Source organism: Ctenopharyngodon idella, chromosome 21 (assembly GCF_019924925.1).
Source record: "Ctenopharyngodon idella isolate HZGC_01 chromosome 21, HZGC01, whole genome shotgun sequence".
NCBI lineage: Eukaryota > Metazoa > Chordata > Actinopteri > Cypriniformes > Xenocyprididae > Ctenopharyngodon > Ctenopharyngodon idella.
In genome coordinates this window covers 5,568,482-5,712,660 of record NC_067240.1, presented here as the reverse complement: position 1 = coordinate 5,712,660, position 144,179 = coordinate 5,568,482, and the positions used below count along the sequence as shown (strand labels likewise).

The following is a 144,179-nucleotide window of genomic DNA, read 5'->3' as shown; positions in this document are numbered from 1 at the left end:
TATTCAGTTATAGTAATAGCACCACCCACTTAGCTGAGTGCTAAAACATGCTATTATCTTCATGAAACAAGAAGTTATAGTAACTCAAGCATACAATGTCCAATCTGCCTCAAACTTCACGTTTGATAAGTGCCCTGACCTGAAGACATCTACACGCCAATATTTATAGACATAGCGCCACCAGCTGGTGGCAGGAAGTGTGGCAAATACAAATGACTGATGTAGTCCTCCTATATTTATATACTTGAATGCATATTGCCCGCCGTACTCTGTTTTCCTAAAGCCACCGGGTGCAAGGGCCCTTTAGTCGCTGCTTGCAGCTTTAATTCTTCTACACAAGGAATCAATGCATTAACAAACTGCCTCAATTTTGAGCGTTTCTTTGTCTTGTTTTGATTCTCTGCTCGTGTCTGTTGGTTCGTTCCACAACACAAACATCTCATAATCCAATTTAATCAAAGCCATTTGTCCCCGCACATAAAAAGGGCAGGCGCGGGTCAGCGCGTCCGTGTGTAAATGCATTAGAACATCTCATTCGGGTCACACCTGGTTGACAGCGCGGAGAAAGATAAGGTCTGACCGCCCTCGGAGATACTGTTGCCAGGTGAACTGTGGTTACTGTAGCCGTGGCTCCATGTATCTGATAGTTCAGCTCCTTCTTTAAACTCCTGGCCAGACATAATTCGTTCGATCTCCTCCAGTGAGATCTACAGAGAGAGAAACAGAGAAAATCAGAGATGAATGCTTGCCATCAGCTCCACAATATCTCTGAGCAGTTTGTCGCTGTGAAATAAAAGATGGAGATCGGTCAATACGAAGCGATCTATTGTGAACAAAGCTGAAATTGTTGATAAGAAATTATGTGCTTGTTCTTTATATATTCTCTTTTCTACAAATTTTTCAGTCTCTTTTAATCTGCCAATAAGAGAAGAAATCAATAGCGAATGGGGGGCCCCAAACAAGCTCTTGCTTAGCTTGTGTCCACCTTGATTGTCATCCTCTGTGCCAGGCTGAAAGCAATGGATCTGTCAATTGTGTTTTTAAACAGAGCGAGATGTAAACTAATAAGTGAACTCAAGTTATAGAATAAGGGAGAGTCAGCAGCAACGCTAACAAACACTTCAGTGCAGATAACAAGGACACCAAGAAACAAACACACTGTGCACATCTCATTCACATTCTCTATAGATTTATGTGTTGTATACATACTTATAAGAAAGAGAGAGAGAGAAAGAGAGGAGGAGAGGGTTTCTGTTTATAACAATTGATCTCCATGTGTGGCCTTCAGAATCTCACTTAGCCCTCAGAGGAAACACAAAGCACTTCAGGCTCAATTCTGCAAGAGTGCGCTGAGATTGTGTGGAGACTGGAGACAGTGGCGTAGCAGACAGGCACGCAGGGCACCACTGCGAGGGGCCCGTGATAACCCCCCTGTGCTGACTTGCATCAACAGACGATGATCATATATCGACGATAGCCAGAGATATTGTCAAAAGCATCAAATATTGGCAATTTTAAGAGGATTTGGCATTTCCGATTAATGTAATCCCGTTAAATTCTTCTAATCTATTATTATTACCAAAGTCCCTTTAAGACAAGTCATTTCACTCGGCGGCCATCTTTGAAAGCCCCTCGGGCATCCAAGTGCAGCTCCTATCTCTTTGAATGGGGAAACATCAAATTCTCTAAAGCTGTTTGCCAAGCTTTTGATTAAATTTCATATTTGAAATCACCAATTAAATCTGACAACAACTGTCTCATTTGTTTCTAAACATTTGAATCATGACAAAAAAAAACTGTATTTTTTAGGCTGGATCAACCTAATGCGCATGTGCAGTCATAAATGCGCGTCTCTTGTGCCTCATTTCTGAGGCGCGCGTCTGACCGTTTCTATAGAAACCGGAGCTTCTAACGGCCGCTGCAGTGACGCGATGACTTTACCAATCGGCGATTGGCTCTTATTTAGAAGGCGGGACTTATTCCGCCATATTGCGCGTTGCACTTTCTCCCATTCATAATAATACGAGTGACGCGTCTTGTGTTATTCTATAGTCTTTGTTATTACTATTAAGTTCAGCTACTTTTATTATTAAATGACTGTGAGGACAATAAAAGATTAGGCTATTAGATCCTCTTTGAAAATGTTTTAAACATTTTTTTAGGTCTATTGTAGGCTACAATGAATTGAATTATAGGCCTATAAATCGAATTATTAACAGTCTATAATATTTCCTATCACTGCAGTCATCAATGAAATTTAACAGCAGCTTTACTTCAAGCAGTGACTTTAAAAAACAACCTTTTAACATGAAATACTATCTTCTCATTTGTTACACTATATGTATGGGCCACAGGAGAAATAATGGAATAAATGAAGACAGTTACGTTATGCTGTTCTCAGTATATTATCTTGAAATTCGTCTCTCGTATGCTCCATATGTTCCAATAAAAGGTGCAGTGTGTAAATTTTAGTGGCAACTAGTGGTGAGGTTGTGAACTGCAACTAACAGCGCACACCCCTCGCACCCCTCCGTTTCGGAGAAGCTACGGTGGCCGTCTGGCCGACATGTCGTCGTCTGAGAGTAGCTTGTGTGAAGCAATGAGATTTATTCTTAGTTCTAACAAAGAACGTTCTCTGCTTCTAATAAACCAGACGACTACTACTACTACTACTACTACTACTACTACTACTACGTTGTGCGTATTCAACATAGTGACGATGCAAGCTGCCTATAAAAACACAAATGATTTAGAAGAACAACATAGTGACGAAACACGCTCTGTAGAGTGTTTGTCTGTTTAGGGCTGCTGTAGAAAAATGCCGGCGCAAACTGACAACTTGACATGGACAGAAATGACTCATTCTAAGGTAATAAAACATAAGGGTTCATTATGTACGACTGAAAGCATAGTTATGTATATTATATTGCATTTCTGTCAATAGATCCTCCCAAATTTTACACATTGCACCTTTAATGCAGCATCAGACAGCTCTGTCACTTTTTACTTTTACTTTCTGTAGTGAATACTGACCGAGGTTAAGACTTTTTCACCGGCATAACTCTTGCACAAAGTTTGCACGTTGCTTCTTGTGTGATATTCATTGGTTTGCCTTCTTGGTTCAGATTTAGCTCATTTCTGGGGACAAATTTGTACCCTAACGATATATGTAAACACACACACAGTTGTCTTACCTGAACAGGTCCAATCATTTTATTCCTCCCTCCTGGCATCCCATCCTCTCTGATTGCTTAAAGTGAGATAATGAAGATATGTTAGGAATAGCATACCACCATTTTACAAATACTATTTCTGTAATTTTCAGTATGTATCAGTGGCGTTCAGTGGTGTTCTGAAATGAGGAGGCAGTTTATTTATTTTTAATATTTTATTTTTTATAAATCAAATGTAAATTCAAAAAGAAACCAAATACAATTCTATTTTGTATTTTTACATTAACAATGTAATTAATGTTCTATTTATTAATACCAAGTCAATCTCATCAAGTTAGTGTTTTAAGCATTTTTACATTGTTATGAGCCGAAGTTATTTATTCATTCATTTCATTCTGTTGTCCTGTGTGTATCTTGTGTATCTCCTCTCTCTGTGTATGTGCCTGTGCATTTTTGTGTTACAGATGGGCGGTGAATTGTGATAATCTGTTGGAGGCTGCAATTGGTTCTCCTCTTCACCTGATCCAGATATAAGGACCGCCCCAAACACATCACTTCCGCCATCATTGTGCCATCGTGTACCTCTTTGCCATTACTTTGTATTGTTTTGTTTAGTCTAGAGTGTCGTGCCCATAGGCGGAGCGTGTGTAAGGCCTTCCCCTGGCAATGGGTCAAAAATTAACAGGGGTTCGGCCAAAAATGCAGCTGCACATTTAAACTAAATCTAGTAATAAAGTGAGAATGAAAATTAAATGAAAAGTGTTGATTGTGGCATTTAATATAGATCTTCTCATGTTGCGTTATACTTTTACGTGTTTTACAGCGTTGCGCACTATAACCAATCACACGCGATTCTGTTGAGCTTACAATTGCAATGGCCAATCAGAGGCGTTCAGATTAGTCATCGCTGAAACGGCAGAGTTTTGTTCAGTGCGCAAGCTGAACTCGGAATTCTGACTGAATTCTGCACTCTCGCTAATGCTCTCAGTCTCATCATAAACTGATAAACAGATTTGGTGATTGTACTCTTGAGCGCGTCGAAACTAATATAAACAGGTTTTCTATTTACATAGAAAAGTCAACAGCATTATAGCGTTATAGTATGGAAGCCCGTTTCCGCCACTAAATAAAAAAATAAAAACAGTAATTGAGACTTTTTTTCCTCGCAATTGCGAGTTTATATCTCAGAATTGTGACTTTATTTACTCGCAATTGTGAGAAAAAAAGTCAGAATTGCGAGATAAAAAGTCACAATCCTGAGATAAAGTCGCAATTACCGTTTTTATTTTTTTATTTAGTGACGGAAACGGGCTTCCATAATATAGGCCTAATTCATTCAGAATTTAAAGATCACATATTTTTTTTGCATTTATGTTGGGATGTGTATAGGTTGCTGATAGGCGACACGTAACTATTTCATGACATAGACTCTATGTGTTTTCATGGAGGAATCGCATCTAGCCTTACCCTAGAGTTGGTTCACCCTCCGCCTATGGTCGTGCCAGAGATTGACTGTGAGTGATTATTTGTGTTTGTATTTTTTTTGGACCTTTGATAATTCCTGTTTACTTGACCCACGCCTGTTTGACTACGATTCTGGATTCTGATTTTGCTTTGTTTGCTACAGACTTTTGTAATTATTACCTGTCAATATTCTTGTACATTTTTGCCAAATTAAGGGATGTAGGGGGTTTGACGCCATTTTATTTTGTATATCTGTTTTTGGTTAGGGAGGTAGCTAAGTTTAAATTGTATTTTGTTTTCTTTATTTTGGTGTTAGGAATTATAGAGGTTAAAAAAAGAGAATTCTTCTGTTTGTTATTTTGGCCTTGTCTGCCCCTGACGCTAAACCCTTACTAAGAAATAAAACATTAAAAAAAAAAACAATAGACTATGTTGCCTGGAGGCAACACCATACCATAAAGGGTTAAACAATATATTTTATTTGTGTATTGATTTTTAGCTGTTCTTTTTAATAGTCAACTTATTTTGGATCATCAGTCATGCTCTGTAAACACTCTGTCACAGACACAAAGATGTATCTTTAATTTCACCAAGCTGATTGCTCACTAAAACCCCCCGCAGTCATCATGTTTTCAGGTCTTTTCAAGTTTGATTTTGACATGACATAAAGCGGTGATATCTAAGTGGCTGAGCTGTACTTAGTCTTCCCATTATGGCATCATTTTGTTCATTCAGACTGACGCACGGAACGCGTGTGTAAACAAGAGGCGGGATTTATCGCACAAACAAATCATATCCAATCATAACCGATCATATCCAATCATAGCGTGATAGAGGCATTGCCTCCTCTAACGTGACTTTCCCCCATTCATTGTCAATTAGCCCCACTAAACCCACCACATAGTTTAGGGGCTCTATTGATTTTCTATGAGGGGAGAGGAGGCACGAGAGATGCAGACTCCCGCTGAAACTTTACCTGCGGGTGTCGCTGTTGGACAGTGTTCCATTAGAAAACGAGTGACTTGTACACTTTTTATTGTCACATTTTGTAATATTTGCGTTGTTTTATTTTTGTAATATGGACTATTTTCTCATCCTAATTTTTTGCCTCCCTTGCCTCCTTGGAGGAAATGCCCTTGATATATATATATATATATATATATATATATATATATATATATATACTGTGCATAGTATTTTTGCTCTAAACACCTGGAAGATTTAATATTATTTACCAAAATGTGCACGATGACAGAGCGCATGGCTCAAAAAAATATTATATCCCACAATTTAATGCTCTCAATGTGTCATTATATTTTCAGTTTCACAAATGAACTGGCAATATCAACCACGATTTTTAACATCTCTCACACATTACTTGATGGGACTTCAAAAATGCAGTAAGCAAGTTGTTAGTATTGCGAATCAAACATTGCCAGGAGGAAGTTGGTGGATGGTAGAGCAATGAAGACCAACAGCCCCCTCTGTTGCACACCGCAGGCAAGTACAATCAACAGTGTGTGCCCTAGGCTAAAGTGTAGAAATTGTAAATTATGTATATGTGTAATAAGAGAGTTTTGCCCTAAGTATCAGACAGAGAGGGACAGCATGCTCTGGATCAAGAAATTTGTTATCAGCACCATCTGAGCACCTCTCATGATTATACATGCTGCGGTGCAACCCAGATCTTCAATCTGAATTTTGTGAGTTTTTTTTTTTTTTCTTCAGGCATGGCTAATCAAACCCTGATCTATATCACCTAATTTACATAGTGGAAAGATCAGATATTTGCCTCTAATGAAGCAGCATCAAAGAACAGACGAGAGGGACAGAGTTAAGAGGTAAATGCATAAACCTTGAACATTTTGTTTTTGTGTTTATACAAAAGATATTGCATAATTAGGGTGAAATTGTAATTCTGAATGGATACGCGTAAAAAGGAGAGAGGAAAAGAAAAAAGCACAGGGAAAAAACAAGGGCAAAGAAAAAGATTAAAGGATGTTTATGTAGTTCAATAATAGTTAAGTTTTAAAGATATAAAATCTTATAATATTCATAGTATCAAAGCATTAAACTAAAAATAATTAATAGTTATTTACTCAGTTTTTCCAATTATTTCATATGTTTTTATATGTTTTTATTTGGTAACACTTTACAGTAAGGTGCCATTAGTTAACATTAGCTAAAATTAGCATTGAGCAATACATTAGTTACAGCATTTATTAATCATTGTTAACATTAGTTAATAAAAATACAATTGTTCATTGTTACTAGCTCAGGTCCATTAAACAATATTAACTGATACAACTGTTTTATTTTAATAAAGTATTATTAAATGTTGATATTAACTAAGATTAATAAATGCTTTTTTATTGCTAGTTCATGTGAACTAATGTGGTTAACTAATGCTGGCAAATGGAACCTTATTGTAAAGTTTTACTTTTTATTACTGTTTTAGATAATGAATGTTTTATTTTTAAATTTAGTTTTCATTTCAATAGTAATAACCTTGATGTAAACAGGTTTCTCACTGCATTTGTTTGTATGCTAACATGCCCGTGTATGTAAGCATATTGGATTTAATCAGGATGAAATCTGCTGTTTTAAATCATCATCATCACCTGCATGTGTTTGTGTGTGTGACCGTGTTTCGCTCACCCTTGCGGTTCATTCCCATCTGAAGGCATTTCTGCAGTCTGCAGTACTGACAGCGGTTGCGTTGCTTGCGGGACATCTGGCAGTTCTTGTCCCTGTTGCAACGGTAGATGCGCTTGTTGCAAATACTGCGTTTGAAGAAGCCCTTACACCCCTCACAGGAAATGATGCCATAGTGCAGTCCGGATGCCCGGTCACCACAGATCAGACACCAGCGCTCACCCCCGTCCTCTACAGGGAAAGACATTGTCATAAAATAAAATAAAATGTCATTTAATTACATGCAAATTAAAGTGAAAGGCCTCATTTTCTCATTTGTGCTGTCCCCTGTTCTTCATTTTTCCCTATACACTGTTCCCTATTCTTTATTTTTCAATATTCAGGGAAGTCCATAGTAATTAGTATCAGCTATGTATGAAAACAATAAAAGTCTATGGTATGTCCACATTTGGATGGCTAGGTGTAGGTAACTGTGTATGTATGAGGTTTTTGCTATCTTTGTGGGGACCAGATGTATAGGAAATCATGAACAATCTACCAAATAATATCTTAATTAAAATCTAAACATTTCAAAATATAATTATAAATACATTAATAATAAAATAAAATCTAAAAATGTAAAACAAATTAAAATAATAAAATAAAATACACAAAAGTAATACATTATATAATTGCATTTTATTTAAATATATTATTAAAATAAAATCTAAAAATGTAAAAAAAAATACAAATATATTAAATAAAATAAATTATTCAATGTTATTTTAATACATTATTAAAATATAATAAAACAAAGTGTAATAAATTTGTTATTTTTAAAATTAAAATTATATTAATAAAATAAATTATTTAATGTTATTTTAATACAATATTAAAATATAATAAAATTAAATGTAATAAAATAAAATATTTTTGTTGTTTTAATACATTATTGAAATAAAATAATAATTATAATTATATTATATTATAATTATAATTATTTTTACTTTATTCTAATATTTTATTAAAATAATACATTTATTAATAATAAAACAAGAAAAATGTCATGATGAAATATAAAATATATAAAAATTATAAAATGCTTAAATTTTACTTTAATACATTTTTAAAATGAAACTAATAAAATTAATTAAATAAAATAAAACAAAATAGATATAAATTCATATAAAATTTATATTTTTGTCTTATATACATCAGCCATTAAAACACATATTGCCTGAGCACTAAGTATCCGTAAAAGGGATATAAATATATGTGCAAATATAATCTGGCAAAATAAACAACTATTTCAGTTGACATTAAGAACAGGAAGAATGATAAGAATGCAGATATCTCTGTGATGTCTGATAGTAGGTTAATCGGAGTTTATTGAGCTGTTGAAATCTTAAACTTATACATTAAAAAAAAAAAAGTTCTAAAAGTTCTTATCTAAATCTCAGAGCAAAAGAGAGCAGGATTACGCAAATACATCTCACGGCACATACACGTATGCCAGGAATCTTCTGCAGTCTCACTGTGTGTTTGAAATGACTTACAGCATCATGCGGCGTGACCCAGATTTTACTACAAACCAAAGAGACAGCGAGCCGGGAGGAAGGGGGATGGGAAACATAGAAAGAAAGACAACTGAACGCAATATTTGATGCAATCTATATTTAAACAATATCACACAGTATAACAGCTGGACTGATATTCAAACAAAAGAATATTTAAAATTCCATGCGGGAACACATTGAGATGATTATTTAAATGAATCTGTGAAGAACTGATTCACAGAAAAGAATCAGATAACTTGACAGGCATCTTCATTTCTCAGAAGTGCTGGTGAACTGTAGAGGGAGCAGGTGAGCGCAGGGGTCACAGAGAGGTCTTCTAAAAGCCTGAAAGTCGTAAACGGTACGGAAAGCACTCAACCTAACCCTGAACTCTAGAGCCATTTTACAACCCTCAGGAAGGTTGTGTGTTGTAAGGGCACAGTATTGTTGAGGATTGGGTCAAACACAGGTCAAACTTTATAGCAAACCGGAACTATGGAACACACATTTTTTTTTAAAAAATTGAACGGGGTGACATACACACACACACACACACACACACACACACACACACACACACACACACACATCCATTCACTCTCACTCACTCACCCAATGTCTAAATAAAAGCAATAAAAGGATTTTAAAAATATACACACCGACATAATCATCATGCATCCAATCTGATCCCATCACATTCTAACAGAGACAGAATAAGGAGGTAACAGGCCACTTGTAAAAAAAGTGGTTCTCGCAACCCAGAAACTGATCTTAGGTCTGTTCAGACTCTGACAGACAGCAGGGCGAAAAAAAAAAAAAAAAAAGAGTGTTGTCAGAAGTACTGAATTCGGTACCAAGTCGGTACTGAAATTTTAAAAATGTGACGCTTTGAGCACTGTTGAGTGGATTCGTAAACGCCTCTGATTGGCCATTGTGTTCACATGCTCATCAGAGATGTCTGTGGTTGGCAAAATTATTTGTTATTTAAGCAGTTTTGCATGCAGCTGGATCTGATTTTACTTGCAGATGGGAATTTTAGTACATTTTATGGAATTTTTTGTATCGTTAGTTTTTTCATTTTACTGTGTTGGGTGGTCACTTGATGTCAAATGTACAACATTGGCCCTGAAATAATAATAATAATAAAAAAACAGCTGAGAACACTTAACATGACAGCTTTACGACAGGAAATGTTGCTTTTTAATTAATGGAGTCAATCTGCATATTGGTAAAAGCATTGACGATCTTTTTACGACAATCCTTACTCTGAAACACACATGTATACAATAGGCTGACCTGAAAAATAGAGCTTTCAGCCTGATTTGAACTCAAGAAGCATCTAAAAGTTATTTTAGATGCCAGCATTTTTTTTTTTTTTAAATGTTGCAGCCAGCTCCAGCATTTTTGATCATTTTCACAAAACTTTCATGGCCCCCTGAATATTTAGTTTTATGAATATCTGAACATACAATATATCACAAGAAAGAACAGAGACTCTGTCATGAATTTGACATTTCATTTGGTAACATTAGGCAGTTTTGATTTATATGCTGTTTAATGTTTGATGATTGTGTTATTTTACATATGCATAAGCAATACTTCTATCGCTTGTCTCTGCTTCTTCGCCCACAGTATGTTTTGATCTGGAGATTCTGTACTCTTCCAAAAGATGCGTGATAGCGCAGGAAAATTCTGTTAATGGCAGGGAAAGAGTTAATACCTTCAGCAAGGATGCATTAAATTGATCAAAATCGACATTTGTAATGTTTTAAAAGATCTATTTCAAATAAATGCTGTTCTTTTGGACTTTCTATTCACTTTTTTAAACTTTCTATCTAGTATCAGTATCAGCATAAAAAGGGCACTTTAAAATGTTTATCATTGCATAATGCATACCGTTTTACAAGCCATTTAAAAACACAGTAGTTCGTACACAGTGCATCCTTCATACAGTATTCAGTAAGCTAGAACTCTGAACAAGCCTTTGATTCTGCTGATCAGAAGGAACAGCCATTTCACAGTCAGCGTGCGATGAAGATGTTGGCTCATATAGTTCACTTCACAGCACCAGAGGAAACAGCAGGAGGAACAAATCCCTTGATTTCCCAACATCCCTGTGTCATTCTCACTCCATCTCTCTCCATATCCCCGTTCATGTTGTTCTAGATCTGTCAGTGTGTATTACTGCCTCCTACATTCAGAAGCAATGGAAATCAGAAGCCTTCTGTGTCTTGTTATCTCTTTCTAGCACTTTAGCTCATTTATATCACTCACACACACACACCAAACCACTGAAAATATGGAAGTAATGGCTTTAGAGTAAATTGTTAAAATAAAATGGGATAATGTCTAATTAAATAAAAATAATAAATGAATAAATAAATATTTAAACTGGTAAAAGATGAATGTAAAAGCTAAAAAATGAGCAGGAGATCAGCTGTTATTTTATGTTATCATGATTTTAAACTTAGTCTTTAGGTTTGTAGATTGAAGGTTCTGAAGTGTACTTTGTTCGTGATAATATAATATTAATGAAATAAAAGGCCACTTAAGTGTACTTAGTGAGAGTAGACATGTTCATGACTGTTTCCTAACATACTTAAGTACACTTTTAAAAAGTGCACTCTGTTATAATGTCAAATAAAAGTTTTACTTTAAAGTGCATTATGTTTTAACAGTCTTGCTTTAAAAATACACTTCTTTTAAAGGGTTAGTTCACCCAAAAATGAAAATTAATATTAATATTAATATTATAAAGCAACGAGAATATTTTGGTGCGCCAAAAAAAACAAAATAACTACTTATATAGTGATGGCCGATTACAAAACACTGCTTCAGGAAGCTTCGAAGCGTTATGAATCAGCGTGTCAAATCAGCGGTTCAGAGCGCCAAAGTCACATGATTTCAGCAGTTTGGCGGTTTGACACGCGATCCGAATCATGATTTGACACGCTGATTCATAACGCTCCGAACTTCCTGAAGCAGTGTTTTGAAATCGGTCATCACTATATAAGTTGTTATTTTGTTTTTTTGGTGCACAAAAAATATTCTCGTCGCTTTATAATATTAATATTGAACCACTGTACTCACATGAACTGATTTAAATATGTTTTTAGTACATTAATGGATCTTGAGAGAGGAAATGTCATTGCTGGCTATGCAGGCCTCACTGAGCCATCGGATTTCAACAAAAATATCTTAATTTGTGTTCCGAAGATGAATGAAGGTCTTACGGGTGTAGAACGGCATGAGGGTGAGTAATTAATGACATTATTTTCATTTTTGGGTGAACTAACCCTTTAATGTGTTGACTTACATACTAAAGCACATGCAAAGTACTTGAATTTTAACTGTAAAAAGCTGAAGCTGTGAAAATTACGTCGGTTAGAGGTTCTGAATTTCGGTTTCGATTACTTTTCAATTAATCGTCCAGTCCTACTATAGTACATTTTCATGTAAGCTAATGAATTGTAAATAATATGCAATTAAGTGTGCAAAAACATTATATTCAGTTCTCACTCAAGTATAATCTTTTAACTAAGTACTCTTTTATAAAAGTATGCTAAAGTGTACTTCTTTTTCACAAGAGTATGAATGCATTTTTCCTTTCCAATGCGCTACTTTTCCATTGTTTTTCTATGTAAACGCGGTAGACGGACGCGCAAAACCGTTGCGCTCACGTCTTGCGTCTGTTGGAGCGTCTCGCGCGTGACATGGTGTTCTTAAAATGTGGCGCTCGATCCGTTCGACTTTTACAAATGCGTCTCGAGACCTTGCAGTTTTTTTTACCCATTCCACTGCAAAAGCAAAAACGCGTTCTGTGTGAACGAGCCCTTACACTACAGAATACGTTTGATGTAAATTTCATTGTCACAAAGACTTGGACTTTACTTATCAGTCCTCTCTCTGATTGTGAGGTAGGAAGGATTTAAACCTGCAGAAGAACCTGGTGTGACCTGATCCAACATCTAGATCATTGGACTGTGAGCCCCATTCCTATTATACGGGGTTTTAGATATGCCTAGTTAATACATATGTTCCTACATAGTGTGTTGACCTAGTTGTGCAAGAGAGTCACCATAGGCAAAGAGGATTGTGGGAAATGCACCCCGAGAGTGTTCAGAATGATTTGGGCAAAAATGTCAATGCAACACAGAAAACAAAACCTGACAAACAAACACACACACTCAAAATGTCAAAGAATGTTTTGTAGGTATTAGACAGGTGTGTGTTTTTGCTCTCAGCTAAAGGCAGAGCGTAACAAACCGCATGCTTTAACCGTACGATAACTGCCCGATGGCGAAATGTATCCATCTACCACATCTCCTCTATCCTCTTTGATCATTATATCTTTCATCAATTATTCCCAAGAGTCTCCCGCCCCCAACATCTCTCTCTTTCTGTTGTCTTTAGTATGTCTTTCTGTCTACGCAAATTAACTCAGCCTCAGCCAACCAGAGAGCTCCAATTTAGAGCATCAGGAATCTCAGCCAATCAGAATCCATCACTCAATGCACATGGCCAAATTCGTAGCAGCACATCATTTGGGTCATATATAGTTCATCTGAAATACGACGAACTCACAATGAGCTCTGTAGTGACTCATCCAGCAGCGAATGTGCATGTTTGTTTACCATGGTAGCTTCTTTATGAGAGCATGAGAAATGAAAGCAGGCATTCCTCCAGTTATCATTCAACTCTTCAACATGACAGTTATCATTCAATCTCAACATGACAGGAGAGTCAAGGTAACTATATCAAGGTAAGATTGTCTTATTCTTTCTCTTTTCATATATGTGTAGCTTTCTCCATCACTCTCTATATGGTGAGTTACTCTTTTGTCTGATTCAGCTGCTTCAGCTTTATGCATTGTGACACTGACCCAGTTCTACTCAGATCCATTTTGCATATGTAAATGACTGCATTGGCAAATGACTGCAATGCTATTTATAATCTAATTATTATATTAAAAGAAAACAGTATATGACACTTTTCTATATAGGTACTGAATGATTATCATATCCATGTACCATGATATTCAAACTTTGACCATTTTGAATTTAACTGTATTCATGTTACCACAGTATTTCAATGAATACTATGGTACATAATCAAAAAAAGGTGGTACTTTTATACATACCATGGTACTGAATTGTTATCATATCCTTATACCATGGTAAAAGGTTACTTGAAAGAATATCATGGAACATATAAAAACACTGCAATATCACAGTATTTTCTTATATACCATGGTACTGATTTAACACTACTTTCATGTATCAAGTTGTTTCAAAGAATACCATGGTACATAATGAAATAACATACTAATACCACATTATACTTTTATACATACCATGCTACTGAATGATTATCATTTCGATGTACCGTGACAGATTTTTTTTATTTTTTGCAAATTAAATAAAACCATATTATTTTCAATCTCAGCAAAGCTAACACAAATCAGAATGCTTACCCTCTGTATGCTTTTGCATTTTTAATATGAATGAATACCACTAAAGACCATCATACAATAGCAGATGATTGCAACCACATACTTTCTCTCTAAATAATAACGTGCGTTCTCTCAGCATACAATATAATAATAATTATATGGTAAAAAAAAAATCAGCATATATTACACAATCTCTCATTGTGTTCTAATACTGCCTGTTTGATGCTTTTCTTCAAATTAAATTAAAACATTTGAACCTATTTTTTAGCAACTATTACATATAATATTACTTCACTGTTAAAGACCCCACTTGTGGTGAAAATCAAGTATGTTGTTTATATGTCTGTGTGGTGTTTTTAATGTGCTTTAAGAGAAACCATGTGCAAATTCATCAGTCAACACAATTGCTGAGTATTTTCTCCTTAAAACTGCATTGAACCAAAGAGTCTTTAAAACCGCATGCTTTCTGCCGTCACAAACATGTAACCAGTCCCATCAACGTGGGGGTGGGGCTTTTCCACAATGAGCACAAAAACATTTTTAAGAGGGGACAAGAAAAATTGGGTACATTACAGCAATATAGCGGGTGAATTATGTCTATGATGTATATTATGATGAACTATGCCTTTCTCCACTGACTTTCTAAGTGTTTCTAAGGATGGTTAGAAGGCAGCTGTCTGACTCTGAGATGGCGAACTAAATATGTAATTTTGATTATCAAAGATGAGTTTTAAGGGACAAAATTATTGACTGCAGGGGTGTACGTTTTTTGGACCTTTACTGACAATTTCTTGTTTAATCAAAATGGCAAATCTAGATAAGATTCAGCATATTTAACATTGAGTTATGGGCATGCAAATACACATCTGGTGCATTCTGGGAACATTCAACGCTGTCGGTGAGTTTGGATGCATAAGAAACCATCGACCGTTGGCTGTGCCCTGAGATTACCACATACTACACACGTCAACACTCTCTCCTAACAAACCAACCAACATTTTCCTCATTATTACGGCTGCGATATACATTCATTGATGTCGTTGGGTTTAACATGCGAACGACTCACTGACCAATGAGTGCAAACTGCAGAAGGAACACTGGAACAACATTTCAGACACTACATTCGTGACTTCAGACCGAAATATGTACTGACAGACAAAAAACAGTGACATACAGATGTCAAATTATCTGAGAAAACAGCAAAAACCTCTCAAACCTTCACTGAATAAGCACAGGATGGTATAAAACGTAAGGTAAGCAGTGCTGCACTTTTGGTTTTTATTAAACAGCTCTGAATGGAAACAACGCTGAGCTGAATAATGACACTATTATCTTCTGTTTTATATTCTTTACAGCTGAATTTGTTTCATAATTGAAGAATTTTACAACATTAACACTGTTATGTTTGTTTTTTTATTAATGTGAAGCTGCTTTGAAACAATCTTGTATTAAGTTCTATATAAATAAATGTGTTTTGACTAGGGATGCACCGATCCGATACTCAGATCGGGTATCGGCTCTGATATTGCCATTTTTGCCGAATCGGGTATCGGCCGGATGGGACCGATCCAAATCCGATATTGTGCGTATACTAATCTGTGTTATTGTTAAGCCCCACAAAAGGCACAAAAACATTAAAAAGCACCATAAAGTTTCTGTGCACTATATTCGAAGTGTTGAGAAGCCATTCCATAGTTTAATTTGAGGTTCAGAAAAATATTTAAGTCGTTAAATTAAAGTTCACGTAAATGCCTCCCTCCGCTGCGGCTGTCAGTCATTCTCAATTCAGCATTTAAATTGCGTGTCGCGTTCGGTTACGACAGTCAACACAATGAAACTCTTTCCAAGATGATTCAATGTTTCTATTATTATTCTTCATCTGTAGACAAAGATACCGGTAATACAATACGCATCAGTATATCTTCACTTTGTGCTTTTAACTTTTCAGTGCGGAGCGCTGCCGCTGCGCGCTGCGACTCCATGATGCTTCAAGCGCGTCATTCTGCACATGGGATGCGCATAAGCGCTTTGTGCCGCTCTGTATGGGAGCCGTTCATATTATAATACTTTTGCGCAATGAAAGAGTACCTTTTTATAAGTACTTGGGCATTTGGATTGATGATAAGCTTTTGTTTAATGTACATATTGCTAATCTAATCAGGAAACTCAAACTGAAGCTTGGCTTTTATTTTAGAAATAAATCTAATTTTACTTTTAAGACCAAAAAGAAACTTGTAGAAGCTACCTTTCTAACTGTGCTTGATTATGGTGATATATTATACATGCATGCAGCCTCTTCTATTTTAACATGCCTTGACTCGGTATACCATGCTTCACTGCGTTTTATTACAAATGCAAAATCCCGTACTCATCATTGCATTTTATATGAGATGGTGGGTTGGACATCATTATCTATACGTAGAAAACAGCACTGGTGCATTTTTATTTATAAAGCAATGTTAGGTAAACTTCCAGCTTATCTCTGCACTCTTCTTTGTCTTTGTTCTGGCAATTACCAGCTACGATCTTCCAAGTGTTTGCTTTTTAACATACCACGAGTTTGTACAGAACTGGGGAAAACTGCTTTTTCATACTATGCACCCTGGGCATGGAATAATTTGCAAAAAGATCTAAAACTAGATAAATTTGTGTCTATTGGTGAATTTAAATGCATTACAAAGAGAGTGGTATTGGAAGCTTGTGATTGTTTTTGTTGAGAGGATGTGTTTGAATATTGTTGTAATGTGTACTTGTTGTATTTTAAAATTGTTTTACTGTTTGGCTGTTACCTTGGCCAGGTCTCTCTTGTAAAAGAGATTGTAAATCTCAATGAGACTTCCTGGTTAAATAAAGGTAAAATAAAAAAAATAAATAAAAAAGATTGTTAATAGCATTTTTTGTTCTGTCCTATATATCATATGTTGGCTGCCTCATTAAAAAAAAAAAAAAAAAAACTCTGCTATAAATTTAAAAGAAATCTTTTAATTTTATAGTATATATTTATATATAAATATATTTAGTTTATGTCATGTATGACTCAAACATTCATGAAAAACAAGCCATGAGTCATGGATGAAGGAGTCAGCTGGACTTCTGTTTATTTTGAATGTCTACCAAGCTAGTGAAGCTTGCACTGATGCACATTTATTTAATAAATAATTCACTACATTTGTGTCTGTTTGTTATTTTGTTTTACAAAGTTAGGAAAGTAATGTTTAAGTCAAGCCTGATGCCTTGCACAAAAGAATGATCCCAGTTTCTTCCACACAGTGAGGCATACAGTTTATTAGGTAATTTAGCACTTTTTTTATTATTATTACTTGAATATCGGATCGGTATCGGCCGATACTGAATCCCAGGTATCGGAATCGGTATCGGAAGCGAAAAAGGTGGATCGGAGCATCCCTAGTTTTGACTTGACTAGAATACTTGATTCTGATTGGTTAACCGCAGCATTCAGCAGTCAAAAATGTTAATACGACACTAAATTGTATAATTTACTGTTGTGTAAAATTACAACATTAAAAATATTACATTCAATATAATATTAAATATTATAATACTGTAAAATAAAAAAAAAACCCAATCACAAAAATGCTTTTAGCCAATCAGAGCCTTACAATTCCTGCTTGTTTACATATTGTGTCTGATTGCTGACCTAACTTTGACTCCACAGCCACAGGGAGTGAAGGTGATGTCACGTGTGTGTGTGTGTGTGTGTGTGTGTGTGTGTGTGTGTGTGTGTGTGTGTGTGTGTGTGTGTGTTCTTCTGACGCTTTACAACTTAATTGGTTTCTCACATAAATCAACTACTTTCTCTAACAGTGTTCGACCCTGACTTGTGCAGCTTTACAACAGCATGTATCACAGAAAGACTTGTTGGCAACATAAGATCAGAAGCTCCTGAACTAATTTTGACCCCTACAACATGCACTTTCACCACAGCTTTGGAGAACTATTCTGTCTGAAAGTACGGAGCCCCGGACATGACATGAAGGGGAAAAAAAAAAAAAATAGTAGGCTAAATCGTGCGCACGATTTACTAATTCGTTCCCTCCATTTACTAAATTGTGCGTACGATTTACTATTTCATTCCCTCGATTTCCTAAAACGTGTGCACAATTTACTATTTCATTCCCTTGATTTACTAAAATGTGCGCAAAATTTACTATGTTATTCCCTCGATTTACTAAAACGTGTGCAAAATTTACTATTTCGTTCCCTCGATTTATAAATCATGCACATGATTTCTAAATCGATGGAGTGAAATACGGAGCCCCGCACATGACATGCAAGAAAAAAAAAGTACTAATTCGTTCCCTCGATTTACTAAATTGTGCACACGATTTACTATTTAATTCCCTCGATTTACTACAACGTGCGCAAAATTTACTATTTCATTCCCTTGATTTACTAAAACGTGTGCACAATTTACTATTTCATTCCCTTGATTTACTAAAATATGCGCAAAATTTACTATTTTATTCCCTCGATTTACTAAAAAGTGTGCACAATTTACTATTTTGTTCCCTGGATTTATAAATCATGCACATGATTTATAAATCGATGGAACGAAATACGAGCCCCGCACATGACATGCAAGAATTTTTTTTTACAAATTCGTTCCTTCGATTTACTAAAACGTGCGCAAAATTTACTATTTTATTCCCTCGATTTACTAAAACGTGCGCAAAATTTACTATTTTATTCCCTCGATTTACTAAAACGTGTGCACAATTTACTATTTTATTCCCTCGATTTACTAAAACGTGTTCACAATTTACTATTGTGTTCCCTCGATTTATAAATCATGCACATGATTTATAAATCGATGGAACGAAATAGTAAATCATGCGCACGATTTAGTAAATCGAGAGAACAAATTAGTAATTTTTTTTTTTGTGCGGGTCTCCGTATGAAAGTGTTTGAGACACAAAGCACAGAAATGAGTGTGCAATATAGCCAGTAGGTGGCAGCATGGAGATCATTCGGCGTTTCCTTACCTGTGTCATCCTGGAGGGAGTTCTCTTCATAAAAACCTGCAGATGAGGGAAAGAGTGAGAGAATATGAGGGGAAGAGAAAAGAGGACATTAGGAAGATGATATTTATACAGCAGAATTACAAAATTTCTTTAAAAAGAGATTCTATTTATAGAATATGTTAGTGAGCTAAATGCCAGTCATTACTAAATTTGACTGTTAAGCCCTGGGTATACTTCATTCTCGCAAAGTATACTTCACTTGACTCGTACGCGTACACGGGCGTTCGACGCATGCGCAGTTTTGAGCAATCTCTCATCACGAGTTACAACCCATGTAAATATATTTGTATTCTTTCATGCTAGAGTTGTACAAATGAGGGTACTTTCTAACCTCTTTTTTTTTTAGATTTTTAATTTAAGAAAGACTATGTTTAATTTTTTTCGGTCCTCCACAATGGGTTCCGCCACATCTGTAGCATTGACCAATAGGAGCACAAAAGCTCTTCCACATACAGCTTTCAAACATGGCGAAATGAAAGAGAGACAATGTTATTGGTGCTGCTAGGAGGAATTATGCAATGGAGGAAAGGTTTATGGAGATATGTCAACAATACTTCTGCCTTTATGATGTTTCCTCAAAGGACTACCATGACAGAGTGAAAAAAGATAAATGCTGGCGAACCTTAGCGAAGGCGCTTCAGCAATCCGTTGAGAAATGGAATTAGCATTAAGCTAACACGCCGCTTTGTTAGCTATTGTTTGTTTACATTCTTGTTTCTGGAAGTCAGTTGCTAATTCCGCCTACTCAATGACGTCATGCATGTCTTTAAACACGACAAGTGATGATTGGTCGGGACCAGTGTTGGGGGTAACGCACTGAGTTACGTAATCAGATTACTTTTTTCAAGTAACTAGTAAAGTAACACATTACTTTTTCAATTTACAACAAAATATCTAAGTTACTTTTTCAAATAAGTAACACAAGTTACTTTGTTTTCACATTTATTGACCGACAGCTCTCCTGTCCCCATGTTGAGAGAAATAAAGTGTAGAGGTGTGCGCTGTGTAAACATTATTGTAGTTCTAGACTAAATGTGAACATGCATTTACTCATCTCACTTGCATGAAAACATTTCAGTATTCCTCAAAAGGAATAAAAACAGAGAAATGCAATCTCAGAATTTTATGCAATCCTGTAATAATTAAATATATTAAATTACACAAATATAATATATGTATTTAATCTCACTTTGTTAACCAATGTCTTTGCTGCTGACCTTCAATGATCTAATACAACATACTAATCAGCAAAAATTACTTTAGATTAGATTTAGAAATAAGAGTGTTTAACTTCCTTCTCCTGTATTCTATTCTTCTTTAATCCAGAATGGCAGCACAACTGAATGGTTTGTTTGAGCTGCGCCCTCTACTGTACAGGTGTAACTATGCATTTCCTTCAGCCTGAAGCTTATTCATTTCACCTTTGTTGTAAAGGGTTTGTTAAAAAACAAACAAGCAAGCCTGTCCCAGATGAGAAAAAGTAACGCAAAAGTAATGTAACACAATTAGTTACTTTTTTAGGGAGTAACGCACTATTGTGATGCATCACTTTTAATAGTAATTTTCCCCAACACTGGTCAGGACATTTCTTGTCCATGGCAAGAATTTAGAAGTCAAAACCGCTTATTCTGAAAAAAGTAACTATCGTAACAGAAAAAAATTATTGTATAGTCTGAACCCGGTATAAAGGGTAAATTTACTTTAAATTCAGTATCTTGTAGCTTCAAAAAAAAAAAAAAAATAATAATTTAATGTGATACGAGTAAATAATGACAGAATTTTCATTAAACTATTCCTTTAAATTCCTTCAATAAATATGTTTGCAGGAATTTCAGCCATTATCATCATCTTTTTCATGCTGTAATGAATGTTAAAATGTTCTTATGATGGACTCACTTAAACATTGCACAGTAGTTCATCTTACCACATAGAACATCAAGACAGCTTTAAAACAAAGCCTCTTCTCATTCCTAAAACAACACTTTCTCTATCTATCTTTCTCTCATACACACACACACACACACACCCATCTGCCCAGTCCTCTCACTTCTGTCCCTCAGGACACGACCTTCGTGACCTCTACAGAAACCGCCACGTGTGTGTGTGTATGAGTGTGATATCTTCGGCTCGCTGGCAGCTGCAGATTTTTGATCTGCCACACGCAGGGCATCTCACACACACTCCAAGAAATCCACGGCATATGGTGGACCAGAACACACACGCACTCCACCAACCACAGGCTCCTTGAAGATAATCTAATATCTATGATGGCTGTAGGCCGTTGGTATTGAGCTACAGTAGCAAATAAGGCACCGTCTGCCTTCTGTGCCACACACATTTTCTCACTCCATCGGGTCAATAAGCTACAGTATTTAGATACTAGGCCATGTTAAGCAGGTTAAGGTATTCAGGGTTGGTTCTGTTTATAGTGCCACTAATACTGGTTCACCAAAATGTTTTGTCAGTTATTTATACACATGCAGTGGCTACAAAAAGCACTTGGATGCTTCAGCCATAATTAAAAATGTCTGAATGTCATTGCATCTGAGAGCAAAAAAATCTAAACAAGTCGCATTTGCATGTTCCACTAAAGTTTGACAACCAGAAATTATACATTATAATATTAATATCAGTATATCTATTGTTTTATTATTAAAAGCCTTTTGTGAAATGTTTTTATTCAAAATAATAAATCAAATATCATATAAGAAATAAAAATATTTGGTACGTGGCTCAATCATTTAAATTTAAAGGTGCAATATGTAAGAATTTTGCAGTAAAATATCCAAAAACCACTAGGCCAGTGTTATATATTTTGTTCACTTGAGTACTTACAATATCCCAAATGTTTCCAACTATTTGTAAATCATGAGAAAATTGCAATTTTAACCAAGGCTCCGGGACTTCATACTACAGTAACGTTAATAATCGCATCCATGAACATGATTTCTTCCCGAGTCCTATCGCGATTATTTCCACCGCAGTGAGGTGAAGACCACATGTCCCAAGATTCCGCGCTCAAACTTGGCATCATCAAGCTACGCCTTTGTTTTGAATCAAGCCTCTAGCGACCTCTAGCGGACAGAACATTTTACATATTGCACCTTTAATGCAATTAAATTCATATATTTTTGTGTAACTTTAAAATGTGCAAATACTTTTTGTGTCACTAAATACATATTGAGAAAATGACATTTTATTGACATGATTTTAATGATGGAAAATAAAGATTTTTTTTATAAATAATAAATATACTGATATTAATATCAATAAATATACATTTATAACTAATGATAGCAACTGAAAATATTTTAATAAATAATAGATACTGAAATTAATATCAATAAATGTGTATTTTATATAAAATATAAAAGACAATTTCATGATAGCAAATGAAAATGTTTTTATAAATAATAATAAATATAGCAATATTAATATGAATTAATGTTTATTTTATTCACAATTTAAATGACAATTTAATTATAGTAAATGTTTTATAACAAATAAAAATATCTATATTATCAATAGACATGTATTGTACATACAATTTAAATGACAATTCTATGATAGCAAATGGAAATATTTTTTATAATTGCTAATAAATATATGAATATTAATATCAATAAATGTCTTTTATTTACAATTTGTCAATTTAATGATAGCAAAGGACACGTTTTATTAGTAATAAGTAGATATATAAAATACTGATATTAAAATCAATAAAGGTTTTTATATACATATAATTTATATGGCTTTAACTGAGCAGATGCAGATTGTCTCAAAAAACAAATACTGGCTCAACTGACCAGGCTGATAAATCACTCTACCAATTTACATCATAAATTGAAGTTCAGGAGAAGCAATTGAAAAGACTGTAAGTTAAGAACTGCATTGCACCATCTGTATGCATGTAGTACAAATGCACACACACACACATACACACACACACACACACACACACAATGGGTTTCCATGTTTTATGGGGACTTTCCATAGACATGATTTTTATACTATACAAAGTGTATATTCTGTCCCCTAACCCTCCCCATTACAGAAAACTTTCTGCACTTTTACATTCCCAAAAAAAAAAAAAAAAAAAAACATGACTTAGTATGATGTATAAGCTGTTTTCCTCATGGGTACTAAATAATTGCCCACAAGGGCAAGGATTACAGATATTGCCATCTTTGTGGGGACATTTAGGGTTTACCAGGACCACACACACACAGTCACAGACAGGCAGCAATATACAGGTATAGAGACATATGCACACAAACACACACACACACACACACACACACACACACACACACACACACACACACATACCAACACCCCACCCCCAGCCTTCAGGAGAAAAGGATGAGGCTGCCCAGATGTCTTCTGTTCCACTTGGCTGATGGAAAGAAAGAGGGATCAGGAGGGGAGGTGTACAGATGTAGTAGTGAAATGTAACCTGAATATCCATTTATTTTCTATTTTCCAGGGCTTCATCATTCAGATCCAAGGACATGAGATCCCAGCCAACCCCCTGCGCCTCTGCTCATCACAATGTGTGTGTGCGCATGGCTATTTAGGCCTGAATTTAAGATTTGTATTTGAATTGCATATGAAAACTCTGGATTACACCATTTTAACATAAACAAAATAATAAACATAATATGATGCATATTTGACAATCATACATATGAAACGGGTAAGATTTCTGCACTCAAAAAATCTTGGTTTATTAGTAGCTCTTTACAACTATTTGATTTTATTTAAACAATCATATTTTCAAAATGCATGTATTTAAAATGTTTATAAGCAGCATAAATCTGTTCATTGCGAAAACAATTACATTTATTCAGGAAACAGGCAGTATTTAGTTCAAATGTATGAGATTGAAACAAATTGGATTTATTGATGATAAATATATAAACCTGGTTACTGTGTATTCAAAACACATTCAGTTTACTTGTGCTATAACAGAAATCGTATCTGTTTTGTACCGGTTTCATTTATGTATGACTTAAAAATATGCATTATACATTACGTTTATAAGTTTATGTTAAAACAGTGTAATTCAAATGGATGGAAAATGTATATGCAATTCAAAAACATAAATCTTAAATTTTGTAATGAGGAAAATAGTATAATAATAGCTTTCGCTCTTACTTTTACTATTCCGTTGTTAAATTCCTGTAATTAAAGAAATTCAGCTGTTCACTATTAATGCTTAAGGGTTGGCCTAGAGTTTTCAACAAAACCTTAACATTGAAAGCCTGACCCGAGACATATCTAGATACCATAAGTTGCGTTGGATTTTCTACTGTACTTTAAAATGAAAATAACCCCAAGCTTTACTCACCCTCAAGCCATCCTAGGTGTATATGCCTTTCTTCTTTCTGATGAACACAATCGGAGTTATATTAATAAATATCCTGATGCATCCAAGCTTTATAATAAACAGGACCGGGACCAACGAGTATGAAGCTCAAGAAAGTGCATCCATCCATTATGAACATACTCCACACTGGGGGTTAAAAAAGGCCTTCTGAAGCGAAGCGATGCGTTTGTGTAAAAAAAAATACCCATATTTATAAAGTAAAATATCTAGCTTCCACCAGACCGCCTTCCGTATTCAATTTACAAAGAAAGTGTGAAACTCTCACAGTTCAAAACGCTTATGCTACATCCTTCGCCTTCCGTATTCAAATTACGAAAAAAGTGTAACTGACGCGACGTCATCCTTTAAGAAGTGCCTGAACTTTGGCGTTGGTCCATCTATCACTTTTTTTCCATGTCCGTGGAGTAAATATATAGGCTATAAACTGTGTATTTACACAGCTTTTTAAAAAAGCGGGGGGGGCGGTGATTCGCATGTGTTCGGCCAATCAACGTACACTGGTAGTTCCTATTAATCTGGGTTAGACCCTACTCTGAAGGTGCTAATTTAGTTCCCTCAAAAGGCATTCCTAGAACTAAATTCATTCCCAGTTCCTGTGGTGCGAACGTGCCAAAAAGCGCGCACTTCCGCCAATATTTATATTCAAGCACCAAATGCGAGTAAAAAATGATGTTGGCGAGTATATGAAACACTGTCAATCGCCGGTTGGCCAATAATATTTTTATAAATTCTAACAATGCAAAATTGTGAGAACATGAACAAACAAATGTGAATGATGCTCAGGACAATTGACAGGCCAGTGCTGCATCGTCACGAAAGTTTAATTCTATCTGGGAAGTTTTCTGTGTGCAAACATCCGACGCCTGCGCCCAGATACAGCGTGTGAATACTGAATTGAGCTCTCTTTCACTTCTTCTTGCGCTTAAACAGACATATTCAAACAAAATTATGTCAAAATGCCAGTCTTGGCAAGTATCTATAGTCAGTTATGTCTTAACTGAACATAAAGAGTTGAGAAAGAAAACGCACGTGAAACAGTATATTGTATATTTAGCTCTTAAAGTGACAGCAGCCTAATATGCTGCTGTCTGTATTTTCAATGTTAATCAAACAACAAAAGATAAATTTCTCTTGACTGAATAGCTTTTGTAACTTTAATAAGGATTAATCTATGTTTCATGGCTGGTAAAAAATATTAATGGCTGGTAAAAGTCACCAGCCATTGGCAGGTGTGGCAAAAAGTTAGTTTTAGGGCCTAGTTATATACCTATAGGAACTATAAAAAGGTTCCTCTGGTGCGAAAACCCCTAAAGAATAAGTTCTGGGCACTTTTAACTTGGCCCAAAAACTACTCACACATCGATGGTTCCATGAAGAACCTTTAACATCCATGGAACCTTTCCATTGAACAAAAGGTTCTTTATAGTGGAAAAGGTTCATTAGATTTTAAAATGTTCTTTAAATAAAAAAAAAAAACATGGTTCTTTTAAGAAAAGGTTCTTTAAGAACCCAACACGGTTCTTCTATGGCATCTCTGCGAAAATCCCCTTTTGGAATCTTTATTTTTAAGAGTGAAGAACATCATGATAGTGACATTTGTACAGGCGCAACTACTCACATTTTCTTCACAACATGTAAAAATCTAGTTAAAAGATAAACAGAATCTAGTTAATAGATAAAATAATCATTTTAATTTCTGCATTTAATTGCGTATTATCAAAATAAGATACAATTCCAACTAGATGAAAAAGAAAATGTTACGCTGAACATCTTTTTAAGATGTTACGTTATCTATAAAAAAAACCTAAAACCTAAAATGTATAGAAAACAGATACAACACCATTAAAATGCAATAAAGGTTTTCTGTTTTAAAAACGCACATAATATTGTAAAATGAACTTTTGAAAAGCTCTGGGGCTGAATGAATCTACCTGTTCGACTTGTCCGTCAAAGTTTCTATGGCAACAAGGGGGTCAAAACAAGAGGTCATGGAATGACTAGTGTTAGGGGGGTTTTATGATCCCTGTGTGGGTGGGTGGACAGGAAGTTTATCTTCTATGTGTTTATGATGTGTGTTTGTTTATTTGTGGGGGAAGGGCTACCAACCTTAAAGACTAAATCTCAAATCAAACACACACACACACACACACACACACAAATATCTTAGTGAGGACATTGCATAGACTTCCATTGATTTTATATCAGGTCAATTATATTTTCTATCACCTAACCCAACCCCTACTCCTAAACCTACCATTACAGAAACGTGCAAAACACTAGATTTAAATATAAACATCTTTTGGCTGATTTATAAGCTTTTTAAACTAGTGAGGACCAGTCAAATATCCTCACTAGTGGGTTGTGAAAGTATTTCACAATTTAAGTGAGGACATTTACTCCTCACAAGTATAGTCAAAACAAGTACACACACACACACACACACACACACACACACACACACACACACGTTTCAATGTTTTATGGGGACTTTCCACAGACATAATGATTTTTAAACTGTATATTTTGTCCCCTAAACCTTCAAAAAACTTAATTTACTATGATTTATAAGCAGTCTTCCTCATGGGGACCAAAAATATTACTGGTATTACTATCCTTGTGCGGGACATTTTGTCCCCAAACGTAGTGAATAAATACCTGAACCACACACACACAAACTCTCCTTCACCTAATTGTGCAATGTTTTGCTTTATAAAAGCTTGATTTATAGAAATCACTAAAAATGTATTATTCCTAACTCTATAGTGAAAAATGTTGCATATAATACACATACATGTTGGCTTCTCCTTCCTCTCTTTTTCCGCTCTGTAAGGTCAGTGAGAGGAGAAAGGTCACTCAGAAGTGAAAGGTCAAGGCTGTTGACTATACAGTTGTACTCTGGTATGTGCAGTGACCAATCCAGTGTTGCTATAGCAATGCTGATCATCTAGACTTGATCATCTTGAAGTGTTGAATTGAGGAGTTTCAGTTTGCTAAAAATTGAAACAGCATCGTGTTCAGTTTGTACGCGTTTGTGTTGTTCACAGTTGCGGTGTGTGCGCAACTACGCATATCTGTGCCAAACAGATGCTGGAAATGCAGCTGTAAAAGCTGGGAAGTCCTTTGTGTTTGCTAAAAACAAGCTGGTCATCTCAGAGTGTATGTGTGTTTCCTTCTTGGGAAATTAACAAAATTGGACTGAAGGGTTTTCTCTCTTAAAAAAAAAACACATTTGCGGACACTTGCACATGTACAAGTACAAATATTATAAAAAAGATTTACACTATGCATGGATGATAATATGCAAATGACACCAATTTGCATACTTATGCAATATTCTATGACATTTTGTAGTATTAATAGTGTGAGTAGTGTGTTCACACTGAAAATTACACAGAAAAAAAAAGAAGTGTGGAATGTTGGACACTTAAGTGTCATAGCTTTAATGACGTGGTTGGGGGGACTATCAGACTTCAATGTTGAATGACAAAATAACCATATACAATTCATATACTTTATGGATGAATACATAGTGCATAAATACATACTGTATAGTGCATCATTTGGGACGCAATTACAGAAAATTAACCTTACTATTTAACCTTATTATCCCATTCATTACTTGAAAGGTTTGGGATTTATAAAAAGAAGCATAATATTACACTTCATTACAATATTAATGATAAAGAATGGCTTAAAAGTCCGTTTTTGATTCCAAATTCTCTTGCTTAGGGGAACAAATGCTCACATAAAGAAACAAAGTATCAAAGACAAAACATTGTAGTGTTTGAGTTTGACAAAATAGTAAAAAAAAAACCTCTAATATAAAGCCATTCTTCATCAGTTGAACGAATTTACATTTTATACTGTACAAAGTCACCCATAAATGTGGAAACATCTAAATTAACTGTTTTTTAAAAAGTCAGAAAAAATTATTTAATATGACTGAATCAAAGTATAAACGTATAAAGTATAAAACTTTCTTAACACTTACCCCACAAATGTAGTGACACATTATTCATAATTTTAACTGAATATATGCCAACATCAATCATTCATTCCGTTCAGACAGTAAATGTTAAATCATTCTCTTATTACCAGTAAATCTGATACAGCTCTATCCAGAGGGTCAGGACATGAGCCTGATCTAACAGAGCAGACACTCGTGATTAATTACATAGCAGGAAAAAGAAAAAAAAAAATCCACTTTCTGCACTAACTTCACTTTTTTTTTTTTTTAACTTATAACCAGGGCCTTAATTACAAGGGAACACAAACCCTTGAATAAAATTATATCAGTAATAGACTGACTGTTTATTATTATTATTATTAAATGGTTACATTTGGTGCCCTCAATCCTGAGAATGCAGTGGCATCCTTGGACTGTAAACTGCAATATCTTTCCAATGATATTAGGACCACCAATTACCAAAATGACCATATGGGCTTTAGCAGTAAATACAGCATATTCTACTTTAAGTAGAATATGTATTCTATATACTATACTATATATATATATATTATATATATATTTATATAGAGAGAGAGAGAGAGAATCTGTTATTCTGCCTACACTGTTTTCAGAAACACCACTGATTAAAAATGTTACAGCTGGTTGTTTGTTGTCATTGACGTGTTTTTGTGGCGCTCGAGGGTGATTCGCTCAAGTTCAAAAGTTCATCTTTTACGATTCCTCGCGGACGTGCATATAAAAAACATTCCTCAGCAGCGCTTTAAAAGACCTCACTGTCCCCAAACTCCAGCTCTATACGTCCATTCATCACATTACACACACATTTTACTCCATAGGCTACAAGGGGTAAAACTACAGATTGCATTAACATTGCTGAGCATTAAAATACACTAGTTATTTATATTAAACCTGGGAAAGTTAATTAGAGAGACAAAAGCCTACATACTTTGCCTGAATTTTGACCTCATACATTAAATAAGATTCAGAACTGTATTTGAAACACCTTAATTGTCTTCTGAGACTGAATAACTGTGCACGGGCACCAGAAACTCACCGCTGCTGCTCAGTAATTTGTCCCGTTTGGAGAAGTCAAATCCGTTGGGTCGGTTCTCCACCTCCATCCTCCTGTAGATGAACTGAGCGAGCGTGTCTCTCTGCGGTCCGCCTGCACTCTGAGCTCTGACCTCTGAGAGCCCTCTGCTCTCCGCGCGCTCATGTCAAGCGCTCATGTCAGCGTGAAAACACCTTGCTCGGGTCACATGACGACACGCCCCCGTGTCGCCATCTGGGATTTGCAGTTCAAGTGGAGATAGATAGATAGATAGATAGATAGATAGATAGATAGATAGATAGATAGATAGATAGATAGATAGATATAATAAACAAGGACAGCCTTTACGAACTCTAGAGTAAGGTTTTTAGACATTCTGTAAACTAATAGTAATAAAGTTTATAAGGGAATGACAGAAAACAGTCAATCCAACGGCGCTTCTCGCTGTCACTCAAAAGTTTTACTGTCCTCTGCTGCCGCCCAGTGGTCATTTACATCAATACATCTGTCATTGAGGTTTTGAAGAATGTCTGACATCAAACCAAGAGGACCAGAAAAAATAAAAGCATAACAATTGGAAAGTTTCACATTCATAAATTGAAATGGTCTGACTCCAAACCAAATTTTTCTCACTTTAAAATGATTTCAAACTTTATTGTAAGGTTTTAATTGTGAAGTTAAAAAGGCAACGAGAACCAATTAACATTGTGAGCAAGTATGATGTTGCAAAAAGTGCCCTTGATTATGTTATGTGCCCTTGATTATGAATCTTGATTATGTTATGTTATGTTATGTTATGTTATATAGGCTATATTTCGTTTTTATTGTATTGCTCAAGTATTGGTTTATTATTACTACTGTTTTTTTCACCTTACCGTTTAATGAATATTTCTCGTATTTTTCAGTGTAGCTATTGTTCTTGTAAATTGCATTTATAAAAATATATAAAACATAAAAAAATCAAAACTATAAACCTTTATCATAATCTAAATATTCAGTATAAAGATTCAATGTCGTTAAATCGTAGGCTGAACTATGAAAAACTTTTTACAATTATTACAATTTTTTAAACTATATTTATCTATATAAAGAATGAAATTTTAATACTTATTGCGTGAAAATTATTTATATTAATCCTAAAACAAATGTCGACATTCCCACAATTGTGTCGTCATTTCCGCCACGGCAACTACTTTTTTATTTGTTTTTATTATTTTTTTTTTTTTTTCACCCTTTAAATTTGAACTTGGTTATCAAGAAGACGGCAGTGAAGAAACGTAATGTGTCGAGGTAAATATTAATTGTAAACAGTAAACTGTAAAAAGTAAAAAATAAAAAATAAAAAAAATGTTATTAACTTTTAATGCTAGCTATGAAATTAGCCTCGGCGAAACTAGTCAGTAAAAATGTTTTAAATGTAATTACCTCTACTGTCGTTTCCACCACAGTTTATCAAAAACACGACATGATTTGAGATGTGGTGGAAATCTTCATGACTGAAAATGACAAAAATGACAAAATTCTCCCGTGATGCATGTGTGCTAATTGTTGGATATTAGGTAGACCTATTATTAAAGTAGACAAATAAAATTAAATGAGTATGAAAATTGTGCTTTGAGAGAGTTTGTCTAAAAGTTCACAATTTAGACCTTTGAAAATGCATCCACATATATCAGATAATAAAAATAATGCGTATGATATTTGCATAACACGAGTTATGACATATATTTTGAAGTATGTTTTATTTTTATTTATTTATTTTAATCATAATTTATCAGATATATTGTCATATTATTAACATGCAAATAATTTGAGTAAAAAAAAAAAACATGTGCTATTTTGCGCGTCCAGTAGGTGGAGGCGTTGAGAGAGAAGGAGAGAGAGGGAAAGAGAGAGGGAGAGGGAGGGAGAGAGCGAGAGAGGGGGGGATGATGATGATGATGGATCTGTAGTCCTGTAGTCGCATCAGCGCACATCTCACACAGAAGAGCTTCATAGACCGGCGACATGTGGAAGATTGTGGAGCTCGTGGCTTGTTTACTTATGATGTCCAGTCATGTATCATCTCAGAACAAGGTAAGAAAGAGTACAAGTTTGAGAATGAGTTTTGATGCATTTATTGAAAAGCTTGTTAAGATATTATTGCAGAACTGTTATTCCAGAATACTATACTAAATATTACTATAATCATGCTTTACTTATTCTAAAAAATTTAATCCTTTTATGCATGAACTGTCAAAATTTAGAATTTTTATTTACTCAGTTGCATTCAAAAACTTAGCTATTCATTATATAATGTAATTTTATAAATATCAGTTTTATTAAGTGTTAAAAATAACTTTTTATCAGTTGGGAGTGTAATGGCTTGTTTTGCACTGAAGATAAAAGCAGATACATTTGATCATGTTTAGTTCAGTGGGATTTGGTTTTATAGTTAAAATGATTATTCGCACGGGTGGGCACTTTGAAAGTGCTGGGATTAAACTCTTCAGCAGGGCACACACACCGCGCCCAACTCAAGCACCGCTGGCACGAGTTCAAAGGTCTTGGGTTCATGATTGGAAAAATATCATAACACAGTCAAATCACAGGTGCTCAGTTCTGCTCCTGAACCTTTCTGCTGTGTTGTTCTAACTATAATCTAATACACATGCACAGAAGAATATCCGATTGTTCAGAGGTTTTTCAATTCATTACACATTAGATTTATTGTTAAAATTAAAAGAGGCGTCATTTGGAGTTCTTCAGTTCACCACAGTTCTATCAAGAACTTACAGAATGGAATTCTGAGTTTTTGCAAGAAGACAGTGTCAGTGGTTCCTCAGTATCAGTACTGTTTTGTCTGTTGTATTAAAATGTTATAAAAAAGCCTCTCCAAAATCAGGCATCAAACTGTTCTAATAATACTTTTGTGAGTTGCCTGGTATAGAAAATGTTTGAATGGGAAAAAAAAGCCCTGATTTAATTCCTAAAAAAAAGCTAATATTGACTCTAATCTTTTATTGTTTGCAATTCATTTAGTATCAACTTTGTGTCTGATGTTTCTACTGAAATTTATATGACTTTATGGGGCAATTAAAGTGTATATAGCCTGATAATTTGCTCTTGGAAGAATTTGATGAGAAATGTGAGAGTCCATATTGAGATCTCTGATATGGTGTCTTGGCAAATCTGAGTGCACTTTGAGACATTGAGATCTTCTAGAGGAGGATTATGAGCATTTCTTTTGTCCTCAGGAGAAATATCTTAGAAGGAAAAGACCATGTGCTCTTTATTTAATTGCATTGCTGTCTACAATCCTCAACACCCTTTCGGAACCTCTCTTTTTTCACATAAATGCCATTGAAGATCTATTTTCAGTTCCCCAAAGAACCTTTTTGTAAACAGTACTTAAAAGAACCTACATTTTAATAATCTATGAACCTTTTTCCAGTATTAAGCCCAAAGTATACTTCACTTTTACGCGTATGCGAGGGTCAGCGTACAATGCGCGTGACGCGAATTTCGTCATCAGAAGAGTACGCGCACTACTGATTTTTTGTAACCGCGCAAACTTGTAAGCGCAGGTCGTATTTGCGCATTTAATTTTTTTTGGAGTAATTAGTTCCACAAGGTGGCAACCATGCCCTGTGGGCGTCAATTCACAAGGTAGTCGAAGAAAACCTGCATAAACAGAACAGACTGGAACACATGCAAGCTACAGCGACGATGGAGGCCTACGTAGATGAGAGATTGTGCAAAGAGGTTAGAAAGTACCCTCATTTGTACAACTCTAGCATGAAAGAATACAAATATATTTACATGGATTGTAACTCGTGGCAAAAAATTGCTCAAAACTGCGCATGTGTCGAACGCCTGTGTACACGCACAAGCCAAGTGAAGTATACTTTGCAAGGCCGTGCGTTCGACTGTACGTACGTGTTAAAAAACAAAGTATACCCAGGGATTAAAGAACCTTTTGTCCATTGGGAAGGTTCTGTGGATGTTAAAGGTTCTTTATGGAATCATTGATGCCAATACAGAACCTTTATTTTTAAGAGTGAGAAAAATGTTCAATATACATTTTTCCTTATTTTCAGATAAACCTATGATAAAGACTGAGTCCCAGGTGTGTTTGATTATAGTTGATCTGAACTCACGAAGGTAGATCTCCAGGAGCAAACCTGAGAATTCTAAATCATGCATTTGAGTAACATATAGTATGGAAAGAGTGCAGAGACATCTGAAAAAAAAGAAGAAAAAAAAATATTCAAGCAAGCTGCAAGACAGCTGCTTTCTAATCCATCATATAGTTTCCAGTATCCTTCCATTATAATCTCCACTCCAAACTCCAAAATGTATTTTATGGTCACATCTTCAACATTTTGCACTCCAAACATTCACATGGCACCTAATGAGAAGTGTTTACCACTTCATTTGAAGCTTTCTTTGAGCCTCCAGCTGTGGCGGACAGATGAAAGGCTGATGTGTGCACGGCGAAAGTCACTTCGGCTAATTCGGTTGATTTACCACGAATAAAACCGCACATGAGAAAACGACACTGAGACGTCACGACGCATCAAGAGCCGCGTTTATCACAGCTCACGGCACACTGGAGAAGAGGACAGGGCCCCAATCCTCACTTTTGTAAGATTGTTTTATTGTTTTAATCATTGCATTAAATTGTCGCTGAGCATTAAAAAAAAATCAGACAGAGAGGAAAAAAAATGTTTTTTTCCCATGCAAAGCTCAGTGCCATGATGCTAATTTGATGAGAAATGATTTATCCTTGCACATCTTTAAAATCACATAATGCACATAATCTGTAATCAAAATAACTTCCCCTCCCTCCTGCAGCATCTCTCCTCTGATGAAGTGTTTACTGGCGTGAGGGCGGGGAAACCTGTCACTCACATGAGATCCACCAATAGCAAACCACAACCATCCAAACAATTCCCCACTGACAAAAGTCCTGCTTTACATTTATTCTTGTTCAAGAAGCTGTTTCACTCAGATATACGTCACAATAGGGAAGAAAAGTCTATCACAACTTTTATTTCATGCTGACTTTAACAAATGGCACTTAAAAGTGGGTCAGTCCAATTTAAAAACTCTCAAGGGGTGATAGAGGAGGGGTAGGAACAAGAAGAGAAAGACTGTGTGAGGCTTCTGTTTTTTTTTTTTTTTTGTTTGTTTGTTTGTTTTTTCCTTGCAGTAGTTCTGGCAAAGATTGATATGTAGCTAAATTACTAATTATCTCAGTTGAATTTGGAAGGACAAAAAGTCAGTCCGGTCCCTCACATGGGATTACAGAGGATTTGACCTATAAGGAGGATTACTTCCACATTTATCTGTCCTCTCCTCATGAAGTTTACATTTCAGAGTTCTCACAGTTGTTATGTCAGCTGCTGTGTGAATCAGAGTTTGCGCATTTATCTTTGTAAGTAGTGTATTTGTGCCACACGGGGTTTGAAGCACAGTCCGTTTGGCTCCGCTGATCATTCTGCACCTGTGCGTTTTGGTTACAGTCAGAGCTGATACTGGGCAACAAAAAGAGATGGAACTATAAGATTCAGCATGGACAGACTAGACAAAGTTTTAGGGTCTGTAAGAACAAAATTAATATTTTTATTCAGCATGGGCACATTAAATCAATCAAAAGTAAAGACATTTTTTCAATGTTACAAACCATTCTATTTCCAAAAAATGCTTGTTCTTTTGAACTTTCTATTACAGAATCCTGAAAAATGTATCATGGTTTCCATTAAGCAGCCATTATTAAGCAGCTTTGATAAAAATAAGAAATGTTTCTTAAACAACAAGTTAGCATATTACAATGATTTCTGAAGGATCATGTGACACTGAAGACTGGAGTAATGATGCTGAGAATTCAGCTTTGATCACAGAAATAATTACATTTTAAAATACATTCAAATAAAAATGGTTATTTTAAATTGGGGAAAAAAAATGTATACATTACAAAATCTTCCTAAGATGATTGTCTTAAATAAAAGACAATATCTAGTTATCTAGTTTTACAGGAATAGTTTACTCAAAAATCTTAATATTTAAACACCATAATTTCTCCCCAAACATGCTGTGCATATGTGACATATGTTTTAAAAATTGCAGAGGAGATGAAAAAGTTTGACTTAAATTGGGTCTGTTCCTCACTCAAAGCTATCATGTGAATTTGGAAGACTTTGAAAATAAAGCATGAGTCATTTAGCCTACTTTTATCATACTTTTATTTTGCTGTCAGCATGGTTATGTGGTGTAAATAACAATATTGCTGTTTAACTCTGTTTAACTCAATATATCTATTAATTCCTTGGGATTTGTCCTGCTGCCAGCATCTCAGTGGAAGAAATGCATCCCTGCTGTGGAAATCAGAGTGGATTCGCTTATTTTAGCACAACACAGCTGACACTTGCCCTCTGTTTGTTTGGAGACTTCAGTTGCTGTCCTAAACATGCCAAATAATAGCTGGGAAAGGGTGACCGTACATCCACAGTGACATGACACTGGCAAACTGATTATACTGTAAATAAATCATCATGTATGTCAATGAACTGATCCCTCAGAAAGATACAAACGCATATAGAAGTGTGGGGCAATAGAATACAAACATGTTTGAACAGCTAGTTAGCTCATAAATCACACACCAGTCTCCCACATACCCTTCACATAAACATTATCAGACATGCGGATCAAGCAATATGATCTTTTCTCACGCTTTAAATTACCAAAGTTGGCATGGTTTGATGATTTGTGTTTCCATTTGTTTTTTGAGAAGGTCTCAGAATTTCTGAAGAGGATATAAGTAATCCAAGATGTTAAACCTCCTCACACACACACACACACACACACACCTACAAGTATTTGACTAAATGCATTTATACTTCCTTTGCATAGTGTCTAAACTGATCTGAATATGGACACACTCTGTATGATGCGGTTTTCTGTTCTCAGAGGTCAAAGGTTACTCATTTGAAACCATCTGCTTGCTTTCCACTCAGTCCATTGACAATCACAGCCAAGAAGACAGATGAACCCTAAAGATGGTGTATTCTACAGCTCATGTGACTGATTTGCTCATGTTAACATTGGCTAGTTGATTTTGGACTGGTCTGTTGAAGTTAAGAGGTAGAGAAAAGATTCTATGTTTTTGGATTTGTCTTTATATGATTAACAGCAAAAGTAAATTCGCCAAATGACTTGATACTAATTACATTTTAGTAATTGAGTAATGATGGACACGTGGAGCTAGGAAGGGTCATAGGTCATTGTGGGACATGTGGCTTAATCACTGGTGACCTTTTGACCTCAAACTTTCATATCTGATGTCAGGAAGACAGCTCGGGTTTAAAGCACTGATCACTAAACTCAAGTCTCAGGCTGGCTTGAGATTGACCTTTATTCAAATAAAGACATTTTGATGTTGCAGGTCTCTAAAGAGAGCTAAAGTGAACATAGTTTTGCGAAGTGACAGAAATGAGGTCATTGGGTCACAGCACACAATGTAATTTCCTTCACTTTGTATCCATTTCCTTTTTAGATCTTTGGGGAGGAACAAGTCCGCATGACATCAGAGGGATCCGACTGCCGCTGTAAGTGCATCATGCGGCCTTTGACCCGGGACGCATGCGCTCGCTTGCGGACAGGAAGTGTGCGCGTGGAAGATTTTTACACGGTGGAGACGGTGAGTTCCGGAGCCGACTGTAAATGCTCCTGCACGGCTCCGCCCTCCTCTCTCAACCCCTGCGAGAATGAATGGAAGATGGAAAAACTCAAGAAACAGGCACCAGAGCTGCTCAAGGTAGACCTGATTCACTGTTTACTTTTAAAACACATCCCTTAAAATATATCCCATATCCAGAGTTTTTGCATGATAACCACAGTATAAGTTCTTTCATGCCTCATTTGCAAATAGTTTTTTTTTTTTCTCAATAATTTGCATATGGTATAAGCATGAAATATACTGTATATTATATATGAAAACAAGTTTTTATTAGTAATTTTGCTTAGTAAATTTATTTTATTTTATTTTGTTTAGATATTTTACTGAAAAAACAAAAGAACTGATTAAAGTCACCATGAAATCAAAATGGTTGATTCTTATTTTTTTTAATGAAATTATTACAGCATTTACTATAAATGATGTACCCATACACATTTAAAAAAAAAAAAAAAAAAAAAGTATGTTCCCTCGTAATGTGTAATCAAAAGAACTTCTAGTGTCTTCTCTTCCCTGATGACGTGTTTACTGGCGCAAGGGCGGGGCAACCTCACATGAGATCCACCAGCAGCAAACCACAACCATCCAAAAATCCAATCAATTGACCCTTCGCCAGGAGTTTGACAGGCGAGCTAACCAATCATAACGTCGAATCCGCCATTTTGTCCAACAAAGCAGTCAGGGGAGTTAGCAGATTAACGTAGGCGGACTTGAAAAATTGTGTGTACTGACGTCTTTCCGCGATTGAAACAACATTCCTTCTGATGTTCATTCACGTTTATTTGATGCTATAAATGAACTAGTAGGAGATGTAAGATCTAGTAAGAGATGATCGGTTTACGAACCACCTGAACTGAGGAGCTACAGCGATCTGTCATGACACATTAAAGAGCCACAAAATGGTATTTATTGTTTAAATTTCTTTAAAAATGACAAAATTTGAGACTTTGTTTCATATCAAAAGTAACCTGCTCTGTCTTGTCTGTCGACGCATCAGTGTCCTCTTTGCTCCGCAATGTATTTTTCACTGCTTGAGAACATGATGTGTGGCGAGAGAGTGACATGGCTTGTCGGACGTAGCAACAGTGACTAAAGGGGGCGGGTCTTTGCGAACGGTCAATTCCCAGTGCACAAAATCAAGCCCCGCCCTACATTTTTTCTTGTTTAAAAAGCCATTTCACTCAAATATACGTCACAATAGGGAAGAAAAGAGTATCACAACTTCCTTTCATACTGACAAAAAGACTTTAGCAGAATGTAAAAAAAAAACTATTTTAAAATGGTAAAAAAGTAAAAAATAGTAGCCTTTTACAAACTACAACTATAAATAATATAAATGCCACAGTTGTAATAAAAATGTATATGATGATTTAGTTACTACAGTTAGATTTAATTCAGTAAAAACATGGTAAATGTTTGTAAGGATAGCCTAAAATTGTACTTTTAAATTTAATTTTACAGATCCAGGCAATAAATTATCACTTGACTCATTTAAACATTATATTATTGGTCTATTAACCAAATTCAGCGGTCTATTAACCAAATTCAGCAGTCTATAACTTCAACCTGTTTGCACTCAAAAATATGAGCCCAACTTTGTATTTTAACAATGTACTAATGTGTTTGGATGTTACTGATATGCTACTAAAACATGACTGATGCACAACTGTGACATAACTTTAAAAGAAGTAGGAAAGGAAGTGCTCTTTTTGAGGTTAACAGCACACTGACTCACTTGAGAATGTTGAACGGCAGAATTCTGGGCATGTATGCGGCGCACGTGTTCGCAAGTGTGTTTTTATAGCACCTGTCCTCTTTCCTCTGCACCATTCCTGTCTGCTTCACTCTTTCCATCTTTTCTTCTCCTTTGTCCATCTGTCTGAGCATTTCAGTTCATATCTCCACATTACACACACACACACACACACACACACACACAGAGCCACATGACAATCCTGTTGAACAGTCCAGGGTTCTGTATTACTACAGCCAAGCCCGGTGCCAGGACCAAGACTTGGGGGGGCTAGTGACCACAATGAAATCGTGCTCGGGGGTGTATGGTGGGACCCCCTCAGTTGAAATCGCATTCTGGGGGAGGGGAGGGCCTTGAGATCATTGCAAGCCCCCCCAAACCCCCTGCCTTACAACGGGCCTGACTACATCTATGTTAAAGTCTGCAAAATCATTCAGCAACCTTTAGTCAGTAGTTAAACACAATAGTTTTAATATTTCTACCTCAAACATTTGCTGATTTAGTGCTGTTTAGCTCCAAACATGTGTCTCTATTTTAACCTCGCTGCAGTTTCTTCATATCTGTTGATGCTGCATGGAGCTGTAAATCAACACGACAGTCAAGCTGTTACACGACTGAACTTTCTGCAGCACGCGTCAACAATAAGCATATGAGGAATTCACTCTCATGAAGAAAAAAACACTCCAGGCTGTCTTTTCCCTGTTAAAAAAGACCAGCTTAAATCCAAACTAAATTTTTTTTAATTTTTTTTTTTATGGAAGTTAAAGTTTATGGATGATGTTTCCCAAAGGAATAAAAAAATAAAAAAAGGTAATTGTGACTTTTTAATCTCACAATTTTTTTTATTCTCACAATTGTGAATTATAAAGGCAGAATTGCGAGATATAAACAATTGCAAGAAAAAAGTCAGAATTGCAAGTATTTTTTTTGTAGAATTATGATAGAAAAAGTCACAATTGTGTTAAAAAGTCAGTTTATATATCGCAATTCTCACTTTATATCTCACAATTCTGACTTTTTTCCTCAGAATTGAGAGATATAAACTTGCAATTGTGAGTTATAAAGTCCAAATTGCAAGATATAAACTTCGCAACTCTGCGTGTTAAAAAGTCCAATATAAACGTACAATTATGTTCTTTTTTTCTCGCAATTGCGAGTTTATATCCTGCAATTCTGACTTTATAAATCAAAATTGCAAGTTTATATCACAATTCTGAGAAAAAAAAGTTGCAATTACCTTTTTTATTTTTTTATTTCCTGGTGGAAACAAGCTTTCATTAGTTTTGGCCAGTGCACCAGCATGGTTTTTCTTGTGAAGCTGATTGAGCGAAGTAACAATATGTTAATCATTATTGTCAATCATTGATGTGACAAACTGTCAAACATTACTGCAGATTGAAAATGAAACCCAAGCAGCTGCTTTGTGAACCTCCAAAAGTAATTTTTCACTCGTTTCATTTTTGAAAGTCCTAATTGTTTGTGTGCAGTTGCAGTCCATGGTGGACCTTCTGGAAGGAACTCTCTTCAGCATGGACCTTCTTAAAGTTCACTCGTACATCAACAAGGTGGTGTCTCAGATGAACAACCTGGAGGAGGTGAGTGTGATTACACTGGCCGTGTGCGTGTGAACATACACATGTGAACATTAATGAGCCGTGGCTGGGTTTAACTGGACATTCTGTGGGTACCCACAATGCTCTGGCCAAAGTTATTAACCATTATACAGCCCTGCTTTGGCTTGAGGGATGGGAAAATAATGTGTGTGTGTGAGAAAGAGTGGGACAGAGAGAGGAAATGACCAAAGGGTGAAAACCCCAGTCATGTAATAGTCACACTTATGTACTCTGTTTTTATTTCCAATTAAATTTTGCTCATTATCGGGTAAAGCTGGGCTAGAAATTGGCACCGCAATAAATTTACTGCATGTACTCTGCGGGTCATTATCAAATACCTTACTTATAAAGTCTGAGACCACTAGTGAAAATGCTTCTATTTTGCATTTTTCTAATTTGATTATAGTTTTAATTTAATTACACAGTACTGTTCAAAAGTCTGGTGTCAGTACAATTTTTTTTTGTTGAAAGAAATTAATTATTTTATCCAGCAAGGATGCATTAAATTGATCAAGAGTCTAAGTGAAGACATTCAAAGACATTCATAATTTTATGAAAGATTTCTATTATTTCAAACAGGCGCTTTTCTTTTATTCATCAAATAATTTTTAAAATGTATCAGTTTCCACAAAAATATTAAGCAGCACAACATTGAGAATAATAAGGAATGTTTCTTTAGCAGCAAATCAGCTTATTAGAATGATTTCTGAAGGATCATGTGACACTGAAGACTGGAGTAATGATGCTGAAAATTCAGCTTTACCATCACAGGAATAAATTATGTTTTAAAATATATTCAAATTTTACTATATTACCATTTTTACTGTATTTTTGATCAAATTAATGCAGCCTTGGTAAGCCTAAGAGAATATAAGACAATATTAAGTAAAATGTTTAATTGAAAGAGTAGTTGTGTGATGTAAAGTTGTGTACTTTACCTCATGCAGATGATAAAGATGAACCTCTCTCGGGAGAATGACTTTGTGAGAGACAGTGTGGCGACTCTGACCAATCAGCTACGGCAGTACGAGAACCATTCTGACATCATGATGAGCATAAAGAAGGAGCTATCCAATCTTGGCCTTCAGCTGCTGCAGAAAGACTCCTCCTCCTCAGGCCCTAAAAGCAAAGTACAGGTAAGGTCATGACCTTTCATCTCTGACTTTGATGATTTGACTTAAGTTATGTTCAGATTGGAATACTGAATACTATGGTAATTATTAATTTAAATTCACTTGAAGGGGTCCATTTCCAACTTTCTTTAGTGTGTAATGTTGCTGTTTGAGCATGAAAAAGGTCTGCAAAGTTACAAAGCTCAAAGTCAGTCCAAAGGGAGTCATTCTCTATATCAGTTTTTGAACTCCCTGGAACGCCTCCATTGTAGTCTTGAGTTTCTTCTAAGAAGGAGCACGTCACAATATTCCTCATTTAAGTGATTCCCGCCCAAGGCATACACAAAAAAGGAGGTGAGTTCTGGTTGAGTTAGTTAGTAGTGTGTTGAAACTCGCTGTTATGGTTAGGGGCGTGACATTTTCTAAAAACACACAAAGCTGTTGACCAATCACAACTCAGTGGTCCAGCCAACCAATCAGAGCACATTGCTCTTTTCGGAAGGAGGGGTTTCATAGAGACAGGAACTAAACAGAACTTTACTGACAGACTGGGAAGAGAGGTGCTGCAATAATATAAAATCTGTGGGATAAAAAAACATGTTTTATAAACATTCAAGCACGAAAACCTATTCTAGTAGACCCCAAAAACAAAATCAAGACTTTGAAAAAGGGCATAATAGGTCCCCTTTAATAGTGTGCTGCATTATATCACATGATCATTTAATTTAGTGAGTAGCATCCACTTCTTCTCTGACATAAAATTGGTTTATTTTGCATTTTTAATTCCATTTTGGCTGTCCAAATCAATTAATGAGTCAAGAATGAGATGTTAAAAATGGCAATTGATATCTCTTCCAGTTCATTTGTCACACTGGAAATGGAAGTCAAGTTGAGTGCATTGCATTGTGGGATACAGGGGTCTGCTCTGGTAGAATACAGAAAATATGCAAACTATGTGCTTTTGTAATATAAGACATATCTATAAAACTGCATAGAGTATATGTAATATAGTTTTTAGGGATGAGATCTCTAACATCTGTTGAGTTAGACATGTGTTATGCTTGTAGGACACACTGGGGACAAATATCAAAGATGCTTCAAAGTTTCCAGCAAAGAAACCAGAAAAAGGGAAACCTCCACCAAAGCCAGTGAAGGAAAAGCTGCCTAAGCCAAAGAAAGAGACCGCAAAACCAAACAAACCCAGTAAACCAGAGCAAACAGACCTGCCCAATAAAACCAAATCATCACAAAACCAGCCAGGACTCATCCGGGGAATCACATATTACAAAGCCACCAAAACCGACGGGACGGGCAACCAAAACAGAGGTAAGACACACATTATCTTAGCCTCTAAAGCATTGTTATTGAATAAAAGACATTACTCTCTTTATAAACATTTTTGCCTTTAGAGATTGTGTTGTACTGAGGTATGAGTTAGCTAAATTCTGGGGAGTAACTTCACCAATTTTGCTTGCAAATTTATAGCTAGATCAGACACACCCAGGAACACATATTCAATATTCAGGCCAATTCACACTGCACTGATAGACGCCGACAGACCGACACTTCATCATGTTTTGTCAGATCAGTGTGTTAGCCCCATCAGCGTCTGTTGGCGTTGACCGGCTCTTGTTTTCACCAAATTAACATGTTAAATCAGCATTTCGTGTCGGGTCTTGGAATGTTTGAGAAGTGACGTACTGTAATCTGGTGATTGTCAGCGTTGGTCGCTATCTGTCAGTGCAGAGTGAATTGGCCTTTATAGAGACAATGTTGTTTCCTTTGTATTCCCCATAGAAGCACAGCTGCTTGTATCCATGCCAGTCCAGACACACACACACTCAATCTTAGATATTAGCAGACACTTTCATAACTTAAGACACATGTGCACACGTTCTTACACACAGTCATTCATTTTAGACCACTTCATCTGTTGAAAGTGTGGAACTGTTTTCTGATAGTATAATAAAAACTTATATAATATTGATATGGTATGCAGAATAAAATGCAGAATGCATTGTCTGTATCACATTACCCACGCTAAAACAGAGACAAGAAATTCCAGTTCCCTTTTTGCAGGAAAATCTCCCAGATGCACTGATGATAAACACACACACACTCTCTCTTGTGCACTTCGTTATTAAATGAAGACATACCCATGAGTTCTGTTGTTTTAAATAAAAGCATTTTTACAGTTAAAAGAAAGTATTTCCTTTTTTTATGAAGCTGACAAGCAAAGCAAATCTACTGTGGCAAATAAAGTTATTTTGATATGATTTTCCAATTGAGGATGTCCCGGATGTCCTCAAAGGAAGGTTTTGTCAGATTGCTCTCACTTTTGAGGATATTTTTGGGCCCCAAACTATAGCCAAGTACACACACACACTGTACTCTCACATAATGAACAGCTTACAGCGAGATTCGATCTCAGTATCTTGGAACTAGATGATCCAGCACTCAAGCTAACAGGATACTAGTGTAGGATGCCCGCCAGAGAGTGTCTTTAGAGCCTGAAATGACAGCCAACATACACTAATGAATCAGTTTCAGTTTCTGACATGACATTCATATCGGCATTAGGGTTTCTACAAAAAACAGCCAAATGTCTCCAATTCAACAGTGTTTCCATTCATGTGGGCTTTCAGCCTCAGTTCCTGTTTAAGCTTTAGATGTGTGCCTTAGCCCGACAGTCTCCATGGTTACCGCCGTTTGCTTGACAGTCTGTGTGATTACTGATTTTTTTCTTTGAATTATACAAGAACGATTCTGAAAGCACCACAATCAATGGCGGCTTTAGAGACATGTAATGTGGTCTGATCTAATCTTGTGTTATCCATAGGCGTAACCTAATCGCTGCTTCCCAAATTGGGTCCCGACTATTTCAGTGCATGTCAGATACAATCAAACGGAATTTGATTAAGGCATAAATTACTGTAATTGAAAGGACCTAAGATGGACACACTTTCGAAAAGTTTAGTCTGTAAACTAGCACTTTGGAAACGTTTCATATTGCAGTTTTGGTTTACAGATAAAAACCCAAAATTAAGTTTTATAACTCTGATGTCTTGTAAAGAGAAACTGTGCCAATGTGCCAATATCAAACCTGTAGATTTTATTCTGTGTACCATTTAAAGTTAGATGTTGGATATTCAACAGATATTCAAGATTAGGGGTATAAAATGTCAAATTAAGAATGGCGGTTACAGACCTGGAGATGTTGAAAGACGCTGAATAAGGAAACACGATGATGCAAGCATTCATTTTGAAGGTGTATGATTATTAACAGAGGATCATTTACAGTTTTAATGCACACTTTTCTAAAATAGTTTAAGTGTCATGTGATGACACAATAATGCATTTTATTTGCTTAATGTTGAAAATCAGGGTACACCTCTCATGTTGTGGGTATATATGCACTGATCGGGCATAACATTATGACCACTGACAGGTGAAGTGAATAACACTGATTATCTGTTCATTACGGCACCTGTTAGTGGGTGGGATATATTAGGCAGCAAGTGAACATTTTGTCCTCAAAGTTGATGTGTTAGAAGCAGGAAAATTGGGTAAGCGTAAGGATTTGAGTCAGTTTGACAAGAGCCAAATTGTGATGGCTAGACGATTGGGTCAGAGCATCTCCAAAACTGCAGCTCTTGTGGGGTGTTCCCGGTCTGCAGTGGTCAGAATCTGTCAAAAGTGGTTCAAGGAAGGAACAGTGGTGAACCGGCGACAGGGTCATGGGCAGCTAAGGCTCACTGATGCACGTGGGGAGCGAAGGCTGGCCCGTGTGGTCCGATCCAACAGACGAGCTACTGTAGCTCAAATTGCTCAAGAAGTTAATGCTGGTTCTGATAGAAAGGTGTCAGAATACAGAGTGCATCACAGTTTGTTGCGTATGGGGCTGCATAGCCGCAGACCAGTCAGGGTGCCCATGCTGACCCCTGTCCACCGCTGAAAGTGCCAACAGTGGGCATGTGAGCATCAGAACCGGACCACGGAGCAATGGAAAAGGTGGCCTGGTCTCACGTGGATGGCTTTTTTTTTTTAGAAAGAATAGAGCATGGTGCTAGCAAACCCAATGTCATGGTTTTCAATTCCCATGGAATGCATTAAATAAGTTTACCTTGAATGAAATGAATGTTTACCAAATGTATAAATGTACTGTCTTTAGATCCTAGATCACTTCTAATTTCCAAAACCAATGCTTTCTGTCCACTAAATGTTTACTGTCAGCTGAAATTTTGTGGAATTGCATATTTTCAGTGATTTATCTGTTAAAAGAAATGATCTCTGTCCCTCGGAAGCCTTGTTTTTGTTCAAGTCTAATTGAATATGGCATCGCCACTGACTAAGGACTATTTAACTTTGTTAGCGTGTCTTGGCATTTGGACTGGATTTGTTTGACTGGTTTAAGATAATGTATAACAGAGCTGTGATGCAGATTCAGTATGATCTGTCCTGACAGGAATGCAAAGTCAATACAAAAGCCGGCGGACCGTGCGTAAGTCAAGTAAAAATGTTCTAATAAACATAAATTACTTTAATAAATACAATGTTTATTTTCGTCGTCCCACCCTGTGATCTAATGTACAGTAATCGAATCCATTCTCTCGTTAAATATAGCCTGCCACCCTAGCAGGTGCACCACCACAGTAAATGTATGGTAAGATGGAGCATGTTATATGCTCAACGTGACAGCGGTTACAAACCAGGTGTATTCATATTCCTGGAGAGCAGTTTGGCAAAATACTCACTCAAATGTCAACTTACATTGTTTTTATATGCAAGTCATTTTTTCCTGGAAGTGTTAAGTAATTGGTGTAGAAACAAGTTTGAAACTCAAACTTCAACATGTCAACAAAGTTTTATTAGCATGACGGTTAAAGAAGTACAATGTTTCCAGAGACTTCATGTACCCACACAGAGCAGGTGTAGGAAATAAAATGAGTCTGTATTTGGCTAGAATCTGCTCTTGTGTAGTATTTATGAATCTGTCGATTCATATATTGTTTTTAGCATTTCAGTATTATATGTTTGTGTTTGATCTATTTGATGATTTGCATGATGTTAATTCTTGAATTCACAGTTCATTTTTACAAACAACAATTCAGTAAACAGGTTTTAGGTTTCTGACCAAATTTGACAAGTTGCTTTGATTTTTTTTTTTTTTTTTTTTTTTCCCAGTCAAAGCTTTATTATATACATGCATGTAAAGATGTTGCCGTCTTCTAAACTACACTGCTAAATAGAAAATATTATATTTATTTTATCTCGCTTTTAATCACTTGCATACCAGTGCAACATAAGGTTGAGTGAGTGTGCAGTGCATTTATTGAAGTGTGACATGTGAGGTGATTTTAATCTCTTGCTCTGTTTCTGTTCTTTTTCTATCAGGTGACGAGAGAACTGATGAAACGGACACATTGCTTGAGGTAGAAGTAGAAGAAGAGCAAAGTACCTTAGCTCCCGTCACTTTAGCAACAGAGACTACCCCAACAACCGTACCCACAACAACATCAACCACTCCTCCCACAACAACAGCAACCCAGAGGACAACAACAACTAGCAGAACAATATACAGAGAGGAACGACCGGCCCCAACGATAGCACTAGTGTTGGACAACACCGGCAATAACTCATACATCGCAGGTATAGTATATATTTGTGCAAAAGCAGCACCACGAAAATGACCCTAAACTAAAACCTATTGGTTTAAAAACAGCGTAAACTGAAATAAAATAATGCAAATTAAATGTAAAAAAAAACTAAGCTAAACTTAAAACTGTGCCTTAAAAATTTTTCAACCAAGCGAAATGGTTGAATCCTGGTGCATGTGTTGTTGAGCTGAAATTGATTTTTTTTTTTCTCTTTTTTTTTGGAAGTTAAAGAGCACAGCTGTGAAGGGACGCTGGCGTCAGTTGAGCTGCCGGTGAAACAGCACAGTTATGGCAGGAACGAGGGCGCGTGGATGAAGGATCCCGCCGCCAAGGACTCCAAAATCTACGTCACCAACTATTACTACGGCAACAACCTTGTAGAGTTCCGGAACTTGGACAACTTTAAACAGGGTGTGTAAAATAATTCTGCTCTTTAGAGACATACAAATTAATGATTTATTTAGTGCGGCTTTCTAGACAGATATTTGAGTCAATACCCGGTTGGGTAGTGTATGTTTTGAGTTAAAAGTCAAGTTAAGTCACCTTTATTTATATAGCGCTTTTAACAATGCAGATTGTGTCAAAGCAGCTTTACAGTGATTATCCATCTTAAGTAAATTCAGTATTGATTCATTCCGATGTAAGAATCAATAGTTATTAATTTAGTTAATTTATCTATATCAGCACTGGAGTAAACAGTGAAGTCATCATCTAGCTCAGTTCAGTTCGCATACAATGGTGTCAACGCGGGCAGATCAAAACACTGTTGAATATCAAATGTCAAGTGTTAAAAGTTAAAAGCTCTTCATATAGTTTTTTATGAAACAAAGGCAGGGATTTTCCATTGGAAACGGTTGGGATTTCTAAATAAATGTAACTGTGAATGGTGTTGATGTTTGTGCTTGAGAACAAGCCAGTTTGTTTGTGTCTGGGTGTGTGCCTGGGTGTGTTGCTAAGTGAATTTGTATGTGTGAAAGAGATTGGAAGATGTTACAGATGATTTTATTGCGCATTTTTATAAGTGTGTTTGTGTGCCTGTTTAGACTGGTATTAATAGACTTCCAAAAACATTTCCTGTTAAGACAGAGCCAGGGGAGTCATACACTGATTTTTTTCAGCCAGCATCAGTGGCAATCTTGGCTGGCGTCGCAAGATATGTGATATAACCAAAGGGGAATAACACTTTAACTGCTTTAAGTTTGGTTGCAATTTTGCTCATTACAACTGTTATAGACAGAGCCTGATTAAAAAAAAAAAACTGATGTCAAATTTATAAATTCTGAAATAATTTATCATTTTTTTATACAACCCGAATTCCAGAAATGTTGGGACGTTTTTTAATTTTGAATAAAATGAAAACTAAAAGACTTTCAAATCACATGAGCCAATATTTTATACACAATAGAACATAAATAACATAACAAATGTTTAAAATGGAGAAATTTTACACTTTTATCCACTAAATGAGCTCATTTCAAATTTGATGCCTGCTACAGTTCTCAAAAAAGCTGGCATGGGGGCAACAAATGGCTGAAAATGCTAGAAAAGATTCAGCTGGGAGAACATCTAGCAACTAATTAAGTTAATTGATATCAGGTCTGTAACATGATTAGCTATAAAAGGAATGTCTTAGTGAGGCAGAGTCTCTCAGTAGTAAAGATGGGCAGAGCTGTGAAAGAGTGCGTAAAAAGAAATAGGAATACTTTAAAAACAATGTTCCTCAATGTCAAATTGCAAAGGCTTTGCAAATCTCATCATCTACAGTGCATAACATCATCAAAAGATTCAGAGAAACTGGAGAAATTTCTGTGCGTAAGGGACAAGGCCGAAGACCTTTATTGGATGCCTGTGGTCTTTGGGCCCTCAGACGTCACTGCATCACTCATCGGCATGATTGTGTCAATGACATTACTAAATGGGCCCAGGAATACTTCCAGAAACCACTGTCAGTAAACACAATCCGCTGTGCCATCTGCAGATGCCAACTAAATCTCTATCATGCAAAAAGGAAGCCATATGTGAACATGGTCCAGAAGCGCCGTCGTGTCCTGTGGGCCAAGGCTCATTTAAAATGGACTGTTTCAAAGTGGAAAAGTGTTCTATTGTCAGACGAGTCCAAACTTGTTGGAAATCACGGACGCCGTGTCCTCCTGTCTAAAGAGGAGGGAGACCTAGCATGTGGGCAGCTTGCATGTTTTGGAAGGCACTATGAATGCTGAAAGGTATATAAAGGTTTTAGAGCAACATATGCTCCCCTCCAGATGACGTATATTTCAGGGAAGGCCTTGTGTATTTCAGCAAGACAATGCAAAACCACATACTGCAGCTATTACAACAGCATGGCTTTGTCGTAGAAGAGTCCGGGTGCTGAATTGGCCTGCCTGCAGTCCAGATCTTTCACCTATAAAGAAGACCACAAACTCTTCAGCAGCTGGAATCCTATATCAGGTAAGAATGGGACCAACTTTCAACACCAAAACTCCAGAAACTCATAACCTCGATGCCCAGGACGTCTTCACACTGTTTTGAAAAGAAGAGGAGATGCTACACTATGGTAAACATGCCCCCGTGCCAACTATTTTGAGACCTGTAGCAGGCATCAAATTTGAAATGAGCTCATTTTGTGCATAAAATTGTAAAATTTCTCTGTTTAAACATTTATGTTATTTATGTTCTATTGTGAATAAAATGTGTGATTTGGAAGTCTTTTAGTTTTCATTTTATTCGAATTTAAAAAATGTCCCAACATTTCCGGAATTCGGGTTGTACATTAAATAAATAACAGTTATGTCATGACATCTCTAAGAGTGTTTAGCATGGTAATGTTGATATGTTTGGTCTTGGCGGAATAGATATGCGACGCTGTTATTGCTGCTACTGCTGCTGCTGCAGAGCAAGTACAGGACTTGCTACTGTCAATACATACATAACACACTGCTGTGAGCAAGTAAGACATGCTGCTGCTGTACGATAAGGCATACATGAATTACCCATAGCAGATCTATACAGGTGGAGCTGGGGAAGGTGGAGGGTTTCAGAAAGCGCGCTGTACCTGCTACGGCAAATGCTGACCAAGTATTTGAAGGTTGGGCACGCAAGCTCATTGGCTACTGAGACAGCAGGAACCAATCAGATGTGCCCTATAGAGAATGATGTGATTGCAGCCTGTGCCATCTAGTTTCATGACAGAACTTTGTATTTTTTTAAAAAGTCAAAACTAAGATTTGCTATTTTTTTTTAAATTCATGATTTCTAGACAAATACCTTTTCTTTTCTTTTTTTATCTACAATCATAAAAAATTATCTATTAAATTTAAGTTGCATTTAAAATCCATTTGCCTCATAAAATACCTTGGTTTGAATGGGTTTGTTGTGTTAAAGGTGTTAGTTCACCCAAAAATAAAAAAATTACCCCATAATTTACTCACCCTCAAGCCATCCTAGGTGTATATGACTTTCTTCTTTCAGCCAAACACAGTCAGAGTTATATTAAAAATGTCCTGGCTCGTTCAAGCTTTATAATGGGAGAGATAAGAGGATGAGTTTTTCAAGTGCAAAAAAAGTGCATCCATCGATCATAAACCGTACTCCACGCAGCTCCGGGGGTTAATAATGGCCTTCTGAAGTGAATCAATGCATTTGTGTAAGACAAATATCCTCCATTCACTCCCATTATAAAGCTTGGACAAGGATATTTTTTAATACATCTCTGATTATGTTTGGCTGAAAGAAGCAAGTCATATACACCTAGGATGGCTTGAGGGTGAATTATGGGGTAATTTACATTTTTGGGTGAACTATCCCTTTATGGTTTAGTCAGATTTATTGTTGCTTGGCAAATTTTCACAGGGAAAATCTATTTATTTCAATTGGAATCTATGCGATTGGGAATTTCGCTTGAGGGCGAATCATTTTCGCAAATTCCGCAACAAGCTCAAACTGGCCACATGGATTTGCCACTTTGACCAAAAAAAGTTGCTTGATTTGAAAGTGACCTGCCTGAGCTGTGCTTTATACAATCACTTCACTAATGACAATAAACAATGGACCTTTTTTGCCATGAAATTTAACTTTTGTGACCTTTACTCCAAAAATATAGCAACACTTTACCCACTTTCCTCTCTTTTTTTCCTGCAGGCCGTTGGAGTAACCTGTACAAGCTCCCTTATAACTGGATCGGAACGGGTCATGTTGTGTACAGAGGAGGGTTTTACTATAATCGTGCCTTCACAAAGAACATCATCAAATACGATCTCAGGCAACGGTACGTAGCCGCCTGGGCTCAGCTCCATGACGTCGTTTATGAAGACACCACACCTTGGAAGTGGAAAGGCCACTCTGATATCGACTTCGCCGTGGATGAGAACGGACTTTGGGTCATTTACCCTTCTGTTGACGATGACTACGGACAGGCTGAGGTCATTGTAGTCAGTAAACTAGATCCCAATGACCTGTCGGTCAAAAAGGACACAACGTGGAGGACGAGACTGAGACGAAATTCATTCGGGAACTGCTTCATAATATGCGGCGTCCTGTACGCAGTGGACATTTACAATCAGAGGGAAGGAGAGGTTTCATATGCGTATGACACGCTCACAGGGGCAGAGGCGTCTCCACGTTTACCATTCATTAACGAATACGGGTTCACCACACAAGTCGATTACAACCCTAAAGAGAAGATTCTGTACGCCTGGGACAATGGACACCAGCTCACCTACAACATCAACTTTGTAGAGCAGGAAAAGAAATGAAATCAGACTTTATTAATGCCATCTACTCTACGCTCCAGCGAAGCAAAAGCCACTTCCTGTATATCTGATCACAACTGCCTCATTGGTTCCAATGACAAACGCCCTCATGGAACAGTTCATCACGTCCTCATGAACTTAATAGACATTTGTTCGAGATTATATAAGGACAAAGGGATTACATAACCACTTAGTAGTTGCGTGCTGCTCTACAGTTCTAGAATTCACTGCCAGTTCTAGAATCCTGACAAACGGAATCTAAAGACCCTTTCACATGATTTACGTTAACATTCCCAATGCACTGCACTCAATGGAGTGAGCGTAGTGTTGAGCATTGTATCTTTGACCCATTTTGAAGTGCAACACATGGTTACCATACAATTACACAAAGCTTAACGTTAACCAATTGATCCCACATGCCACTGACTTTTCGAAGTATGATTATTGGACAATTCGCATGATGGTTTTGCTTTTTTGCTACTTAGCAACCCTGAAAAAAAAAAAGAACTTTGCAGGTAAAAGTCACACATGACGCTTGTCCTTAAAGTGTTAGTTCACCCAAAAATGACAGTTTTCAATTACAGCTTGTAGAGCTTTGAATATTTTTTTTGTATCTATTAAAAAACTTTACATAATTTACACTGTCCTAACCAGTCATGCTGCAATAAAGTGACAAACAATTACAAATTTTACAAACAAATTTTACTGTATGCATACATGTAAACAAATTACATGTATGCATACAGTAAAATTAAATAAATTAAAATTTTTAATGAATACAAGTATAATAATGAATAAAAAAATAATTTTTATGTAAGTAATGCAAGTTTTTAACTAGGAAAAAATGCAGAAAATAAATCTTTTTTCATGGATTGTATCTTTAATACTAATGTATTTTGTCTTGTCACTCACAAATTTCTACCTGTTTTTAGTATAAATAAGTTAAAAACAAGTAGAAATTAAATCTGCCAGTGCAGTAAGAAAACACACATTTATGTTTAGAATATAATCTGTTACTTCCCAAGTAAAATTATCTTGTTTAAAGGATTTTTATATATTTTAACAGGTAAATAAAAAGCGTTTATTAAGAATATAAGATTTCGAGCAGCAGACGACGCCTACCATGGCATCTCATTGATCCAAAATCCTGCTCACACAATTTTGTTTACACTGCGGACAAATGTCTCGCATCGCTCCTGGTTGGGACACGTGTAAACCATTAAGGTAAGAGTTTCGTGACATGCTCCTCTTTACTATAAATAAAGCTTACATGTCATGTCAACTATACCAACAACATAACGCAACCACCAATCTTTCATGTACCTATAATGATATTTTATAAACATAACAAGCATTCAAGACACACCTGCAGGAAAATTGGTGTCTGTTTTCACATCAAGAATGTGCCAGAAAATTGTCTTCCAGTGCTTCGGCCAATATAGCCTCAGTGGACTAGTAAAGCATGACATCATAATGGAGAAAGAATGCTTTGTGTGCTAATGAGAGCGTATGATTATGTTTGAGTCTCTCTAATGACTATAGAATGTTTATAACAAACAGACAGGTTGTGTGAGGAAAGCCTGTGTGATGCATGGGTACGGATACATACGTCATGTATAAACAGTTTAACAGTGTGTAGAATGTTGTTGTTGTGATTTTAAAGTGGTTTCTTGTCCTTGTGGTCACTGTAAATAGCAGAATATTTTGTTTTGATTGAGTTTTAGAAACACAATCTTCCCAAGAGGAAGAGATTGACTCTGTCAATGCAGCATGTCTGATTTTAATTAACTCTAATTGGATTTTGTTAAATGTGCAGTTGGTGTTGTGAAATATATTCCTAAACATATTAAAAAGACTGCTGGGATGGAAGTGGGAGCAGTTTCTGGTTTGTGAGAGTGTGTGGTAATGAAAGCCATTAAAATTGAAATTGACCCTATTTGTTTTCTTAATGCATGTTATTGGTCTTATTGTGAATGATTAATCTGGGCATTTTTACCATTTTGTTTTTGTTTTGTAATCTTTAATCAAAATTTATCTTGCTCTTCTTGTGATATGACTTACTTGATATCCAATGCAATAATCACTTTTCACAAACCAATCGATAGGAAAATGGGTAAAATGTTGCAACCGATGGATAAAATCAAGTCCCGCAAAATTCTGAATATCAATAAAATATTACAAAATATTTGGTATTCAGAATTTTGCTGAGGAAGGCAATGCAGGCTGTCACATTTTTGAGCTCTGAAAAAAAAAAAAAAAAAAAACTATTGCATTGTGGGATACGGTTCACCATTATGATAATCAGTGTTCCCTTTGTGTGGGAACTTGGATCTTATTAACTTAAAGGGTTAGTTCACCCAAAAATGAAAATAATGTCATTTATTACTCACCCGTAACACCTTCGTTCATCTTCGGAACGCAAATTAAGATATTTTTGTTGAAATCCGATGGCTCAGTGAGGCCTGCATAGCCAGCAATGACATTTCCTCTATCAAGATCCATTAATGTACTAAAAACATATTTAAATCAGTTCATGTGAGCACAGTGGTTCAATATTAATATTATAAAGCGACAAGAATATTTTTGGTGCGCCAAAAAAACAGAATAACGACTTATATAGTGATGGCCGATTTCAAAACACTGCTTCAGGAAGCTTCGGAGCATTATGAATCTTTTGTGTCGAATCATGATTCGGATCACGTGTCAAACCGCCAAACTGCTGAAATCACGTGACTTTGGCACTCTGAACTGCTGACTCGACACAAAAGATTCATAACGCTCCGAAGCTTAATGAATATTCTCGTCGCTTTATAATATTAATATTGAACCACTGTACTCACATGAACTGATTTAAATATGTTTTTAGTACATTTATGGATCTTGAGAGAGGAAATGTCATTGCTGGCTATGCAGGCCTTACTGAGCCATCGGATTTCAACAAAAATATCTTAATTTGCGTTCCGAAGATGAACGAAGGTCTTACGGGTTTGGAACGGCATTAGGGTGAGTAATAAATGACATTATTTTCATTTTTGGGTGAACTAACCCTTTAATTTACTTCATGGTGCAATAATATTTCCAGAGAGTAATTTGTTGCACATGGTTACATAGTCCAAATGCAATTATAATTGAATGACTTATATTTCATTATTTTTTATTTAAACAATAAAATTACAGTATAACTTTTATTAATTCCACAATGCACACTGGGAACCCAAGCACCAGCATACTACTGTGAACATCACACTATTACAGCTAATCTGTAAATATACAAGAGATCACAGTAAAGCAAACACAGATACTCACTGTGATTCTATAGATCAGTGCTGTTACTTCAGTCATTTCCTGAGCCTGTTCACTCTAAACGAACGCTATACAGTTTGCATTTAGTACAATTCTGCTTTGAAAATTATTGTGAAAGGACTATACAAAATTTTTTGCATTAATGATCTATTTGAATTCAAAGGGTGTGTTTTATCAGCCTTTGTTGCAATGGTTAGTGTTATTCTCAGTGGATTATTGGTCAGATAATGTGTTTTTGTTGTTTTTGAGCGAGTTTTGCTCACTGATGGGCGGTTCTGTGTGGTAGTCCAGTGTTTTTGGCAGTAGTCACCGTCTGTAAATCATTCAGATTAACTCAAGAGAAGTTTGTTTTAATAACTGTGGAGTGATGTTATGGAGAATGAAACCGTAAAATTTGTAATCTGCAATTAATCAAACTCACAATGAAGAGAATCAGGCAGCGGATGAGAGACGTGCCTGAAAGCATTTTATGGTTTTGGCAGCAGCTAACAGATAGTTCGAGCAGAAGAGAGACACTAGTTTCTCAGAAAATACAGAGAGTAAGAGGATGTTTGAGCATTGCTGTTAATAATTCACATTTTGTAACATTACAGATATTAAGGTTACCTAAAACTAAAGCCATAAAAAAAAAAAAAAAAAAACATTATCTGAAATAAAATAAAAATACTTTATATAAAAATTTTATTTTATTTCAGGTATAGTTGCCAAGGCCACATTTCTCATTTTTGCTAAGTTTGTGTTGAACTATTAAAATAACTAAAACTGTTATGAGTTAGACCATGCATAAACATAGATGAAATAAAAATACGTATTTATTCAACAAAGAGCAAAAACTAGGAGATAGATTACCGAAACAAGAACGAAGGAAACTAAGGACTTAAATACACAGGGGACCAATCAACGGAAAACAGGGTCCGTTTACACAACACCGTTTTCAACTAAAAAACGAAAACTTTGTGTTTTACCTGTTCGTTTACATGTACCTGACAACGGTGTTTTGGTGACCTGAAAACAGGTTTCAAAGTACAAGTTTTTGAAAACAATACCATGCGTATACATGTGTATTACGTGTATTAAATATAAAAATACATTTTAATTCAAAATATTAACAGTATATTACTAATGCTAAAATAACCATTTTCAGCTAATATGTTGCCCACATGTTGCCAAATGTCTTCCAGTTCAACTTAAAAACTTAAGTTCAGTTGCTACCTTAAAGGATTAGTCTACTTTTAAATAAACTTTTCCTGATAATTTACTCACACCCATGTCATCCAAGATCATGTCTTTCTTTCTTCAGTCGAAAAGAAATGAAGGTTTTTGCCGAAAACATTCCAGGATTATTCTCCTTATAGTGGACTTCAATGGCCTCCAAACGGTTGAAGGTCAAAATGACAGTTTCAGTGCAGCTTCAAAGGGCTTTAAACGATACCAGACGAGGAATAAGGGTCTTATCTAGCGAAACGATCGGTCATTTTCGAAAAAAATGTAAATGTATATGCTTTATATAAACAAAAGTGCTTCCGCCAAAACCGCATTTCCGTATTCTCCAAAAAGTTTACGCTGTATGTCCTACGCCTTCCCTATTCTACTTACGGAACGAACGCAGCGCCAGTTAAATTTTTTCCGTAAGTTGAATAGGGTAGGCGTAGGACATACAACGTAAACTTTTTGGAGAATACGGAAATGTACTTAATTTCCTGCGAAACCATCCTGTGAGGTCTAAAATATAAACACTTATAACAGGGTTACCATAGTAGTCAAACAGGGTAAGACATAAACAGATTTTGGAAGAAGGATTGATTATGTAATGCCTCATTTAAATTTTCAAGTAATATATGAGTTATAGTAATAGAAAAAACATGTTGTCATGACTTATTATTAATATTATAAATATTTATTTAAGGAACATGGTAACTGGTAGGTTTGTTGTCATTTCGCGGTGGTCTAGACCTACCAAGCTTGATTCACCAGCTCCAGCAGTGTGTGTTCTGCTGACACATACATTCAGGGCATATATGTGTTGAGCATTTGTTAAGGCCTCAGAGGTTTCAGGGATTAAAAGTGAGCCCCAGATTAGATAGAACAGAGGAAGCTCACTCTCATTATCTAGCATCTCATCCTGTGGTATTTGGGCTGGGGTAGCAGGGGTTATTTAGCTATAGTCCTCCAACTGTGCTACTACACACAGACACCAAAGTGCCATATGTTATCATTTGATGTCCAAAAGCAACAATCCCTCTGAGGCTTCCTGGGTTAAGTGCTGCAGTCAAAGGCACGTTTGATGAATGGGATTTGTGATTGTTCTTATGGTTCATCCTCATTCAACCGTATTCATTTCAAAAGTGGGAAAAGGAAAAAGTGTCAGTAGAGCTGCACGATTAATTGTTAAAAGACTATGATCTTGATTCGAACACCTAAGCAATCTTATTCCTAAAAGAAAACGATACGGCTCTGTCTATTAAACCTTACAATCCCAAGTACGATCAGTAAATCTGTGTTGGTGCTGCTGCAGTTGTCATGTATAGGTATGAAACAGCTTCATAAACAGTCTTTTCAACCACACAGTATCATTATTTCAAACTGTTACAATAATTCAAACTATCACAGAAGTACTGGGATAAAAGTTTATAGTTCAGATATAAACACTGATGTCTACAGTAGTGATCAAAAGTAACTTGACGCTTCAGATGAGGATTGTATCAATTACATCATTACACCAGTAGATGGCGACAAGTAACTTTTAAAAAATGAATCTGAAATCGCATACTCTCTTGAGTAGACACTTATTTTGAATAAGTAATTACTTCACGACCTCTAAAAAAGTATGTTCTATATAGTATGAATTAGGGATGCACCGATACCAATACCAGTATCGGTATCAGGCCCGATACCAAGCTCATCTACTTGTACTCGTACTCGTAAAAATACCCCCGATACCAAAGACCGATACCTGACGTGACGTAACTGACAGAATTGTCCGAGACACCGGCGGCAGCAGAAACAATGTCAGCCTCAGAGGTGTGGAAATACTTCAAAATGAGTGATGACAACACACACATTGCAAACTGCATGCTCTCAATCACAATTCGTTATCGATTAGTGAAGGCGGGATAGGCGGAATCGCGCTGAATGACACAGACCAGAAGCGCTCTCTCTCTCAGCGCGCGATCAGTTCTCCTTGCGCCTGAATGGTCAAATGCACACATAGTTGTCAAAATGTCCATCGTGTGACTGTGGAGTATCTCACGTAAATACAGTCGGTTATGGCTTAAGTGGACGTAAACATTTGGGTGAAAACAGGATATGTGTCAGTATCCATGGATTCGGTCTTAAAGGGACCGTAGCCTATATTTGTCATTAATGTTAATAAAACAACAAAATATGTTAAATAAATGTATACATGGTAAATAAACCTACTGTATCTGAAAAACAAGTTTTTTAATTTGTATCTCTATAGTATTTGTTGTATTGTTTGTAATTTGTTTGTAAATTTCTTTTTATATAACAACAATTATTGGTAATTATGCCCTTTGAAGGTTATTGGACACTGTGAAATTTTTGTTCTTTAACTTTGCGACAAGCACATAAAAATTATTACTTTTTTCATTAGAGTAATAATAAAGAAGCTGTCCTACATTCATTAGTCTCACTGTGTTGTGCTTGGAAAACTGCAACATTAATAAATGAATAAATAAATTAATAAATGAAATTAATAAATGTATAGGTATCGGTATCGGCGAGTACTAGAAAAAAAGTATCGGTACTCGTACTCGGTCCTTAAAAAATGGTATCGGTGCATCCCTAGTATGTGTGTAGTATGAATGTAATTGCCATGTTTCCCTTATCACGTGACCTACCAGCGTCAGTTACTTCGCTTTGTCGCCTTTCACAAATCCTCTCCCGTGGCCTCATGGGATAGTTAAGTGTCCATCGTATGCACACTTCAGAAGCTCGCCAGAAAAAGTAGGTCATCCAGGGACTTTTTGTCTGCTCTTTTATGAGTACTGTGAATTCGGACATACTTCTTTTGTCACATATACTGTTTTTCACCTACTATATAGTAGGGAAGTATGAGATTTTGGATGCAGCCAAAGTCTTTATGAGTGAGTCATTGAATCATTCAAACAGAATTTTTTTTTTTTAACTCAAAATTAATTAAATTTTTTTAATATTTAATTTCGAGTTTAGAGTCAATCTCACAATTCAATCTTTTCTTGATAAACTCGCAATTGCAAGTTATAAAGTCAGACTTGAGAGATATAAACATCTGTCGTTTTTGTTTAGACAAGAGATCTTGGAAAAAAGAATGTTGCAACACTCACAGACTTCCACTGGAATTGGAGAATGTGGAAGTATTGTGTGTCTTGGGCAAGATTTAAATAATTGTCAGGTCAAATAAAGGCATTGTCATTACTTTTAGTAAAAACATGGCTTCTAAATTAAACTTATTATAGATTGCATTTTATTTACAAAACTCAGCACTATTTTCCTGCTGCAATTAATGTTGCGAATAGCAGGCGGTAAATGGAATGTTATTAAAAAGAGATGTTCGTGTACGTTTTTATTGATCATGACAGCAAGTAATTAATCAAATGATTGGGAAGAGCATTATAACCAGGCATAAACCCAAACCCACAACGGAGTCATGCACACTTTTGGCATTTTATAGAGCTGATTCAGGTGTCTGGGTTGTGAGAAATGTAACATACAAATGTTTGCACCATCTGCATAATTCCTTAGTAAAAATGCATTTAGTGTAAATGATGCTGTCAAATTTATCCTTTTTAGAATTCCTCCTTCAATGTGAAAATGTGCACAATCCAAGCAAAACACAAGGAAATGAGCAGCTTTAGTTTAGAGCTGATCCTGATGTCAGGATATTAACAGCAATTCTCCATGGATTTCCTTAAATGGGAGAATCATCATTATAAGTAAACAATTCAGATTTCCAGGACTTCTTTGCTTTCATGGAATATGAAAGTGACTTTCTCCTTTCTCATGCTTTCTATGGAGCAAATTTTGAATATCAGCTCTAAATTAAGAAACCTAAGGAGGCAGTGCTCATTGAATTATGTGTTTAAGCATGGCAGAGAAAGATTTTATTTGGACTTATCCCAGGAGAGAAGTCGGAAGATATTTATTCAATAACAGAATGAATAAATCTAAAGGCTTCAATAAAATAAAATAAAATAAAATAAAAATAGCATTTTTATGGAATATTTCTGTAATTTTTATAAATTATTTATCTATATCGTTTTTTGTTTTTTTTTAATTCATGTGCCATAATCTTCAATCAAAATAACTTGCCCTCCCTCTTGCAGCAACTTTTCTTTTCTAATTACATGTTTACTGGCGTGAGGGCGGGACAATCTGTCACTCATATGAGATCCACCAATAGCAAACCACAACCATTCAATCAATTCCTGATGAACAAAATCAAGTCCCGCCCTACATTTTTTCCTCATTCGAGAAGCCATTTCACTCGGATATACGTCACAATAGAGAAGAAAAGACTTCTTCTAACAACTTCTGTATCAAATCTACTTTAAAAACATAAGGGGGTTTTCACAGCAATGACAAAAGAACCATTTTTGGTTCCTCCAAGAACCTTGCAGTGAACAGTTCTTAAAAAAAGTGTGAAGAACATTTTTAAAGAAAAACTAAAGAACCGTTTTTCCACTGTAAAGAACTTTGTGTGCAATTGAAAGTTTCTATTGGATGTTAAAGGTTCTTCAACCATATGTGAATAAAGAATCTTTATTTTTAAGAGTGACTTCAAGTCTCCAGTGGAGAGAATGTGTGTGTATCTTTTTAAGAGACATCTGAAGGTTTTTTGCTCTCAGCTGACCTTGGCTATTCAGTCAACAGCAAATACTTTTCTGAAAATATCAAACACTTACACACAGTCCTTCAGAAACAGATAAGAGAGACTCAGAAACAACACAACGGAGTCTTTGATTATTCAACTGGAACTGGAGGCGAGGAAAGATCTGCACATGGAAAAAAAACACACACAAGGGTTTTCATGTTTTATGGGGACATTCCATATATAATGATTTTTATACTGTACAAACTGTATATTCTGTCTACTAACCTATACATACATCACAGAAAACTTTCTGCAGTTTCAAAAAACATCACTAAGTATGATTCATAAGAAATTTTACCAAAAAAAAACAAAAAAAAAACATGGCTTCTAAATTAAACTTATTATAGATTGCATTTTATTTACAAAACTTAGCACTATTTGCCTGCTGCAATTAATGTTGCGAATAACAGGCGGTAAATGGAATGTTATTAAAAAGAGATGTTCGTGTACGTTTTTATTGATCATGACAGCAAGTAATTAATCAAATGATTGGGAAGAGCATTATAACCGGGCATAAATCCAAACCCACAACGGAGTCATGCACACTTTTGGCATTTTATAGAGCTGATTCAGGTGTCTGGGTTGTGAGAAATGTAACATACAAATGTTTGCACCATCTGCATAATTCCTTAGTGAAAATGCATTTAGTGTAATGCAAAAAAAAAGTCTCCACAAGGACAAGGATTTTAGATATTTCTATCTTTGTGAGGACACATAACGTAGGGTTTACCTGAACCACACACAAACATGTCATGATATGTGATTGTTGTGGGTGGCAGGGTGGGTCACTACTGTCTCAGGAAGACTTTATTATTAATCGACAGTAATAATGAGGATGCCATCTGGCCATTAAATATGTGCCACCCTATTAACTATGTGGGGTGAGCAACTAAAGCCAATGATAAGACATCTGGATTTATTAAAAGCGAATACTTATACAATTCACTTGCCTAACAAATACTGAACACAGAAAACACCTGAAGACAGTTATCCACCTCTTTTGCTGTAAAATAAATAAATACATTTCATCTACTTTCACCCTTCTTCTTTCTCAATGGGCTTGGTGTGTTGAAATTACAAGGCTTGATGGTTTCTTCATAAGAAATTAATTTAATGAATATTTGCACACAGATCGATGGATCTATGATAGGAAGCACATAACAGATTCAAAGTGAGAGCGGATGGTGTGTACATGTGTGTTAGATTTTCAGTTGGATTTCATCATTATTGATGTATAGCAGAGCTTTCTTGTTTCAATAATCAGATGGGCTCGAAGATAAACATCCTCTGAGAACTGAGATCTTATTCTTCTCTCCATGTGAGCACAACAGGGATTAACTGTGTTTGCTTGCTTGTGAAATCACAATATTTTGCTCTGAGCTTTCAGATGATATTTTTAATTGCTTAAGATGATAAAAGCATTCAGACACTTAAGCAGAATATAAATAAATAACAACAATGCATGAATGTCAATAGAAAACAATATATATACATATATATATATATATTTAAGATAGCACTAGCAAAGTTTAAGCAATAAATAAATAGATAAATGACAAAAATATGACTGTCATTTTATGAGAAAACAAAATATCAAACTAAATATTAAATTTAATCTTTAAGATAGCACTAGCAATAAAAGATATATATATATATATATAAAAGATTAAAATAAATTACATGACAACAAAGCATGAATGGAATTGTATTATAAAACAATATCAAAAAATGTTATTTATTAAAGATAGCACTAAACTTTAAGCAATCAAAATAAATAAATAACAAAAAAAAGTATGAATGTCATTATATTAGAAAACAAAATGTCAAACCATTTAATTTAAAAAAGCACTAGTAATAAAAATATACAAGAAATTTAAATAATGTTAGGTTTTGAATAAAGCAATAAATGTACTTTTTTAAAATGATGATCAAAATTAGGGCTCACACATGTACTGTACCCAATATCCTTGGCCCCGCCTCTTTAATGAAACTAATGTATTAGCCCCTCCCCTCTGTCAATGACACGCCACCTTTTCAGACCTCTAGGGAGTCTGGCATCCATTTAATCTATTAATCTCTCACTCAATATATTGAGTCATAAAAATTGAGACTCAGTTCACTTGTGTTACATTTCCATACAAACCAGAGTACAGTTCACCAGCTGCATTATCATTATTACTCACTGAAACACCGGTCAGCACCTTCACCCCGGCCATCCATTAGCTGATGAAGGAGTGACACCAGTGTATGATGGTATGAAGGGCTCCAAAATCTCAATGAGTGAGATTATCCATGAAATCACTAGATCCAGTGCAGTGAGTGGCTGTTTGTTTATATGTATTTGTGGTCCAGGTTTGTTGTGGGATGCTAGACCTCACTGTAAAATGCATAGCAGAGAATTACGAATAAAACTCCATAACCACAGGATAGATCAGAAACAGCCAGATGGTAAACTTGGTGGTCCAGCACTAATTAAAATCAGCACTAACCTTACAATACTCTGCTGTAAATGCCAAACTGTTAATTTGCCTGTAGAAATATAACTATGGAGGAAAACAGATTGTATAGACAGAGTAGTAAACTATATGAAGTGCAGTTTTTTTATGTTAAAATTGGCCTACTTTCCCCTATCGTTGTGTATTTAACTTTAGTGCGTATTTCATCCCATGCTGTTTGTAGTGAATGATACCAAAAATCATGCAGCTTTAAGAAAGCTTATGTGTTTTGAGTTATCAGAATTTTATGGAAGCTTCTTTCCACCACTAAATAAAAAAGTTTATTTCTCACAATTGCGAGAAATAAAGTCAGAACTGCGACATATAAAATAACTTTTTTCTCAGAATTGCGAGTTTAGATGTAATAACCTGATCTTACGGCAATTAGTATGTATTTTACGAGGTGGCTAATTCGTACGACCTCACTTGTATGAATCCATACGTTTTTTTGGGTAAAACGTACATATTTTATGAGTTGCCAAATTCGTATGAATTCGTAAGAATGACCTACCCCTAACCCCACCCCTAAACCTACCCGTTACTGGGGTTTAGACAAAACATATGAATTCATACGAGTGAGGTCGTATGAGTGAGGTTGTATGAATTCGTACAAATTAGCCACCTCGTAAAATACATACAAATTGCCGAGAGATATCGATGCGCAATTCTGACTTTATAACATGCAATTGTGATTTTGTCATGCAAGTCTGACTTTATAACTCACAATTTTGACTTTATAACTCGCATTTGCATGTTATAAAGTCAGAATTGCGAGATATAAATGCAATTCTGAGAAAAAAAGTCAGAATTGTGAGTTTGTATCTCGCAATTCTGACTTTATAACTCACAATTGCAAGTTTATATCATGCAATTCTGTGAAAAAAAGTCATTATACCTTTTTTGTTTTTTATTCAGTGGCAGAAACAAGCTTCCATAGTTTATTGATTTCCCAAAAATCAATCAAATAATATAGCAACCTAAATCAACCTTTATCAAGCCTAAAATTGCAACACAAAATAATGATTTTTTAAATAATTATGTTCTTTTACTAAAATGATTAAAATATATTTCACATAATTGAACATCTAAATCGATACATTTGTGAAAGGAAATCCATTTATTTACATTTCAGTGAGGATGAGGAAGGACTGGGAAAGAAAAAAAAAATTAACAATAATGACATTATGTAGAACAGTAAGTGGGGCTAGAGATGATGGAGATCACAACAGTAAGGATTTAAAGGTGCTGTATGCAATTTCTCAAATTCTTTGTTGAACACTGTTGATATTTGAAATCAACCCACACTGTAAAAAGCAATATGCTATATCTACTCCATAAAATTTTGGCAACAGATTACAAGCAATATTATTAATTAGATTCAACAAATAGAATTGAGTTAGAATTAAAACAAGTAAAATGTAATTACCATTTAAAACAAGTAAAATGTAAGTAAAATTTAAACAAAAATATCTGAATAACAGACAGACATCAAAGATGAATTAAGAACTCTTTATTTTTTTATTGCCAACATTGAAGACACCTGATGATAACAAGTAGAATCAAGGAAAGAGAAACACATGAATTAACAGAGGTTTACAGAGGTTGTAGTTGATTTTATTGAAAATGTTTGGTTATCACCATTATGGAGATCAGTGTTTCATTTAGTAGTTCAGTTTGACTCTTTGCTTTTTATGCCAGTTTGTGGCTTTTGTAATGGTGTTTGCTAATTTTACACATTTTAAATGGTTGAATTTTAAGGAATAATTTGATTAATTCTAACTCAATTCTTATATGTTGAATTGAATTAATAATATTGCTTGTAATGTGTTGCCACAATTTTATTGAGTAGATAGAGTGTATTACTTTTTACAGTGCAAACAAACCCACCCCTCTCTTCATTGCTCCGCCTCCAAAACTCACACTCCAATATTAACCATCCTGCTCCGAATCGATCTCAAACCCCGGCCCGATCGCTGCTGGCATGTGAGGAGAATGCACTATCAATGATGCTAAACACCGCATTCTCTAGCAGGGCGTCAGTGTGCAGTAGCTTAACTGCAAAACTCTCACTATCTGGCCACTGTTACACATGCAATGCAAGAGTGGGTGTCTGTTGATCACAAATGACGCGCAACAAAATGCTTCACGAAAAATAAAGCGCAGATGATGAATGATAAGAAAGCACAAAAAATGAACGTATAGTACACAAGAGTAAATACAAACAAGAGTTTGTTGTTAATCGCCAACAGCACAGCAGCTCCAGACAATCAAAACCCAGTGTTACTTACATGAGAAGGAATCAAAGCAGCCCCCGCGTCTGTTTTCAGGCCTTCTGCTTAGCTCTCTCCAGCACTGGAAAGCTTTTCTAATATAAACGCGGCTACTAAAGCGCTTGCCCAGTCATAAACCTTCATTCCAGTGATATTCTTTTGAGCTGTTTTGTATTGTGCCCCATCTCTCATTCTGCAGTTTGTTTTTTCTTATTTTCAAATCTCCCTCTTGCTCATTCTCTCTCCTCGACCGTCATACGCCTCCTAATGCTGATTGGTTAGACGTTTGTTGTTGGTATCGCCCGACTAACTTCCAAACAGTGTATATGAAATATTACTGAGTCCACCTTTAAGTAAAAATCTCATTATTTTCTTTATCGACTAATTTTTTACTGTTAGGTTGTTGCACTCTATGTGAAAATAAAAATAAAAACTTCTTTAGAAAATAAGCTCCAAAAACCTTAGACTGCCCTTATTTCAAAATTGAAACTTTTATATAAAAAGTGGAGAAAATTTCAGCAAAATGCTTCAAGCTACAACAGAAAGAAAAAAATCATCATTGTTATTGACATTTCAGCATGTTTCTGCATTGAAAACAATCTAGACAACCACTTGTGCCAGCTTGAAACCACACACATAACACACAAAAGGAACAAAACTTCAGAGAATATAAAGGCTTCATCTTCACCAATTCATGAGCTGTTCATTAACTGTTTATTGTCTGTATAATAGGTTTTATTAACTGTTTATTTAATGTTTACTGGGTGCCCAGGGCAATGTGCTGCTGGTACTCTCACTTTCTTCACTGTTGTGTCTCTGTTTCCTTTTGTATTCCTTTCTCCCCCACTGACTTTCCTTTTATCTCTCGATCACATTCCCATGTCCTTCATTTCTCACTCGATATCTCAGTCATTTAATCTTGCTCAGGCCGTGGCTTGTTAAAGGCTATGTGATTAATTAGCTCATGTCACGCTCTGTTCTTTGTTACCGGGAACAAAGAGCTCTTTACGTCGTAGATCAGTGCATACCCTCTTTCAAACAGCACACATTTATACTCATTCTCTATCTCTCCTTCAAACTGAACACAGGCTTGTGGAGCAAATGCAAAATGCACAAACATGTAAAATGTCACTGACTTTTAATGCACACTAGCATACATGCACATTGCTAAAGATCACTGGCTTTGCTTTATGTAGCTGACACACACACACAAAAAAATAGGTCTAATAACTCACATAAAATGGCACTTTATATCATAAATCGCTAATCAAAATGTTGGCTTAGCAAGATAAATTGTGTGTTTCTGGACGCTGGTGATTTTCCCTTCTGTTTGCCAGCTGTTGTCCCCAGAGATTGAGGTTGTGCCCTATAAACACAAAAGAAACACTCTTCAGCTGGCAGACTTGCATAGCAACAAAGGGTTTAAGGTTTTGCTGGTTATCACAGGCCTGTTAGCTGGTATTTAAAGTTAATTTTTCTAGCTAATTGGCAAATTGTGGACATTTGGTGCGTTCAAGTCCTCCTGGGAAGATTGCAGTTATGAGTTGGGAAGTCGTGTTTACACCGTCAGGTGCATTCAAGTCACTTTCGTCGGAGCAAGATGGCAGTGTACCTTCTCTTAAAGGGTTAGTTCACCCAAAAATGCAAATTCTGTCATTAATTACTCACCCTCATGTCGTTCCACACCTGTAAGACCTTCGTTCATCTTCAGAACACAAATTAAGATATTTTTGATGAAATCTGATGGCTCAGTGAGGCCTCTATTGCCAGCAAGACACTTTCAATGCCCAGAAAGGTACTTAAAACATATTTAAAACAGTTCATGTGAGAACAGTGGTTCAACCTTAATGTTATAAAGTGATGAGAATACTTTTTGTGCGCCAAAAAAACAAAAACAAAAAAAAACGACTTTTCAACAATATCTAGTGATGGCTGATTTCAAAACACTGCTTGAAGCTTTACGAATCTTTTGTTTCAAATCAGTGGTTCGGAGTGCCAAAGTCATGTGATTTCAGTAAATGAGGCTTTGTTATGTCATAAGTGTTTTGAAATTGGCAGAGCTTTGGCAGTTTGATGCGCGATCTGAACCACTGATTTGAAACAAAAGATTCGTAAAGCTCTGAAGCTTCATGAAGCAGTGTTTTGAAATCGCCCTTCACTAGATATTGCTGAAAAGTCGTTATTTTGTTTTTTTGGCACACAAAAGGTATTCTCGTCACTTTATAACATTAAGGTTGAACCACTGTAGACACATGAACTGTTTTAAATGTGTTTTTAGTAGCTTTCTGGGCATCTGAAAGTGTTGATTATCTTGCTGGCAATGGAGGCCTCACTGAGCCATCAGAACTTATCAAAAATATCTTAATTTGTGTTCTGAAGATGAACAACAGGGTGTGGAACGACATGAGCAGTGAGTAATAAATTACATAATTTTCATTTGTGGGTGAACTAACCCTTTAATTAACTACACAAAAACACAGCAAGATTTTTTAACTCTACTTCTAGAAAATGAAGAAAAAAGAATCAAAATTAGCTTATGTTGATGTAAATTTTCATTTTTGGGTGAACTAACTCTTTAAACAACAGAAACACTGATAGAGGCTATAACAGAAGCATCCTAAATGGCAAGTCAGGTTAAATTATAATTTTGTCATTAATATGAATGTGAGTTTTGTAGCAACGTCACTTCATTTCACTGGGCAGTGAATTAATAATCAGAGAATCGAGCGATCTTTGATAAGAGAGGCAGAAAGGCTGCAGGAAAAGCAGCAGAAGTTGGAGTGAGCGGATGAGAGTGAGGAGTTATTTCCGCTGCAGATGATTCCTGTTACTGCATTTCTGCATTGCCTGGAGGCCATCTGCTGCCTTTTACATTCAGAACCCAAAAAGAACCTCTTTATATTTTATCACTTCCTGTTTCACAGGAAATTAACATACTTGATTGTCAACTTGATGGACAATTTCTTTAATTAATATGAAGGGATCATTTAAGATCTTGGACTAAAGACTGAAACACACACACAAATACCAGCCATAAAGCTGCTGAACACATGTACCACTAGGCAGACACGCAACTAAAGATTTATCATATTGTTGACCATCTCTTCTGAAGTACAGATACAGAAAGAGTTTAGCCAGTGCCATTGACACATTTTCCTCTGCCTCTGCACTTATCCTGAACCATAAGTTTATTTCTGAGCAATGTGTTGGATGGTGCCATTCTTGGTTTCAGGTTCAGTTGATAGAGCCCCCATTGAATTCATCCTTCAGTGCGAGTCTATGGCAGATACTTATTTCTTCAATGGACCAAAGATCAACATTCATTGGACAACAATTGTCTTTGAATGCTGTGGTTCACTGTGAACACTGAATAGGTAAAATGATCTGGGTCACTAAAATCAATTTAGCTCACAAAGCTTTTGAGAAATGCAGCCCTGATTGTTATCATGGGATTTTCAATCAATGTATTTTTTTCCACCTGGAAGCCCAGCTTCTCTTTGTGAGTGCGGTGATTGGTTCTCAGATGGGCGGGGCTTTGTAACCAACATCCAGTAACAATGCAACAGTGATGTATTGTGCTGTTGTAACATTTAGTTTAGTGTTATATATATATATATATATATATATATATATATACACACATACAGTATATATTTATTACTACAACAACAACAAAAAATGACCATCAGCCAGCATTGTTGAGCATGTTTGGAAATCTAAGGCCTGAACTGATTCTAAATTTCTTTAATATATTTGTCATAAAACATAACCATAAAAAACACTTTGCTCTGTTTACTCTATAGTCATATGTCCGTGAAACACACGCCAGATTCTGGGCACTGTCTCGGCTTTTGTTTTTGACATGGGTGTGTCTGGCTAGCGTTTGAGCATTATGCATCTGTTTATGTGTGTTGGTTTGTAAAGTAATTGTCTAGTCTAAACAACTTTAGATCAATCTATCAATTAGCTAATCCTTTCTGTCAACAAAACTAATTAATTAGTCGTGAGCCACATGCTGATTTAGGAAGGGCAGCAGTCGTATATCATGTCAAACTAAAAGGATTTGTCAATTTGTGTTCCAGCACTCCAAATCAATTGTACATGCACGTCCTGGCCAAAATAAAGACGCTTTATTTAAAAAATGTGACATCCTCCATTGTTCAATCGCAACACGTGGGGATTTCCAATGCGGCAAGTGTAGTGAGGGGGATTTCCTTCTCTGAAAGCTGGAGTATTATTGCCAGGCTTGATGTGTCTCAGCGCACTGGACTGCACATTCATTTCAATAGCAGAAAATTACGTCATCCAGTAAAGATGCGAATATCGCAGAATGCACAATGTTAGATATGTGATTCAAAGAAGAATACAGAAATGAGACATTTATTTTATTTGTTAGTTATTTCTTAAGTTATACAGTTATAGTTATTTTTGTTATAATTTTTGCACTGTAGTGCAGACAGTGAAAACTTAGGTATTCGAAAGCAATGACATGTTTAGTCATGGTTATACAGTCATGTTTAGTCATGGTTAATGATGATTATACAGGCATGTGCCTGCTACTGTATGTGCTATTCATTTCCACAGTGTTGCTAAAGATAAATGTTACTTACAATCTCTTCATATTACATAAGGAATAATTGACGACGGGCCGTTGAATTATTAGAAAATAATGCACACCCAAGGTGGTAATGCGGCCATGATGCAAAGTGGAGCACCTCGGTGTGCATTATTTTAGAATAATTCAATGGCCCTGGAGTCAATTATTCCACTTATACTACGGTTAACACACCAGAAGATACTTTTCAGATGTCTTGAAATACAACATTTGTCAGGTTTTTGTCCTTAAAGCTCTCTTATGTGTGGACTAATTTCTTGCGCATCTCATCCCAAGCCTCCGTTGCTACTTTCAAAACGTCATTTCAGAAGTAGTAACGGAGGCTTGAGCCTTGATAGCAGACTAGAGTTATTAATGTAGTTATGAGAGAGAGAGAGAGAGAGAGAGAGAGAGAGAGTAAGCATGTGAATTAACCTACCTGAGTCTGTGCATCTCTAACAGCAGCACTGTCTCTACTAATAGCAAAACTGTAAGTTTATCTATCTCAAGAACCGTACAGTTATTACCTCACTGGTGAGAAATGTCATGTAGCTTTTAAGTTGCTAAACTATTTTACTGATTAATTTGTCAAGAGCAGCACGGACAACAGGCGCGTAGTCTTTCTTTACAATGTGACATTGCCAACTACTTGTCTGGCATGCGCAATACAGCGTTTTAAGTCGTTTGCGCGGATCCGTGTGAACAGGGATAGTTTTGAAAATGTTGTCATCTGTACAAAGAAAAACTTTTCTGTTTTTAGTACGTAGTTGTTCTGTAAACATATCCTAAATAACAGTACAACCCACTAAAGAGATGTATGTCTATCCCTCACAGCCTCGCTTTCATTCCTGTTAAAAATCAAAGATGGCGCTGCTGTGAAATAGGTCTATTGCTATCCTGAGGCAAAACATGAGGGCAATTGCGTACAAGGAATACTGATTGAGTGCTACATGGACAGACCAGTAAATAGTGAGATATTTTGCTAATAAAATGATAATGCCAGAAGAATAGCGTGAGAAATTTATCACGTACTGTATGGTTTCTCAGGCCGTGTTTCCACCTGGTATTAAGATGCATTTTGGTCGAACGGATCACAAGTAGATGAGGGAGACACATACCCATTTACAACTGTTATTTTAATCCGTCTCTTTTGTCCACTTTCAACCATTTCTGTTTGAATTTCTTCAAGGGGAGGGTCTATGGACAGGTAAATGTATGGGTTTCTTCAGATCTTTCAATCTAATGGGCAAAATAAGCTTGTGCAATTTACATATGAACGCACCTACCGGCCAAACGCGGTGAATGCCTGTTAGAAATCAGGAATGGTGAGAGAACATTGTGCTTGGTACATTTTTCGTCTTCAAACCAAACTCTGGTCTTCAGGGAGGTCCCCTGGTAAAAATCGCATTCTGGGGGGTAAAATCTGTGTTTTTTTGCCGGGGTTCCCCTGGTAAAATTCACATTCCAGAGGCTAAATATCATATTATTTGTGGTCGCTTCAAGCCGTGGACATGTAAAACAATCCGTGGCAACAGTGTTAAGACAGGAACACACCAAGCCGACGGTTGGCCGACTAAGTTTCCTCAGTGTGTTCCGCATCGTCGGCTGAAGTTGATCCTCGTCTGCTTTTTTTTGGCCGATTCGACATGTTGAATCGGCATCGGAGCTCGTCGGTCCATCGGGCCATCTGATCATTCTGATTGGCTGTTCAGCTACTGCCACCTGCTGGTACGGAAAGGCATTCATCTTACACAGGCGCAAAACGGACATGCTACTTGGCTGTTGAGCATCGGTTTGGTGTCAAGGCAACTTTGAACCCTAGACGCTGCCAACGTAAGCCAACCCCGCAGTCTGCTTTCGTCGCCACTAGTTAGTCGGCGTCGTCTTGGTGTGTTCCTGCCTTTAAAATAGCCCAATTCCACAGGAAAACCGCAGACCTGGCACATTAGGTCAGTAGGCGTTTTTTTGCGCTGTTTGAATGCAAGTATGCAAAAAAACAAAAAGTCATTGATATTTAATGAGAATTTGCATTTTGAGGTGATGCATCTGATCAGGATCAGGTGAACTCGAAACTAGCCTAATTATACATGGACCGAATAGTTTAGGCAAGCTACTAACTAGTCAGTTTTGAAAGCATGTCACTTTACACATCCTTAACCAATAGACACATGACCAGCTGCTTTCTCTGTCTCTCTGTGTGTGTGTGTGTGTGTGTGTGTGTGTGTGTGGATGGAGGGGGGTGGGGGGGTGATCAGGTGATGATGGTCATTAACTCATAAACCTGCTGATTCTGAAGTCACAGGTCATTCACCTGATGCCCTCCAGACAGACAGCATGCTGGGAAAGCATGAGCATGTAAATCAGCCAAGCTAACCAAGCACAAACATCAGTCTGACATACGTTTTACCCACACACGCACATACTGTATTGTTTGCTCAGTAAATTTCAACTGGCACTTGAGTGCTTTAAAGAATGTGGAACATATTTTCTGGTCTTCCGCAAGGCCATCAACCTTTGTGTAAGATCAAAGTGTATGCATTTATGAGCAAGTGAGAGAGGGTACTACTGTACAAACCACAAAAGACAACCATGCTCTTATCTAAAGTGACTTACAGTGCATTTACGGCAGGGTTAGTCCTCCTGGTGCAGACTGAGGTTAAGTGCCTCGCTCAAGCCATACAAACCAGATGCTTGTCAGGGTCCGCTGTAGAGAACACCTGCAGTCGAGAGCTCTGCTTTACAGAATACTTGAATTAGATGTCATAAATGCAGAAAATAAAATGCAATCAACCATATAATCGTGCATATAACATCAAGAATTATATAAATTACAAAACACAGAGTCTCTTCTGATAACAGATCACTCTAACTTGTAATGTTGGCTGCTTTGAAATGATATGAATTGTGAAAAGCGCTATACAAATAAATGTGAATTTAATTGAACTGAATAACATTAATATAATTTATTGTTTATGAAGTTCATTTTTTGATTGTGGTGTTTCTCAATGCAATAGTGATGCTTGCCTTAGCAACACATATTAAAGCTGTTTATGAATCGTATTTTTGGTCTCTGTTTGTCTCTGAGAGCATCACTGACCTTTGCATGGTTTATTAGAATAATGCAGAAATAGCAGTCCAAAAAACTGTGTATAAACTGGTTCATGGGACACGACTGACATTCCACCCCCACTATGTTACTCTCCCACTCATTCTTCCAGTGAATTCAACTCAAATTTTCCAGCCTTCAAAGGAATAGAAAGGTCAGAGTTATTCTCCCAGACACACACACACACAGAGCGAGAGACGGAGCGCGTGTCAATCCCATTAACCTATAGACTTGACTCTTAACCCTGGATTACTGAGGAATGTTCTTCATGCATACACACAACTCAACAGGGTTACAGAAAATCTAATCAAAGGTTTCAACAATCTTTTATGAAAATGGTTAGCTTAGCAGAAGAAGAAGAAAAAACGGACTCACATCTGTGGTCAGTACTGTGGAAAATGTTTCTGAAGGAAACAATTGCACCCAAGAGTCATGGAATATAAACAAAATCATTAAATGGTTGTCATGGCATTCAACTGTAAATGCTGAAAGTTTCAGGCCTTTCTGGCAAACTGTCGTAGCAGTTACGCCCACTAGGATGTGCTGTGGTTGAGACAGGCTTTTGGACGACAGGCCATGTTTCCTGCAGGTGCAAGATTTAATATTTCCATACAGCCATGGATGAAAATCATTTCAGGGATTTGGTAAGTGACTTGTTCAACTGATTATAAATGTGTGAACAGAATGAGGCTATTGGCAGAGCTGTGCCAAGCCTGCACTCCTAAAGGGGAAGTGTGTCATTTCTGCATTATTAGTGGCACGTGGAATTGTGTATAAACAACTGTACTTCCATATAAATAAACAAATGTAACCTATTTTATAATGTACTAACTAAAGCATCAAAAGCAGTAACGTTAGGCCTATACGTTATGTTTTTGCTATGTTATGCCAATCCCGTCATTCGACCTGCTCAGAATACCCATATATTAGCCTACCCACAATTCTTGACTTACTGTTGGATTCAGAACGGTAGAACTAATTAATGAATCAAGGCCCGTTCACACCAAGAATGATAACTATAAAGATAACGAAAAAGATATAGTTATAAAATTGTTCTAAATATAAAAGAATAGCAGTGTCCACACCACAGCCAAACGATATCGTTGGGATCACTTTCAGAACGATTTTTCTCCAGCTGTTGAATGAAAAAAACAAACAGAATCCATTCTAATTTAAAGGGTTAGTTCACCCAACAATGAAAATAATGTCATTAATTACTCACCCTCATACCGTTCCACACCCGTAAGACCTTCGTTAATCTTCGGAACACAAATTGAGATATTTTTGTTGAAATCCGATGGCTCAGTGAGGCCTACATAGGGAGCAATGACATTTCCTCTCTCAAGATCCATAAAGGTACTAAAAACATATTTAAATCAGTTCATGTGAGTACAGTGGTTCAATATTAATATTATAAAGCGACGAGAATATTTTTAGTGCGGCAAAAAAAACAAAATAACGACTTGTATAGTGATGGCCGATTTCAAAACACTTCTTCAGGAAGCTTCGGAGCGTAATGAATCAGCGTATCGAATCATGATTCGGATCGCGTGTCAAACCGCCAAACTGCTGAAATCACGTGACTTTGGCGCTCCGAACCGCTGATTCATAATGCTCCGAAGCTTCCTGAAGCAGTGTTTTGAAATCGGCCATCACTATATAAGTCGTTATTTTGTTTTTTTTGGCACACCAAAAATATTCTCGTCGCTTTATAATATTAATATTGAACCACTGTACTCACATGAACTGATTTAAATATGTTTTTAGTACCTTTAGGGATCTTGAGAGATGAAATGTCATTGCTCCCTATGTAGGCCTCACGGAGCCATCTGATTTCAACAAAATTATCTCAATTTGCATTCCGAAGATTAACGAAGGTCTTACGGGTCTGGAACGGCATGAGGGTGAGTAATAAATGACAGAATTTTCATTTTTGGGTGAACTAACCCTTTAAGGGCTCGTGCATTTAAAATGGCGGACGACATTGCGGAGAAGTTAATCGCCGAGGTCCAGAAAAAGCCACACTGTTTGACACGTCAACAGTGTAAAATAAAATTACCTCAGGTATTCAGTGCTAGTTTCGACAACATTGTCTTGCTTCCTTTGAAGTTGCAGTGAAAAAGACTAGGCGTTGTTTTTACTCCATTATATCGATGTCGTCAGGTAAACTCACTGTTAGATCGACTGCACTAGAAACATAGCATGCTGAGGACATCTGCTGGTTAAAGGCTATTGTGTAAATGCAACAAGTACAGCAAAACATGTTGTACACACTTTGAAACCGCAGCGCGTGAGCTTAAAATAAACAGACTGGTATTGTTCGTTGGTGTGGACGCAAATATAGTTATCGTTCTGGGTCGCCTTCATTCAAGGCGATTTGGGAACCGGTTCAGATGTTTCATTCAAAAGAATTGGTTCAAAAGAATGATTTGTTCACGAATCGGACATCGCATAGGCCTACTGTAGGAGCGGGTTTGGATTTAGATGGGTCAAAACAATGAAGAACGGTATGTTTTTCTGAAGTCTGATATTGTACTAATTTGAACGTGGTGAAAAGTTCCCAAAATTAAATTACTCAGATAAAGTTAAGATACTTTATACTTTAAAAGAAATATAGTGAGCACAGGGACTGTGCACATTCTTGTGCTGTCTTCAGCAAAGCAGTGTTGTCATGATGTAATTTTCCTTGGTGTTCTTGGTGGAGGTTCAACACTCAAGAGGGTAAAGTTACTTGCGCTATAATAGGCCTACTCTAGAATGGAGTTAGTATATTGTTGTGCTGACCAGAACAGAGAACTTAATGTCAACAAACCTTCCACAGAATCTAACACAACACTTTGTGATGCTCAGTAAATGGCTGGCAGTGTAACACAGCTCCACAACAAACACACACTTACAAGCAGCACTGATGACATTTGGCAGTCAAAATGCATGTCTGCTGAACTGCAGAAGTGGCTCTGAAAAGCTAAAAAAGAAAACAGTTAGTGCTTTTCCACCATTGGCAGTTTTGTACTTACTGGGCTCGCTGAGGCTATTGCGGTTTCTTTTTCATTGTAGTGCTGAGTTTTAATGTTTTATATTCCAAAAACATGCACTTTTAACTTCATTTTTCATTGAGCATTACACTTTCTTTACCAATTCTCCAGTCCACCGTCCAGACGGACATGTTTTGAAAGAAAAAAAAAAAAAAATGTGTTGTCTGTATGTGGTTTGGCTCATTGATGTTTATTGAATGAGATCATTATAATTAATATGTCAGTAGAACTGATCACCTCCCTTCTTTTTTTTTTTTTATAACTCATCCACACGCTCTTATTGGAGCTCTCTCTCTCATTAGAGCTGGTGTGTTGTTTATGCGCCACTAGTGGAACCAAACAGAACTGGGGGAAAAGCCAATGATTGTTAAACAAACATTATTCCTAAATATAACGTTCATTCCAGACAATAGTTTTTCATCCAATCTGCATGTTACATATGGAGTACAAAAAATAAAAAGGTGAAGTGTGTCATTTCTGCATCACCAGCAGGTGGAATTGCAAAAGTAGCCTATTGAAACCTGTCACTGTTTTTTACTTATTATTTTTATATTATTTATTCATTTGTATATGTGTATTTATATTTAAGTAGTAATAAATTTAAAAAACAATAAAAAAATATATGAATTTGATATTGGTAAGTTTAAAAAAAGCTATTGTTCACAAAATTGGGGTCTGTAAGATTTTTTTCATGTAATGTTTTTGAAAGAAGTCTCTTATGCTCACCATTTATTTGTGTATAAGTACAGTAAAACACTCATATTTTGAAATATTATTACAATTTAAAATAACTGTTTTATTTGAATATATTTTAAAATGTCATTTATTTCTGTGATGCAAAGCTGAATTCTCAGCATCATTACTCCAGTCTTCAGTGTCACATGATCCTTCAGAAATCATTCTAATATGCTGATTTGCTGCTCAAGAAACATTTTTATTGCTTATTATTATCAATGTTGAAAACAACTGTGCTGCTTAATACTTTTGTGGAAACCATGATGGATTTTTTTCAGGATTCTTTGATAAATGGAAAGTTCAAAACAACAGTATTTATTTGAAATAGAAAATGTTTTAAATGCCTTTACTGTCACTGCAGTTTCCTGAGAATGATCTGAGATAGTGTCTATATTGAGAACTAAATTTAGGAAATTGAAGCAGGCAGAATCCATTAGAGTGGAAATCGCAGGAAGAGGTCATTATGATGTCATAAAGAATGGCCCAGAAGGAGCAGAAATTTACTCTAATTGGCTCTGTGAGTGCTGGTCCTTTGGGCCAGCAGGTTGATAGGTTGATAGGTTAATAGGCCCCAAATACTAGTTAGTTTTCTAATGGATTGTTTTAACACTGACCTTGGCAACTACTTATACTGGTGAAGTTCTGCCTAGGGTGGACTCTAAATTGGAGTTATAGGATAGAAAATTCTGAAGATATATAGGTTGGATAGAATTACTGCCAACTGCATGACAGGAAACTATTTAGCAAAGATAATGTTTCTAGATTGTGAGATTAAGACATCTAATTTAAGATAACATAAACAGTAGACTTTTGAGACAAAATGTCCTGTTTATCTGGACAAACATTTGTGTGCTTATTACTTTAAAGCCTCTGCATTAAACATCACCTTTTGTTCCCAAAAGACTCAGTAAACACCAACTGCACTCATGGCCGTGTCTTTAAAGTTAATGAATTAAGCCACAAATCAGGTCAGTGATTGGATTTATGCTTGTAATCAAACACACACAACCCTGTAGACATCCATGCATGTGTGTTTATGTTCTTCCACACACATGCACACACGTCACTTCATCACTGTGAGTTCCATGTGTTTGAGGAGACTGAATGTCTGAACAACATCAGAAGGAGTGAATGTGTTAGAAATGTCAAGATGCATGCGCTTCCTGTACATCTGTGTGTCACTTGTGCTGCTGTTATAGGTTTACAACAAAGACATTCTGAATGATATTCAGAAAACAAAGAGCGTTATACAGGTTAGAGTTAGATTTGGCTGTTTGTATTGGCATTGCAAAAAGGATGTATGTGTACATTATTACAAAACAAATTAGTATATTCTCACACATTTACACTGTAAGTCTAACAACTACCGAACATCACAATTTTAAAAATATAATTACACAAATTCCAGGATCAAATTGGTTTCAGGAGTGAAGAAATGGAACAGAAACAGAGTTCTTCTTTCTGACAAAGTAGAAGTATTTTAAAAGGCATTATCAAAACAGACGACACTGTAATATGCATTACATAAAATAGACATGATTACCTGCTTTTTTTTTTATTGTTTTTTTTTTTTTTTTTATAGAACTAAATTAGCATATTAAACTGACAGCTCTAATATTAATATTTCACAATGTAAACTATAGCCTATCTGGAAGCAGGAAGATCACTTGTGTCTTAAATACTGACTTACTAATTCATTATTTATGATTAATAGAATGTGGTGCATCCATAATTATTAATTCGATGGATTACCTTGGATATACCGCACAAAAATAAAATGTCAGGATCAGTGCTGCGCTCAGAAAGATCTTACATTTTCATTTTAAGCATTTAAAACCCAAGAGTCTTCGAGCTCAAATCACATCTGCTTCTAGTTCCAGCTAAATTAATATTACACAATAACGATAAACACAGGAGTGCAGTCAGTCAGTCAGTCATTTTTGTGGAAGTCGCGTTGGTCGATGGATTTATACGGACATCTAGTGGCGAGGATGCAGCGTTACAAAAAGGCAAAACTTTTCACTTAGAAATACCAAGCGTGCTATTGATTAATTAATTAATTAATTAATTTATTGATTAATTTATTCTATGAGTAATAGTGTCACTATTGTTTTATTTTACATTAATGACACTTTAAAAAAAAAAGATTTATAGGCTATCAAAAAGTGGCAAGAAGCCTCTGAAAATTTTTAATAATATGTGCTATGAGAACTTAATAAAATGTTTGATTTTATTTCCCTTAACACATTCACCATCCTGCACATGCTAAACTTATTTCTAAAAATATGTTACAATTTAGAAGTAAATTTGTCTCACACGGGATAAAGACGATTAAGTAAGTGTTAAAAGGAAATGCACAACATTGTTCTTAAAGGGGTGATTAACTGGGTTTTTTTCTAGGCTTGATTGTGTTTATGGGGTGCAGTTGTCTTAATCCTTCCTGTTTAAAAAAAATGCTGTCATTTTCATATACTTTACCTTTATTCTACACCGCTGTTACCCTTCTCCTAAAAATGCTCTGTTAAGTTCCTGGCTCTATGAAGCCCCTCCCTCAGAAATACGCAATGGGCTCAGATTGGTTAGCTGGCCCAGTTTATTGTGATTCGCTGTCCGGAACAAGTTGTCACGATTCACGTTGTCCGGAAACGCCACACCCCTTATTGGCATAAGTCGCATGTGCGGTGGAAATGTAAATAATGGCGTCGATATTGCCAATTTGAGCCCAAATCAGACCCAGATAGCAGTAATGAAGAGGGTTAAGCAGAACCTCTGCAAGCACTGCTTTTAAAGTATGTTTATGAATGGTAAGTATTTCCGATTGTATTTGTGTTAAAATGTTTAGATATGCTGTCACTTGTAAATGTTACTGCTGTTTATGTTAGTTTTCGATATATGGTGTTATCCTGATTAAAGCTTTACTGTAGCTGAATAGCATTTTTGTAAAGATATTGTTTAATTTATAACATGAACAAGCATGTGGGTAAACACAACATAAAAGCCACAATGAAACAACGCTGTACACTGATAACAGAAATGGCAACAAACACCAACAGAAGTTCGCTGGTGTGATTACATAGAAGTTTGTTGGTGTTTGTAGGCATTTGTTGGAGAAGTGTGAAATAGAATTTAGCTAACTGGTTAGCGAAGCCAAACCGCGTTGGTCTTTGTTTACGTCCCAGAAACTATAACTTTATAAACAATAAAACATACTTACAGGTTGGGGCCCATAAACAGCAGCTTCTGCTTTTAAAGTGGAAACTGCTTTATCTTTCAGTAATAGCCTTTGTGAAAATCCAGCATTGAACTCGTGTAGATTCTGGAAGCTGTCTTCCGTAAAATGTGCAGCACAGACAGCTAAATTAGCATTATAATTGTCAGGAACAGAATTAAACATAAATTTTAAACATGGTTCCCGAAATCCAGCATCCCTAGGAAGACCAAACACAGAAGACTTGTATGCATGCGACATGGCCTCGCCCACTTTGTTGCGTGTTCCCGGTGGCAGTGTTTATGTTAATTGCAGGGTTTATGATGTCACCAACCCGGGAAGAGGCTTACTGTACGGTCATAATTGTAGGCATTAAACTGCCATAATTTTAAAAGACAGTATCTCCGTTTGCATTGAACTTTCAGCGCTGTAACTTTGCAGGTACTGTTTATGCTCAAGCAGCAACATTACACACTAACTAAAGTTAAAAAAGTGAAATCGCAATGAACCACCCCTTTAAAGGGATAGTTCACCAAAAAAAAAAAAATTAATTCTGTCATCATTTACGCATCCTCAAGTTGTTCCAAACCTGTATGAGTTTCTTTCTTCTGCTGAACACAAAAGAAGATATTCTGAAGAGTATGGTTAACCAAACAGTTGATGGACCCCACTGACTTCCATAGTATGAAAAAAAAGACTACCCATATTTTTCAAAATATATTCTTTTATGTTCAACAGAAGAAAGAAATTCATGCAGGTTTGGAACAACTTGAGGGTGAGTAAATGATGACAGAATTTTCATTTTTGGGTGAACTATCGCTTTAATCTTCTCCCATCTCCCCCTCCCCCCCATCGTGCTATCGTGACATTGTTTTCACCAGAATTCTCCAATTAACATTACACAACGAACACTGCTTATTAATCTACTAAACTTCCAATTATTCCGAATTCTCCAGTTGTTTATATAAACCGTAAAGCAAGATTGGAAAACAGATGGGAGTCATCACAAGTGGATGTACAGTAAATGATTTTAATGTGTTCTTCATAGGACAGGCTATAGTTCCAAAACTAAATCTGCAAGATTTCAGTAAAGCCTAATATAGAAAATATATCATTTATTTATTTACATATTTAAAAGTCTGGGGGTGTGGGTTTGGGTTAGTTTATAGTCTTTATAATTAGCTGTGTGTCACCATTTAGATATCTCAGTAAAATTGTGTGTGTGTGTGTGTGTGTGTGTGTGTGTGTGTGTGTGTGTGTGTGTGTGTGAGTGTGTTATATCATCAGCATTCTACATTCCAAGTCCTGTGAATGGAATGTTACTATTCAGTCTCCAAAGAAAACCTTTATCACTCTGGACAGATTGTGATTAAAGGTCCAATATGTAAGAATTTTGCAGCAAAATATCCAAAAACCACTAGGCCAGTGTTATATATTTTGTTCACTTGAGTACTTACAATATCCCAAATGTTTGCAACTATTTTTAAATTGTTAGAAAATTGTAATTTTCTCCGGGCTCCGGGACGTGTGAGGAGTCGCCTGTCAATTGCGTCATACCCGCGTTACCCTCGGTTTCCGGTTTTATTTTGTAGAAACCATGGAAACACCAAAGACGCTTTAATATTTACATGTTTTAATAAATAAGGGAACAATTGTTTTGATATATTTATAGACAGAGAAACTAATGTTATATAGCTCAACATGTTTAGTCTTATTGTTTAAATCTAATTTTCTTGATTTTTTGCGAGTACCATGCTTTACCATGACTCAGAGAAAAACACTATTTTGTGAAGTAGCTAACATAGCATAATTAGATGCAGCTTTATTTTTAGTAACAGTAATACAGCATTTTCTGCATCATACAATACATTTTAAAATTAATTGCATGCCATTTATCAACACAAGCCATCCAGCATTAAATATGATATTCTAAAACCGATCTATGTTACTGCAGTGTGCAATAAATGTCTCACAGCAGCCGCCGATTCCATTGAACTATTTTTCCTATTGCTTTTAGTGGACATGTTTGGCTGTTGCACTCGCGTCTTTTGGAGCGTCTCACCCATGAAATGTATTCTAAACGTGGAGCTCAAGTTAAAAAAAAGTTCAACTCACGTCTAATAACTTTGCTTTTCCCCCATTCCACTGCCCGCGGTTTTTTTTTTTTTTTTTTTTTTTACAATGCAATAACGCATTCCTGAGTGAACAGCCGCTTAGTGATGTGTTCTACGTTCATGGAGCGTCACACGAGAGCGGTTAATCAGGCGCGCCATCAAGTGGTCGGATCATTTTCTTGTCTTAACGGTTATCATTGCTGAATTGTCAACATATGTCTAATTATAACGTTTGCTAACATTTTTATTCAAAACCACGATTTAACGATTTAAAAATAATAAAATCGTGACACAACATTAAATTCGAATTAATCGAAAAAAATCGCCTAGCCCTAGTTCCAGAAGAAATCTACTAGTGTCTTTTGTATAGAAATTATCAATTCTTCTGGTGGTTCAACCACTATCAGCCTATGCCACAATGTGGAAGCAACCAAATTATTAATATTAAAACTCTCCCCTTATAAGATAATTGTGGTAACAGCCATTGGGACAATCGGGCTACCACCTTCTCCAGCAGTCCCTCCCTATTTTTATCCTGAAACCTAGAAGAACCCAAAAAAACACCCAGGGCTTTAAAACCTTCTCTGCCCCACTTTAATCCTCCCGGTAACTCTGGAAGCCTTTGATTTATCCATTGACCTACTGCATATCCTTCACTCTTACTCCAATTTACTTTTGCAGTGGATGCCTTTTCATACACCTCTATGCTTTTTGAAAGATTGTTGACATCTTCTTGTCCATTTAAAACACTGTTATATCATCAGCATAAGCAGATAGCACAATTCTATTACCATGAGAAAAATTTGGTATTAAAAACACTTTAACATCTCTTCTCATTCTTCTTAATAATGGTTCAATGGCAATTGACCAGAAAGTGGGCACCCCTGTCTAATTCCTCGTTTTACAGGAATTGAGGACTCAACCCTCCTCCCACCTTCACCAATACAGAAACATCACAATATAACAGTTTTATCCAAGAAATAAACTTGTCACCAAAACCAAAAGCACTCAAAAATTTAAACAGATATCCATGGTCCACCCAATCAAAGGCAATTTTTCTTGATCTATTGATTAAAAAACTATGTTACGATGCCCTGCTCCGGGATGCACCTAATTCCATGGCGGAGTGAAGGAGATGCGCACGCTCACCTGGGAGCGACGCCATTCTCACACTCGCCAATTAATGTAAAATGACGAAATCAAAATCTAATTACACAAAAATAATACATTTAACTAAGAGAAAATGTCCACAGATAAATAATTTATAATACATCCTGCAATGGGCTATTCCATTAAAAAAAAAACAAGAATTGTCCATTTTGATTTCAAACATGGTAACACACTATTTAGAAAAGCTAGTTCACCGGAATTGAACAGCAATTAGACTCTGATGTATAATTCCCATTCACATGCCTTTTCCTGCCCAGCACAGGCTTTCCGTACAAACCGGAAACGGCCACTCAGCAAATGTATGTGTCTGTTATCTTAATCAGTCAGAGGTCTAGCGTCTCACAAGAATAAGCAAATATGCTATTTTTCTAGAACATTCTGGTATTTGGTAATCATGTCTATAGAGCAGCATAAACAAAATCAGATCATTTAAATATATTGTTGATCATATAAGATTCAAACACAGCAGACACACCCAGTAGAACAGATGAGGAAATTATGTAATAGATTAACAACAGACTTTTGAGTCAAAAATCCCTCAGCACTGTTCTCTTTCTTTCTTTCTTTCTTTCTGCAACCATCTATCACCAACTGCTTAGCAACCACACAGAAAATCTTATTAACGCATAGCAAGCAGGACTATCTGTCTGTCTGTCTTCGTCATTTTCTCTTTATGTTGAGCTGTAAAGTTTAAGTCAGCCTACTTTCCCAGGGGCGCTGTGGGACAGACAGACACACTGTCTAGGTTTTATAATAACAGCTAAATGGGACATGGGTCCGTGATGTCACCGCATAATAACGCACATCCTTACTCGAGCCACATCACAGTGCGGAAAACACAAGTGGTGACTGAAGACTTCCCGCGCGAGTTTCTTTCTCAAAACAACCTTTTCTTTCTTCAGTTTGAAGAACTTGGTTTTTTTTTGTACTAAAATTCACTTTTTGTTCTAGAAACGGACAATAGTTCACACAGAATGGAAATCCAAGCTATCTTGTTTTTAATTCTAAATGCGCACACATGCACTGCCATCTTTAACGGTAAGTTCAATTATGCATGAAAAAAAAATAGTTTCTTTTTTCTGGTGCCCTTTAACTTACACAAATAACGGAAACTGAACTACTTTTAATCATCTTTTTACTATTGTTACTCTGCTTGAATAAAATATTATCCTAAATAGCCTATACTTTTATATGTGTATTTTTATTGTTTTAGTTTTTTTCGTTTAATTAAAAAAATCTCCAAATATTCAGTGTTGGTAAAAAATGTCCAGTTTTCTTGACGTTAGAGGAACGTGTTTTAAAAGGTATGATGTTCCGCAAACGTTCTTTCAAATTAATTTTGATTTGAAATTCAACATTCTAGGAATGTTGATTTGTAACATTCCAAGAACATAACATTGTCCAGTTTCCTTAATGTTAGTAGAATGCTATTAGTATGATGTTCCTGAAACATTCTTTCAATCATTCAAACACCTGCTGTGAACAAGCACTGGAAAAGTAGTTATTTAATAACTTTATGTTCTTGGAATGTTACAAATCAACATTCCTAGAATGTTGAATTTCAAATCAAAATTAAGTTGAAAGAATGTTTGAGGAATGTAAGAGCGTTAATTCTTTATTATTTCTCATTCGTTATTCACGGTCACATGAGCACAGATGATCACTTCTGTTTTCTTTATTATTTCCTTTGTTGGATTGTTTGTTTGTCGGTGCGTTCCAAACGGGATATATCACCCTCCGAAGGGCACTTCGGAGTGAAAACAATCATGGCCACCATGTTGAAGGGTCGTTCCAAACCTAAGTGCTCAAAACTGGCCACTTCAAAGGGTCCTTCGGAATGAAGGATTTCGAAGGGTACAACTGGGCTGCGTTCAGCCCTGACAAAACATTGCAAAACGTTTTTTAAACAGAAACGGTGGTGCGTTGAACACCCCGTTCTGATGACGCAAGAGTTGCAACTATGGCAGCTGAGAAGGCCATTCTTTGTGTTCTTTTTGAAGAATTTTCGGAGCCTGATGAAGTCAGTATAAATTCGTGTTTAATACTGCAAAATACGCTCTATGTTACAGTCACTGCCCTTGCCGTCCAGAATAAAAGAGAACATCCCAATCGAGTGAAGGGATTTGTGGAATCTGTGGTTCCTAATTATTGTGATCCAGCATTTGCCTTTATGTTTATGAAAGTTTATGAAAGTATCACTCCACAATACAATAGCAAAATATGAAAGTATAGTATTTTTATGTTACATTAATCAGTGTCTAGCACACCTTCCTAAGGAAAGGATATGGACCAGAAGACAATGCAATTACTAAATGATATTTAGACAGACTTAAAGAAGTTCCAGATCTATACTCTTATTTTTTAAGTTATTTTGCAATTAATGTACATAAACATGTGCAAACAATATACTTGCTCTTGTGAATTTATTTTGATGTTAATTACATTTACAAGCTGTTTCTTTAATACTGCGTGGTTTATATGCATGTTGCTGCTGATTGGGCTGACATTTTTGACACACCCACCAAACAAGAGAAAACGTATCTCAAACCTGTTGCACACCGTTTCCAGGAAACATGTCGTTCAACCTGGAAACTGTAGCAAAACGTTGCGCACCGGTTTGAGCTTGAACTTCCCCAGGGGGGAAAAAGATGAAGGCGCCTCCTTGATTGTCTCGTTAAGATGATGCAGAAGCACGTTCCAAGAAAAGAGAGTTTTTTGACCCCTACCTACACCCTTCATCCCTTCGAATCTCTCACTCCAGAGGGCATAGGGACGAGCCCTTCCGAACGGAACGCAGAGAGTGTTGGAAGGGGCGATTAGCGGGAGCCAACTTTCTGTTGACCGTACAGAAAACGGCGCTTCGTTTCAAAGAACACAGTTGTGGATTTCAAGTGGAAACGGATATGCTGTTTGTTTGGATAAACTACGGTGGACTGGAAGTGCGTAGTTTATGTCATGTGTGTTACATGCAGCACTGGGATTAGCACAATTCTCGTGTGTGATTAAACGGATTGCTTTGGAAGTTGTATGTGCCGCTGAGTTTGTTTGATGAAGGAAAATGGATGAATATGAGGGTGATGTGGTTACGGAGAGCATAAGGGAGTGTAAGCTCACAGCAAAGGCTTGGGAGTTAAAGATTGAATCGCTACAAAGGGACTGTAAATCCAAAGTGAACAAAATAAAAAATTGTGATTACTTCAATGAAAGAGCTTATGCAAAATGATGAAAATTCATCCAAGGTTTATTCTTTATTGGAAACACTGAAGTTTTTGAGAGATGATGTCAATTTGTTGCATGAGAACATGATTCCTTTACTTCCCGCTGAGGAATAAATAAAGCAAAATGAATGGTATGGCTCAATTTTACGGTTCAACAAAGGGTTTATAGAAGATGTGGAGCAATGGTTGTGTGATCTTAAATTTAAGAAAACTTCACTGACTCAAACTACAGTGTCTGAACAGAGTAATGAATGTCCTCTGTCATCTCATTCTGCAATAGATGGAGTACAGTCAATAAACATGGCTGCTCAAGTGCAAGCTCCTTTAAATGATCCATTGCCTGCTGCTGCAACCTCTGATGCAAATGCAAATTCAAAAACTCTGAATCAAGGTGAGGAATGTAATGCATTGACTTGTGAGCATTTCATGGATAAAATCACACCAACCGATAGCATCTCAAATGTATACAGCAAAAAATCAAGTAAAAAGAGCTCCTCTTCTGGTTCACGATCTAGTAGATCATCTACATACTGCATCAGTTCAAGTTGACACACATGTTGAATCACAGTCTCTGCCTGTTAACAGTTCGACAAGAGGTGCAAGAAATAAGGAAAGTAATTCTCAGCCTCACCCTGTGCTACAACCAAGGTCCATAACACCATTACAGTCAACTGCATCAATGAATGGCCAGCTACCCTGTAACCGTAGTAGCGATGCACCTGTTTCAAGACCATCATTAACTGATGGAGAACAAGGGAATATATTGCGTCTTATGGAAAAACAGAATGAAATCACTGCCATGTTGGTTCAGCAACGCAATACTTTATTACTTCCTCACAGAGATATTGTATCCTTTGATGGAGATCCTTTGCAATACCAATGCTTCATACGATCATTTGAGGAGATTGTAAAAATCTATTTTCTTGAGCAATATACCCGAGGTCAACCAAGATGGTATAATGAATGGACCGCTTAAAGGGATAAAAAAGAATGGAACTTTCTGTAATGACCAACCTCATGTGACTGTAAACAGGATCTCTGTCTCAAAATTGGATGAGATTTGGAAACAACAGTTTAAGACTGATTTCCCTGAAAATGCCCTGGATGAAATGTTAGGGATGTCTAAAGAAGATAATCAGTTCATCTTGTGTCTCAGTCTATAAAACTAATAGATGGTCATTACAGCATTGGTTTGCTGCTCAAGAATAAGGATTTGGTCTTTCCAAACAACATAATTGTTGCAGAACAACGGGCTTTGAACCTGCAAAGGAAATTCAGGAAAGATTCAACATTTCAGGCAGATTATACTGCTTTCATGGAAGATGTAAGGATATGCTGAAAAGTTACCTGTGGAGGAACTTGAGAGGCATGATTGCCGTGCTTGGTATATACCTCATCACGGGGTTTACCATTCGAAAAAGAAAAAGATCAGGGTTGTTTTCGACTGTAGTGCCTCCTTTCAGGGAGTATCATTGAATGGATAACTGCTTCAGGGACCAGACCTAACAAGCACTTTAATAAGTGTCCTTACATGATTCAGAATGGAGTCTGTCACCTTAATGGCTAACATTGAATCCATGTTCTATCAGGTAAAGGTTCCTGCAGAAGATTCTGACCTTTTAAGGTTTCTGTGGTGGTCAAAAGGTGACTTGAGTAAGGACTTGGAGGAATTCAGAATGGTTGTACATCTGTTCAGAGCTTCCTCATCCCCAAGTTGTTCTAATTATGCAGAGGACCATGGAGATGTGTTTAATTGCAGGACAGCAGAGGTCACCCGAAATCACTTCTATGTGGATGATTGTCTTACTTCAGTTCCCACAGAATCTGATGCGAATCCATCTACAGTAGTCAACATTTGAAGTGGATCAAAACCTTTCAACAAAGTTGTCCTAAAACCTTCTTCTTAGGACAACTTAGTTCTTAGGTCAACTTTGATGAACTTTTTTGATCCACTTCAAATGTTGACTACTATATATAAGGAACTTCATGCAATGTGTGCTAAAGGTGGATTTCATCTGACCAAATGGATGAGCAACAGTCGTGGAGTGTTGAATGCCATACCAGAAGAAGAACGGGTGAAAGAAGTGAAGGTTCTTAACTTGAACCATGATGTGCTACCGATGGAAAGAGTACTGGGTGTACAGTGGTGTGCCGAATCTGACACCTTCAAATTTAAAGTAGTAATCAAGGACAGACCTTTTACTAGAAGAGGAATACTTTCCGTGATTAGTGCTATATATGATCCTCTTGAATTTTGTCTCCAGTAGTTCTTTCCGCAAAGAAGATTCTTCAAGATCTTTGCAGGGAAAGGATTGGATGGGATAGTGTTATACCCATCAAATATGTACAGAGATGGAGAAACTTGAAGATCTTCATCGCTTGGAGAAATTTGAGACAAAGATGTTTGAAACCTGTAGACACGTTGGCTCAGTTACATCACTTCTCTGATGCAAGTGAAGAAGGCTATGGTGTTGTGTCCTACCTGCTTCTACATAACAGAGCATTGTGAATTCTGCTTTTTTGATGGGTAAAGCTCGAGTAGCACCAGTGAAATCTACCACCATTCCCCGCATGGAACTTACAGCTGCCAATCTCGCCAGCCGAATGGACAGGCTATAGAAAAGGGATCTAATAATGAAGCTACAAGATTCAGTGTTTTGGTCTGACAGCACTGGTGTGTTAAAATATATTCAAAATGAATCTTCCAGATTTAAGTGTTTTGTTGCCAACAGAGTGTCAGAGATCTTAAAAGAATCCAGCACAGCTCAGTTGAAATATATAGATTTTGCCAACAATCCTGTTGACTTTGCCTCAAGGGGGCTAAAGGTAGATCTTTTACTTAAGGAGTAGATGTGGACATTTGGCCCTCCCTTTCTTACTAGATCACAGGAAGAGTGGCCAAACAACCCAATTGATTTGGAAAAGAGTTTGGTACATGACCCAGAAATCAAGCAAGAAGTTGTGGTTAACACACTACTGGTTCAAACTGAGGAGGGAGATGATGCTGTATCCCGGCTTATCAATCATTACTCATCATGGACACGTCTGAGGAAGGGTGTGGCCTGGATCCTTAGGCTGAAGGGAATTCTTTTAGCTCTAAGTAAAAAGAGAAAACAACTGAAAGAAACTCTTGATTATACTGAATCTAATCAACCACTGAAGGTTATCATTGATTGAAAACACGCGTAAACTACAATCCAGTATGTGTAAAGGCTATCTTTTAGTGGATGAGCTAGACAAAATTGAAATGGAGATTGTATGCTTTTCTCAAAGGACGAGGTTCCCAGAGGAACTGACATCTTTACAGAGAGGTGAAGAAGTCAAGCGGAGCAGTCCTCTGTATAGTCTCAAACCAATACTTGAGGCAGGTGTAATAAGAATGTATGGACCTCTGAATAATGCAGTCATGCCTGAAGAATCGAAGCGTCCAATAATACTGTCAAAGGATCTGCATATTTCTAAGCTACTCTTAAGGCATATTCACAATGAGGTTGGACACAGTGGACGAAATTACATGTTGGCTAGGCTATGTCAACGATATTGGATACCAGGAGCAAGTTCAGCCATACATAGAGTTCTGTCCAGATGTGTAATCTGTAAACAATTTCAAGGAACCACAGGTTGCCAGCAAATGGCAAATTTGCCTTCAAGTAGAGTCTCACCAGATGAACCACCATTTAATCGAGCTGGAGTTGATTGTTTTGGTCCATTTGAGATCAAACGTGAAGCGATATGGAGTCATTTTTACTTGTTCGTCTATAAGAGCCATACATATCGAAGTGGTTGCATCATTAGATACAGATTCTTTCATTCACGCTTTGCGACGGTTCATAGCACGACATGGTCAAGTATCGGAGTTACGTTCAGATAATGAACCAACTTTGTTGGAGCTGAACGAGAATTGAGAGAAGCCATAAAATACTGGAACCATGACAAGATAATGATGTTCTAATCCAGAAGAGTATCAAATGGATATTTAATGCTCCTACAGGATCTCATCACGGAGGCGTCTGGGAGAGGATGATTCGATCAGTGAGGAAGATTATGAATTCTATCTTAAGAGGGCAGAGTACAGATGAAGAGGGTCTTCATACGCTTTTGTGCGCAGTGGAGTCAATGGCCGTCCTATAACCAGATCATCCATGAATCCCTATGATCTAGAGGCTCTAACACCCAACCATCTGCTACTCCTGAAAACCCAACCATCTTTACCCCATGGTTTATTTCAGAAGGAGGACATATATGTTCGTCGTAGATGGCGACAAGTACAGTACATGGCCGACTAATTTTGGAGGAGATGGCTAAAGGAATACCTACTTCAGCTACAGCAACGGCAGAAATGGCTTGTAAAGAGAAGAAATTTTCAAGTAGGAGATGTTGTACTTGTTGTCAATGATGCTGCCCTTCGAAACTCATGGATTATGGGTAAAATTAATCATACTACACCAGATAAAAGGGGATTGATTTGCCAAGTAAGGATTAAAACAAAGTACAACTGCTTAGACAGACCGGTCAACAAAGATTTATCTACTTCTTGAATCTGAAGAAGACTGTAATTGATTTTTTTTGTTGAGCGTTCAATGACGTACAGACATACTGACATGGATATGATGACTGACTTATAAACAGACTTTTTTTGGACGCTTTTTGACTGACATGACTTAAGAATTGGACTAAGAAGAAATACATTTTTTGCATGGACAAATGCATACACACACACACATATATTTGTAAATTATTTGTATGTTGTACAGTTAATGTATGTATTTATTGTTGTTGTTAATTGATGAATTTTTTTGTAATAATCATGGGGCCGGAATGTAAGAGCGTTAATTCTTTGTTATTTCTCATTGGTTATTCACGGTCACGCGGGCACAGGTGATCACTTCCGTTTTCTGTATTATTTCTTTTGTTGGATTGTTTGTTATTGTTGAAAGGGGTGAGTAACGGGAGCCAACTTTCTGTTGACCGTATTTGTGCTGGTCTAATCATGTTCTCATGTGCTTAAAATAAAACCGAAAGCAAGTTAAATCGTCGTCTTCCTTTGATGTCAAGATGACCGAGTGCGAACGAGTCACGAGCCCACTACCTAGCCTCTATGTGGCTATTGGATGCCGCTACAAAGGAACATCATACCTTTTAAAACGCGTTCCTCTAACGACAAAAAAACTGGACATTTTTTACGTTAGGGTTAATCTAGATCTAAAGTGAAAGTGTGAGTTTGAGCCCCGATGTCACATCCACGCCTGCCCGGACTCCGTTTCCCAGAATCCTCCTGTTCCGCACTCCTGTTTGCACTTCCCTGATCAGTCTTCCCGCCATCTCCCCGGATTCCCAGCACCTGTTGTCCTCGTCAGCACTCCCTTTAAGTTGGACTCACTCCCTGCACTCCTGGTCCGTTATATTGTTAACTTTCCGTGTGTTAGTGTTGGTTTTCTGTTCCTACGTTCATTAAAGACCCGTACTTTGTGGATTACCGGGTATCGCCTCATCTCTACACCACCTACACTGTAACAGAATAACGGACCCAAAAACTGACTGGTAATCTGCAACAAAGATGGGCTTGTTCACCGTCTCTGAGATCCCTGCGTCTCCCATGCCTCCCAAGCCGGTTACAGCCTCGGATCGCCTCGTTGGGTTCCGGCAGGACGGTCGTTCGCTGGGGAGGTATGTGGAGGAATTTGTCGAGCTTGCTTATTTGGCGAATTGGCCAGATGCATGTTTGAACGCCTGTTTTCTGGCGGGGCTGGATGAGGACATGATTCGTTTTAAGGAACCTGCCTGTTATTTTTCCCTAGTCGATGCAATCAATCTGATTTTGTTTCTAAATTGTTCAGACTTTGTAATTGAGGAGGTTCGTGATCATACAATCCTCGTCCAGTCACCCCAGAAACACAGGCGGCCTGGCCAGTTCGCCAATCTCCATTTTCCTCCGCCTGCCCCTCCAGTGAGCATTCCCCTGGTGTCCTGCCGGACCCAAAACCCCGGATGGGCGATGACAGATCCTCTGCGGGGCCGAAACGGCCAAGAAGGAAAGGGAAGAAGGCCGCCAGGCAGCCCCAGTCTCCTGAGTTTTCTGCCTCCGTGCAGCCCCAGTCTCCTGAGTTTTCTGCCTCCGTGCAGCCCCAGTCTCCTGAGTTTTCTGCCTCCGTGCAGCCCCAGTCTCCTGAGTTTTCTGCCTCCGTGCAGCCCCAGTCTCCTGAGTTTTCTGCCTCCGTGCAGCCCCAGTCTCCTGAGTTTTCTGCCTCCGTGCAGCCCCAGTCTCCTGAGTTTTCTGCCTCCGTGCAGCCCCAGTCTCCTGAGTTTTCTGCCTCCGTGCAGCCCCAGTCTCCTGAGTTTTCTGCCTCCGTGCAGCCCCAGTCTCCTGAGTTTTCTGCCTCCGTGCAGCCCCAGTCTCCTGAGTTTTCTGCCTCCGTGCAGCCCCAGTCTCCTGAGTTTTCTGCCTCCGTGCAGCCCCAGTCTCCTGAGTTTTCTGCCTCCGTGCAGCCCCAGTCTCCTGAGTTTTCTGCCTCCGTGCAGCCCCAGTCTCCTGAGTTTTCTGCCTCCGTGCAGCCCCAGTCTCCTGAGTTTTCTGCCTCCGTGCAGCCCAGTCTCCTGAGTTTTCTGCCTCCAAGCAGCCCGTTCCAGTGTCAGTGGGTCTTTTGGTGGAGTATGAGGGGATGGACTGGACCCCGCTTTCAGCCCCAGAGCCCGCTCCAGCAGCCCCAGAGCCCGCTCCAGCAGCCCCAGAGCCCGCTCCAGCAGCCCCAGAGGCCGCGCCAGCCGCCGCCGCCGCCGAGCCAGCCGCTCCAGCCGCCGCCGCCGCCGAGCCAGCCGCTCCAGCCGCCGCCGCCGCCGAGCCAGCCGCTCCAGCCGCCGCCGCCGCCGAGCCAGCCGCTCCAGCCGCCGCCGCCGCCGAGCCAGCCGCTCCAGCCGCCGCCGCCGCCGAGCCAGCCGCTCCAGCCGCCGCCGCCGCCGCCGCCGCCGAGCCAGCCGCTCCAGCAGGCCGCCGAGCCAGCCGCTCCAGCAGGCCGCCGAGCCAGCCGCTCCAGCAGGCCGCCGAGCCAGCCGCTCCAGCAGGCCGCCGAGCCAGCCGCTCCAGCCGCCGCCGAGCCAGCCGCTCCAGCCGCCGCCGCCGCCGAGCCAGCCGCTCCAGCCGCTCCAGCCGCCGCCGAGCCAGCCGCTCCAGCCGCTCCAGCCGCTCCAGCCGCCGCCGAGCCAGCCGCTCCAGCCGCTCCAGCCGCCGCCGAGCCAGCCGCTCCAGCCGCTCCAGCCGCCGCCGAGCCAGCCGCTCCAGCCGCTCCAGCCGCCGCCGAGCCAGCCGCTCCAGCCGCTCCAGCCGCCGCCGAGCCAGCCGCTCCAGCCGCCGCCGAGCCAGCCGCTCCAGCCGCCGCCGAGCCAGCCGCTCCAGCCGCCGCCGAGCCAGCCGCTCCAGCCGCCGCCGAGCCAGCCGCTCCAGCCGCCGCCGCCGCCGAGCCCGCTCCGACTCCAGCCGCCGCCGAGCCCACCCCAACCGCCGCTGAACCCACTCCAGTAACCCACGAGCCCTTTGAACCCCTGAGTCTCCCAAAATATTTTTTGGGGGGGGGAAGGGTATCTGTGGGTGGGAAAGATGGGGGTGGGCTAGGAGACCCGCCGTGGCCTGCCAAGGCTCCTGACCCGCCGTGGCCTGCCAAGGCTCCTGACCCGCCGTGGCCTGCCAAGGCTCCTGACCCGCCGTGGCCTGCCAAGGCTCCTGACCCGCCGTGGCCTGCCAAGGCTCCTGACCCGCCCTGGAGACCTCCGCACCCGCCTGCACCCCCCGCACCTGCCTGTAGGTCTCCAGGGTGCCCTCCCCCCCTCCCCGCTGTTTCATCTGAGGCGTGAGGTCACGCCTTCCGGGGAGGGGGAGGTAATGTCACATCCACGCCTGCCCGGACTCCGTTTCCCAGAATCCTCCTGTTCCGCACTCCTGTTTGCACTTCCCTCATCAGTCTTCCCGCCATCTCCCCGGATTCCCAGCACCTGTTGTCCTCGTCAGCACTCCCTTTAAGTTGGACTCACTCCCTGCACTCCTGGTCCGTTATATTGTTAACTTTCCGTGTGTTAGTGTTGGTTTTCTGTTCCTACGTTCATTAAAGACCCGTACTTTGTGGATTACCGGGTATCGCCTCATCTCTACACCACCTACACTGTAACACCCGAACATTATCAGAAAGTATATTCCAGAGTTTAGAAGCCAAATGTGAAAACATTCTTTCTCCTTTAGAGGACTTGGATATCCTAGGTACAACAAGAAGCCCAGAGTTTTGTGATCTTAAAGAGCATGATGGATTGTAGGGCGATAGAAGATTGGTTAAAGGATTAGTTCACTTTTAAAATGAAAATTACCCCAAGCTTTACTCACCCGTATATGACTTTCTTCTTTCTGATGAACACAATTGGAGATATATCAATAAATATCCTGATACATACAAGCAATGGAAATGAACGGGAACAGTGAGTATGAAGCTGAAGAAAGTGCATCCATCCATCATAAACGTATTCCACACGGCTCCTGGGGGTTAGGCCTTCTGTAGCGAAGCGATAGGTTTGTGTAAGAAAAATATCCATATTTAACAAGTTATAAAGTAAAATATCTAACTTCCGCAGGCCGCCTTCTGTATTTAACTTACGAAAAAAGCATAAGTGATGTTGCCAAGTCTGCGGTTTTCCCACAGAATGGGCTACTTTACATTGTTTTTCATGTCCGAGGGTTGAAGTGACCCCAAATAGCATGATATTTAGCCCCTAGAATGTGAATTTTACCAGGGGGGTCCTGAGGATGCAGGACAACTGGCTAGTAATGCATTACAGTATGAGGTCATAAATGCATGAACTAACTTTTCTGCATCAGAAACAGATAACATGTTCTGTAGCTTAGCAATGTTTCTGAGGTGGATGAAGGCTGTTTTTGTAACATATGAAATATGATTTTCAAAGGACAAGCTGCTGTCTAATATAACACCCAGGTCTTTAACTGTAGAGGATGAAGTAACAGTATTAAATTGTATTCTAAGAGATTCTGTGTAAAGGTTTTGGTCCAATAAGTAATACCTCAGTCTTATCAAAATTTAATAGAAGAAAATGACTGGACATCTAATATTTTATATCTTTAACACACTGTCTTATATTACCAAGTGGCAGCATATATATTGAAATTAGCAGAGGGCCTAACACAGATCCATGATCTCAGATGTGGTATTTTTCCTTTATTTGTCTAGTAGTGTTACATAATAAAATTAATTTCTTTTGAATGTTTGATTACAGTTAGTTCTGCAATCAAAGTAGTTGCTGATACTGCAGCAACTGTTAAGCCAATTAATACACCGGATCGTGAGAAACATCAAACAGGTATAGTAAGAAATCCTCTAAATTCTATCTTACTTTTGACATTAAAATTAGTGTTTAATACTTAATAAATAAGTTTTAATCAGTTTAGATCAGAGGTTCACCCCTGATCTACCCCTTGATGTGAATGGGCCTTAACTTATCAAGGCCTTTGTGAAAATGTGTTCCAGTCACATTTATTTGTCTGGCAGTGTTATGAGAGCTATTACTGATGCTTCTGTGTTTGGTTACAGCCCCACCTGGACGCGGTTTTCGTCTTAATCGTACAACCCAAACCGATGAGCCTTTGCCTGACTTTTCCTCAACTCCAAATAAAACCTGTGAAGGTATAAAATCCTCATATACAGACATCAGCAATTTTACAATGAAGGAAATGGCCTTGTGTTTGTTTTAACTCTGAGGGTGTGTTCACACTTGTCATGTTTGGTTAGTTTAAAACGAACCCTGGTGCGATTGCTCGGTTAGTGCAGTTCATTTGAATGTTGCCAACTGAACCCTGGTGCGCACCAAACAAGCAGACCGAGACCGCTAAAAAGATGGGTCTCGGTCCACTACCAAACGAACTCTGGTGCAGTTTGAATGATATATGAATGCAACATGGACCACAGACATGTAAACGAACCAAAAACAGGAAGATGAGACCCTAAAAAGGACAGAATCCTAACACATATTGTTTTTTCTCATCATAGTCGTGACTTTGCCCATCACAGGCATCAGACGCGCGTCTCCGCAGCAGATCGTTTGTGTGTGTGACGGAGGGATTCCTGCCACTGTTTTGACTCCTTTATGCATTTTATAAGCTCTTCACGAGTTCCCAGCTGGCCAAAATACCATCATATGTAGGCTACGCACACACAACAAGTGCATTTATCTCAGCACACAGCATTGTTTTGGATGTTCAGTAAGTTCCGTCTCAAAATAGGCAATACATCAATAAATCTGACCAATCAGGTTTTGAACGTATCCCTATGCCTTTAGGCAGGGCCGGCGCTACCTATAGGCAGAGCAGGCAATTGCCTAGGGCCTCGGGTTTTGAGGAGGGGCCTCTATAACTGCAACATCCCCTGGACGCTAGTCCACCAGTCAAGAGGGGAGCAAAATACTAGCTTCTTTGTTCATTGGATATAGCTGAATTGTCACTTAATGTCGAACCAATATGTCGCCTTGTCAGAGTGGATCCGATGTACTCGCCAAAACGAAAACATCCTGTGGGTGATGCGAAGCAAAATGTTAAGCTTGCCATAAAAAGCCTGCAAAATTAATGATTATGAATGTGACAAAAACAGCAAGGAGACATTTTAATTGTTTATTAATAAACTAGTGTTTTCTGAATCAGTGTCTGCTGCGAAGATGAAGTTGACATTACTGACTCTCATCATCTCCGTGGACGCGCTTAGAGAAAGAATGCACATTTCAGTCGGATGATCATCAGAGAGTAGCCTATTTCTTTTCGTTTTGAATTATTTCGTTTAAAAGTAGACATTTCAAGTTTCTATAAATATATTTCTCTTGTCTGTGAGGCAAGCAGCCTATACGCTGAGTTTCGGTTAATTTAGTCTATAAGACGCGCTCCAGTTAACGTGCAAGTGATCGCGCCGGCGCCTCCATGTCATGATTATATTGTCAGCTATATTTGCTTCTTATTTATTAAATCCAGGCAATTGGTTGATTAAACATTGATTAAAATTAAGTACAATTTATACAAAACGAAATTCACTTTAGTGGTCAAAATCATGTCTGACACACTGCATGTCTCCGATATATTGCGCATCTTATGATGTTTTCTATCTTACTCATGCTGTTCACTTTTCATAATCAAATAGATTAAATTGAAAAATTACATTATAATAGGTCAATTTTAAAATAAATATTAAACTAAATAAGTTTTCTTTAATGGCTACCAACACGTATAGTGTACAGAGAAATTTCATGTCCATTTAATTTATTTAACATATTTTATACTGGGGGCATCCAAGTTATTTGACTTTTTTTTTTTTTTTTTTTTTTTTTTTTTTTTTAAAGCAAAACAATAATTACTTTCCCTGGTAATTAGTTACTTTTATAATAATGTAACTCAGTTATTAACTCAGTTACTATTTGTGAGAAGTAACTAGTATCTATAACTAATTACTTTTTTAATAACGTGCACTGCATTCGACTCACAGAAAAGAAAAGAAAAGAAAAGAAAAGACAAAGATGCGCACCAATATCAAGTTCCCTTTCACTCTTGAACAAACAATAACACACAGAATTATACCTGTTTTCTGGAGTATCTTCATAAGAGTAGTCTCAAAAGAGTTAAACAACGTCTTAAATGAACTTAAAGAGTTGTGAGAAAATGAGATGCGCGTCAGATCCGCGTCATGTTCGGCAGCGGCAGCTCTTAAAGTGACAGCAGCCTAAGTTGCTGCGATGTCTGTCATTAATGTTCATCAAAGAACAAAGGCAACAGAGACAATTGCTTTAATAAGGCTTATGTTTAATTTATAATTTATGCAGTGTAGACTGCACAAAATGTTTGATAAATTTATTCAATTACTATATATTTCCTAATATATATGGATACATTTATTTAGGGCCAGGCTACAGATAATTTTTTTTTTTTGTTGCTTTAAGTTGTTTCTATATTAATTTGGAGAGTAACGGTAAAATTATTACAATATAAAAATATTAAAGAGGGGAGAAGAGTCAGGGGCCTCCAACATAAATTTTGCCTAGGGCCTCCAAATGTCTAGAACCGGCCCTGCCTTTAGGTTTGGTATCTTTTGGTTCGGTGATAAAATTGCCAATCAATGCTAATCGGACCAGGATTAAGTTTTTTTTTTTTTTTTTTTTTGGTCCGGACCAAACAAACCAAACTACAAATGTGAACGCAGTCTTCATCAAGGCCTCTTAGTCATGTTCAATTGTCTGCTGGTGTAATAAGAGATGTCACTGATGGTGTTGTGTTTTTGGTTACAGAGATTGATTCATTAAGTTCTACTGGATGGCCAGAATTGTCTCGGCCTAACTATAAAGGTGCACATCCATGTAACAGCACTGATCTGAATGAAGCAAAATACAACCGGACATTCCTGGAAATATTCAGCATCTCAAATGTTGAAGTTCTCTTCCTCAAAGGCCTGCTGGTCACACGCGTCATGCCCTCGTTCTACATCTTCATCATCCTCTTTAGTTTGCCCCTGAACGCTTTGGCCTTGGTGACGTTCACCTGTAAGATTCGAGTGAAGAAACCAGCGGTGATCTACGTGTCTCACCTGGCGTGTGTGGACCTGCTCTTCACCCTGCTGCTGCCTCTGAAGATCCACTACCAGCTGAACGCTTCAGATTGGGTGTTCGGTGAGGTGGCGTGTCGTGTGATCAGTGCAGCTTACTACTGCTACATGTACTGCTCCATACTGCTGATGATGTGCATAAGTGTGGACAGACTGCTGGCCGTGGCGTTTCCCGTCGCCTCTCTAACCTGGAGGAATCCAAGGAATGCCACCTGTGTATGTGTGCTGGTCTGGCTGCTGGCGCTCGCTGGTACAGTGCCACTTCTCTCAATGAGACAAACATTCAAGATTAAGGATGTGGGCATCACTTGTCACGATGTGCTGATCCATGACGACCCTACAGATCAACTATACGTGCACCTGTTCTCCATCCTCTCCTGCCTCTACTACTTCTTGCCACTCATTGTCACCTTAGTGAGCTACTTTACCATCATATATGTGATCAGTGGCAAGTCTAATCGATTAGCAAAATCGTCATCACTCTCAGAAAAACAAAAGAGAGCTGTGATTATGGCTATCGCTGTGCTGATTGAGTTTGTGGTGTGTTTTGCTCCAGCCAATGGCATCCTGTTGTACTCCTGTGTTCATTTAGGCATCAGCGGGGAGGAAGATTCATCATATGCTGTTTACCTGGTGGCTGCGTGTTTGGGGAGCACAAGTGTTTTTCTAGACCCTCTTCTGTACTACTACGGCTCGTCTCAGTACAGACAGAAGATCAGATCTGTTTTCTGGTGGAGAAGAGCAAAAACCAACCTATCAAAAACAAGCACTCAGACAGGATCCTCTTTTGTGAGTTGTATGTATAGTCCAGAGGTGTAAAGTATTTGAGTAAATGTAATTAGTTTCTGTACTTAAGTATCTTTTTTTTTTTTGGCTACTTTGTAGTTGTACTGAGTATCAAATATATTACCAACTTTTACTCTCTTCTTGACTACATTTTTGAACAAGTAAATGTACTTTTTACTTATTTGTGATGAGTAATGCAATTACATATTACATTATGCATGGCACCTAACTTTTTCTGCAGGAGTTTGTTTCTGCTATAAAGAAGTGATATCGTCTTCTAAGGGCATTGAAGATACTATATTTTGTGCGTTTTGCCTTTACTCACCCAAACTTGTCAACAAGGCTACTTTACGTGAATGCGAGTGCATTAGCAGGTAGTTGCTGAATCGCAGGTGTTTGATTTGAGGTCACGACTGCAGCCGCTGATGAAGCTGAAACCAGCACATCCAGTGCAAGTAGACTTTGCCTTAGTTATTTTTACTTAACATTATTTTATTTATCCGCTATATTGGCACAACCTTTTCGACGGATATTGATTTACTTATGGCCTTTTTGTGCAGCTTAACTGAGACTTCAGAGTTTGTAGACATTTAAGAGGTTGTTGTGTCGACCTTGATTTATTGCAATATTGAGGTGTTCAGTTTTATTTTGATTTTAGAAAATAAACTTGATTTCTCATCTTACAAATTTTCTTATTTTCACCAGCATGTCTCTCAGGTGTTGAGGACTAGTGCATTTTTGAGCCTACATTCAGTATGAGTAAAATGCTTAAGTACTGTTAAAATCAGATATTTTAAGACTTTTACTCAAGTCGTATTGGAATTGGTTACTTGTAACTTGTAATGGAGTCATTTTCGATGTAAGGTATCAGTACTTTTATTCAAGTATGGTTTTCAGGTACTCTAAACACCTCTGGTATAGTCAGGCTAGTGTAGGTTAGTGCCTAACAACGCACATCAGTGACTTATTCATGATACAGCACTAGCCTCAAGTACCTTATTGCTTTTATAAAACGGTTACCACACAATACAAATATTAAAGCCACGAAAATGAAACAATGCAACTTTCATAAAGTAAACTCTTATGCCAGTATATGGCGGCAAAGACTGTATAAGTGTGTCAGTCAGTAGCGAAGACAAAAACATTGAAAAGACTGAATTGTTGTGAACACGGAACAAGACGCAAATGACAAATGCTTTGATTAGTGCTGTCAGTCACGGGGGAAAAAAGGACAAGATAATACATCGGATATTTAAACAGATTTTTTATTATGAACATAGGACTGACCTGAAGGAAAATGCTAAATCTGAATGCAGGTAATAAACTCGCTCACTCGATCTCTTTCTCTTCTACATAATACAGTAAGCTTTATCGTGAATAAAACACAGCTATTGACCAATCAGAATCAAGGACAGGAACTAACCGTTTTATAAATCTATATATATAATATATATATATATATATATATATATGTGTGTGTGCGTGTGTCTGTGTCTGTGTATGTGTTGACTTGTAATTCTGAATGCAAAAAGTTAAGCTGCAATCACTGTTTTTCATTATATGCATATAAACGCATTATCTGTATTATATGATCAGACTTTTTTCTATAACCTCTGTTGCTTTGCAGGTTCTTCACTGCACTATATAAAATTGCCAGGTGGAATGTGTAAATATTTGTTCGCATTTAATAGGTGCACATAAATTTTATAAGTGAACTGAAAACATAATATTTAATAAGTGAACTGAACATATTTATAATATAGCAGCTAGTTGTTTTGTTGTTGTTGTTTCTCTATTTTTTCTGTTCTCAAGACTGTCATGTTAATGAACTATTGTGTGAAATATTAATTGGAGTAAAAAGTGTAAAACTTGCCTTTGGTCTCCCCTATATCATTTTGTATCAGAAGGTCCTACTGTATATAATATACTTTTCTCAGTTCTGTGTGACAAAACTGAAATGCTGAGATCTTCTCATACAGCATTATATTTATCTTTATAGATAAGCACAACTTCCTCATTCCATAGATAACTATTCTCAGATCTGAACATATTATTTTAACGTGCTAATAAACTACTGTATTTCAAACATTTTTAAATATGTATATAATTGTGTTGACACCCTGATGAAACTGTCATCCATGAAATCATTTCTTCTTAAATCAAAATATTTGCCTATAGAGTAGAAGAATGTCACTCTGCAACTAATGTGATTAAAAACGGTAATATTATTATCAGAAATCTGTGAAATATCCTATATGGATCGCGTCGCGTGTATTTATTGTTCTTCACATGGAGACTCACAGAGGAAGTGAAAAATGAATCTAGATGGCGACATCCAGATGTCTGTTGTTAACCCACACAAGCAGACGTGAAAATTAATATCGACGCTCTCCATAAATAATATTTTTATGTTTATCTATTATTATGATATACCCTGAAATTGCCAATAATGTGATTAAAAATTGGCAATAGGCCTATTATCCAATATTATTATCTGAAGCCAGTAACATATTAATGTTATTCATTTCACAGAAGCTGTAAGTAGCCTTCCTCCAGGTGGCGATGTTAATTTACATATATATCCAACAACTTTGTGCTACAATTTTTTGAGGGGTATCTAAATTTTGTGGTCACTGAAACGTCGAATGGTGCTATCACATTTTAAAGTCCCCCTGAAATCAAAATTTAAGGTTTTTTTTAGCTTTTAGTATGAATATGTTAGCCTTAAAGTTATGAATAAGCTGATGTGTTCCAAAACAATGACAAAATTCGCATTTAGGAGATATAAGCATTCAAAACTTACAGTCTCTCACTTCCGCTAAAATGGATCACAGATTTTCATGACATCGCACCATCGTCAAATCTTCGGTCCAATCAAATGCTCTCTAGAATCTGAAGTCCCGCCCCCTCGTACACGCTTACAGACGCTGAAGCTGCGGTCATTTATTCACACATTTACTAGTTTCCACATGGTGAATGGCACATAGTGCACTATATAGAGAATAGGGAACGATTCAGACAGTGTAAATGTGCTTTCCATTGACGCAAATGAAGTCCGTTTTCACGTTAGTTTCTCATGAACCGCCGCAGCGCGAGCAGCACAGTCTGCTCTGGCCCAGAGACACGAGAGCACAGAGCGGATCATATGCGCGAGTCGGCACAGACCACAAAAGGTATCGGACCCATTTGAATTCTGCACAGAATGCTGTATATAAGCGATATAAAGGACATTATGAGGAGAAACGGTTAGAGATTAGAAGGAAACCGAGGTTTTACAGAGTCTAACGGCTCTGGCCGAGCTGTAACATAAACGAAACGCTATTGGTTATTTAAAAAAAGGGTTCGATATATCGCCCTGTCTTCCTGTTTCAGTTGAAATTACGTCAACACACTGAATAATGCTGCGCGTTCCAACACTTTTCAGTGGGCCTTTAAAGCACATCCTGGCATCGACACTTCATCAAATTGGTTCTTTTGAACAATTAATTTCAAAGAACCTATTCAAAATACAAATTCAGAAAGACTTATGTGCCGTGTTAATACTTTGAGTTCAACGAAGAAGTTTTTTTGATACAATATTGTTGTTGTTTTTAAAAACCAAGGCTACTTGCAGAAAATGGCACAAACATATGTTTCCACTAGTTTTATTAACCTTTCACAACATCAATCAAGTCATCAGTTCGTGTCTATATGATCTGATGGTCTGCTTTTGGTGGTCACATTTAAATGAGTTGGAAATAGTAACCTGATCGTCATTGGGATTAATTATGCTTTTAGTTGTAAATACACAAAGGTGTACTACCATTGCCGGTAAGTAGATAATCAGTTCCGTATGCATAAAAAGTGACTTTAATGACTTAATAGGCTACAGTGTGACTGAAACCTTCATAGTAGGTTATCTCTCATATTATGAGTTTCAGGAATTTTCATTTGCTTTCTATTCAGTATTTTTTTATACAAACAATGAAACGGCCGACCGACGAATAGGAATCTCGCTAGAGAGGCCAATCTGCTTCGAGTGTAACTAAAACGAGCCAATGCACATTGGCATGCAATCATCTGCAGCAGCTGCTCGCCTCGCAGCGCAGGTATTTAATGAGCAGCAGGTGCGTTGCATCTTCAGGTTTTCGCTGGGGAGCATAAACAGGTTAGGCAGCAGCATCAGTGGGGTACAGCGACTGTGGCGACGGGACGTACGTCTCCGTTCCCTCCTTCAGGGAACGAGGGTTACCTTTGTAACCGAGACGTTCACATTCAGTCGGTCACGTTCGACGTACGTTGGACCGACCAACGAATAGGAATCCCTACCAAAGCGCCACAGGAGCTGCCCCCTTCCAGCGCTCTGTTGCAAACCTCCTGTACCCCCTTGCCTAAGGACGGTGGGACAGGGCTAACACAGAGAGTGTCGATCACTGCTGTTGCCTAGAATACCCACTCAGTGAGACTATTGGAAAGTTCACTGGAAAGGAACGCTGCGGAAGCCACATCCTTCCCTGGAGGGGTTATGTGGAGAAATACATATGGACTAACTCCGTAGGGCTGTAGTACATATGGAAGAACTGGGATAACTCCAACCTGATGAGAGGTGGGTTCTCCGAGAGGGAAAGACATGGGCTTCGTTTAGGAGCAACCGTGGAACTACACATATGGAATCCCCGTAGGGTCACACATATGGAACCCAGCCTAAATCTGGTTCTCAAGGATAGAACTGAGTATAGGCGTGGCGCCAGACGTTCCGTTACATCCGGCTGCCGAAGGGAATTGGAGGACTCAACAGGGTCTGCCTTGTAGGGACTCTCTGGAGCAATGAGCGCATGTAAGCGCAGCAAGCCGACACTAAGCCGAGGCCTCTCCGTGCCTCTGACCTGAGGTGAGAACACGGGTGGAGATCAGCTCGACACGAAGGCTATAGAATCTAGCGAACGTGTTAGGTGTTGCCCAGCCCGCAGCTCTACATATATCTGTCAGCGAGGTGCCACGAGCCAGCGCCCAGGAGGATGCAACACCTCTCGTGGTGTGAGCATGCAACCTGAGCGGGCAGGGCACACCTTGTGCTTGGTAAGCCAAGGCGATGGCATCCACTTACACTTACAAGCAGCACTGATGACATTTGGCAGTCAAAATGCATGTCTGCTGAACTGCTGAAGTGGCTCTGATAAGTTAAAAAAAGAAAACAGTTAGTGCTTTTCCACCATTGGTAGTTTTGTACTTACCAGGCTCACTAAGGCTATTGCGGTTTCTTTTTCCATTGTAGTGCTGAGAATGTTTTATCTTCCAGATACATGCACATTTAACTTTATTTTCCATTGAGAATCATACTTTCTTTACCAATTCCCCATTCCACCGTCCAGACAGACATGTTTTGAAAAAAAAAAAAAAGTGTTGTCTGTATGTGGTTTGGCTCATTGGTAGATGTTTATTGAATGAGATCATTATAATTAATGTCAGTAGAACTGATCACCTCCCTAAGTAAACACTCATATTTTGAAATATTATTACAATTTAAAATAACTATGTTTTATTTGAATATATTTTAAAATGTAATTTATTTCTGTGATGCAAAGCTGAATATTCATCATCATTACTCCAGTCTTCAGTGTCAGTGTCACATGATCCTTCAGAAATCATTCTAATATGCTGATTTGCTGCTCACGAAACATTCCTTATTATTATCAGTGTTGAAAACAACTGTGCTGCTTAATATTTTTGAGGAAATCATGATGGATTTTTTTCAGGATTCTTTGATAAATGGAAAGTTTAAAACAACAGTATTTTTTTGAAATAGAAAATATTTTAAATGCCTTTACTGTCACTGCAGTTTCCTGAGAATGATCTGAAATTCCGGTTCCGGAAATTGAAGATTACAGGCAGGAAAAGGTCATTATGATGTCATAAAGAATGGCCCAGAAGGAGCAGAAATTGACTCTAATTGGCTCTGTGAGTGCTGGTCCTTTGGTCCGGCAGGTTGATAGGTTAGGTAGCAAATACTAGCTAGATTTCTAATGGATTGTTTTTACACTCTGACCTTGGCAGCTAATTATGCCGGTGAAATGTTCTGCCTAGGGTGGACTCTAAATTGGAGTTATAGGATAGAAAATTCTGGAGATATAATGGTTGGATAGATTTACCACCAACTGCATGACAGGAAACAATTTAGCAAAGATGATGTTTCCAGATTGTGAGACTTATTTGTGATGCGATCTGGGAAAACCTGTTAGATGTCGCGATGGAACGTTTTCAGTGAAGTCAAAAAAATAGGTTGAATGTCATTTTTTTTTTTTTTTTTTTTTTTTTTTTTTTTTGTCAAAATTGGGCTTTCATTAAATTCTATAACATCATGTCTATCATCTCTGAAAATATCTTGGCAAAATTCGCCTGTTCAGTGCAGAAAAATAGCGATTTATAGTGGCAAGGCTGTCTTTCTCTAACGTTACTGTTTAAGAACACACCCAAAGACAGTTCACCTATCAAAATAAACCACATATCATGTAGAATGAAGGTGTATTAATGCAAATTTCCCGCCAGTCCTGTATAAACTACGGCACGCAAAGATTTTTTTCTCTAATACAACGTTATCATGAGAAGGCGGAGCACAAGAGAACAACGGAGCTATAATGAACACACGTTCTAATTATATGTTTATTAGAGGTTGAATTAAAATCAAATACTGCCAAACTGCCCATACTACTTCTGAATAGGATGTCTACTTCATAAAATGTATGAAAATATGGAAATATATGGTTCAGATCACGTAAATAAATGGAGGTGCCCTTAAATGGTCAGATATGGAGCTTGGGTGTCATCTAGTGAAAAAGTTTGGTACTGCGTCCAACAAAATCTTACTGACAGCTCATTTTCACCTAAAATTTGGAATGTTGCTTGGCTTTTATTTTCTTGCAGTTTAAGAGTAAAAAATGCTTTGTAATATATTATTATAAAATATAAACAATTATATTTTTACATTTTCATAAACTTAAACTTCTATAACTTTTTTTATTTCACTTTCATAATTTATTTCACTTCTACAATAATCTGACTAGTGTCTCTTTAAAACAAGACCAACCTAAGATCTATATTCCAAAGCATTCTTGAATTACAACCATTTATGTTTGGATAGTGCATTTTCATGTCTATGCGGAAAAAAGGGGGTGACTAATTTAAACCTGAAGTAAAAACAGATTTGGAAAGGGCTCAAATCCAGCTTTCATATGGTATTGAAACCTGTGATAGGTAAAATTTCACCATGTGATGGGTTTTCACAGATCACATCACATTTAATTTAAGACAACATAAACAGTAGACTTTTGAGATTTGTAAAACGTAATGTCACTTCATCACTGTGAGTTCCATGTGTTTGAGGAGACTGAATGTCTGAGCAACATCAGAAGGAGTGAATGTGTTAGAAATGTCAAGATGCATGCGCTTCCTGTACATCTGTGTGTCACTTGTGCTGCTGTTATAGGTTTACAACAAAGACATTCTGAATGATATTCAGAAAACAAAGAGCGTTATAATTACACAAATTCCAGGATCAAATTGGCTTCAGGAGTGAAGAAACGGAACAGAAACAGAGTTCTTCTTTCTGACAAAGTAGAAGTATTTTAAAAGGCATTATCAAAACAGACGACACTGTAATATGCATTACATAAAATAGACATGAAGAAGCAAGCCACAAAGGAGAAGAAGAACTACCAGGATGGAAAGAATGAAGATGGATTCCAAGGCCAAAGAGATGATTAAATTACTGAGGCAGCAACAGAAATTTGATTTGAAATTGATTATGCTTATAAAACAATCATATGCTTTGAGTACTTTTATGGGTGAAATGGAACCGATTACAAACGAGGTTGAAGCTTTGACAATGGAAGCTTCAGCGCCGGTTGTATCTGAAAATTGTGTTTAAGGGATAAAAGGTTAAAATGATGTCTAAACACAATGTATGTTTTTATTATATTCAGAAGTGTTAAACGAAACTAACCGAGATGTATGTTTTTATTTTAACTAGAAGTGTTAAGGGGAACTAACGTGAAGGTCTTAAGTTCAAGTGATTAAAATGTGTCAAAATTCGTAGAATGTGACGCAGACTACAAAAGGTGTTGTTTAGCAGGTTGCAGTTGATCTTTGTTTCTTATACTTTGTATGAAACAGGAAACAGTTTCATACACAACAAACTGCAATTAAATTACTTCCATCGAGCTTCAAGAGCATCGGATCCTGACTGAGCTGGTGCGGACTCCACCTTGAAATCTCTAATTGTCGTGCAACGCTCTCAATCCAATTAATCGGAAGGTATACCTTATAAGGCCAAATCTTTTGATGCAGAAAAGGATTGTAGAGATGTGTGTTTGAAAAGTTAGTGATTGACGAGGATAGTAAATACAACAGTGTCTTAAATACTGACGTACTAATTCATTATAAATGATTAGTAGAATGTGATGCATCCATAATTATTAATTCGATGGATTACCTTGCCAATATAGGCTACCGCACAAAAAAGTTTCAGGATCAGTGCTGCGCTCAGAATGATCTTCCTGATACATTTTCATTTTAAAGCATTTAAAATCCAAGAGTTCACTCTTTAAAAAAAAATGTCTTCGAGCTCATATCACATCTGCTTCTAGTTCCAGCTAAATTAATATTACACAATAACGATAAACACAGGAGTGCAGTCAGTCAGTCAGTCAGTAATATTTTGTGGAAGTCGCGTTGGTCGATGGATTTATAGGGACATCTAGTGGCGAGGATGCAGCGTTACAAAAAGGCAAAATTTTTCACTTACAAATACCAAGTGTGCTATTCACGGTCAGCGGTGATTAATTTATTCTGTGAGTAAAAGTGCCACTATAGTTTTATTTTACATTAATGACACTTTAAAAAAAGAAAAACGATTTATATCAAAAGGTGGCAAGAAGCCTCTTTGAATAATTTTAATAATATGGTGCTATGAGAACTAAACAAAATGTTTGTCTGTATTTCCCTTTACACATTCATCACCAACCTGCACATGCTAAACTTATTTCTTAATATGTTAGTTTAAAAGTAAATTTGACTCACACAGGACGAAGAGGATTAAGTAAGTGTTAAATGCACAAGGAAATGCACAACATTGTTCTTAAAGGGATAGTTCACCCAAAAATGAAAATTCTGTCATCATTTACTCACCCTCAAGTTGTTCCAAACCTGTATGAGATTCTTTGTTCTTGAAAAAAAGATATTTTGAAGAATATGGGTAACCAAACAGTTGATGGACCCCATTGGTGCGCTTCAGGATGGTCAGCCAAACAATGACAATAAACTTGAGTTCATTGACATCGTGACATTATTTTCAACTCATCTCTGATATACACTTTGTAAAGCACCAGAATTCTCCAATTAGTCTCATTAAACAACAAACAATGACGATTAATCTACTTCTGGAAGTTAATTTGCTGTTTAGAATGTGATGGAACAAAACACTACTGAACAGTGTTTACTGTTTATATAAACAGTAAAGCAGGATGGAAAACAGATGGGAGTCTAAAACAAACATCACAAGTGGATGTACAGTAAATTATGTGTTCTTCATAGGATATAATTCTGAAACTGAATCTGCAAGATTTCAATATAGCCTAATATAGAAAATAAATCATTTATTTTACATATTTGAAAGTCTGGGGGTGTGGGTTTCGGTTAGTTTATAGTCTTTATAATTAGCTGTATGTCCCCATTTAGATATCTCTGTAAAAGTGTGTGTGTGTGTTTGTGACATATCAGGACACAAATTTGTATAATGACATGGGTATGATATAATTATTACAAGGAAAGGGTGACTTATGAGGACATTACCCCATGTCCCAATTTTTTCCCCAAAAGGCTTATAAATCATACAGAATGTTTTTTTGATAAAGTAAAAATATGCTTCCTGTGATGGGTAGGTTTAGGGGTAGGGTTGGTGTAGGGTGATAGAAAATACGGTTTGTACAGTATAAAAATCATTATGCCTATGGAATGTCCCTACAATTCACAAAAACAAACCTGTGTGTGTGTGTGTGTGTGTGTGTGTGTGTTATATCATCAGCATTGTGCATTCTAAGAATGGAATGTTACTATTCAGTCTCCAAATAACACCTTTATCATTCTGGACAGATCAAGGTTGTGAGAAAACAAGCACAGGAATTTGCTACTGCCAATTCATATGCTGATATGCTGCTGTGAGTAAGACGTAATGCTGCTGCACAAAATAGCTTATATCAGTTACCCATAGCAGATCTATACAGGTGGAGCTGGGGAAGGTGGAGGGCTTTAGAGGAACTCTGAAGAGCTCTGCAAACTGCTATAGTGAATGTAACCAGCCATTTAATGTGTAAGCAACAAGCTCATTGGCTGCAGAAATAACTGGACCTGGGACTGGAACTGGGGAGGGAACATGAATTTAAATAGAATAATAATGTGCACAGATAAATCATTTATACAACCCGAATTCCGGAAATGTTGGGATGTTTTTTAAATTTGAATAAAATGAAAACTAAAAGAATTTCAAATCACATGAACCAATATTTTATTCATAATAGAACATAGATAACATGTTTAAACAGAGAAATCTTACACTTTTATCCACTAAATGAGCTCATTTCAAATTTGATGCCTGCTACAGGTCTCAAAAAAGTTGGCACGGGGGCAACAAATGTGAAAGAGTGTGTAAAAAAGATTGTGGAATACTTTAAAAACAATGTTCCTCAATGTCAAATTGCAAAGGCTTTGCAAACCTGATCATCTACAGTGCATACCATCATCAAAAGATTCAGAGAAACTGGAGAAATCTCTGTGCGTAAGGGACAAGGCCGAAGACCTTTATTGGATGCCCGTGGTCTTCAGGCCCTCAGACGACACTGCATCACTCATCGGCATGATTTTGTCAATGACATTACTAAATTGGCCCAGGAATACTTCCAGAAACCACTGTCAGTAAACACAATCCGCTGTGCCATCTGCAGATGCCAACTAAAGCTCTATCATGCAAAAAGGAAGCCATATGTGAACATGGTTCAGAAGTGCGTCATGTCCTGTGGGCCAAGGCTCATTTAAAAAGGACTGTTTCAAAGTGGAGGAGAGTTCTATGGTCAAACGAGTCCAAATTTGACATTCTTGTTGGAAATCGTGGACACCGTGTCCTCCGGGCTAAAGAGGAGGGAGACCTTCCAGCGTGTTATCAGCGTTCAGTTCAAAAGCCAGCATCTCTGATGGTATGGGGGTGCATAAGTGCATACGGTATGGGCAGCTTGCATGTTTTGGAAGGCACTATGAATGCTGAAAGGTATATAAAGGTTTTAGAGCAACATATGCTCCCCTCCAGACGGCGTCTATTTCAGGGAAGGCATTGTGTATTTCAGCAGGACAATGCAAAACCACATACTGCAGCTATTACAACAGCATGGCTTCGTCGTAGAAGAGTCCGGGTGCTGAATTGACCTGCCTGCAGTCCAGATCTTTCACCTATAGAAAACATTTTTGGCGCATCATTAAATGAAAGACGACCACGAACTCTTTAGCAGCTGGAAGCCTATATCAGGCAAGAATGGGACCAAATTCCAACACCAAAACTCCAGAAACTCATAACCTCGATGCCCAGACATCTTCACACTATTTTGAAAAGAAGAGGAGATTCTACACTATGGTAAACATGCCCCTGTGAACTGTAGCAGGCATCAAATTTTAAATGAGCTCATTTTGTGCATAAAATTGTAAAATTTCTCAGTTTAAACATTTGTTATGTTATCTATGTTCTATTGTGAATAAAATATTGGCTCATGTGATTTGAAAGTCTTTTAGTTTTCATTTTATTCAAATTTAAAAAAACGCCCCAACATTTCCGGAATTCGGGTTGTAATATATCCGGCCATTTTCCATAGAAAAGAAAGAATTGAAAAAGAATTGCCCATTTTGATTTCATGCCAACTTTAAATTTGTAGTGAGATAAATGAATCTCTAAATTGAGTCACATTTGACATCTCAATGTTAAAAAGAGGCCAGAATGACCACTAGACCCAACCTCGCATTTCAGCAACTAGTCCACAAATATGGTAATGTACTGTTTTAAAAAAAATAGTTTACTGGAATTAAACAGCAATTAGACTCTGATCTATGTTTCCCCTGTTCACATGCCTTTTCCTGCCCAGCACAGGCTTTCCGTACAAACCGGAAAGGGCCACTCAGCAATGTATGTGTCTGTTATCTTAATCAGTCAGAGGTCTAGCGTCTCACAAGAATAAGCAAATATGCTATTTTTCTAGAACATTCTGGTATTTGGTAATCATGTCTATAGAGCAGCATAAACAAAATTAGATCATTCAAATATATTGTTGATCATATAAGATTCAAACACAGCAGACATACTATCTAAAACACCCAGTAGAACAGATCAGGAAATTATGTAATAAATTAACAACAGACTTTTGAGTCAAAAATCCCTCAGCACTGTTCTCTTTCTTTCTTTCTTTCTTTCTTTCTTTCTTTCTTTCTTTCTTTCTTTCTTCTGTCAGTCTGTCTATGTCATAGCAACCATCTATCACCAACTGCTTAGCAACCACACAGAAAAAACTTATTAACGCATAGCAAGCAGAACTATCTGTCTGTCTGTTGAGCTGTAAAGTGTAAAAGTAACAGCCTACTTTCCCAGGGGCGCTGTGGGACAGACAGACGCGCTGTCTGGGTTTTATAATAACAGCTAAATGGGACATGGGTCCGTGATGTCACCGCATAATAACGCACATCCTTGCTCGAGCCACATCACAGTGCGGAAAACACAACTGCTGTTGAGACGGCGACTGAAGACTTCCCGCGCGAGTTTGCTTCTCAAAACAACCTTTTCTTTCTTCATTTTGAAGAGCTTGTTTTTTTTTTCGTACTGAAATTCACCTTTTGTTCTAGAAACGGACAGTAGTTCATACATAATGGAAATCCAAGCTATCTTGTTTTTAATTCTGAATGCGCACACATGCACTGCCATCTTTAACGGTAAGTTCAATTATGCTTGAAGAAAATGAGCTTGTGATTTTTCAAATTTTCATGATCTTTTTGCTGGTGCCCTTTAACTTACACTAATAACTGAAACTGAGCTACTTTTAATCATCTTTTGGTTACTGCTCAAATAAAATATTATCCCAAATAGCCTATACTTTTATATGTGTAGCCTATATATGTGACCCTGGACCACAAACCCCATCTGAAAGCTGAATAAATAAGCTTTCAAGTGATTATGGTTTGTTAGGATAGGGCAATATTTGGCAGAGATACAACTATTTGAAAATCTGGAATCTGAGGGTGCAAAAAATAAATAAAAATATTGAGAAAAATCGCCTTTAAAGTCCTTAGCAATGCATATCCAGTCACAAAAACACATTTTTGATATATTTAGGGTAGAAAATTTACAAAATATCTTAATGGAACATGATCTTTACTTAATATCCTAATGATTTTTGGCATAAAAGAAAAATTGATGATTTTGACCCATACAATGTAATGTTGGCTATTGCTACTGGTTTTGTGGTCCAGGGTCACATATATTCTTTTAATTATTTTTTTTTTTTTTTCGTTTAATGAAAAAAAAATTAATACTGAGTGATACTAGATAAAAACAGAATACTATTTCTGTATTTCTTCATTTAAAGCACCTTGATATTTATTTGATAAATTACCAGCTAATGACCAGCTAAAAAGCATCTACCATGTTCCGAAACAGCTACCAGTACCAACCAACAGGATTTTTTTTTTTAATATAACTTGTCATTTAAGTTTATACTCAAACTTAATCCTTCCAGGCACATCAAAAGCACCAAGGCCCTGATAGAAAGGCTGTTCACAGCATTCCTAGGAAATGTCCTGTGTTTGTTTTGGCTGGGAGTATTCAGCCTTTATAAAGATTTCACATTTATTTGTATAGCGCTTTTCACAATACATATTGTTCAAAGCAGCTTTACAGAAAATGCATGTCAACATTACAATTTAGAGTAATCTTTTATCAGAGGTGACTGTGTCCAAATTTTGTAATTTCAGATACAAATCACGCAGTTAGCTAACATTAATTTAAACAATGTGAAGTTCATCTGAAGTCCTCACAGGGGTTGGGGGTCATCTCTTCACAAGTGTTGAGGCATCTGAAGTCTTCATAAGAGGCTAGATCCAAAACTAGAGCTGACGTACTCTCTAGTCACCTCGGGAAGGGCATCCTGAGATAAAACAGACAAGCAAATGGATAATAATTAGCGTAGCTGCTGTTCAAAACATTAAGCAAAGATAGTCATGTGCATTTGATCTGATATAAATGGATTACAAGAATATGAGATGCATTGCAAAATGAATGCTTGGCAAAAGAAATGCATCTTTAATCTAGATTTAAACTGGGAGAGTGAGTCTGAGCCCCGAACATTATCAGGAAGGATATTCCAGAGTTTAGGAGCCAAATGTGAAAACATTCTCCCTCCTTTACTGGACTTGGATATCCTAGGTACAACCAGAAGCCCAGAGTTTTGTGATCTTAAAGAGTGTGATGGATTGTGGGGCAAAAGAATATCAGATTAGTTCACTTTAAAATGAAAATTACCCCAAGCTTTACTCACCCTCAAGCCATCCTGTATATGACTTTCTTCTTTCTGATGAACACATTCGGAGTTATATTAATAAATATCCTAAAGTATCCAAGCTTTAAGGTTAAGAAAGTGCATCTATCCATTTTAAATGTACTTCACACGGCTCCACAGGGTTAATAAAGGCCTTCTGAAGTGAAGTGATGTGTTTGTGTAAGAAAAATAATATAAGTTATGAAGTAAAATATCTAGCTTCTGCCAGACCGCCCTCTGTATTTATCTTACAAAAAAAAACATAACTGACGTTGCCAAGTCCGCGCTTTTCCCACGGAATTGGGTTACTTTTACACTGTTGCTGCGGGTTGTTTTTCATGGCCGCGGGTTGAAGCGACCCCAAATAACATGATATTTAGCCCCCGGAATGCAATTTTTACTGTGGGACCCCAAAGCTTGGGGTAATTTTCATTTTAAAGTGAACTAATCCTTTAAACACACAGGAGCTAAACCATTTAGGGCCTTATAGGTCAGTAGCAATGCTTTATAATTGATAAACGAAACTTAATAGGTAACCAGTGTAGATATGATAAAATTGGTGTTATATGATCATATTTTCTTGACCTAGTAGGAACTCTAGCAGCTCCATTTTGGACTAGTTGTAGCTTGTTTATTGAGGATGGAGAACAGCCAGCTAGTAATGCATTACAGTAATCTAGTCTAGCAGTCATGAATGCATGAACTGACTTTTCTGCATCAGAAACAGATAACATGTTCTTAGCAGTGTTTCTGAGGTGGATGAAGGCTGTTTTTGTGACATAAATATGATTTTCGAAGGACAAGTTGCTGTTTAAGATAACACCCAGGTCTTTAACTGTAGAGGATGAAGTAATAGTATTAAATTGTATTCTAAGAGATTTTATGTAAAGGTTTTTGGTCTAATAAGTAATACCTCAGTCTTATCTAAATTTAATAGAAGAAAATTACCGGTCATCTAATATTTTATATCTTTAACACACTCTGTCTTATAATATTACCAAGTGGCAGCATATATATTGAAAATAGCAGAGGGCCTAACATGGATCCATGATCTCAGATGTGGTCTTTTTTCTTTATTTGTCTAGTAGTGTTACATAACATGTATTTCGTTTGTATGTTTGATTACAGTTAGTTCTGAACACAGTTTAGCTGATACTGCAGCAACTGTTGAGCCAATTAATCCACCGGATCAAGAGAAACATCAACCAGGTATAGTAAGAGATCCTCTAAATTCTGTCTTACTTTTGACATTAAAATTACTCACTGCTTTAAAAGAAGTTTTAATCAGTTTAGATCAGAGGTTCTCAGCTGGTTTTGCTTTGGGATACAGATTATACATTTTAAAGAATTGTTTGTTTTCCCCCTAAAAATCCATACATTTTTATTTAACTTTTATTAATATCACCACAAACTGCATAGGCCTAAAAATATTTTTGAAAACCACTTAAGATTTTGAGTCTCTACCATTATCATGGAGATTTTGAATAGGGATGTGCAACAGTGACCGAGTACTCGACCGTGACAGCGACGATTGATCATGTAAACGATGATCGATATGTATTTTTTCTTTTTTCTCCTTATAGCAGCACTTTGGGCGGCGCCCTGAGCTCCGATTGTTTAGCTTTCCACAGCATGCACCAAAAGACGTGAGAAGTGAGAGAATGGCCTCGAAGTCACGTAGTGATGTCTAGTTTCACTTTGACAAGATAGATGAAAACACAGTTCAATGCAAGCTGTGCAGCGCCAAGCTTTTATCTTGTGCTGAAAATATCCTTTCAATTCTATTCATATTTAATTTAGCAATAATCATCAGTGATTTTCATACTGTAAAATAACATTTTGGTTGATCAGAAAGTGCAAATTGAATCCAAATTATTGCTGAAATATTAGCCTAGTGACACTTTTTAAAGCACAATCGGAGTTACACTTTTGGTCAAGCTCACATTTGCATTGGCAAACCTTTTGCAGATGAAAGTTGTAATAGCTACATCTGATTAATCTAGGGTGCGTTGGGTCAGGATATCAACATTTATGCTGAACATTTATCAACAAGATGCTGAATGCGCTGCAAATGTTTAGTTTCATGTTCAAATGCTATGCCCGAGTTATTTGACTGAGTTATTTGAGACTGTCATATTGCTTTTAGATGTTTCTTTAAAAAAATAAAATAAATAAATAAAAAAATACTGATGTTATAATAATGCAGCAGTGCATTATATATAATTATAATGCAAATTATATATTATATATAAATATAATATATAATTCGCATGGCTTCGAAAACGGGCAGGCGATTTATGGAATCACATTAAAATAAAGCACAGATCTGCCATAAATCAATCTAACACTGTTCTAATCATGTTTTCATGTCATATTTTTTATTTTTAACATTCATTTTCCTAACAGTCTTCAGATATTTTCATTATCTCCATGACGGGGTACTTATGCTATTATGATATCGATCGTACGTCTCGCAATTTAGCGAGAAAATGCACTGATTAAGTTGTTTCAAGGCAAGTAGAAAGAACTATTGCAATCTTTTTTAGTACATGGGGAAAATATACTTTTGTTTCATGTAGTTACAGGGTAAGTATGACATTGCGGGCCGTAAATTAAAGTGGTGCTTGTTACCCTCTTGTTTCATGTAGTTACGGGGTAAGTAATTAAAAAAAAAAAAAAAACAATCTGATATCACTTGGAAACCTTTATTTGAAAAACAACTTATTTCAAAACAAATTTAAAGTTACAACACTTCTTATTCGTTTCTCTTGCTTGGCTTCCTCCTCCTCTTGTTCCTCTTCTTCTTTTTCTTTCTTTCCACTGATGAATCTTGAGAGGGAATCCCATGTCATTTGCTATTCTGTATTAAAAGAAAATACAGTACACCCGGAAATGTGCTCACCGTTTACTTATCTTTTACTCTCATGCCATCTGAGATGTATACGACTTTCCTTCAGATGAACACAAAGTTTTTTTTAGAAAAATAAATAATATCTGGGAACGCTTTATAATGCAAGCTCATGTGTTCCTAAAAGTCGAAGCATCAAACAGCACATACAGCAATAACTACAGTAATCCATACGACCCCAATGGATGAATCAATGTCTTCTGAAGTGAAACGATACGTATTTGTAAGAAAAATACCAAATATTTTAAAATTTTAAAACTTTCGACCAACTGTCACCTGCGCGTGCATGAGAGGGTTGAGAGTTCATGCTTGACGTACGTTGAAGCGTGACGTAAGCGTGCCGAGAAACTCACGCGAAAAGTCACGCGGATGTCGGATGCCGTCAGTTTTTTTATTTATTTATTTTTTTTACTAATGCTCACAACAAAATACACAGAATAACAGATAATGATAATGAGAAACAAACAAGACAGAATAACAGAGATGGCAGTTCTCGCGCAAGTTTCACATGAATCTCCCGCGAGAACGTCATGAAAGCTTCAGGTTGCTCATTACAATATGCTTCGTCGAAAAGTCGACTCTCATGCACGCGCTGGTGACAGTTGGTCGGAAGCGAAAAGATGAATAGCCTAAACCATGAGAAAATTTCTGGGTGTACTGTATTTTCTTTTAATGGGATTCCTTCTTAAGATTCATCAGTTGAGAAACAAGAGGAGGAGGAAGCCAAGCAAGAGAAGCAACAACAACAAAAAAAGGGACAAAATGTGTTACTTTCTGTCAGGACTTTAGAATTTGAAATGAAAAGTTGATTTTAAAAAATGAATAATAAGTGTTGTAGACCTGATTTAATTAAGTTGTTTTTCAAATAAAGGTTTCGGAGTCAGTGATATCAGATTGTTTGCGGGGTTTTTTTTATTACTTACCCTGTAACTACTTCAAATAAGAGGGTAACAAGCACCACTTTAATTTATGGCCCGCAATGTCATACTTACCCTGTAACTACATGAAACAAAAGTATATTTACCCATGTATTAAAAAAGATTGCAATAGTTCTTTCTACTTGCCTTGAAACAACTTAATCAGTGCACTTTCTCGCTAAATTGCTCCGAAACGTAAGATTGTTGTCTATCATAATAAGTACCCCTTAGTTCTAAAATACTTAGAGTATAAATAATTTGTTATTTTCCTGGTTGTTACCCCTTTATTCCCAAGACTTTACATATTGTTCCCCTACTTACACGTACTTACTTTATAGGTACACTATAATTATTGAAAATTATGCTGTAAATTCATTGTATTTACGCAGTATTTTCCGGGCTGTAATCTAAAGCGTTACCAAAAGGTTTATAATTTTTTGACTCTAAAAGACTGTAAAAATGCTACAGTAAAAACCTGTAAATTGGGAAACTGTAAGTTACTTTACCATATACAGTACAGTATAACATTGCAAATGGTTTAACATTACATTAAATGTAATTTTACTGTAAAATACTGTCAAATATATAGTTTTTGTACGTAAACCCACTATAAATGACTTTATAATTTACAGAGAAAAACAGATAAATCTATTACAAGTCCTAATATAAGCTACAGTAGGCTGCTCTTAGAGTAGAGAGCTGCCTTTAGCTAGGACTAAAGGCCCGTTCACACCAAGAACGATAACTATAAAGATATAGTTCTAAAAATCATTCTAAATATAAAGGAATAGCACTGTCTTCACCACAGCTATAACGATATAGAGAAACGATATTGTTGGGATCACTTTCAGAACGATTTTATTTTTCCAGCTGTCGAACGGTAAAACACTGACAACCAATCAGAATCCATTCTAATTTAAGGGCTTGCGCATTTACAATGGCAGATGTCATTCCGGAGGAGTTGATCGCAGAGGTCCAGAAAAAGCCACCACTGTTTGACACACTTTGAAACCACAGCGAGTAAGCTTCGAATTAACAAACCATTATCGTTCGTTGGTATGGATGCAAATATAGTTATCTTTATAGTTATAGTTCTTGGGGTGAACGGGCCTTGACTTATCAAGGCCTTTGCGTTAATGTGTCCCAGTCACATTTATTTGTTTGGCAGTGTTATGAGAGCTATTACTGATGCTTCTGTGTTTGGTTACAGCAGTAGGCCCACGCGGTTTTGCAATTAATCGTGGCTATATAACCCAAACCGATGAGCCAATTGACTTCAACATGGATGAGACTTTGCCTGACTCTTCCTCAACTCCAAATAAAAACCGTGAAGGTACAAAATCCTCATAGACACACACCAACAACACTTTTACAATGAAGGAAATGGCCTTGTGTTTGTTTTAACTCTGAATCTTCATCAAGGCCTCTTAGTCATGTTCAGTTGTCTACTGGTGTAATAAGAGATGTCACTGATGGTGTTGTGTTTTTGGTTACAGGGATTGTTTTTTTTAGTTATGCTAATGGACGGCCTAACTATAAAAGTGCACATCCATGTAACAGCACTGATCTGAATGAAGCAAATTGCAACCGGACATTCCTGGAGATATTCAGCATCTCAAATGAGGCTGTTCTCTTCCTCAAAGGCCTGCTGGTCACACGCGTCATGCCCTCGTTCTACATCTTCATCATCCTCTTTAGTTTGCCCCTGAACGCTTTGGCCTTGGTGACGTTCACCTGTAAGATTCGAATGAAGAAACCAGCGGTGATCTACATGTCTCACCTGGCGTGTGTGGACCTGCTCTTCACCCTGCTGCTGCCTCTGAAGATCCACTACCAGCTGAACGCTTCAGATTGGGTGTTCGGTGAGGTGGCGTGTCGTGTGATCAGTGCAGCGTACTACTGCTACATGTACTGCTCCATACTGCTGATGATGTGCATTAGTGTGGACAGACTGCTGGCTGTGGTGTATCCCATCGCCTCTCTACCCTGGAGGAATCCAAGGAAAGCCACCTGTGTATGTGTGCTGGTCTGGCTGCTGGCGCTCGCTGGTACGGTGCCACTTCTCTCGATGAGACAAACATTCAAGATTAAGGATGTGGGCGTCACTTGTCACGATGCGCTGATCCATGACCATGAAGACCGTACAAATCAGCTATACGTGTACCTGTTCTCCATCCTCTCCTGCCTCTACTACTTCTTGCCACTCATTGTCACCTTAGTGAGCTACTTTACCATCATATATGTGCTCAGCGGCAAGTCTAAACTATTAGCAAAATCGTTATCACTCTCGGAAAAACGAAAAAGAGCTGTGATTATGGTTATCGCCGTGCTGATGGAGTTTGTGTTGTGTTTCGCTCCAACCAATGGCATCCTGTTGTACCACTGTGTTCATTTAGGCATCAGAGAGAAGGGAGATTCATCATATGCTGTTTACCTGGTGGCTGCGTGTTTGGGGAGCACAAGTGTTTTTCTAGACCCTTTTCTGTACTACTACGGCTCGTCTCAGTGCAGACAGAAGATCAGATCTGTGTTCTGGTGGAGAAGAGCAAAAACCAACCTATCAAAAACAAGCACTCAGACAGGATCCTCTTTTGTGAGTTGTGAGTATAGTCAGGCTAGTGTTAGTGTAAAGATGTGAATTATTCAGAAAATTATTTGAACTTTTTTTCAACTTGTTTATACTGCTGCTTATTGTGCCATTAACCGAAAATTGAATCTGAAATAGTCACAAATCCTGATTCATGCTAAAGCAGGATGAATTTCCCTTCCGTGCTGTTAAATGTCCAGCTGTTAGTAGGACAGATTGACCCAGTGTAAACACATCTTCAGGGGACTCCATTTCCTGTTTGTGACTGAGCTTGTATGAGAAATATGGTGATAGTGAAAGCATTTTTTTTTACATTGCTATATTCAGATCACATCTGGAGAATGGCATGAGGTTTTTTAGGCTGCAAAACTGAAGTTAAGTTGCAGATCTGTGTTAACCACAGAATTAAAAAATAAAAATGTTAATTGTGCATTTTTTACTCAATATCTATTCAGTGTTGATTGCTAAAAAAAATGGAAAATCATACAAATAAGTGCTTAAGATTATACTTGTATATATAAAATGAATAGATAATAAAAACATATAATGTATAATACGTTGTTCTTTTAATATTTTGTCAGCATTTTCTGAAAGTTAAGCACCTACTTTCACTGACCATTTATTTAAAAAAAAAAAAAAAAAAAAAAGTTTCAGGCTCCATTTAGTGCCAAATTTGTGGAAAGTGCCAGCCAGAAAAATATAATAAATAGAGGGCATTCAAAACCATAGTAAGTGTGTCTGAATATATATTATATAATATATATATATATATATATATATATATATATATATGATGTGTGTGTGTGTGTTGTCTAATTTGTAATTCTGAACGTTAAAAGTTAAGCTGCAATTGTGTATTACATTATATGCATATAAACGCATTATCTGTATATTATATTACAAGACTTTTTTCTATAACCTCTGTTGCTTTACAGGTTCTTCACTGCACTATATAAAATTGCCAGATGGAATGTGTAAATATTTGAGCATATTTAATAATATGTGCACATAAATATGTAAATAATATGTTCTTAGATTATTATATTTTATAAGTGAACTGACCATATTTACAATATAGGGGCTAGTTCTCAAACAAGCTTATTTTTTTAATTGTATTTTCTCTATTATTTACTGTTCTCAAGACTGTCATGTTAATGAACTATTGTGTGAAATATTAATTGGAGTAAAAAGTGTAAAACTTGCCTTTGGTCTCCCCTATCATTTTGTATCAGAAGGTCCTACTGTATATAATATACTTTTCTCAGTTCTGTGTGACAAAACTGAAATGCTGAGATCTTCTCATACAGCATTATATTTATCTGTACAGATAAGCATAACTTCCTCATTCCATCTCAGATCTGAACATGTTATTTTAACGTGCTAATAAACTACTGTAGTCTATTTCAAACATTTTTAAATATGTAATTGTGTTGACACCCTGATGAAACTGTCATCCATGAAATCATTCCTTCTTAAATCAAAATATTTGCCTAAAGAGTAGAAGAATGTATGTCAATCTGCAACTATAATGTGATTAAAAACGGTAATATTATTATCAGAAATCTGTGAAATATCCTATATGGATCGCGTCGCGTGTATTTCTTGTTCTTCACGTGGAGACTCACAGAGGAAGTGAAAAATGAATAGGCCTATAGATGGCGATATCCAGACGTCTGTTGTTAACCCACACAAGCAAGCAGACATGTGAAAACTAATATCGACGCTGTCCATAAATAATATTTTTTATGTTTATCGCTTATGATATACCCTGCAATTGCCAATAATGTGATTAAAAATTGGCAATAGGCCTATTATCCAATATTATTATCTGAAGCCAGTAACATATGATGTTATTCATTAGCCTATAGGCTATCCTCCAGGTGGCGATGTTAATATACATATATCCAACAACTTTGTGCTACAATTGAGGGGTATCTTAAATTTTGTGGTCACTGAAACGTCGAGGCCCACCGAAAAAGAATGGTGCTATCATATTTTAAAGCACATCCTGACATCGACACTTTAACGAATCGGTTCTTTAGAACAATTCATTTCAAAGAACCTATTCAAAATACAAATTCAGAAATATTTGTGCGGTTTGTGAAACTTTTGAGTTCAACGAATAAGTTTTTTATAAAATGCTTTTTTTTTAAAAAACAAAAAAACAAAAACAAACCAAGGCTACTTGCAGAAAGCGGTAGCCTACAAAAATATATTTTCACTAAGTTTTATTAACCTTTCCATTAAAGCGTCAGGTCGTGTCTGTATGATCTGATGGTCTGCTTTTGGTGCAACAGTCAAGTGTTTTAACGAGTCACATTTAAATGAGTCATTTGTGAGACATGACATGCTGTCATAACTGAACGCTTATCGCCTCAACTCATCGGGCGTTTACATTTTAAAATAACTTCGTTGATTAGAAAGGGATCTGCTTTTGTTTGGCGTCAGAATAAGCAGCTGACTTAAAATCTTTACTTGATTCGGACATTAACCCATCGGCTCGGCTCAACCGGTTCATCCGATTCAATGAAAAGATTCAGATGAACGACTGGCTCATAAAACGGACGTTGCTAATGCACTAGTGCCTACAGATTTTGGAGTAAAATGTCTGGAGTTGGAAATCGTCAGCTGATTGTCATGGGGATTATAATAATTATGCTTTCAGTTGTAAATGCACAAACGTGCACTGACACCATTGCCGGTAAGTAGATCTGTTCAATAGGTATGAAAAGTGACTTTGATGACTTAATAAGCTACAGTGTGACTGAAACCTTGATATTAGGCTATCTCCCATTTTATGAGTTTCAGGAATTTTCATTTGCTTTCTCTGTTCATTATTTTTGTTATATAAACAATGAAACAGTGCTTTGTTATGTAGGCTATCCCTTTATCAACACCAATGCAGAATGTGCTCCTTTTAACTTCTTTCATGCTGGATATAATTTAGCATTATGATTAATTTTTATAAAATAGTTTAACATATTTAAATATAGTATATTTAAAGTCATACTGCAATGTGGGTGACAAATAAATCACCAAGTAGCACAGATATTTTGCTATGAATGTATTAATACAAATTTATAAATGGTCTTTCTCAGATTATTTAGATCAGTTTAATCACTATTAGATTTTGTTTTTTTCTTTTATAGGTTTAACCAAGCAAAACCAAAATCATTGACTACCTGCTTTTACTGAAAAACTGCTTTTTCTACAAAAACACATGAGATCACAGCAATAGCAAATGACAATGATCCAATCAATTCGAGAAGCTGTTTCAGACCACATAATTAGGGAAGAAAAGACTAGGCTATCGCAACTTCCGTTTCATGCCAACTTTAATTTACAAATACATCTGCAGATTTTGGTGTTACAACAGAGATTGATGAGAAAATATTCAGTATTCATTCCCCAGACATCAGAAAGATCAACTGTTCCTCAACACCAGAATGCCAAGGGGTTGGACAATGAAACTGAAACACCTGGTTTTAGACCACAATAATTTACTAGTATGGTGTGTAGCTCTTCCTTTCATGGCCAGTACAGCATCAATTCATCCTGGGAATGACAGATACAAAACAAGTCCTTCACAGTGGCCAGAGGGATTCTGAGCCTTTCCTCTTTCAGAACAGTGTTCAGGTCACTATGATGCTGGTGGAGGAAAATGTTTTCTTGCTCCTCCAAAAATACCCAAATGTGGCTCAAACATATTTAGATCTGGTGACTGTGTAGGCCATGAGATGTTCAACTTCACTTTCATGCTCATCGGACCATTCTGTCACAAGTCTTGCTGTGTGTATTGGTGCATTATCATGTTGATACACGGCACCCCCTTCAGGGTAAAATGTTTGAAATGTTTGATGTGGAGTCCAGAATGGTTCGGTAGTCCTTGGCAGTGACGCACCCATTCAGCACAGTAGGGAATGCCATGATATTGCAGCCCAAACCATCACCAACCATTATATCTGTAGGCCTACTATAATTTGCTTCGGATAGAAGCATATGCTGAAATCTTGCCTTTATTTGTCTGGTAGAGTTGTGTGCAGGGGTGTCGCTAGTTTCTCACATTGAAATAGAAATGGGATACTTTATAAGACAGAAAACAAAACAAAAAAAGAGCTGGATAGAGTTGATATTTAGGCTTTATTTACCTACTAATCTGATCACATTAGCAATCACCACATCGTAAAATACTTATGAATTTGTACTATGTGATTCATACAAAAATGTACGATTTTTAGAAAATAAGTAAGCATGAAGGTTCACCCCTAAACCTAACCGTCAGTGTGGTGTAAGCAGATTATATGAAAACATACAAATGAGATCATATGAGTTGGCCACCAATTGAGTAAAATGTAAAAAAGTTGCCATGAGATTGTGTTTTATCTACAGTCGGAAACAAGAAATTGAATCTATTATTTTCAGCTAGGAAGCAGCACTTTTTTGCGCCAGATTGTGAACGACTCTCTACTGCAGTGAAAGTATTTATGTCCATATATTCATAATAGTATCAAAATAATGGGGACACTCTTTTGGCAAGAAACACCAAGGTTGTGTGAACCCTCACTAATAGTGATGTGTTCTTATATGTTCATCTACAGATGGCCTCTATCGCAGTTTTCTTGGTAAGACAAATTCTACTCTAAACCAAGCAGAGCTCAACTCTTCCTCATTATCCATCTCAGAAGAGGCTGTTCTCTTTCTCAAAGGCCTGCTGGTCACACACATCATGCCCTTGTTCTGCATCTTCGTCATCCTCATTAGTTTGCCCCTGAACGCTTTGGCCTTAGTGACGTTCACCTGTAAGATTCGAGTGAAGAAACCAGCGGTGATCTACATGTCTCACCTGGCGTGTGTGGACCTGCTCTTCACCCTGCTGCTGCCTCTGAAGATCCACTACCAGCTGAACGCTTCAGATTGGGTGTTCGGTGAGGTGGCGTGTCGTGTGATCAGCGCAGCTTACTACTGCTACATGTACTGCTCCATACTGCTGATGATGTGCATGAGTGTGGACAGACTGCTGGCCGTGGCGCTTCCCATTGCCTCTCTACCCTGGAGGAGCGTAAGGAAAGCCACCTGCGTATGTGTGCTGGTCTGGCTGCTGGCGCTCGCTGGTACGGTGCCACTTCTCTCGATGAGACAAACGGCTAATATTAAGGATGTAGGCGTCACTTGTCATGACGTACTGCACCATGACCCTACAGTGCTGTATTATGTGTACCTGTTCTCCATCCTCTCCTGCCTCTACTTCTTCTTGCCACTCCTCGTCACCTTAGTGAGCTACTTTACTATAATATATGTGCTCAGTGTAAAGTCTTATCGCTTAGCAACATCATCATCATCATCTTCAGACAATCGAAGGAGAGCTGTGATTATGGCTATCGCCGTGCTGATGGAGTTTGTGGTGTGTTTTGCTCCAACCAATGGCATCCTGTTTTACCACTGTGTTCGTTTAGCTGGAGGAAACAGCGGGGAGGGAGATTCATCATATGCTGCTTACCTGGTGGCTGTGTGTTTGGGGAGCGCAAGTGTTTTTCTAGACCCTCTTCTGTACTACTACGGCTCGTCTCAGTGCAGACAGAAGATCAGATCTGTGTTGAGGAGGGAAAAGGCAAAAAAGCCAATTACACCAAGTAACACGCATAAAAAAACCACATCTGTCACTCAAACCATGCTTGCAGTAAAGTGTGAAGTTTAAAAAAAACTGATCAGGAATGTGGTTTTCCTAATTGCCAGTTTCAGTATATTTCAGTATATATATTATGTACACTATATTGCCAAAAGTATTGGGACACCCCTACAAATCATTGAATTCAGGTGTTCCAATCACTTCCATGGCCACAGGTGTATATTAAGCACCTAGGCATGCAGACTGTGAAAGAATGGGTCGCTCTCAGGAGCTCAGTGAATTCAAGCGTGGTACCGTGATAGGTTGCCACATGTGCAATAAGTCCATTCGTGAAATTTCCTCACTACTAAATATTTCACGGTCAACTGTTAGTGGTATCATAACAAAGTGGAAGCAATTGGGAACAGCAGCAACTCAGCCACGAAGTGGTAGGCCATGTAAAATCACAGAGCGGGGTCAGCGCATGATGAGGCGCACAGTGCACAGAAGATGCCAACTTTCTGCAGAGTCAATAGCTACAGACCTCCAAACTTCGTGTGGCCTTCAGATTAGCTCAAGAACAGTGCGTAGAGAGCTTCATGGAATGGGTTTCCATGACCGAGCAGCTGCATCCAAGCCTTATATCACCAAGTGCAATGCAAAGCGTCGGATGCAGTGGTGTAAAGTACACCGCCACTGGACTCTAGAGCAGTGGAGACGTGTTCTCTGAAATGACAAATCACGCTTCTCTGTCTGGCAATCCGATGGATGAGTCTGGGTTTGGCAGTTGCCAGGAGAACGGTACTTGCCTGACTGCATTGTGCCAAGTGTAAAGTTTGGTGGAGGGGGGATTATGGTGTGGGGTTGTTTTTCAGGGGTTGGGCTTGGCCCCTTAGTTCCAGTGAAAGGAGCTCTTAATGCTTCAGCATACCAAGACATTTTGGACAATTTCATGCTCCTAACTTTGTGGGAACAGTTTGGGGATGGCCCCTTCCAACATGACTGCGCACCAGTGCACAAAGCAAGGTCCATAAAGACATGGATGAGCAAGTTTGGTGTGGAGGAACTTGACTGGCCTGCACAGAGTCCTGACCTCAACCCGATAGAACACCTTTGGGATGAATTAGAGTGGAGACTGCGAGCCAGGCCTTCTCGCCAACATCACTGCCTGACCTCACAAATGCGCTTCTAGAAGAATGGTCAAAAATTCCCATAAACACACTCCTAAACCTTGTGGAATGTTGAGGCTGTTATAGCTGCAAAGGGTGGGCCAACTCCATATTATACCCTATGGATTAAGAATGGGATGTCATTAAAGTTCATGTGCACGTAAAGGCAGGCTAGGCTTTTAATATACTATCTCTGTATTTAAAAAACGTATTTAGGTACTACTTATAGTACATTTGAACCCATAGTGTACTACAAGTAGTATCTAAATAAATTTTTTAAATACAGAGATAGTATATTAAAAGCACATTTTAGTTCATATTTCATGGTGTCTCAAAATAGTACAGTTGAGTACACTTAGATGTTCTTAAGATTATCTTAAGAAGTACTAAAGAAGAATTTTTAGTATATTAAGTACAAATTAGTGCACAAAAATAGAGCACTTTAAGTACATTATAGAAATGTACTTTTTTTTCATTTGGGATGATACAGTTACAATACCCCCCCACACACACACACACACCCACACCCACACCACACACATTCCTGTCCCACCCCCTTTTTAAAACAAAGTTACGCCACTGGTTCATAGATATATATAGATATGTACTGCTAAGTTTTACTTCCTAAAATATAGTCAGTGTTTCTTTCAACAAAAACACTCATAAGGGCTTTTCACACTGCCCTTAACTGGGGGTTATCGTCATTCTAAACACTGCTTTTAACCCTGGGTAAAGGAACATCTCACACTTGTAATTCAGAAACGGGTTAGCACCGCTCTTTTGTGGTGTTAACCCCGCATTGCGGTGCCAAACTTGTACAGTGTGCGGTGTTAGAATGTTATGCTAGACGCATAGCAACAGACAACCAATCTTGTGCCTCATATTCACGTGCTTTGGACAGTCACGGAAACACCACGCATTGTATATAAACAGTAAATTCAGTGTTTGTGGGGGAAAATGTCAAATGCTGACAGAAAACGTGACAATTTGAGTGATGAAGAGACCGTTTCATTCTTACCTTTAGATTCCGAAATGTCCATTCAGTATAAACTCGATAGTACAGTCAGCAGGATGCGCAATGCTAAAGCTATGTAAACAGGTCGCGTGCTGCGTTTATCCAATCAATGACACTGACACCGCAAATATGCAAATAAGAATGTTAACCCAGGGTTTAGGAATGTACAATGTGAAACGTCAGTTTATGAAAACCCAGAATTAACTGATAACCCCAGGTAAATTATGAGCAGTGTGAAACGTGAAGCAAGATAACCCAGGATTCCATTTACCCAGGGTGTGAAAGCCCTATATTTTTTTGTAGTATTTTTACTACAGCAGGTTGTTTTTGCAATTGTACTGTTAAGACTTCTATGTGAAAATGGCTGGTGATTGTAGTTCACACTGTCATTCTTTTGAGAACAATCTTGCTGCATTCTGACAAAGCACTGATAATGTAACATGAGGAAATATTTCACTGTGTGAAATAGTAGAAGTCCATGTAAGGAGGGAAAAAAAGAGAAAATACTTGCCAAGAGAGCAAAAATGTTTTGTTTGTAAATGTATATCAAATATATGTCATCAAAATGTCGAGCTGTAATTACTTAATTAAAAATCGTACTATTGTTATATGAAGTCTCTGATTATTATTGATTTTATTAGTCTTTTTCTTGGTCTTAACATGATGCAGAAGCACGGTAATGGTGCGAAATCAGATTATAAAGTCATTTCAAATACACATTGATCAAACATAGACCATTTAACCTTTGGGTTTTGTTTTTTATAACAATTGGATCACTTTGATAATCTAATACAATGTTTATTGGTTTGTGTTTATCAAACTCATATTTTAACCTGTAGCTGTTTAAAGAGAAATGGCAAGAACTCTTGAGGGTGATGCTCATCTTTTCACCGAATAGCTGAAAAGTGTCTGTTTCAGCACATAGACCAGACTGAGCATATGAGGGTGTCTGTCTATCTAGATACTGAGGTTTGACGACTTTTAAGTCTAGAGTAAGAAGATTAAATCTAATTAGCACTGATGGAGGTCAGATTTTTTTTGCTTTCTACTATAATTGTGCATATATGGTAAGTACATCAGTAATTAAAAGTGCTATGAATTTTATGGTTTGCTGATCTACTAGAATTCATATTAAATTGCTTTTTATAATTTGGGCTACAGCACTGTTAAAAATGAGCGACTGTTTATGGGCTGAAACAGAAAAAGGAAGTCTTTAAATTCATGCATATGCAGGCAGATAGAAAACATTGCAAATGCTCAATCACAAGAGACTAGGTTGCTTGTACGTTTTACTGTAGATGGCCTTGTTTTATGACTGGGTTTATTAATCTATACATGTTCTTAAAGTTCTCTTCCTCTTAGCAAATGTGTCATATTCGCCTTTACTTGTCTGATAATGTTATGGAAACTTGACAGCTTGTTCGTGTGGTTACAGATGGCTCTTAACGCAATTTCGCTGTTACAACAGAGACCTATTAGACAACAGAAAATGTTTCCTTTTTTTAGATGGGGTGTTGTATGAAAAGAGACTATTCTAAAGAACATTCTGGAAATGATTCCAGAATCTATTTTGAAAACTTTTCCAGAAACTATTCCATAGGAGATCTTCCAGGTGAGGTTTACAGACCACCAGAAGCAATAAGTAGGCTATCATCTGATATCTTTAAGTGATTTGTGATCATTACAGTTCATCATCAAATTCTAATTCCAAACAGAAGTGCTTATTTGCAAGCAAGGCAAATTTATGTGACCAATAATGAAATGAGCGATTGAAAATGAGCAGAATCTACATGGGGAACATTTTCCCCCTCATGCAAAACTCCCGATCATGCTGATTCTTGTTGGAATGACTGGATTTCACCCATAAAGCAGTAACGGTAAATGTGACCGCATATTTAAAGAATGTTAACAGACGGACACCCAATCTCTTGCTTCATATTCACATGCATTGGTTAGTCACAGAATCACTGCATGTTGTATAAACAGAAGTTTCAGCATTTGAGACCAATATTCAAGATTAAGGATGTGGGTGTTAGTTGTCACAATGCGCGGATCCATGACCATGACAAGCCTACAGATCAGCTATACATGTACCTGTTCTCCATCCTCTCCTGTCTCTACTACTTCTTGCCACTCATTGTCACCTTAGTGAGCTACTTTACCATCATATATGTGCTCAGTGGCAAGTCTAATCGATTAGCAAAATCGTCATCACTCTCAAAAAAAAACGAAAGAGAGCTCTGAGTATGTTAACCCTGACCGAAGTGTCGAAATCTGAACAACATGCCCTGCACACAAGGCGACTCACGAGGGCAAGAAGAGCATACGGCCCGAGCGAAGTCAGAACCGCACGCTCAACATGACAAGACAAGATGATATCAGTGTCAGAGCTGTCACAAAACCAAGAACACACAGATGAAGTGACAGAACCCTGACACACACACACACACACATATATACATATATATATATATATATATATATATATATATACATACATACACACACTATATTGCCAAAAGTTTTGGGACGCTTGGCTTTACGTGCACATGAAGTTTAATGACATCCCATTCTTAATCTGTATTTCATTTCATTTATTTTATTTATATAGCACATTAAACACAACAAGAGTTGACCACTGTGCTTTACAGAGTAATAAAAAGGAAGGGGGGGGGAATACACCAAAGCAACCACAAAGCCACAATCACACATGGAAAAAATAAATAAATAAATAATGTTTGTAAGAAAAGAATTGAACCAGCTAAGGGCACTTCCTCGGATGCCCACATACTGTTCAAAGCGTGACAGCAAAATTCCATGGTCAACAGTATCGAACGCTGCAGTCAGATCTAAGAGTATCAAAATGACTGAATCCCCCGAGTTGACAGATAACAAGATGTCATTCATTACTCTTAATAAAGCAGATTCAGTACTATGGTTAGTCCTAAAACCAGTCTGAAATTTGTCAGGGATATTGTTCTCATCTAGGAAACTCTAATATGTAGGGTTTAATATGGAGTTGGCCCACCCTTTGCAGCTATTACAGCTTCAACTCTTCTGGGAAGGCATTCCACAAGGTTTAGGAGTGTGTTTATGGGAATTTTTGACCATTCTTCTAGAAGCACATTTGTGAGGTCAGGCAGTGATGTTGGCGAGAAGGCCTGGCTCGCAGTCTCCGCTCTAATTCATCCCAAAGGTGTTCTATCGGGTTGAGGTCAGTCAAGTTCCTCCACACCAAACTCGCTCATCCATGTCTATATGGACCTTGCTTTGTGCACTGGTGCGCAGTCATGTTGGAACAGGAAGGGGCCATCCCCAAACTTTTCCCACAAATTTGGGAGCATGAAATTGTCCAAAATGTCTTGGTATGCTGAAGCATTAAGAATTCCTTTCACTGGAACTAAGGGGCTTCCCCTGGAAGTGATTGGAACACCTGAATTCAATTATTTGAAGGGGTGTCCCAATACTTTTGGCAATATAGTGTGTGTGTGTGTGTATATATATATATATATATATATATATATAACCCCTGAAAAACAACCCCACACCATAATCCCCTCTCCACCAAACTTTACACAGCATAATACAGTCAGGCAAGTACTGTTCTCCTGGCAACTGCCAAACCCAGACTCACCCATCGGATTGCCAGACAGAGAAACGTGATTCGTCACTCCAGAGAACACGTCTCCACTGCTCTAGAGTCCAGTGGCGGCGTGCTTTACACCACTGCATCCGACGCTTTGCATTGCACTTGGTAATGTAAGGCTTGGATGCAGCTGCTCGGTCATGGAAACCCATTCCATGAAGCTCTCTACGCACTGTTCTTGAGCTAATCTGAAGGCCACACGAAGTTTGGAGGTCTGTAGCTATTGACTCTGCAGACTTCTGTGCACTGTGCGCCTCATCATGCGCTGATCCCGCTCTGTGATTTTACGTGGCCTACCACTTCGTGGCTGAGTTGCTGTTGTTCCCAATTGCTTCCACTTTGTTATAATACCACTAACAGTTGACCGTGGAATATTTAGTAGTGAGGAAGTTTTACGAATGGACTTATTGCACAGGTGGCAACCTATCACGGTACCACGCTTGAATTCACTGAGCTCCTGAGAGCGACCCATTCTTTCACAAATGTTTGTAGAAGCAGTCTGCATGCCTAGGTGCTTGATTTTATACACTTGTGGCCATGGAAGTGATTGGAACACCTGAATTCAATGATTTGAAGGGGTGTCCCAATACTTTTGGCAATATAGTGTGTGTGTGTGTGTGTGTGTGTGTGTGTGTGTGTGTGTGTATATATATATATATATATATTTTCACTATTTTGTAATTCTGAATTAACTTGCCAGCTGGAATGTGTAAATATTTGTAAACATTTAATAATATATGAACAAATAATATATGTAAATAATATAGATTATTATATTTTATATGTGATCTGAACGAATATATTTACAATATAGGGGTTAGTTGTCAAACAAGCTTATTTCATTTTTTAAAATAGCCTATTTTCTTTATTCTTTATTCTGTTCTCAAAACTGTCATGTTAATGAACTATTGTGTGAAATATTGATTGAAGTAAAAAGTGTAACAACATGCCCTGGTTTCCCCTATATCATATTGTGAAGGTCCTACTTTATATAATATAGCCTAGGTACTTTTCTCAGTTCCTCGTGACAAAACTGAAATGCAAAGATCTTCAGTAGAGGTGTGATAAGGTTGCTTAGTCATTTTTTCTGTTGCATTATATTTATCTTTTGTGCAGATTAAGCATAACTTCCCCATTCCATAGATAACTATTCTCAGATCTGAACAAGTTATACAAAAATGAACCGATCAAATGAACACACCTCTGCTAAGCCATGACATAAACTGTGGACGAAAGCTTAAATCTGATTGGCTAAAGAGTACGACAGATTCTGATGGGAGGAGAGCGCTGCCTGTACAGTCTCAAAAACACACACACACACACACAAACACAAAGGCGATTGATTGGCACGTTAATAACGATCTGCACATTCAGATTCAAGGATAAACTCGTAAATTTTAAACATACGAAACTTTTTGTGCACAGTTGTACCTCTATGAATTGCGTTTTGCATTTGTGAAATGCATATAATTTTATTTTGCGCACGTGAATTAGGATTCATGCATGTGAAATTGGCTACGCATGTGTGCATCATGTTTTTTGTGTGAAATATTAATTAGACTGATCTGGTTTCAACTCGTGCCTATTGATTTTGGAGTAAAACGTCTGGAGTTGGAAATAAACAGCTGATCGTCATGGGGATGAAAATAATCTTGCTTTCAGTTGTAATTGCACACATGTGCACTGCCACTGACGGTAAGTAGATCATCAGTTCAATATGCGTAAAAAATAACTTTAATTTGCTGATGCGTAACTTACTAATACAGTGTGACTGAAACCTTGATAGTATCGATCATATTATGAGTGTAAGGAATTTCATTTGCTTTCGCAATTCATAATGTTTTTACAGTTTTATCTTATTTCTAAATGAGAGTCGTACCTTAAAAATACTTTAGCTGTACCATTGTATGGTGATAAGATGCATTATAAAAAAAAATAATAAAAAAAAATAATAATAATATCAAAGCGTGTATTCAAGCATTCAAGAGATGTTGCAGGCACCACATTACAATACTAGACAAACCACATAAGGCAATGAGATGAGGTCCTCTCTCTGCTGTACTTTTGGCAACGTCTGTCCAAACAATGAAACATTTCAGATACTAGGCTATGTTTCCCAGCCTTTGTTGTTACGAGCTCCTTTTTTAGCATAAAAGCAGAATGTGCTCCTTTAACTCCTTTTCTGCAGGATATATTTAGCATTATCATTAATTTTATTAAAATAGTTTAATATATTTAAATGTAGTATATTTAAAGTTATACTACTGCAATGTGACAAACACAAGTCACCAAGTAGCACATATATTATGCCTTAAATGCAGTGGCGTAACTTCCCACATTAAAAAAAAATATATATACTTTAGTAATTTATAGTAAATACTATAGTGTTTTTGAACCATGCTATAGTAAAGTACTTTAATTTGTTGTAGTAATTCTATAGTTGATGTGGTAATATAACAACTAGTAATATAAACAAATTACTTTACCCAATACTGTACTAAGTTTTCTACAACTATTATACTACAATATACACTAGTATATTAGGCACGCTGGACGGGACCAGCTGGAACGGAGACATTACTGGGGCAAGAAAAATGTCCTCTCCACACTTTAAGTCCAGCAGTGTTTCAGCAAACTCTCTCAGTAGCTGGGGGGGAGGCTCACTTCCGAACCCTCGAAGTCCACCAACACTCCCTCGGCGATGGAAGATTCGGCCGGCTCACACACCTGGTCAGGTACACGCTGCTCAGGCTCCGTGGCAATGTGACCCCCGATTGCTCTTGTGGGCGTGGGCGGCTCAATCGCGGCGGTCTCCGTTGTTCTACCTGCGGTGGGCTCAGGTCGTAAATCCTCGCCGTCTGGGTGGTTCTGGCTGGGCACTGGTTAGGGAGTGGGGCTGGCGGAAACTCCGACGGTGAATGGTGATCCACAGGACGCCAGCACCCACTCCACATAGGACTCGAAGACCCTGCCCGGACAGCTGTGCTCGTGTGGTGTTGTTAAGTCCGATGTACAGGAACGAGCACAGACAGTAGTCCGGGAAGGTGGTCTGATGTACGAGATCCAAAAATTGTAGTAAATGTCTCTCGAGGGAGATTTCTTGAAAATACTTGAAAATCCAACAGGAACAGACACCAGTGTAGACACGAACGACACCAGACAAACATACTGAACAGGAACTTAAATACACTGATTGATTAACTCAAATGTCGAACAGCTGTGGTGACTGTGATTAGTGTCCATGATTACTGATTGTGGCGGGAAGCTAGAACAAAGGAACATGTGACAGATGACAACAAACAACTAAAAGTCCATGTGACTGTGACAAGCTATTAGTGGTAAGATAAAATGTTTTGTGAATACGGCCCCAGATCACGTAAGTATTTTACAAGATGGCGATTTAGAATTAATTTGTATGATGTGATTCGTACGATTTTTAAAAAATAAGCATGAAGGTCCACCCCTAAACCTAACCGTCAGTGTGGTGTAAGCAGATTGTATGAAAACGTACAAATGAGATCGTATGAATTGGCCAACAATTCAGCAAAGTGTAAAAAAGTTACTAATTGCCATGTGATTGTGTTTTATCTACAGTCCATTGTAGGAAACACAACTCGAAAAAGTCATTGATTGTCAGCGATGAAGCAGCACTTTATTGTGTTCAGATTGTGATTGACTCTACTGCAGGGAAAGAACTTATGTCCATATATTCAAAATAAGGGGACACTTTTTTTGATGGGGGAGCCTCATGAAAGGCAAGAAACACCCAGGTTGTGCGAACTTTCACTAATGGTGATTTGCATGTGTATGTTAATCTACAGATTTCCTCGTTGGCAGTTTTCTTGGTTATACAGACCAAACAGAGCTCAACTCTTCCTCATTGTCCATCTCAGAAGAGGCTGATCTCTTTCTCAAAGGCCGGATAGTCACACGCGTCATGCCCTCATTCTACATCTTCGTCATCGTCTTTAGTTTACCACTAAACGCTTTGGCCTTGGTGACGTTCACCTGTAAGATTCGAGCGAAGAAACCAGCGGTGATCTACATGTCTCACCTGGCGTGTGTGGACCTGCTCTTCACCCTGCTGCTGCCTCTGAAGATCCACTACCAGCTGAACGCTTCAGATTGGGTGTTCGGTGAGGTGGCGTGTCGTGTGATCAGTGCAGCGTACTACTGCTACATGTACTGCTCCATACTGCTGATGATGTGCATGAGTGTGGACAGACTGCTGGCCGTGGCGTTTCCCGTCGCATCTCTAACCTGGAGGAGCGTAAGGAAAGCCACCTATGTATGTGTGCTGGTCTGGCTGCTGGCGCTCGCTGGTACGGTGCCACTTCTCTCAATGAGACAAACGGCTAATATTAAGGATGTAGGCGTCACTTGTCATGACGTACTGCACCACAACGACCCTACAGTGCTGTATTATGTGTACCTGTTCTCCATCCTCTCCTGCCTCTACTTCTTCTTGCCGCTGGTTGTCACCTTAGTGAGCTACTTTACTATAATATATGTGCTCAGTGTAAAGTCTAATCAATTAGCAACATCATCATCATCTTCAGACAATCGAAGGAGAGCTGTGATTATGGCTATCGCTGTGCTAATTGAGTTTGTGGTGTGTTTCGCTCCAACCAATGGCATCCTGTTTTACCACTGTGTTCGTTTAGCTGGAGGAAACAGCGGGGAGGGAGATTCATCATATGCTGCTTACCTGGTGGCTGTGTGTTTGGGGAGCGCAAGTGTTTTTCTAGATCCTCTTCTGTACTACTACGGATCGTCTCAGTGCAGACAGAAGATCAGATCTGTGTTGAGGAGGGAAAAGGCAAAAAAGCCAATTACACCAAGTAACGCGCAGACAAAATCCACATCTGTCACTCAAAACAGTAAAGTGTGAAGTTTAAAAAACACTGATCAGGAATGTGGTTTTCCTAATTGCCAGTTTCAGTATATTATATTATGTATGTATTATTTATGTATGTATTATGCATGTATCTAACCTGTTTATCTGAAGCTCTGAAGCGGAAGGTTCTAAGAAACAAATTCTGCTGTAAAGCAGCTTTAAAAAGAAAAGACAATCGTGTAATTATTCATCTTCAGTGTTGATTCATTTTAAAAATTGTGTAAATTCAAAAACTGTGTAAAGTAAAGAAAGGTAATGTAAAGTTCTGTTCATAGATATTTAGATATGTACTGCATATTTTACTTCCTAAAATCTAGTCAATGTTTCTTTCACCAAAAACATTCACATATTTTAGTTTTTTGTAGTATTTTTACTCTGATTCATAGAATCAAGCAGGTCGTTTTTGCAATTGTACTATTAAGGGGATAGTTCACCCAAAAAATTAAATTTATGTCATCATTGACAGACAGAAATTGTTTTCTTTTCAGAAAAAAATTATTCCAGAGACTATTTTGAAGAACATTTAGGAAATGATTCCAGAAGCTATTCTGAAAACTTTTCCAGAAACTATTCCATAGGAGATCTTCCAGGTGAGGTTTATAGGCCTCCAGAAACAATAGGCTATCATCTGATTTCTGATCATTACAGTTCATCATTAAATTCTAATTCCAAACAGATGTGCTCATATGCAAGAGATGTATAAAGCACAACTCACACAGAAGTCCCTTTCAAACCAAGTAGCTTTCTGTTTGTCAGCACAGTGAATTTATGTGACAGATGATGAAATGAACCATTGAAAATGAGCAGAATCTACATGAGGAACATTCCTATTGGAATGACTGGATTTCACCCACAAGGCAGTAACGTTAAATGTAACCACACTTTTAAAGAATGTTAACAGACGGACACCCAATCTCTTGCCTCATATTCACATGATTTGGTTTGTCACAGAATAACTGCATGTTGTATAAACAGAAGTTTCAGCATTTGACTGGAAAAAATGCCAAATCGTTGAGTTTTACCGTTTTCGAATCCATTCAGCCGATCTCCGGGTCTGGCGGTACCACTTTTAGCATAGCTTAGCATAGTTCACTGAATCTGATTAGACCGTTAGCATCTCGCTCAAAAATGACCAAAGAGTTTCGATATTTTTCCTATTTAAAACTTGACTCTTTTGTAGTTACATTGTGTACTAAGACCGACGGAAAATGAAAAGTTGCAATTTTCTAGGCCGATATGGCTAGGAACTATACTCTCATTCCGGCGTAATAATCAAGTAAATTTGCTGTCGTACCATGGGTGCAGCAGGCGCAATGATATTACGCAGCGCCTGTGACCCCCTGTTTGCACAGGGAGCGTGCCTTGCAACCATGGAGACATTTGTGAGAGGCGGTGCGTAATATCATTGCGCCTGGTGCAGCCGTGGTACGACAGCAAAATTCCTTGATTATTACGCCGGAATGAGAGTATAGTTCCTAGTCATATCGGCCTAGAAAATCACAACTTTTCATTTTCCGTCGGTCTTAGTACACGATGTAACTACAGAAGAGTCAAGTTTTAAATAGGAAAAATATCAAAACTCTTTGGTCATTTTTGAGCGAGGTGCTAATGGTCTAATCAGATTCAATGAACTACGCTAAGCTATGCTAAAAGTGGTACCGCCAGACCCGGAGATCGGCTGAATGGATTCGAAAACGGTAAAAGTCAACTGTTAACCCTAGGGGAGTTGGAAAATGAACCTATTTTCAAAAAAAGTGGAGTGTTCCTTTAACCCTGGGTGAATTACAAGCAGTATGAAACATGAAGAAAAGACAACCTATATGGGGTTTATAATGACTTGGGGTTAACTATTTTAAGTGTGAAAATACCTTTATTCACCTGTATTTGCTGCGTAACACACGAGAATAAACCTCAGACCAACGCCGGAGAAGGGGCACGTCGCCACAACAATAAATTAATATCTTACCCTCATGTTTTTTCCTATGTTTTCGTATTTTCTTTATCAATCACTTTTTTGTTCTGATGACACTGGATATATCCTTGATACAAATGGTGTATTGCATACAAAGTTGTATGTAATCTCTGTAGCCTACTGTTTAAAAACCTAATAATTAAAAAAGAATTCATTCACTTTCTCTTTGAGATTAATGACTGTGCAAATTATACTCCACCAAAGTCGCAATTTTATGTTATGTTCACGATTATTACCAACTTCAAATATAAGCACGTAAAATGTATAATTATAATCTATAAACATAATATTCTGGGATATGTCATTATGAGCTTTTACTTTTGATAGTGGTAAGAATTTTAATTAATACAGCTGACTATACAATGTGTGAATAGATTAGCTCACAATATCAGACTATATGCGATATTGTTTTTAGTAGATGAAGTCATTTTAATAGCCTATTATTTTCAAGAAATCGAAAAGTACGAATTAAATACATGTAATAATGAGGCAATAATAATTGGTTGAAATAAAGTATCAAAAGTAAGTAGTCATATTGTTTTACTGATCAACACTATTAAAATACATTAAGAAATGTATAAACAATAAAATAGCGTGTTATAGCCTAACAAATGCCAGCAGACGGCGACAGCGGCCTGACGATTGTTGTTCAACTTTACATCACGAGCAAACCATTGTTTCTCTAATGTTTAATTGCATTTAATCTGTATGTTAGGCCACGTGTTTATGATCGAAAAACTAAACCAAACAGTTTATTCCTGCTTTTTTGTTTTTCAAAGCTGTAACTGTCATAGCCACCTCATTAATGGTTTTCTGGAGCTCAACCATCAAACTACACAGTTTTATAATTTAAAGATAATAATATACTAATCGTATTGAAAATAAACTATTATTAAACACATTATTTACAACACCAGGGTCCTTTATAGCACTTTCAAAGGATAAAAAAATTAGAAGTTTATTTCTTTATGGAACCTTGGATCTATTTAGCACCAAAAGGGGTTCTGCTATTGTTACAAGCTGAAGAACCATAATTTGGTACTGTTTAGAACCATTTTTCTTTAGAGTGAAGGGAGGAATGCATTTTCTCCAAGTGATGGACTTGATTTTGTTATTTTCAAAGCAATAGCCTACTTGCTACTACTAATATTTATTGAAATCACTGCCTGGTAAATAAAACTTTACTAAATTAATAATAAATAATTATAAATAATAAAAAATACAAAAATATGGAAAAATGCAGGTAAGTTAACACATCTCATCATGTAGATGATTTAACATTAATCATATTCCACCATCAAATAGGCTATTAGTGATTCACATTTCACAAACTTACATGTAAATGAACAATACTGTCAATACACAAGTTACACAAATGAATTAGATAAATCAATGCATTTATTTCCATTCAAATGGATAGAAAACAAATTAATAATATTAGTCTAAAACGATTCCTTATCTTATAGCTCCATCTAGTGGACAAGGTTAATATCCAAGCCTTCAGGTTGCAGTTGAAATTGCTGATGATTTACAGCAGTGGTTATAATACCAAAAATAAAATTATAATAGTTCAGGGTGAGAACAGCAAATTCTAAACCAGGAGTTCTCAACTGAATAGGGTTGGAGCTATAAACTCTGCAGTAAAGTGGACCTTAAAGACCATAGCTGACAACCCCTGGTTTAGAATTTGCTAAATTTGCCATTCACTTGGCCACAATGATCTATGGTTCCTCTGGATGTTGCATGATCAGGCTTAATGTTATTACCATGTCTATAGCTGAATATGTTATAAAATCAATAGTGAACACACCTGTAGTTATGATGATATAATTTACTTTTTAATAAATGCATTACTAGAATAAACTGCAGTGCAGTGAATAATGAACTTTCATCAACATAAGAGTGTGTTTAGTGTGCTGTGTTAATTGCTTTGAGAGCAACGACATTCATTTGAAGAAATGTGTCAAAATGATTGAGAAAACCTAAATAGCAGTGAACCCCCCCCCAATAAAAAAATGTATGGTATAATTATTATATGTAGGCGTAGTTGTAGCCTATTTAAGCTCACTGTTCATTTTTAAAGACGTTGTTTAAAATTTATTTTAGATTAAATCCTGCAATTTGCAATCCTAGTCTGCTTGTGCAAGTACGCCACACCAGCAGGTGGTGGTAAAGTTCCACGGTTTCCTCCCCATGTTTTTTTTATCTCACAAAATGACGTGTTAACGCATAAATTACGCGTTAATATGTAATTTACGCGTTAAGCCGTAATTACGTGTTAAGACGTCAGTTACACACGTTTTGGCCCTTTTGGCCTTCTATATGACGGCGACGTAAGGGTAGACTGCGCCTTATCCTTCGCCTACTTAGCCTTAGAACTGGCACGCTCTGCCCCCCATACAATATAATTTCAGCCTAGACTAATCAAAGGTAGCTAAACTCATTGTAGTACAAAATTACAACCCAATCATAATTCGTTATCGATTAACTTGAAGGCGGGATAGGCGGAATCGCGCTGAATGACACACGCACGTGAGATCAGATCTTCTTGCACCTGAATAGTCAAATACACGCAAACACAGATGTCAAAATGTCCATCGTGTGCAGTATCTCGCGTGAATACAGTCGGTTATGGCTTAAGTGGGCGTAAACAGGTGGGTAATAACTGGATGTGTGTCAGTATATTACGTCCATGCATTCAGCAGCCCAGTTAAATTCCTGTCTGTCATTAATGTTAATCAAACAACAAAAAATGTTAAATAAATGTTAAATAAACCTACTGTATCTGAAAAAAGAGTTTGGGCTATTAATTTACATCTGTATTTGTAATTTGCTAATTTGCTTCTTTGTTCTTTTTATATAGCCTAACAAAAATAACCTATACAATTATAAAATGTATCATATTATGGTCATATTACCCACCCCTTGCCCACCCGTACATACCAGCTGATATACCATGTAGGCCTAGTCTTGATTTGGGTGGTCAATCTGCATTTGAAAGTTTAAAAGGGTTTTAAATCTAGCTAATAAAGTAAAATGACTCAAAATCAAGTAATTTTAGCATGCCAAAGTCAACCTTAATCATATAAAATGTAATTTCTCAACAGCAAAATTGTGGCCAGTGAAAATACTGAGTGGCTAGTAACTTTGGAAAACCACTAGCCACAGTGGCTGGTGAGCAAAAAAGTTAAAGTCAAGCCCTGATTGTAACGTAATTCAAATATTTTGATAACTATATAAACTACAAAAAATACAAAGTATTATACTGGTAGCCAAATAAACTGAATGTACTGCATACTGTACAAGAGAAAGGAGGTCTTTAGGCACATCAAGACATTATATAATGAAATAATGTTACTTAGAGCTTTCGGGGGAAACGGCCAAATTAACCATAATGGTCCATCTATCACTCATTGTGAGCTGTGATGTCTGTCAATTACAGCTTGATTTCTCATGCACTCTGTAGGTTGTATAATAGCAGCCAAATGGGCTCAGGGGTTGGAGGGTCCAGGGATGTCACCAAAAATAAATCCTAGCATCTTCACACAGAAGAGACTGAGCACTCCGAGAGTGAAGAACCACTGTCTTTATAGAGATTCTTTGTTTTTCAGTAGTTTGTTTTTCAAGTGACTCCTGATTGGTATTCATGGGGGTCAAAACTATCTTGCTTTCAATTGTAGTCATGCATGCATTTACTGTTACCTACGGTAAGTACATCAGTCCAGTTGTGCATGAAAGTAGTTTGACTTTTAATTTTAATCTTTTTGATTGGGTTTAACTTATGCAGATGGGTGACTGAAACCTTTATATATCATATTATGCGTGTAAGGAAGCTTGTTTTGTACAGATTTCTGATTTAGTGTGGCGGCTTAAAATGTACAGTTTTGCTATTTTTCTAATCCAAATTGGTTTATTGATTGATTGCAAAAAGTACCACTGTATTACAATAGGGCTTTAATATATACAATGGTGCTTGAATGATTTGTATTTTCTAGTGCTGTCAAATCAA

General features: G+C 37.4%; 6 protein-coding genes and 1 long non-coding RNA gene across 12 annotated transcripts in view; 5 read left to right on the top strand and 2 right to left on the bottom strand.

Annotated features, from left to right (window-relative positions):
- Positions 1 to 29,941, bottom strand: part of nr6a1b (nuclear receptor subfamily 6, group A, member 1b) — a 36,760-nt gene extending 6,819 nt beyond the window's left edge. The window contains exons 1-5 of the mRNA XM_051877161.1: positions 29,735 to 29,941; positions 19,283 to 19,318; positions 7,296 to 7,523; positions 3,195 to 3,250; positions 547 to 707 (exon numbers count right to left, since the gene is read on the bottom strand). Coding sequence (XP_051733121.1) covers positions 547 to 707; positions 3,195 to 3,250; positions 7,296 to 7,523; positions 19,283 to 19,318; positions 29,735 to 29,801 — 548 coding nt within the window. The 5' untranslated portion in view covers positions 29,802 to 29,941. The remainder of the gene's footprint in view (positions 1 to 546; positions 708 to 3,194; positions 3,251 to 7,295; positions 7,524 to 19,282; positions 19,319 to 29,734) is intronic.
- Positions 29,942 to 31,672: 1,731 nt separating this feature from the next.
- On the top strand, positions 31,673 to 54,267 carry LOC127503416 (olfactomedin-like protein 2A). The gene is made up of 8 exons (XM_051877153.1): positions 31,673 to 31,807; positions 37,269 to 37,529; positions 40,689 to 40,796; positions 41,762 to 41,950; positions 42,994 to 43,252; positions 47,321 to 47,575; positions 47,809 to 47,994; positions 51,721 to 54,267. The coding sequence occupies exons 1-8, from the start codon at positions 31,739 to 31,741 to the stop codon at positions 52,332 to 52,334; spliced, it is 1,941 nt and encodes a 646-aa protein (XP_051733113.1). The 5' UTR covers positions 31,673 to 31,738; the 3' UTR covers positions 52,335 to 54,267.
- LOC127503423 (uncharacterized) lies at positions 37,346 to 45,300 on the bottom strand. Of its 2 annotated transcripts, XR_007927085.1 has the most exons (5): positions 45,135 to 45,300; positions 44,340 to 44,436; positions 41,753 to 41,933; positions 39,184 to 39,347; positions 37,346 to 37,471 (listed from the first exon to the last, which is right to left on the bottom strand). It is a non-coding gene; the product is annotated as an uncharacterized LOC127503423 (long non-coding RNA). The 2 variants fall into 2 exon arrangements; XR_007927086.1 differs by lacking the exon at positions 44,340 to 44,436.
- Positions 54,268 to 85,045: 30,778 nt separating the features above from the next.
- On the top strand, positions 85,046 to 123,428 carry LOC127503420 (proteinase-activated receptor 1-like). The gene is made up of 5 exons (XM_051877164.1): positions 85,046 to 85,271; positions 96,719 to 96,802; positions 97,033 to 97,125; positions 99,761 to 102,767; positions 123,102 to 123,428. The coding sequence occupies exons 1-4, from the start codon at positions 85,208 to 85,210 to the stop codon at positions 100,891 to 100,893; spliced, it is 1,374 nt and encodes a 457-aa protein (XP_051733124.1). The 5' UTR covers positions 85,046 to 85,207; the 3' UTR covers positions 100,894 to 102,767; positions 123,102 to 123,428.
- Positions 113,591 to 123,068, top strand: LOC127503418 (proteinase-activated receptor 1-like). Of its 3 annotated transcripts, XM_051877160.1 has the most exons (5): positions 113,614 to 113,853; positions 116,583 to 116,663; positions 117,038 to 117,107; positions 120,490 to 120,612; positions 120,776 to 123,068. In XM_051877160.1, exons 4-5 carry the CDS (start codon positions 120,561 to 120,563, stop codon positions 121,915 to 121,917), a joined length of 1,194 nt encoding a protein of 397 aa, XP_051733120.1. In that variant the 5' UTR covers positions 113,614 to 113,853; positions 116,583 to 116,663; positions 117,038 to 117,107; positions 120,490 to 120,560; the 3' UTR covers positions 121,918 to 123,068. The 3 variants fall into 3 exon arrangements, with proteins under 3 accessions (XP_051733119.1, XP_051733118.1, XP_051733120.1); XM_051877159.1 differs by lacking the exon at positions 117,038 to 117,107 and having other exon boundaries at positions 113,591 to 113,853; positions 120,493 to 120,612; XM_051877158.1 differs by lacking the exon at positions 117,038 to 117,107 and having other exon boundaries at positions 113,591 to 113,853.
- A 788-nt stretch (positions 123,429 to 124,216) lies between the features above and the next one.
- On the top strand, positions 124,217 to 130,265 carry LOC127503421 (proteinase-activated receptor 1-like). Its single transcript, XM_051877165.1, has 2 exons — positions 124,217 to 124,567; positions 126,465 to 130,265. Exons 1-2 carry the CDS (start codon positions 124,471 to 124,473, stop codon positions 127,559 to 127,561), a joined length of 1,194 nt encoding a protein of 397 aa, XP_051733125.1. The 5' UTR covers positions 124,217 to 124,470; the 3' UTR covers positions 127,562 to 130,265.
- Positions 130,266 to 134,359: 4,094 nt separating this feature from the next.
- On the top strand, positions 134,360 to 138,659 carry LOC127503422 (proteinase-activated receptor 1-like). 3 transcript variants are annotated; one of them, XM_051877166.1, is made up of 2 exons: positions 134,360 to 134,996; positions 137,123 to 138,659. In XM_051877166.1, exons 1-2 carry the CDS (start codon positions 134,936 to 134,938, stop codon positions 138,190 to 138,192), a joined length of 1,131 nt encoding a protein of 376 aa, XP_051733126.1. In that variant the 5' UTR covers positions 134,360 to 134,935; the 3' UTR covers positions 138,193 to 138,659. The 3 variants fall into 3 exon arrangements, with proteins under 3 accessions (XP_051733126.1, XP_051733128.1, XP_051733127.1); XM_051877168.1 differs by lacking the exon at positions 134,360 to 134,996 and adding an exon at positions 135,754 to 136,639; XM_051877167.1 differs by lacking the exon at positions 134,360 to 134,996 and adding an exon at positions 135,754 to 136,677.
- Positions 138,660 to 144,179: the final 5,520 nt, after the last annotated feature.

Coding starts and splice junctions, on each gene's coding strand:
- LOC127503416 (XM_051877153.1), top strand. CDS start 31,739: ATGTGGAAGATTGTGGAGCTCGTGGCTTGTTTACTTATGATGTCCAGT. Junction 41,951..42,993: donor GCCCTAAAAGCAAAGTACAG/GTAAGGTCATGA, acceptor TTATGCTTGTAG/GACACACTGGGGACAAATAT. Junction 47,576..47,808: donor CAATAACTCATACATCGCAG/GTATAGTATATA, acceptor TTTTTTTGGAAG/TTAAAGAGCACAGCTGTGAA.
- LOC127503420 (XM_051877164.1), top strand. CDS start 85,208: ATGGAAATCCAAGCTATCTTGTTTTTAATTCTAAATGCGCACACATGC. Junction 85,272..96,718: donor ATGCACTGCCATCTTTAACG/GTAAGTTCAATT, acceptor GTTTGATTACAG/TTAGTTCTGCAATCAAAGTA. Junction 97,126..99,760: donor TCCAAATAAAACCTGTGAAG/GTATAAAATCCT, acceptor TTTTGGTTACAG/AGATTGATTCATTAAGTTCT.
- LOC127503418 (XM_051877158.1), top strand. CDS start 113,790: ATGGAAATCCAAGCTATCTTGTTTTTAATTCTGAATGCGCACACATGC. Junction 113,854..116,582: donor ATGCACTGCCATCTTTAACG/GTAAGTTCAATT, acceptor GTTTGATTACAG/TTAGTTCTGAACACAGTTTA. Junction 116,664..120,489: donor TCAAGAGAAACATCAACCAG/GTATAGTAAGAG, acceptor GTTTGGTTACAG/CAGTAGGCCCACGCGGTTTT.
- LOC127503421 (XM_051877165.1), top strand. CDS start 124,471: ATGTCTGGAGTTGGAAATCGTCAGCTGATTGTCATGGGGATTATAATA. Junction 124,568..126,464: donor GTGCACTGACACCATTGCCG/GTAAGTAGATCT, acceptor GTTCATCTACAG/ATGGCCTCTATCGCAGTTTT.
- LOC127503422 (XM_051877166.1), top strand. CDS start 134,936: ATGGGGATGAAAATAATCTTGCTTTCAGTTGTAATTGCACACATGTGC. Junction 134,997..137,122: donor CATGTGCACTGCCACTGACG/GTAAGTAGATCA, acceptor GTTAATCTACAG/ATTTCCTCGTTGGCAGTTTT.